The 130,983-nt window shown below is 32.2% G+C and overlaps 2 protein-coding genes and 1 long non-coding RNA gene across 5 annotated transcripts; 1 reads left to right on the top strand and 2 right to left on the bottom strand.

Annotated features, from left to right (window-relative positions):
* Positions 1–1,581: 1,581 nt before the first annotated feature.
* LOC127715293 (caspase-2-like) lies at positions 1,582–8,068 on the bottom strand. 2 transcript variants are annotated; one of them, XM_052221340.1, is made up of 7 exons: positions 7,975–8,068; positions 6,582–6,663; positions 5,917–5,994; positions 4,704–4,772; positions 3,553–3,819; positions 2,428–2,596; positions 1,597–1,797 (listed from the first exon to the last, which is right to left on the bottom strand). In XM_052221340.1, the coding sequence occupies exons 2-7, from the start codon at positions 6,637–6,639 to the stop codon at positions 1,683–1,685; spliced, it is 756 nt and encodes a 251-aa protein (XP_052077300.1). In that variant the 5' UTR covers positions 6,640–6,663; positions 7,975–8,068; the 3' UTR covers positions 1,597–1,682. The 2 variants fall into 2 exon arrangements, with proteins under 2 accessions (XP_052077301.1, XP_052077300.1); XM_052221341.1 differs by lacking the exon at positions 2,428–2,596 and having other exon boundaries at positions 1,582–1,797.
* Positions 8,069–18,424: 10,356 nt separating this feature from the next.
* Positions 18,425–21,234, top strand: LOC127715304 (uncharacterized). Its single transcript, XR_007988279.1, has 2 exons — positions 18,425–18,606; positions 20,611–21,234. It is a non-coding gene; the product is annotated as an uncharacterized LOC127715304 (long non-coding RNA).
* Positions 21,235–35,174: 13,940 nt separating this feature from the next.
* Positions 35,175–100,342, bottom strand: LOC127715268 (glutamate receptor ionotropic, kainate 3-like). 2 transcript variants are annotated; one of them, XM_052221304.1, is made up of 14 exons: positions 100,070–100,342; positions 68,893–69,018; positions 66,418–66,660; positions 64,872–65,050; positions 62,318–62,371; positions 60,783–61,013; positions 59,819–59,929; positions 57,057–57,089; positions 54,932–55,036; positions 52,209–52,340; positions 49,761–49,964; positions 47,611–48,443; positions 45,513–45,705; positions 35,175–41,160 (listed from the first exon to the last, which is right to left on the bottom strand). In XM_052221304.1, exons 1-14 carry the CDS (start codon positions 100,146–100,148, stop codon positions 41,104–41,106), a joined length of 2,580 nt encoding a protein of 859 aa, XP_052077264.1. In that variant the 5' UTR covers positions 100,149–100,342; the 3' UTR covers positions 35,175–41,103. The 2 variants fall into 2 exon arrangements, with proteins under 2 accessions (XP_052077264.1, XP_052077265.1); XM_052221305.1 differs by lacking the exon at positions 57,057–57,089.
* Positions 100,343–130,983: the final 30,641 nt, after the last annotated feature.

Genomic DNA, 130,983 nt, shown 5'->3' with positions numbered 1-130,983 from the left:
TCTAATGGTTCGTTATGCCCACTATCAGCTATCTATGGGTTTTTTATGTCCACTATCAGCTATCTAAGGGTTCTTTATGCCCATTTTCAGCTAGCTAAGGGTTCCTTATGCCCAATATTAGCTATCTAGGGGTTCGCTATGCCCACTATCAGCTATCTGAGGGTTCGTTATGCCCACTTTTAGCTATCTAGGGGTTCATTATTCCCACTATCAGCTATCTGAGGGTTCGTTATGCCCACTATCAGCTATCTGAGGGTGTTTTGTTCTTTGCTGCGTAATGCCCACTATCAACTATCTAAGGGTTCTTTATGCCCACTATCAGTTATCTAAGGGTTCTTTATGTCCACTATCAGCTATCTAAGGGTTCTTTATGCCCATTTTCAGCTAGCTTAGGGTTCCTTATGCCCACTATTATGTATCTAGGGGTTCTTTATGCCCACTATCAGCTATCTGAGGGTTCTTTATGCCCACTATCAGCTATCTGAGGGTTCGTTATGCCCACTTTTAGCTATCTAGGGGTTCATTATTCCCACTATCAGCTATCTGAGGGTTCGTTATGCCCACTATCAGCTATCTGAGGGTGTTTTGTTCTTTGCTGCGTAATGCCCACTATCAACTATCTAAGGGTTCTTTATGCCCACTATCAGTTATCTAAGGGTTCTTTATGTCCACTATCAGCTATCTAAGGGTTCTTTATGCCCATTTTCAGCTAGCTAAGGGTTCCTTATGCCCACTATTAGGTATCTAGGGGTTCTTTATGCCCACTATCAGCTATCTGAGGGTTCTTTATGCCCACTATCAGCTATCTGAGGGTTCTTTATGCTCACTTTCAGCTATCTGAGGGTTCTTTATGCCCCCACTATCAGCTATCTAATGGTTGTTTGCTGGTCATAGTGTGCTTCATTTCTTCTTTCTGTCTATAAGTTTTTTTATTATCGTTTTGGTATTTTCTTACTTATTTTAGTGAGTTTCTGACTCTTAGCTGAATTTTCTAATTTCTATTTGTTTGGAATTCGTATAATTCGATTGATTTTACATCTCCAGCGCTAGACTTTACATCTCCAGCGCTTGACTTTACATCTCCAGCGCTGGACTTTACATTTCCAGCGCTTGACTTTACATCTCCAGCGTTAGACTTTACATCTTCAGCGCTTGACTTTACATCTTCAGCGCTAGACTTTACATCTTTAGCGCTTGACTTTACATCTTCAGCGCTTGACTTTACATCTCCAGCGCTTGATTTTACATCTTCAGCGCTAGACTTTACATCTCCAGCGCTTGATTTTACATCTCCAGCGCTTGACTTTACATCTCCAGCGCTAGACTTTGCATATCTCCAGCGCTAGATTTTACACATCTCCAGCGCTAGACTTTACATCCCCAGCGCTAGACTTTACATCTTCAGCGCTTGACTTTACATCTCCAGCGCTAGACTTTAGATCTCCAGCGCTGGACTTTACATCTCCAGCGCTAGACTTTACATCTTCAGCGCTGGACTTTACATCTCCAGCGCTAGACTTTACATCTCTAGCGCTAGACTTTACATCTCCAGCGCTAGACTTTACACATCTTCAGCGCAGGACTTTAAAAGACACTTTATAATCTGTGTGAGACCAACAGGGCTCCGTAAAGAACAACATTGCCCGAGTGATTTGTAAGTTTAAATTTATTCTGTTTTATTACTATCTTATGTGTAAAAACAACTTCTTTGTCAAGCTAGATTTTGACATGCATTGTTGTTGTCCATCTCTGCATAACAGGGCACTGATTTTATCTTGCCAATGGAGAACGGTCCGCCTAGAAAATAAGGTAAAATTATTAAAAGAACAAAATAAATGCATGTGTACTTTTTTTTAATTCAAATTTCCAATTTCACTTTCTAATTGATGCTAATCTTTAAATTTTGTTGAGCGTTTACAACAAAACAATCCGGAAAAAAAAATAAATGATAAAATCCGCTTCATTTATTGACTTTTTGCCAAAATAATGTAGGCATAGAAACTTATCTCTTGGAATTATCTTATCTTTTCATATTCGACTTTCTCTCCAGGCACTCCAGCATCCTTCACAAAAACAAAAACTGACCGCCACGAATTGCACAATAGTACTGAAAGTGACGTTAAACACCAATCAATCAATCAATCCTATTTCAAAAAGGTTGTTAATTACATAAATGAAATTCAACAAATACATAATTTCATGAATGTAAGTAGATTGAATATTTAATTTAGACATATTTATAAACAGTTGGAACACGTCTCGGAGTCTTATCAAAGTGGTGACAAACTGAAGTGGCATGCTGCCTAACCACTCAGCTTTTTGTCCTTTCTTCATTCACCTATAGCTAATCATTGATAACAATTAAAAAATATCATTTTTAAATTAAAATTTGCAATCTAAACAAAATAATATACTAAATTAATTTACTCTTTGCCATGATCCCTTGCTGGATACTTCAGTCCGTCCTTATAAACTTCTATCAATTGTTTGAAATATATTCCTCCACCTTTGTCATAGCTTGTCTGCCTGCTGAGGCATGAATATCCAACAAAAAAGTCTGAATGTAAAAGTTCTGGAACCCGTGAATCCCTCCTACCTATTCAATGAAACAAACTGAATGAGAAATGTTGGGAAAACATATTCTCAGTCCAAAAACAAAATTCTATACTACAAGGATTTAGAATAAAGCATGTATGTATATTATGAAACAGGAATCACAAAAAAATGGAAAGCACAACATTTCACCCTTTCAACAAACAATCTACTCACTAGAAAAAGAACCACCACACAAACAAACAAAGACCACAAATAATACATGGTTCTGAAAGCCTCGCTTATATTGTATTCTATTCCTTGTATACTGAAACGACAAAAGAATAAGTCACTTAAATCCATCGAATTATATCCTATGAGCATAATTCCATGATTTCAAATGGTTATTATTCGAAAAGTAAACCTTGTTTGCTTAAAATCTGATAAAACCATTTGCACGCATGCCCATCAAATTCAAAATTTGACCCTTTTGTTAAAAGAAATGAAAAGACAAATTTCTGGAGGAACGATAGACGAAGGATTTCTTCTTATAATCCAACCTGTTAAAAGTTCATATTTAGCAAAGCATAGAGGACAAACCACATGACGTTCCCAATAACTTATACTAAGCATAATGTTCCAACCATCATTTTTTGTCAGATTTTATGTTTTCATTTTGAAAGCTTGTGATGAATTTGCTCTTCAAAACAAAGCTGAATCTTTGCTATATCTGTACGTCACAACATAAACTGTAGGATTTGGTTGCATTTTGTATTCTTTTAATGGCATCTTAAGCCTTTTAACATGGTATTGTCTTCAGATTTTTTCTAATTCCCACATTATTTTCATATTATTCGGTTGAAAAGTTGAAGCGAGTGAATACCATTGGTTTTGTTTTTTTTAGTGATTTGTCTTCTGCACATTCAAAAACACTTAACTCATTAAGGTATCGAAAAATTCAAATAATATACAATATTATATACCACAAAATATTAATAGATGTATCATTTTAATTGTTACCTGTTCGGCAAGCATCAATTAAGAATAACTTTGGTTTGCCTTTTAACTTCGAAGTGTCGGCAGCGCGAAAAAGATCTTCTAATTTAACTAACTTGTCATCACTCCCACAGACATTCCCATTACTTCCGTGACTCGAAACAAACGTAATAAAACAACTTCCGCTCCTATTAGCATACTCTGATATATGTTTCCCAATGTCTCTGGCTTTGGTGTTCCTATAAATTCTTACAGAAAAATTGACTCCTTCGAATAATTCACATAGTTTATCTGAAAATAAAAAGGGAAAGAATGATTTTATTGTTTCTTGCATGAATATGAGTAATGGAACCATGATAAATATCAAAGGCAACAAGATATTCATCCCGTCAAAACATAAAACTGTTTTTGAAACAACGTATGCTATTTTCTTGTATTTTCTAGATACATTATGTTATGGCGAAATAACGTGAGATGTGTTGAATTATATAGTTAACATCTTGAGATCACGAGAAAGTATTTTGAAATAAGAAAATCCCGGAAGCAGATAGTTTTAAGGATACAGTTGACATTATCACGTCTAAAATTTTACTGCCTGCAACACGAACGATAGTAACGGGTTATCAATGTTACAGGTAGCAAAGTTTTGGTTCTCAACTTTACCACGAGGAGCCATATACACTACACACCACTCAAGTAGTCACCTCATACTTAAATCGGAGTTCGTGTTTCCATTAAACACTATTTTTATTGTTTTTCTGTTTGTTATTGGTCTTTATCTATTAGCTCTGATTGTTTCCCTGTTTTCTTCAATTTATTTCTTTTCACATTGAATCCGTTACATTTCAACGGTTGCACCTAGTCAGAGATGGAATAACTTGTCTGTCTCAGTTCCTGTCGGTATAAGTCTCTGGTGATCAACTGATCTTAAGCTGTATATAGGGCGTTGATAAGTTGCGTTTGTGTCACGTGATTTCAACAGTTCCAACTTAGATGTTTGTCTGCTTGTATTGAATATTATACCAGTACAAACGTTTGTATACTTTCTTTATACGTGTGTAAGATATTTGTCGGTCAAAATTTTCGATACTATGCATTTGTTTAGTTCCTGTAATCTATTTATGAAATTATCTAATAAAAGAGATATGCCTAAAACCTTTGTAAGTCAATCTTACCGTGTTGTCCTCCAGAATTCAACGTTCCAAATGTCCGGAATTTTGTGTTCATGAATATTAGAACATATCCTACATTAATAATTAAAAACATCTTATTAAGATACATCATATAAGAGTATACGTATAACCAACTGCGTTTAACTTGAATTTATACGCTAAACACGTTTTGTAAAGCATAACAAATAAGATAATGACAGTGGACTTGTCTTTTGTTGAATACCGCATAATGACCTACAGGATTGTTTTGTTTTTTGTTGTGTTGTTCGAATGCTGTCTCATCGACGTAAGTCAAAAATCTGCTGTCATTCGTCAGCAAATTATAATACATGGGATAAACAGAATCAAGAAGGACATCGCTTGAACATTCACCGCCGCTTAAAATGAAAATAAACAGAATCGGCTCCCTAAAAAGAGTTTTTATCTAGAAACTTGCATCCCAAAGTGTCAAAATAATTATGTGACCATAAAAACTGACGAGAACTGTTTGAGAAAACGAAGCATTAGGGGCGTCTGCTTTTGATTGAGGGAGATTGATAATTGATCGGTACCTTCCGTACAATATAGGATTCGGGGCAAACAATTCCCAAAAAAGAAAATTCTACACTTTTATTTACCTTGAACGATTTGCCTTCGCTTTAAAGCCACCACCGTGTGTCATACATAGTCAAGAGCCCGCAGATGGTGATCTACAAGATGTTTTTATATCTCTATGTGACGTGAAATCATACTATTGCCTCTATATGACGTGAAATCGTAGTATTGCCTCTATATGAAAAAGGCTTTTAATTAAAAATATACAGATACGAACGGTGTAACAGGATGACATCATTCAAATAATTTTGTTGGATGCTACCTATATATTGCATTTGAAAATCGCAAGAATGAACCATTGTTCATGTTTTCTTTATCACGTAATATTCATTTCTATATGTTATGATTTTCCCATATTCGGATAAGATTATTTCAGGGTTTGAAGACGCAATGAAATTTTCCTTTCATTAAGCAATACGAAATATTGATGTATCAATTATATGGACTTAGCAGCGTGAGCGTGCTGATTTAGTAACTGACAATTACTTTCCAATTTTCAATCGATCATTTTGAAATAACACCACGTATATATTCACTTATTGGTTCTTAATTCTGTTTTCTTTTTATTTTCCTTATTTTATCATGTTTTGATTTTTGTCGAATTTCAATAATAAGAATTTACCTCTTGTTCGGTTTCTAGTACATTCTGTCAAGGAGTAACTTTCTACTTGAAATGCGCTTTGTTGGACATAGTTCTGACCTAGAATAGTAGAATATTTTGATTTACCTAAAACTTTCATTGCACTATGGGACTGCGCTATTTATTACATGTATATATCGATGAAGGTACTGCAAATGTCGTCTCCTGGGGCCTCGGTGGTCGAGAGGTCTAAGTAATTGAACTACTGTATAAATAGCCTGTCAACACTGAGGTTGTGAGTTCGATTCCCGCACGTGGCAGGTGCGCTCGACTCCAATATTAATTGACTAGGATTGTCAGTTTCCTACCGAAGGTCGGTGGGTCTCTCTGGGCACTCCGGCTTCCTCCTCCAATAAAAAGTGACCGCCACCAATTAGTACAATAGTGCTTAAAGTGATGTTAAACACCAATCAATCAATCAATCAACCAAATTTCGTCTCCAATTAAGACTTTCAATCAACCCAAATTTCTTAATTATCAACTTCCGAGACTGTAGTGGAACTATGATCATGTGGTGTGTTCCGTCCAGATGATGATATCCTTATCATCAAATATTGAAATGGTATTGCAAAATTACAATTTCTACCTATCTAAAACAGGTCATCTTTGTTGATAAATGAAAAGTGTGAAAATATATAACAGCCTACCGTGTGATCTTTTGTTGTCATAATTACAGCAGCTGTCATAACTCCATCCCACACCCATTCTATTTGAAAATGTATGATGTTACTTAAAAGAGAAAATGATACAAAATATTTATAATAAAAATAATAGAAAGCAAACTAGAGGCCCAATGAAGCATGAATCTCCCAACATGCACTTATGACATGTGTACAATTTTATTTGACTATGTAAGTCTTTTGATCTTAATAGGGGTTCATTATACATGAAAAGAAAATAAAAAGAAAAAAATGTTGGGGTTTGAAAAGCATTTTGTGTCATTTTGATTAATTTCCATGAAATTAATTGTGAAACTGCATCACCAAAGGCTTATTGTGACAAAGATTGGATTCCTTGACTCACTGGTTTCTGATAGGATGTGGTTTCTCTCTCTCAAATACTCAACAACCGCTAAAGATCGGCGAATGACGGACGAGAAGCAAGCTGTCGAGAAATTATAATGAATATATCATTACAGATGATCTGTTTAATTATTGTTTGAACTTTTGAATGAGAGATAATTTAACATTGCATTTGTTTAAAAAAAACAACGTCTAGATTTTTTATACGATAGTCATAAGGTCAGATATAAATCATATAAGTTTAACCAATATAGTTGGCATTCCAACTGAATTTCAAAATTTCAAAAAAGGATAATAAGTGATGTTGATAAATAACTATCTGAATAAAAATTCCAAATGTTAATTCAAACCGTATTATACTCTTCCAATTTTGAAAATAATGGACGTTCACTTTTTTTCTTTTATGGGTACATGCATGTACCTGTAACAAAGAGAACAACAACAATAGAAGTAAATTTAAACATAACCAGCAAGGTCTTTGAGGTTATGCCGCTTTGTCCTACATTTTTTTACAACTAAAACAAATAAAAATAGAAATCATAAAATTCTAAACGTCTCAACCGGCCTCAAAATATATTATCAAAACTTAAAACTTGACACATCATGTTGCTTCTTTTTGCGAGCAACATAGGAAACCCAAAAAATTTACACCAAACACACGCACTTCGGTAAACATAATTTTGAATACATTTTCTATTTCTCAGTTTTTCTACTCGCATTCTAATATGAATGAAGTTCTTGAAGCTGAAAGTTAAAATATAGTTTATTTTAACTGCATCTCAAACGTACCTTTTTTTCACAGTAAAATTTTTCGTGCATTTCAAGCAGAGAGTGAAAAGTGCTAGATACAATTACTTCTTGTATATATTTCTTCCACGTATTTCCCACATTCATCAGGTTTCATAATCTGCTATATTACAATACTTATCTTGTTTATAAATAAGATTTAGTATGATTGCCAATGAGACAACTCTCCACCACATCAAATATAAGTAATTCACTTAAAATATTTACTTACCAGGTTACGTTGAATTCGTATTAAAAAAGGTAAGAAATGGTAGATAACAAGTGCACGTGTATTACGATCAAGAACATGATTCACACTCTCCCTGGGGAAAATAATGTTACAACAGTTACTGTATTATTTTTAAACATGACTTTTTGTATCATAGTTGGTCATCTTGTATAAGTATTGCCCCCAATTTCACCACAACATTAATAAAAAAAATGTACATGTGAAGATGAGGAGTTTACTAAAAATACTTGTTAGCCCATTGTCAATTGAAAAATAGATCACTGCCTACCAGAAACATTATATAAACATGATCAACACATACAAAATTTTAAACATGTATTAGGACATAGTCATTTTACGACTCACACATATGGCCTGACAATAGATTTATGTTTTCCAAAATATTTATTTAAAAACTATTCGTGATAAAAAGGCTGTTTAAGATGTTTGTTGTGGTGATGTTTCTAATCACTTGGTGTCCGTCGTCTGTCGTTCATGGCAAACTATTTTAAAATCATATTATTAATGACCTAAAACAAGGACTCCTACGACATTAAAAATATCAAAATGGAAAAAATAATAACAGTTTTTGAAGGACTTTTTGTCATTAAATTTTGGTTAAATGATACATCATGAATTCTCTTTATAGAATTGGGATTTTATCAGATTGCATATTACATATTTCTGAATCCTTTGGAGGTGTACTGATTGATCCATTGTCTTAAAAATACATGTTTAACTTGTCATTTTAAATTTGGGCGTTGAACTAGGTTTTCTGTGATTGCGAGTACTCTTATGTCGATATTTTGCCTTTTGCCTTTTTGTAAGCTAATTTTGTATGTTTTTTTAAATGTTTAGTAGCTATCTAATGAGTCGACCCCTTGCAAAACTGATTCTACAATTTGAACTTATATTTTGCTGTTATACCAGGCGAGGGTTAAATCCAAATAAACATGCCACATCACATCATTTATGTGCCCGGTTTGATCCGCCTGTCATCCAGTATTTGTTTCTGTCTTTTGATCATTCTTTTTTCATGTATTGATGTTATTTAAATCAGATTGATGTTTTTTTTTTTTTTAATTGTTCCACATTTTCCCTTCCCAGTGCCTTTTATAGCATAATACAGTATGATATTTGCTCATTGTTGAAGGCCGTACGGCAAGATAACCTGTAGCTGTTCACATGACTGTCCTTTTGTGGAAAGTTATCTTTTTACCAATCAAACCACGTCTCCTTAATATTGTAAAGATACCTTTTAAGTGACCAAATATGTTATGTGAAACTAGTCAAAACCAGTTACTGAAGACGTTAATATGTATTGTTGTGGTAAGCAGGATTCAGGATATCATCCTTTATGTCAGGTTGTTTACATTACTAATATGTATTGTTGTGGTAAGCAGGATCCAGGATATCATCCTTAATGTCAGGTTGTTTACATTACTAATATGTATTGTTGTGGTAAGCAGGATCCAGGATATCATCCTTTATGTCAGGTTGTTTACATTACTAATATGTATTGTTGTGGTAAGCAGGATTCAGGATATCATCCTTTATGTCAGAGTGTTTACATTACTAATATGTATTGTTGTGGTAAGCAGGATCCAGGATATCATCCTTTATGTCAGGTTGTTTACATTACTAATATGTATTGGTGTGGTAAGCAGGATTCAGGATATCATCCTTTATGTCAGGTTGTTTGCATTATTTGATAAAAATAACGAGAATATATTTAAGACTACTTTAATATTTTTTTTTTCTAGAAATGTACATGAACATCTTGACTTATGTGTTGTTTTTTGTTTTTGTGTGTGAACGATCTCGAGTACACTGACTTGTGCAATTACCTGCATGGTATCCATGATCATTGTTGACTGTTTTACCCATACAATTGTGTAAATAAAGCGCACGAGACGTTTTTATGTTCTCGTTCTTCTCTATCCATTTTTTTTACTCAATATGAGACGTTCTTATGTTCATGTTCTTCTCTATCCATTTTTTTACTCAATATATAACAAATTGCGACACACAAAACACAAGTTTATGTCAAAAGTCAGGAACTTTGTCAGTTTTCGTCTTTGAATTTTTGACCTATGGTTTTGTTGTGTTGATAGTTTGCCGTCTCGTTGACTTATAACACACAAGTCTTCAATTCATGTGTCTTTTAAAGTTCATTGAACTAACCGAAGAAATAAAATTGAAAATTCATTGCTAAATAAGTCCCGATTTGTTTGAAGAAGCTAAGTGCGACTTGTCTTATAGTTAAATAAATCAATTATCATTATAAAAATAAGGAGATGTGGTATGATTACCAATGAAACAATTATCCACCAAATTAAAATGAAGTGGATTGTTCAATACCAACTAAAAAGTTTCGTGGTTACAATTCCAAATTTGAATCCATAAACACAAATTCGAAAGGATTAACAATAATGTTAATTACGCATATTTCAAGAACCCAAAACAAAAACAAATACTCGAACACAGAAAAATTTCCCCATAAGTCGTCATAAATTCCTTCTAGAGTAAAGTAAACAGCTTCTGATTAATACCAGAATAGAAAGACAAAAGTATATTCCATATTTCATGTAATTCATATTAATACGACAACTAATGTTCATAGTTATTCCTTATTTCATATGAGGCTTGCATTTCCAAACAAGTAAAATATAATGCATAACCTTTCTGAACTTTATAAGTTCAAAGCAAAAATCACTGATTGTGTAGAACAAACAAGCTCCCCATAATTACTGTCTGGACAACATTTTTTGTCGTGTACATTTTGGTCTATCATTTTATTACTCTCAAGTCATTGACCACAATGATCATATAGCTTGATGGACATAAAAGGGAATTATACAAGAAACACTGAAATCACATTCGACAATGTGTCCTACCGTGAAACGTTTAACAGTGATTATGTCCGAGTTGTTTAAAGTATATATCTACTTGGCCATACTGGACATAGGTGAGTTCGGCGTTGGAAGTAATATAGAAGACAATATAATACTTCCATAGGTTAGGTAATCATTGGATCATAGATTGTTCTTCTTCTTTGAAGTTGGAACACCTTTCCAACCAGTATAATTATATACTATTTTAATAAACAAGTCTAAATTGAAAACAACGTTCAAACCTATGATTTCGTTGGTTAAAAACCGCAATTTTTATACTGTGCATGCAAAACAAATGTCTTGTTAGAGGGGTCTAAATACAGCACAAACAACACTTTCCAAAAGACCAAAAAAGTGAAAAAGTATATTTTAACAAAACGCATTTGACTAACAGGTCGAACAACAAATGTTCTTAAACCCTGCTGACTGCCATTGGCGATTGCCAAATAAACGGATCACAAGGTGTAATAAATGGATCTTAATTATAAATTTAATACTAAACAGAAAACAATAAACTTGCGGAAAAGATGGTATACCGCAAACAAAAGGGGCAAAGGTTTTTGTACACCATATCCGGATTTCGACAATTAAAAATGTCTCTTCAGTGATGTTTGAAATCGAAACGGTATTTGGAAAGCCATACAATTTACCTCAATTTAGGATAGACTCTTGAATTTTCAAGAGTCAAAATAGGATGAACGGATCATATAAACCCGAAGGCAAAAATAATACAAGTCCAAACGAAAAAATATAAACAAGTCTAAACCTATGATTGCGTTGGATAAAAACCGCAATTTTTATACGTGTGCATGCAAAACAAATTTCTTGTTAACACATACAAATAGGCAGAATGTAAATCAAAATAACATCTTTTTTCGTCCAGAACGCTCGAACCATATCGATCCTTTGAAAGCCAGGGATGTATAAATACGTCGAAACTTTAAGAGCCATGCGACCAAAAGGACATAAAAAGTATAGCCAAATTCATTTGCGATCAACTTTGCCTGATGGAGTTGGGACCTTAGTTTCTTTAAAATAATTTCTCATTTTGTGAACGGGGAAATTGATACCCCTCAGGGACTAACAGTCCACCAGCAGTAAGTAACTTTTGAATAAAAGTTAGGGAAATGCATAAACACTGAGGTACGCCCCGTTTTATATATGTTATCGCTTCTTTCTTAAGGTTGTTGATTTTATATTTGATATTATGATAAAGCAAAATAAAAAAAAAACATGAGTGAGTCCGGTTAAATTGTTGAAAAAAATAGGGAAGGTAGGGTATAATTTTTTTAATTTTGATAATTTTTTTGTATATAGAATATGCAGATGACCCATTGTGACCTAATCAGTGCTGAATTAAAAATGGCACAAACAAAAAGGTTTATGTTTATGGATCAAAGTAAGTGTAGGTACGGAAACTGGAACCATAAATATTATTTTATTTGGCCAATATCTGTTCCTGCATAGTTTAAAGACAATATTTAAGATTCTAATAACTCAAACCTCCTTTGAAACATCCAGACATTTACGAATCACTGTGAAAAATACATTATTTGTAGGAAAACAAAGGATTTTAGCTTTTTAAATGAGAGGAACTCAAGTACAAAAAAATGCTGTAAAGTCACAAAACACCAAATTAATGTATACGTTATTGTGTTATTTATAAAGATGTAAACATTTTCAAAATTCTGATGGAAAATTTTAGCTTGCCATTAAAGCACTCGGCCAATAAGAACACTAGTAGAAATATCATAAATGTTCTTTATTTTTTACTTTCTTCAGTTTTTTAATATCAAACGCAAAAGTATGAAGGAAGAAGCAGCAAAATCAATAGATTTGATTCAGTTAGCTTTATCCTATATGTCCTTTCAACTGCCCACGAGGGAGTACTTTTATATTTGTAAATTAACCGTCATTTCCAGATTCTTGAGTTCCTCAGATTGGTTTTAATAACAATTGGATTTTATGGTAGAAGCGAAATTGTCCCACATTACACAAAGACAAGTAAAACAGCTGCAAAAGCGTAATTTGTTGTGTTGATTTGCATGCCAAAGCTGCTAAATAAACGAGATTAGCATATCAATGAAAACCGTAACAGCTGAAGGACGCGTAGGATTGACTGATAATTTGTAGAGCTTTGTCTTCTTGTTATGGAAAAAAGTCTTAAGATTCCATATGGATTTGCTTTGAGAGTCTGCTTATTCTAATCTTCGCGTTTATTGACTGAGTATAGATAGGTACAGAACACTAATGGAACACAATGAACAACAGTTCTTAAGGATGCTCGAGACTGAAAGTTAATGTAACACAATTTACATTCAACAAGTCTTTAGAAGAAGACAGAATGATCAAATCAAATTTAGGGAGAAATCACAATTGGTCCGTGTGGTTGTTTCATTTTTTAGAAACGAACTTTTGAAAAACAACAGTTTGGTCTTGAAAAGGATGTATCAAGATTTTTTATAAGAAATATACGGGAAGATTTCGAACTTATGAAATATGCACTAAAGCAAAAATAAAATTTTGAAATATAATGTCAGAAGTTCATTTGAAATCTTTTTACTCTTCTCCTTATCAAAATGTTGAGACAAACATGATTTGGTGGTTTTTATAATAAATATATACAGTTAAAATTACAACAATTCAATGCCAGATCAAGAAAATGCATAAGACTGTCAAATGACTGAACATGTTAACATGTTAATAGAACTTAAACTTAAACATCATTATTTATTATAACATATTTCTCAACTTGAATATAGTTTGAACTAAATGTTATATTGATTGATTCATCGTTGCTTGTTTAAAGTCCAGTGGTAAACATTTCACGCATTTTCAGTTCAGGGCGAGAACGGAAAAAAAAACATTAAAGGCAGGTTCTGCTAGGTAGGTCGGCCGGGATTCAGGCCAGAAAATCTGGACTTCCTATAATAAATGTGGATATAAAGGATAGGGACAGAAAGTTTGCCTTGCAACAGGCCACAAACTGAATGTGATAAGAAGTCATTTGAAATATCGACACGGTACCAAGTCAGGAATATGACAGTGGTTTTCTATTCGTTTGATGTGTTTGAGCTTTTGATTTTCTCATTTGATAAGGGACTTTCCGTTTTGAATTTTGCTTGGAATTCGGTATTTTTGTTATTTTACCTTTTACGGGTTTATAAAAATTACTCTCTCTATTTCTTTGATATAAGGGATCCTCGGTGGCCGAGTGGTATTAGTAGTTCTACTACTGTACTACTAGACTGTCAACACTGAGGTTGTGAGTTCGAGTTCCGCACGTGGAAAGTGCGCTCGACTTCAATCTTGATTGACTAGGATTGCTAGTTTTCCTGCCGTAGGTCGGTGGTTCTCTTCGGGCACCCCGGCTTCCTCCGCCAATAAAACTGGCCGCCATGAAATAGCCAATAGTGCTGAAAGTGGCGTTAAAACACTGATTTATGTTCAAAACAATAAACGAAAAACAAATGTGATATACAGCAACAAACGATACTCACTGAATCACAAGCTCCTGACTTGGGACAGGCGTATACCGAATGTGGTGGGTTTAAGCTCGCTTGCGGTTGGCCAACCCTCCCCTAACACGGGTTATTGGTGCAACAGCACTACATAAGAACAGATTATCAAAACAGTTGAAAAAAGATTGACTCACCAGATCAATACAAAACATACAAAAACCAACCAACAAGAAGACTTAAGACACAAAATACCGAACTGAGAGTACTCGCAGTTACTGAAAGTTAGTTCAAAGCCAAAAACAACTGAAAAAAAACAATCATGTATCAAGACTAAAATATCAATAAGTACACATCCAAAGAATTTAGTGTAAAGATGTCATAAAAAGTTAGAGAAAAACATTATCTTGTGCAATGCGGAATTTAAGTATCTATATAATATTCAGCTATGTTTTAATTCATTATTTATAGCACAATCATTATTTGTACCGATAAACTAGTATACAAAGATCTTATAATAGTATTAAATTGATAACCTTTTAGAATAAGTTTATTTCCTAAAAGGATCGCTAAGTTTACACGGATCGTATATATAAATAACACATCACCGTGAAAATTAGGCTTCCGCACCTGATACACTTCATACAAAATGCGCTTCGGTCAAGGCTTTTGCATCCCAATAAAATTACAACAGGAGCATTTAATTCTCAAATAAACACTTTCGGTTCTACATCCTGTCGATACTGATATTTTGTCTAAGAAACATGGTCTATTTATTAGCAAAATGAGGCTTTGAACTAGCTTTCAGTACCTGAGAGTATTCTTAGTCGTACTCACCGTCTTTTGTCATTTTATAAGTTGAAGTTTTTTTGTGCTTTGTACTGATGTGATGAGCAAATTTAACTGATCTTATAGTTCGTTCTAATGTTGTTATGTTACAAAGCTGTACCATGTAAGGGGACAGGGTTGAACGATAACAAACATGCATGTTTAACCATGCTTTATCGTTTAACCATGCTGCATTCTTAATGGACTCTGCCTAGCAAGGCACCCTGTAGTCAAGTAGTTGTCGTCGGTCGCTAGCTGTCATTTTCGTTCATTTTTATAAACTTCAATCGGGCCTTTAGTTTTCACTTTTTATTAATATAAAAATGAGGAGATGTGGTATGATTGCCATTGAGATAATTGTCTACTATGGCATGGTATTGGTTGCAAAAATTTAATATTTTTCATTTAAATGCAATATTTCTTATTTAATTGGTATATTTCTTCATTTAAATGCAATATTTTTTTATTTGAATGGTATATTTTTTCATTTAAATGCAATATATTTTTTTCAAATGGTATAATTTTTCATTCAAATGGTATAATTTTTCATTCAAATGGTATAATTTTCATTCAACTGCAATAGTTTTATTCAACTGGTATAAAATGTCATTTGAATGCAATATTTTTTATTCAATTGGTATAGTAGTTTTTTTATTTATATGCAATAATTGCATTATGGGAAATTCTTTGACGTCATAAGGTCAAATTTGCAACAACGTTTGTGATTGGTCGGAAATTGTTTTGATTTCTCCCCTTTCTTTCTAAACATGGGTGACCAAGAATTAAAAAACGCGTCAGAATATCGCCCCTCTAACTAAATTTGACGTTCGTGCGAGTCCTGCACTGGCTGTTAAAATCTTGTGGTCATAACTAGTATTTCTATTGCAAAATTTCGATGGTCAAAACGTTCGGTCCACTTTTAAAAAACCGTTTCATTGTATATTGATTTACAAATATATCGGTTTTTTTTAAATAGATTAGACACCGTTGATTTTCCCGTTTGAATGGTTTTACACTACTAATTTTTTGGGGGCCCTTTATAGCTTGCTGTTCGGTTTGAGCATAGGCTCCGTGTTGAAGACCGTACGTTGACCTTCAATGGTTTACTATGGAACGCCATAGCTGTCTTCCGTTGTTCATATTTAGTATATGCTGTGATCATTTAATTATTTTCAGCGGTTTTTCTCGATAATGAGTGCCCTTTTCATTATGTTCAGTAGTATAACAATTATGTTGAGCAGTAACATCATAATGATCAGTAGAATAATCATTATATTGTGCAGATCTGGTATTATATTCAGCACTTTAATCAATATACTTAGCAGTTTTGGCTTTATGTTCAGTAGGTAAATTATTCTATTGAGTAGATTTGTCTTTATATTCAGTACTTTTGAAAATATCTTCTGTCAACATATTTTTATATTATGTAGATTTCTCATTATGTTGACTACAGAAACCGAAATATTCAGTGGTCAAACACACTTTATAATCAGTACTGTTATCATTATGTTGAGTGAAATAAATATTATGTTCTGTACACTGATCATTATGTTCTGTAAAATAAATATTATGTTCAGTACAAACAACTTTATGATCAGTGGTCAAAATGTTTTATGTTTGGTTCAAAAAATATTATACTAGGTGGTTAATCAATTATATTCAGTGCTTTTTTCATTATGTGGTGGTGGTAGACTTCCGAAAATAACCGAAAACATACGAAGCCGGACAATTTTTTCGGGTTTATTTTCATACTGTCAACATGTCGTCTGCTATACAACGTGCTCTTGCAGAACTTAATCTGCAAATCTTTCAAAAGTTTAAAGATGAGAGGATAGAGGATGACACTTTTCAGCACCTTACTGATCAAGACTTGATCAGACTAGGTGTTGAAACTATTGGTGATAGAATAAGATTGAGGGAAGCGATGAGGAAGACTCTGTCTCTACGTACTAGTACTACTACTACTAATATTTCAAGTACAGGCGCCACCAATAGTTTAGAAGGTAATTGTTCTCTTGTGAGATCTATACAAGATATTTTATCAAATTACCCCCCTTGCATAAATCCTGTTGTCCTTTAAAATAAGGACAAGACTCACATCTTTTGCTTTTTATTGTTTCATTTTTAATGAAAATATTGCAGATGGAATAAAGAACTATGGGTTTTAAATCATTTGGTGCTTTCTTTGAATTAAATAATTATTTTGCTAATTTTCTAAACATATGTAACCTTAATGAATCATTATTTTACAAACAAATTGTGGAATAATTCCCTTGAGCCACCTTTAGTTCAAATGACTCTATGTAAAGTTTGTGAGTAAATACCCAAATTAACACATCCATAAGATTATACCCCTACTCGTCAGATTGGTGCAATCACCTCGTTAGTCCGTCATCCAATTAAAATGTTCGTCAAAGATTTCTCAGCTGTTAATAAAAGGAATTATTTGATATTTGGTCTGAAGCTTTTTATTGGTGAGTTGTACTGTGTAAGTGACTTTTAGATCTGTAACTCAGCCACTTCCTGTTTGCAGAGACTTTGAAATTTCAAAATGTCAAAACTTCTGAAAATTTTTCGACAAGGATTTCTCAGCTATTATTAATGAAACTTAAGGAATGATTTGATATTTGGTCTGAAGCTTGTTATTGGTGAGTTGTACCATGTAAGCGATTTTCATATCTGTTACTTAGCCACTTCCTGTTTGCAGAAACTTTGAAATTTTCAAAATGTCAAAACTTTTTGAAAAATTTTCGTCAAGGATTTCTCAGCTGTTAATTAAAGGAATGATTTATGATTTGGTCTATTATAGCTTGTTATTGGTGAGTTGAACCGTGTCAGCGATTTTCAGATCTGTCCCCCCAGCCACCTTCTGTTTGCAGAGACTTTGAAATTTTCTAAATGTCGAATTGGTATTTACTTTGATTTCCCATACCCAACTCTTACTTCATAAACTTATGTCTAAACAAGACAGGAATGAGTGGGGGTATACTTTGCACGGCATGATCTTTATTTCCTATAGCTCCATCAAACTTTCTGAACAGTTTTGTCGAACATCATTTTAAAAATAAAATATTGTTGGATTATTTCATATTGATCAGAGGATTTATTTTTAAAATGTCTTTAACCAATGAAATTTAAAATAACATGCAACATTGGAATTATTTACATGAAACTCTCTCAACATACAATGATGTAAATCCTAATTTAAGAACAAGTCACAAGTTAATGTGACAGCTTAATTAAAATACAGTACATATATAAATAGAGGCATTTATTTCAGTTGATGAAGGAGTTGCCATCCTTGGTCCATCTTTTTACGCCAGGGTCCAGACCATTCAACCTGAAAATGATTACAACTTTGTTTAAACCTGCCTTTGCACCAGAAGGTTCAAACAGACAAATCAGGCAATTGAGAATTTACAAGAAATTTGTAAAATACCTAAAAGAAGTAGCAGGTAAGCATTGCATATACATTTACTAGTGCCTGTTTTACATTTACACTATCATCTGGAAACTAAAGTATCTCACATCACACCTGTTGAAACCATCAGATATCAACAATCTGCCAAAGCAATGCAAACATATTATAATGTTCCATTTAATAGTATTAAACATAAACTAAATGTCTTCCCTTATTTAGAGGAACTTTAAGAAAAGTAAATATCAATATTCTTATCAAACTTCAACACATAACTATAGAGATTGTCAAAGTCACTTAATTGGAAATTCAAGGTCAAAAGAAGGAGAGGAAAATGTACTTCTAAAAGTAGTTGTGCACAAGTGTACCCAGTATTAAAAATCTAGGGTTTGTAATTGTAGTTTAGTTTAAACATTTATTTATAGTGGATTGGGAAACAAGTTATTACAAATTATATAAATCCCTCTCCACTTTGCGGGAGCAAGTGCTGTCCTTGTAGCAGCATTAGCCTACTCTTTTTCGAAATCTACAAGGGTGTCTTTTACGTGCAAGAGATATTGCTCTCTCTCACACGGGTCAGCCATAAATCTCAAGACAATACTCGCAAATGGTGTCGAGGGAGAGCCGAAAATTCAGTCCCTGAAATTTTCTCCCCGGAACGGGGATCGAACCAGGAACCTTTGTGTTAGTAGTCCGATGCGCTAACCACTACACCACGCCTCAATTGTAATTGTAATCTTTGAGATATTGAGGAGTCCATCAAACTTATTGAAAATTCCTAAAAAAAATGTCAACCAGAATTTCAAGGTTGAGGTCAAATAACAGAGATGCAAAGTTACAGTACAACTTTGAGCATAAACCGATGGATACTGAGAATAATCTCAATGCTTGAACCTGGTTCTTTTCTTCGTTGTTAGTTTTGGTAGTTGACTTATCAGATAGGTAGTTGACCTTTAGCCACTGTATTAGATATAGGAAGGAAAAATATCTTCACTTACATTCAAATACTTACTACGACAAGGTTTAATCAATTTAGGGAAAAGATTGTTACATGCTACCTGCATAAAGTAATTAGCCAGTATGCAATAAATAATCAATTCTGAAAAGAGTATCATGTTATTTTAATGTTTTATTGAAACAAAGAATATCTCAAAATCAACACATAGATATCATAAATAAAGAAAAATAAGAAAAAACTAATTATATGAAATATCACAAATATAAGGTATTGAATAAAAAAGAATATATTAGTGAAAATAAAGGCTTGATGAGAAAGACCAGAGGTTCCCAGGAGTCTGATATACACACTGACTTAATTGCAAATCATTGTGTTTGCTAGTTACCCCACCTTTTGACAAGCATCAGAAACAGTTACAATCACACCAAGTTTGGTTACAATTAACCTTAAAGTTTTAGAGGAGAAAATAAATTAATAGAATAACATTAAAGATAAAAAATCAGAAAAAAATGCAATTTTTGGGTTTTATCTTGGAAAAGGGTCATGCTTCAAATTTGACCCTGAATCTTTTTTTGTAGATTTTGATGTTTTTATCAATAAGCTATTTTAAGTAATTTTCCTTTATCATAAATAATTTATTGTTGCTTCTTAATTTCCCCTTTTAAAGTGTGCTCCTCATCGCTGAAATACAGTTACAAACAAAATTGAAACTGAAGTAAAACTAGTATATCTGAATATTATAATTTGTCATCATAAAAGCTGCTATGTTTGGTGTACATAAAAAATTCAAATTCTGTGCAGAATATCTTAATCAACATTTATACATGTACCAAGTTTGGGTTCACTCTGTCTGGTTTCAGAGGAGAAGATTTTTGAATGTTGGTGAACGATGTATACTACAACCAAGTGATGACAATAGCACTCCATTAAATTCTTTTACATTAAGTTCATGTACATGTAAATGTTTGTATGCGATCTTAATTTTTGGTGAGCCAACCCCAAAATCAATAACAGTATCTTTCATTTATCAGACATGCTTAATTTAATTGGAGTAACAGTCTGATACCCGTTTTTCTTTTTTAGCTGGGAGAAGAGGTAATCTTACTCTCCGCCATATCCTCATGTTTGCAACAAGTTCGGAAGAAGAACCAATCTTGGGTTTTACACTTCAACCTTCACTCAACTTTGTACAAAGAGAATAATTCATGCCAACAGTAAACACCTGCATTAACAGATTGTTTCTCACTGAACCCGAAGGAAATGGAGAATTACCATCAGACAAACTATTGAACAATTTGTTTGACTTTGCATTTAGTAATACATATTATGGTTTATCCTAAACTTTCATGACTTCAAATAGCCCAAGTCTTTTTGGTATTTACTAACTGATATTTCTTATTAAAGATGATTTTTTTGTGTCCTAGAGAAAAGATGTAAACAAACTTTAGTGCCTACTTTACTGATCTTTTGTAAAAAATGTTTTGTAGTGTGCAAGATCACAAAACTATACTTAGTTCAAAAGTTAAAATATGTATGTTGTACATTTATTTTTACACAAAGTCCAAAGGTATGTAATCTGGTTGAATTACATGAATTCATTTAATTAATGAATGCCACCATCAGTCTTTTAGTTATTGTCCATTTCATAATATGGTTAAGAATACCCTTAATAAAACTGATGAACAGAAACTTCGGGGCAAAATCTAATAGAGCTTTATTTTTCAATGCCTTATAAATTTACTGTTTGAAATCTATGAATTGTTTAAAATACTAAGGATTTTCTAACCTTAGCCGTATATGGCACAACGTTTTGGAACTTTTGGTCCTCAATGCTCTTCAACTTTGTTAATTATTTGGCCTTTCAATTATTTTGATTCGAGCGTCACTGATGAGTCTTTTATAGACGAATTGCGAGTCTGGCGTAATATAAATTATAAGCCTAGTACCTTTGATATGTATTTATTGATGTTGTAAAATTTCTACTGCTTGTCTGTAAATGTTGATACCATAGTCTTCTGATATCCAGTTCTTTGGACAGTTCTCATTTAGTTGAACCATAGACATTGGATTTAACTGAATATCTAACCCTAACAGGTGTACACCATCAATTGTTTCACCTGGTACATCGTTGTCATTGGTCGTGTCATTATGAATTTGCTCTACTTGTACAGTTTCATTCATCACACTTGCAGTGAACATTTGCATAGGTGATCTATGTACAGTGCGAATGCGGTGATTGTCCCACGCGTTTTTCCAGATCTCCAATTTCTCATTAATTTTGTGAATAAACACATGGTGTAGAGCAAATAAATGATGCTCGTCCAGTGGGTTTAGTAACCCAATATCTTCCATGTAATAAAAAAGGTTATAGTAATAAGACAACACACCAGCATCAACATCTCTCCAGAGGCGTTCAATACGCTGGTTATGCACACTCTTTCCTGTTATCATACTTCTCCTACCAATACCCCGCTGTTGGATCATATAATCTGCAATAGGGTATTTTCCATTCCCTTATCTGACCTCACTCTAGTTGGAAGTCCATACCGAACAACAGACTGTTTAAAGCATTCAAGAAACGTTGGTGCTTTGTTGTTGTCAAGGCACCTCAGGAATGTTATCAATCTACTGAAACCATCTACACCTCCTGCGATTACAAACTTCCACCGAATTAATTTGTGGTTTGTGTCTATATGCCACAATCTATTTGCTGACTCTACACTGTATACTCGTCTGCTCAACCTACCCTGCCTTCTTTCCTGAATACCATGTTCATTTATACGGTGCAGACTTTCCCGTAACCTGTATCTCTGAACCTAAAATTAGAGGAATAATATATCAAATATAAAGTAAAAAGAGGGGATTTTCAAGGGAGTTTGAAAGATTGAAAAAAATTATCCTGAGTTGCCAATGTAAGAGCGATTTCTTAAGTTCATAAGTCCATTAACAAAGACAACACACAAAAAAGCTAAAACAAAATGGTGATTGTTGTCATGGAAACTAGGTAAAAAAAGTGAGAAAATTAAAAGTGCTCAGAATTGGATGGAACTTTACAGAAAAGTTGTCTGACATGCGTCAAATTGGTTTCTGGTCTTGGAATTTTCAAAATGGTGACCATTGCCACGAAAACGATAAAAAGTTAGGAAAATCAAAAATGCTCCAAACTTGATGACATTTAACATAAATCTTGCAAATTCGATCACCAATGACTTTATAATGCCATGAATCTGATATTGGGATCATTTGGGTGACTTCTGTGTTCGCATCCAAACACAATCATTACTTGTTCGCAGCATCAAAATCTACATAGAAAATTACAGTAACACATTGCTTAGGCTAAGGATGACAATCATGACACCTTCAAAGCGACAAAAGATTGAGCAAGAACATATTGACTTCTATTTCACTATTCTACCAAACAGAAAGTAATACTCTATAGACTATTATACTCTCATGAAAAAAAGTTCCACAGCAATATTATTTATCTACGAAAACATGTTTAACCCCAAACACCCCAGCCTTTTTAAAATAACATAGATGAATAATGATCCCCAGTCAGTATAAGCTCTAGATATATGTAAAGTCTAAGGTTGACTCTGATTTTTGCCTTAAACAAAAATTCTGGGTGTATCCGGATTGAAAACAATAATCTTCTTGTCCATTGTTTTTGCTACTAGACACGAAAATTTCTGACAGTATTATTTAGCATTAAATAAACATGATGAATAAAAACGGGAATATTTTTTTGGGGCAGGGGTTTGCATGTCCGAACGGAATGTCTGTTTCGCCGAACTGACATATTAAATACTTTTTTCAAGACCAGACTGCAACCTGTCTGCTGGGTGTGGCCTTCATGTCTCTATTTGTCGACCGTCATTCATAAATTCGTTGTCATTTCAGACTCATTCGTAGACTTTGGTTGATTTGGAACCCCTCACTTCTCTTAATTCTGTTGGGTGAAACATATCAACCAAATATTTGACTTAAAATTGCATGTTTGTCTTTTGTTTACAACAAGAAATCTGTCAGGTTATGATAACTTAGCCTACAACAAAACGGCGAGAATTTTCCATGACTATTTTTTACTGACAAGTCCCACATCACATTTATCAGTTCACAGCTATGGATCCATACTATCATTTTATGATAGACATCAATAGAGAGAATACAGCATCGAAAATGTCCAAGCCTTACACTTTACAGCAACTACAAAATATAAATGCCCAATGCCAGAAACCGTTTTTAAAAAGTGCATATTACACTTATTTTATGTTTTTAAAATACTTTTTATCTCCAAAAAGGTCCAAAAATTTTTTCGCCTCGCACCGCTCGGCGATCTTTAAAAATTTCGCCCCCCTTTCCAAAATCCTGGATCCGCCCCTGTTAATTAACAATTTACATTCCGGTTAATTGTTAAACAAATAATACTCATATACCATCCTTTGCTTCATAATACACAACATATAGTCCCTGGTTCCGTGCGGACTCGTGTGTGGACTTCAAAGATTAGTATATGCAAATCACTTAAAGCCAAACAAAAAAGTATGTGTGTTTACTGTCACATGCTGAAAAAAATAGGGTAGGTAGGTATAGGTTTTTTTTTAAAATTTTATTTATTTTTTTACATTGAGTCTATGGGAGCACATTGTGACTTTAACGGTGCTTAATCAAAAATGGTAAAAAAAACTTTAGGGTAGGGGATAAAAATTAGAGTAGGTAGGGGTACAGTAAATGCACATACTTTTTTTTTGGCCTTAGCTATAATCATCACATCCACTTTAATACTTTAGACCTTTTTCAGTCTGTCAGCGAAAGGTCATGGTTTACACATAAAAAGTCTCCAAATCTGCTTTCATTATTATTTATTTATTGCTATTGATGAGCTTATTTTAGGTGGTCGCCATTTTGTCTCTGTACTGTGTTTTATTGGTTCTGCCAGGGACTTCTATATAGTCCCTGGTTCCGCAGAAGGGGTTTTCCATTCATTTTAGTTTTTTTTTTGCAATGTCTTGGGAGTGTAATGACTCGATCTACCTTAAACTATGTATTATTTTAATAATCACTTGGATAATTTTAATGTATAGTTTGCATAACAACATCAAAATAGCTATTCAATTACCTTTAAACTCCGTTGCGACAAAAGCTGCATCAAGAGAACCTCTCCACAATTGGGGAATTCTTTGTTTATACTCAGTACTGTCGTATCTAAGTCATGATCGGAAACTAAGGAAAAGTTCTGTTTGCTCAAATTGTAAGCTCTCATGTGTCGGTAGAGCGTGCTTTCCGATAAATTGAACATTCCACTTATGTCTTTGATCTTAAAGTTTATCTCTAACAAAGATTTCAGTGTCTCCTTCGGATTGAAAAATTTGTCATTATGTTCCAATACAATGTCACTGTAATGGCAGCACATGATTCTCAACTCCATCATCTTAGCACGGCTACTAAGACCTAGTTCAAGGAAATCTTTCTGAGACAGTTTAGAAATAATGTCCGGAGTTATATTTTCTCTTTCAAAATTCTGCTTCAAATTATTCAAACCAGCTCTTTGGAGAATTTCATCCATTTTAAAAACCAAAACATCAACAACCCTTTGGAAAAATATGCCAACAAAATTGCCCGACTTCGTTTCAACTAGGAATATTTCGGTTTTACTTACCCGAAGTCTTGGATAATTTTAATGTATAGTTCCACCACCACATGATGAAAAAAGCACTGAATATAATCGATTAACCACTTAGTATAATATTTATTGAACCTAACAAAAACATTTTGACCACTGATCATAAAGTTGTTTGTACTGAACATAAAATTTATTTTACAGAACATAATGATCAGTCTACAGAACATAATATTTATTTCACTCAACATAATGATAACAGTACTGATTATAAAGTGTGTTTGACCACTGAATATTTCGGTTTCTGTAGTCAACATAATGAGAAATCTACATAATATAAAAATATGTTGACAGAAGATATTTTCAAAAGTACTGAATATAAAGACAAATCTACTCAATATAATAATTTACCTACTGAACATAAAGCCAAAACTGCTAAGTATATTGATTAAAGTGCTGAATATAATACCAGATCTGCACAATATAATGATTATTCTACTGATCATTATGATGTTACTGCTCAACATAATTGTTATACTACTGAACATAATGACAAGGGCACTCATAATCGAGAAAAAACCGCTGAAAATAATTAAATGATCACAGCATATACTAAAATGGAACAACGGAAGACAGCTATGGCGTTCCATAGTTTACATTTACAAATTATGACTTGGATGGAGAGTTGTCTCATCGGCACTCATACCACATCTTCTTATATCTATATACAACGTAAACCAGACGTTTCTCAGACTGTTTTCTTTTTTTAATAAATCCTTTGCCGCGCGTTGTGTACTGATTGATAACTCAGTCTGGGATAACAAGATTTATTTCAGTACCAGTTGTAATTAGGTTTGAGCAAACTTCCAGTAATTGCAAATACTCATATGTCGGTGCTTTGTGTCTATTGTCTTAATGTTAGTTTTTTTGTGTGTCTCGTACCGATCTTTTGAGTTAATTTGCTGATTTGTGCAGGTTGTTATTTTATTGTACTGTTACACCACTGTCCCAGCTTCGGGATGGGTTGCTCACAAACATGTTGTTGTACTGTTACACCGCTGTCCCAGATTAGGGGGAGGATTGGGATCCCGCTAACCTGTTTAACCCCGCCACATTCTGTATGTATGTGCTTGTCCCAAGTCAGGAGCCTGTAATTCAGTGGTTGCCGTTTGTTGCTTTGTTATACATATTTGTGTTTCGTTCATTTTTTTGTACATTAATTCGGCCGTTAGTTTTCTCGATTGAATTGTTTTACATTTTTGATTTCGGGGCCTTTTATAGCTGACTATGCGGTGTAGGCTTTGCTTATTGTCGGAGGCCGTACGGTGACTTATAGCTGTTGATTTCTGTGTCATTTGATCTCTTGTGGAGAGTTGTCTCATCTGCAATCATACCACATCTTCGTTTTTATATCCACCCTGCCATATTCTTTATTTGCCTGTCCCAGGGATGGAGCCTGTAGTTTAGTGGTTGTCGTTGGTTCCTGTCTCGACTCATATTTGATATTTTGTAAATTGTTTTGTTATGTATAATTAGGCTGTTAGTTTTTTCGTTTGAATTATTCACACTTTTCATGTCGGGCCTTTTATAGACGACTTTACAGTATCAGGTTTTTGTCATTGTTGAAGGCCTTACGATTGTCTACAAAAAGCATTTGTCTACATGACGGCAAAAAGCTCTACAGAGCTTATGTTTGTAGTATTTCATGTAACCCGACTTAAAATGAATTTTTCTTATCTTATCTTATCTTATCTATAATTGCTTACATCCACTTCATATTTGAACTCCGGTGGATAGTTGCCTTAATTATTAGCAATCATATTCCATCTCTTCATTTTTATATTATATACGTGACTTCTAAACTCGTGTTTTCCTGAACAAGCATGAAATAATTTTCACTGGGCGTTAAAATTAGCAACAAACAATCAATCAATTTAAACTTGTGTTAAATAAGAGGAAAACCATTTGATATTTATTTATTTGTTGGGGTGGGGGACAGAAGGATTTCATATATGAATATGGTTGCCTGGTAAGAGCTGAAAAATAGGCATGATTAGCGACAGATTGAAATGAATAATAATGCCCTCTCTTCCCATCCCCATCCTTCATCTATAAAATTAAACTGACCACCACGGAATAGCCCAATAGTGTTGAAAGTAGCGTTAAACACCAATCAATCAAAATCCCTTCCCTAGAATATCAAATAATCATCCCTTAACTGTTATTGTTCGTGTAGTTCTTATATTTTTCCAGCTTATCGTCCTACAGGGATGTCCTACTAAGGCTGTCATACCATAAAAACGTTTATAAAACAGCTCACATTCTAATATATCTGCATTCATAAATTTATTAATTTCATTTAGACTAAACGACGCCATGTTTGTCATGTGCCTCTGCCGTCAACCTATCAAAAAAGAAGAGGTGGAAGAGAGCCAGAAGATCTTCCCAATGCAAAAAAAAACAGAAATGGACTTCTTCTGGCTCACTTCCGAAGAACAAAAAAAAAAAAAAAAACGCGCCCCATTGATATGTTTTAAAAACGCCTTGCCCCTACCCTTTTTTCCAAAAAAATGGCATTTTCAAATATATAAACATATATATAATCATCAAAATTAAAATGCTATTGTATTTTTAGAAGACCTTCTTTATTACATGACCTGGGACTAATGACATCTATCTATAAGTCTTAGCATACATTAATTATTATAATATGAATATGTTTCTTGTTTTAATAACCACATATGATGCTATGCATGAGTCACCATTTATCAGGACATGAATTGGGTTTACATAGAGAGGATAAGGGACGACATCAGAAAATCAATGAAGGATAAAAAACTTAATTCAAATAGTTTTTCGGGGGGGGGGGGGGGTCAAAATTGCTGCAAGTTTTGTTTAATTAACATCGATTTTATATATATCCTTATTGGTCAATCAATTATTCCCAAATTAAGTTAAAAGGGGGGGGGAGGGTAGGGGGTCAGTGAAAAAAACTATATGAAATAAGTTTTTTTATCCTACATTGAACTTTTGATGTCGTCCCTAATGTGCAAAAAAATAGATAAATGGCGGGACCAAACCTATAGATAACATAATAAAGAAATGATGAAATATACAGAATACGTTGATTGACTTTTGGTTGCCTTATGTCCAGTGGCAAATATGTCACGCATGTTTAGGACAAATATAATAGAGATCAAAGGATAGAGAATAGAGTGAAATGGTAAAAACTAAAAGATATAGAATTATAGAAACGATCTTTGATCTTAAACCCCTACCCTCACACACACACCATAACCATTACTGCCAATACTCGCATATATACATCTCTATACAAATATCTAAATTTGAACCTACTCCCCCTGGTTCCAATTTATCCTTAATTGTCTTTATTAAAGAATTAGTTCCGGAGTATAACAGCTTATGTCTCTACTTGTGGGCTTCTGGTTCTGCTGTCGTAATTAGGTGATTTTTTTTCTACATGTAGTAAAAAAGAGGGGGCTTAGTTCAAATAATTGTAACGTCCTGGATGCTTTTTATTCTTTTTTCATGTGTACTACCTGCAACGTCTCTGAGGATCAAGAAAAGTAAAAAATGATATAGCACTAAAGAACGTCATGATTACATGTATCTGGACTTAGAAGGGGGAGGGGGGCTAGCTATGTATTTTTTTTTATTTCAATGTGTAGACTGTAGGAGAGTTTCTTCAGAAAAGGTTTTCATTGGAGGTGTTTTTGCCATGCACGCAGGCATCTGTTTCTATCCATGAACAAGTTGTGTGTCAAATTAATTATTATTACTTGTCACTCGCATTTTTTGCTCGGCCTGGCCATTATTGGCATTAACAGCCAGTGCACGAACTCGCACGAACGTTAAATTTAGTTAGAGGGGCGATATTATGACGCGTTTTTTAATTCTTGGTCACTCAAGTTTAGAAAGAAAGGGGAGAAATCCGAACAATTACCGACCAATCACAAACGTTGTTGCAAATTTGACCTTATGACGTCAAAGAATTTCCCATAATGCAATTATTGCATATAAATAAAAACTACTATACCAATTGAATAAAAAATATTGCATTCAAATGACATTTTATACCAGTTGAATAAAAAATATTGCATTTGAACGAAAATTATACCATTTGAATGAAAAATTATACCATTTGAATGAAAAATGATACCATTTGAATGAAAAATTATACCATCTGAATAAAAAATATTGCATTTGAACGAAAATTATACCATTTGAATGAAAAATTATACCATTTGAATGAAAAATTATACCATCTGAATAAAAAATATTACATTTGAACGAAAATTATACCAATTGAATGCAAAATTATACCATTTGAATGAAAAATTATACCATTTGAATGAAAAATTATACCATCTGAATGAAAAATTATACCATTTGAATGAAAAATTATACCATCTGAATAAAAAATATTGCATTTGAACGAAAATTATACCATTTGAATGAAAAATTATACCATTTGATTGAAAAATTATACCATCTGAATAAAAAATATTGCATTTAAATGAAAAAATATACCATTCAAATAAAAAAATATTGCATTTAAATGAAGAAATATACCAATTAAATAAGAAATATTGCATTTAAATGAAAAATATCAAATTTTTGCAACCAATACCATGCCATAGTCTACCAGAGTTAAAATAAAGTGATAGTAGTTCATATTTTGTTATCCCAGGGCCTTTTATAGCTTAATAAACAGTATGGGTTAAGATCATTGTAGAAGACCGTATCGTGACCAGTAGAGGTTTACATCCTTGACCATTAATCTTTTATTAGTTGATAGTTGTAACATTGGCAATCATACCACATCTCGTTTTGTTCATTGTTTATTATTTACTTGAAAAAAATACTTCTTTTAACATTTCGTATCGTAAAATCCTAAACTAATACAGACCATGGCAGGCAACAGTACACAAATCATTCAATAGTTAATTTGGGAATTGAATATTTATTCTTAAACGTGATTATTTCTTAAGTTGACCATTTACAAGAACTACAGATTGCAATGGTTCCCCAATGTTTTCTGAACTGGTTACACATGGCCAGCTGAGGTCACAAACTAACATATAGATTGTATTGGGATGATAATTAGTTTTCGAAGAAATGTATATACAGGAAATGAGGACGCAATGATGTTATGTATTGGCTGTCTATTGTCTTAACAATGTTTCTATGAAATACAACCTTGTTGATGAAGACATCGGAGCTTAAATATTTGACTATGGCGGCAAAAAAATCATGCAATGTCGTTAATTAAGTTATTGAACTTTAATTGCATGAAACAAACTTTGTATCAAATTTTTTTAACTCATTTGATGTAATTGAAAATCCTTGTTTTGCAAAAGAGCGGCTTATATCTGCCAAAAAAGTTTCAGAACTTTTTTTTCTATTTTGGAGAGAAAAATAATTAAAGAGTTTTCAATCTTTTTATTTCAAGAGATAAGTATTATGATGAAAACTTTATTAAAGATTTATTGTTTATGTGAATACTTTTTTACAAATTTATTGTTTATGTGATTTCTATAAGAAAACATATGCTACATGTTACATTAGACTTGAGTGCCTCTTGAGCAGAATTGGAATATTTTATTTTAAAACAACATTTTACTTTATAGTATCGGATTAGAGAGGTTAATTAGGTGTCACATGACAACTGAACTGATATAGAGAAAACACATTGACAGAAGATACCAAAGGGACAATCAGAAATCAAAGTCGAAGAAAAACCGATAATACCATGGCAACAAACGAAAACTACGAAAAGACAAACAACACCCTACAAAAAACTAATAAGCATTGACTGAACAACTGCAATGATAGAGCGAATTAACATGTGACTGGACAACTGAAATGATAGAGCGAATTAACATGTGACTGAACAACTAATATGATGGAGAGAATTAACATATGACTGAACAACTGAAATCGAGGGAATTAACATGACTTGTGACTGAACTGAACTGAAGGAGAGTCTCAGAATTAACATGTGACTGAACTGAACTGAAAGACAGAATTAACATGTGACTGAACTGAACTGAAAGACAGAATTAACATGTGACTGGAAAACTGAAATTATATATGATTACATATCAAATTTAAACGACATAAAACGACAAAATAAAAATGAGGTCACCAATAACCGTACATAAAACAATGTTCCCGTTTGAATGGTTTTACACTAGTAATTTTTGGGGCCCTTTATAGCTAGCTGTTCGGTGTGAGCCAAGGCTCCGTGTTGAAGGCCGTACTTTGATCTATATTGGTTTACTTTTATAAATTTTGACTTGGATGAAGAGTTGTCTCGTTGGCACTCATACCACATCTTCTTATATCTAGTCTCATGTAAAAAGCTAATTCAAAGACACTATTGAAGATTTAGGATATAACAACCCTGGTTTATGATGAAGACGAAGAAACCATATTAGGTTACATTGCAATTCTTCTGGCTAAGACACGTTAGTATAAATCATGAAGTCCTACTGGGCATTCTAGAAAGGGATTGTTTTTAATTAGAATCAACACTGAGATCAAAATCACGTTTTCTTTAAATACAAATTTTTCCTTTTTTATTTTATCAGTCAGACATCGTGACAGAAAAGATCATCCATATAAATGACCTTTTGAAGTAGCAGAGTCTGCGTCTTTGTCTCAGATATATTTCGTTTTCATAGCAACGAACTATACCGATGAAGTACATTGTTACAACGTTTTTACTAAATTTTGAATTGTAGGCTATCCGAAACCAAAGTAAATTAATTTTTTGTTATAGACAAGACTATTTATTTGCGATAATATTTTTTTTAGATGTGTTTGTTTATTATCGCAAATGGAAAGTCAGACATCATTATCTATATATTGAATTTTGTGTTACATATTGGCAATAGGGCTTAAAACTGCAAAAACTTCCAAAATAACCGCATATTGAGATCTTGTCACTAATATTCAAATATGAGCCAAGGTTTAGCAAAACATGTTTTCGTGAAAATATGTTAATGAATGTTCAACATATCGTTTGGATAATCTATTTTTTTAATCGCATCAGTGGTGTTGTGGTAGTGTGATTGCCTCGAGTGCGGAATGTATTGGTTTCGATCTCTTGTCGGCTCTTATATTGTTCTTTCGTAAATATTTTATGTTGTGTTTATCAATTTCCCTGGCGTGGGAACAGAATTTTAAACTGGCGATTTATTTTTGTTGAAATCTTCTTTCCTTGAAAACGTCTTTATGAATCAAACATAATATACCAAATATATTGACAGATATAAAATAAGGATCTATGGTATGATTGCAAATGAGACAACTATCAAACAGGGTCAAAATGATGCGAATTCAAGCAACTATAGGTTACCGTACAGCTTTCAACGATAATCAAATTCCATACCATATCGACAGCTATAAATGCCCCGATAGGACAAAATGTGAAACGATTCAAACGAAAAAAACTTGAAATCATCGTCGTGATTAATTACAAAACATTAAACGATTTACTTTCAATAGAAACGCTCAAAGTAGAATATCTGAAAGCAAAGGAACAGACAAGTGAAGAACCATATGACGAAAAATGACCTAAAATAATAGCCAAATTCATCTAAGGTAAACTTTGCCTGAGAAATTTTCAAACCTTATTGAAAGTTACAAGTAATTTATGGTAATGAAATCCCTGACTTAATAATATACTAGTGATTCATAGATTACTTTCATTGAATTCTAAAGCATCACTACATACATACACGAGCAAAGCAAACAAGTTGTGAAATATTCACACCGTAAGTAAATGTTAAATAAACATCACTGCCCAAAAATGGAAAATTAACAATAGGGAACTAAAAATCGATTTACCAACACATAAAATGTGGTAACCAAATAACCAATAGACGTCCCCCTGCAATGAACATATCCAATTGTCACCATAAAAATGTTTTGATTCGCAAATTTTTAAATGAGTGTCCTGCTGATCCTTTTTCTGTTTGTTATTGTTATAGACCATTGTTTTGTTTCTCTTTCTGAGTTTTATTTTCGTTTGTCATCACGTTTAACAGCAAGTCTTTTTACTGTTGGTATTTCAACCGTTTTAACAACACATTTATATATGGTCTTAATTGAATCCGTTTTATCAATGAGTGTTATGACACATTTGGTTAATATGGTAAATCTAGATCTGTTGTAATTTCCGTCACATTTGTATGCAACTTGTCAAGAATTGGAGCAATTTAAGGCTTGTTATATTATGGTATAAATATACTGTTAATGAATCATTTACATAATTATATACCACCGTTTAAGCGATTACAATTACTGAGAGCCTGATATATTGAATAAACATTCAAACCTATCAAAAGTAGATTGATTTCATTGATAAATGAACACATTGCTTTGGTCTTGAAACTTTAGTGCAGGAATGTCACGTCTGATGTCCCCACGACATCAAAAACATGTCGAAATTTACGTATTTGACCTAAAATGACCATTGTAATCATACTTTTTGGTCAAAATATATACGAGCAACTGCTTTACCAAAAAGACATTTTTACACACATCACCATCTTTGTTAAATATATTTTGTACCAAAAGAATTTTTTAGTAAAGCTGTTACTCATATTTAAATATTAACGATAAGACATCAGGATGAGGCTACTTTGGCAGATCAATATGTAAGACAAATTTTATGAATATAGATACTGATGTCTAATAGACTAATGTCATATGAATATCATAAGAATGTTATTTGGTAGATTATAATGTTTTTTTTTAATTCGAAGGGCCAAAAAGTGGCCTAATCACACCTCCTCTATCAAATTGACGTTACTCTTATTCAATGCAACATTTGTTTTAAATTATTATCTAAATTTTCAAAGAAATTATACCATTTATGAAAAATAGATCGACTTGATGGTATTGTTCCATTAGATCCTTTCTACGAAGTGCACATTTATTGGTTTCTACCAAGTACACTTACAAATGCAGAGACGTCTCATATTTTGATGAGTTTACTGTAATAACTTGTTATTGTTTTTTGTCGAGAAGTCTTTCTTAATGTTATTGACTATATGATAATTAAGTAATCATGACAGATATGTGATGGGCACTCGTTACTTTATTTACAACTTCTCAAGACTAAGGGCCCTTTAAAGCTTGGCATTTTGTATAGATACAAGATTCTTATCAACTGTGTTAGACCATATGTTGACCTTTGGAGGTCATGTTGGGAATCGCTAGGATGCTGTCTTATTGATGTTTGTCTCCTTTAAGTCATATCACGGAATTATAGACGATACAATATTTACATGGTCATATTATTCTGCTCGTCATGTCTAGAAATATGCTAACCCGAATAATTCAGTCGCTTAGTTGTTACATTAGCCTCTTAAATAGAAGATATCGGTTATCTGAAATATCTGGGTTAGAAGTATGCATACATTGTAGCATAGATGTATAAACCCACATCTATGATTGTAGTAATCCATTATCTCTACGAAGATTTTATGTGTACAGGACCTGGCAACAATTTCAATGATATACACCCAATATAACACCTGGATACATGTAACACATAGACAAAAGTCGAATAAAAGAGAGGATATTCAAACTCATAAGTCGAAAACAAACTTGCAATGCCTTGACAAAAAACGAAAAACGACAAAACTAAAGACAAACAACAGTACGCAGAACACAAAATAGAATACTAAAGACTGAGTAACAGAAAATAGAAAACTAAAGACTGAGTAACACAAAATAGAATACAAAAGACTGAGTAACACAAAATAGAATACTAAAGACTGAGTAACACAAAATAGAAAACTAAAGACTGAGTAACACAAAATAGAAAACTAAAGACTGAGTAACACAAAATCAATCAAAAGCCGGGAGTGATCACATGTGCTTCTGAGCACTTAACTATTAATACGAGTAGTTGTCTAGGGTAATCTATAGAGGTTATTGTTTCAATAAACAGTTTTGAAAATCAAACTTTTTAAGAAATTACAATGTCCAATGGATGGAAATCACTTTATTTTAAATTATGTACAAAGGCAGCATTCACAGTACAGCAGTACATTGTATAAACATAAACTATAAAACGTACAGTAAAACGATAAAGAAGCTACTAACAACTCGTCACTCCAAAGTATCAAACATTCTCAGTCAGATGTCCCACACATATTGTGAAGAAAAATTCTTCACACAATTTATTATCAACAATAACATACAATTCTTAGTTTGTTAAGAATACAATGTTCATAGCATATATGGTAGATACAAAAGATGAAATCACAGAAAACACTATATATATAGAAACACGTTGAATTACAACCAATCAACACTTGAAATTATAATCACTCTTTCAACTGAAGTCGTCAAAAGACATGACAACTTTATATTTACGGTCATCTTATATCAATCTTTTTCATACGAATATGTAAATAAACATTCAAATGGCAAAATAAATCAAACAAACATTAAGTACACATACAGTTATATAATGTGGAATGTTAGATAGTTTGATTAAAATTCAGTCACTGTTGAATAATTCAATTGATTAATAGATTGAAAATCACCTAATGATGGAAATTGTAATTTCATCTCTTTAGAAAACCATGCTAAAGAGTTGAAAGAGGATTATATAAAAAAAATTATATAAGTAGATAAGTTTATTACGGAAGTCAATATCATCACTACACGCATGCGTCTAGGAATCACATTAACCAATCAACTACAAGAGGAGTGAGAACAAAGGACAGGGTAATTCCTTCTGTGCTTGGGGAGCTAGCTAAATTCATCGTTAAAATGACACAATGACATGCACGTAGACGTGCGTGATATGAAACAATCTTTGATTATAGCAAATTTGTTTTGGCTTTAAATAAAAACTTATTTTTTGCATTAACATGAAATTCTGAAAGCAGCTATTCCCTGATTCCTAATGATATTTTAGATATGTTCCCTGAAAATGTTTTAGTATATATACTTGTTCCAGTTATTGCTAACTGGTCCTTGTCTGATAATGGTCGGACATGGTTAGAGGAATATGATACAAGGGCTAATATGGATCATAGAAATATAAATAATCTGTTTTAAAATATACTTTCACTAATGTCCGACATTGGTACTGATACGGGTCTTAACCTAATTTATACTGTAAACCCTAATACATGGTAAAATATGATATATCGCACAACTGGACTGGATATTTGGTGAACGAAGCAGTCATATGATCGATGATAATATAAACATATCAACATATGTGGTTAAGTAATTATTTTCCGATTTGATCAATCTATTTTGTGCTGACAATCTTATATATATATATATATATATACGAGGGAAGAACAAAAATTTGCTTCCGCAAATATATATATATATATATACATAATCACTCTAAATTTCAGCACAACAATGTTAAATCTGCAAATTTGCGGAAGCAAATTTTTGTTCTTTCCTCGCCGGGATTCGAACTCATGCTATTGAGATATCGAGACAACACCGCCTGCACTGTGTCCAGCGGTCTAGACCACTCAGCTTTCGGTGGCCTAGTGTTACCTTTCCTCGTCAGTAGAATCTAGAGTTGTAACACAATACATGATATATTAGGCCACACCAATTTGATTAATAGTTCTTTGGATTTTCCCGCTCCTTTTTTTTGGAGAAATTGACTTTTCAATAAATAAAAAAAATTACCGCTTACGCAAATTTTTGGGCCGCATGCCGCTCCAAATTTTGTTTCTCCTTGAAATTTTTTTCACATAGACGTTTTTCTTGTGCATATATTGCTCCGTTCGATTCAAACGCACGTGTGATAAATCGAATTGAAAATAAAAGGTCAAAAATCGGGATGCCAACATGTAGTTGTGTCAGCTCATTGTCGTGGACAAGTAGTTACTTAACACACAGTTATCCGAAATGCATCTTGTTTTATCTATGAAGACCTGTTCTAGGAGACAAATATTAAAAATCTGTCTTTAGATGACAACGATCACATCAATGTTCGTTAGAACCATCGTCATCCCGGATTATTGTTTCAACAGACATAGACCTGAATCTGAATAAGTACGTTGCAGGGCCAGGATAAGCATCAATGGCAACGCCAACGGAAGAGAGGCGCTGGAAAATTAGTCCAACGATGTGAGAGCAACCGAAGTGTTAAAGCTCTCAATTGTAATGGTACTCACAGATTGTTTGGTAGTCTATTCCAATAAAAAAATGTTTTTACAAAGAATGACGGTTTATATTGTTCAGATTTGCTATGTGGAATTTTGAAACACCGGCTGCTGTTTTGTACAAATTTATCTACAATGTTTAATGTTTTATAGACCTATCTATCTTGGATGAAATTAATATTAAATTCCCTTGAATTTAAAAAAAAATCACTGATTTATCTTATTTTGATGAAAGTCCATATCACCTTGTTGTGACAAGTATTTTAAGGGACTATTTTAATACATTGAGATCTACATGCATAGCAATATAAATATCTTACTCATGATGTTGAAATATTCACCTCACTCATTATGTTGATCCTTTGTATGGATAAATAGTTCAAAGTGGACATCAAGCAGCCAATAAACAATCATTACCATATATAGATATAATGAAAACAACTATATCAATAAATATTTAATATTCTGCAGGGGCATTTTTTTTGGTACATACATGTACATGTACACATATTTAAATTTTATTTGTTATTTTGATAAAATAAAGAGTTATGGACTGCAAGTCATCTTTACAATATTGAAAGATGTCAAAGTCCGCTTCTGGCTCCTTTTTAGCTCACCTGGCCCAGAGGGCCAAGTGAGCTTTTCTCATCACTTGGCGTCCGTCGTCCGTCGTCGTCGTCGTTAACTTTTATAAAAAAGTTCTCCTCTAAAACTACTGGGCTAAATTAAACCAAACTCGGCCTAAATCATCCTTCGGGTATCTTGTTTTAAAATGTATCCGATGACCCCGCCCATCAACCAAGATGGCCGCCATGGCTAAAAATAGAACATGGGGGTAAAATGCAGTTTGGCTTATATCTCAGAAATTTTAGATGCATCAAACAACCCGTTGTTGGGTTGCTGCCCCTGAATTGGTAATTTTAAGGAAATTTTGCAGATTTTGGTTATTATCTTGAATATTATAATAGATAGAGATAAACTGTTAACAGCAAAAATGTTAAGCAAAGTAAGCTCTACAAATAAGTCAACATGATCAAAATTGTCAATTGACCCTTTCAGGAGTAATTGCCCTTTAAAGTCAATTTTTAACAATTTTTCGTAAATTTTTGTAATCTTCTCCTCTGAAACTACTGAGACAAATTTAACCAAACTTGGCCATAATCATCATTAGGGTATCTAGTTTAAAAAATGTGTCCAATGACTCCGCCTGCCAACCAACATGGCCGACATGATTAAAAATAGAACATAGGGGTAAAATGCAGTTTTTGGTTTAGATCTCTGAAACTAAAGGTGTAGAGCAAATCTGACATGGGGTAAAAAATGTTCATCAGGTTTCGATCTATCTGCCCTGAAATTGTCAGACTAATCAGACAACCCGTTGTTGGGTAACTGCCCCTTAATTGGTAATTTTAAGGAAATTTTACAGTTTTTGGTTATATATTATTATAGATAGAGATAAACTGTAAACAGCAATAATGTTCAGCAAAGTACCATCTACAAATAAGTGTAATGACCAAAATTGTCAATTGACCCCTTAATGAGTTATTGTCCTTTATAGTAAATTTTTCGTAAATTTTTGTAATCTTTTACAAAAATCTTCTCCACTTAATCTACTGGGCCAAACAGAATTAAACTTAGCCACAATTTTCAATAGGGTATCTTGATTGAAAAATGTATCTGATGACCCTGTCATCCAACCAACATGGCCGCCATGGCTAAAAATAGATCAAAGGGGTTTACTATAGAAGTCTAAGGGAAAATTGTAAAAAAAAAACAATTTCAATTGGTCACAACTTGAAAACTAATTTAGATAATGATAAGGGATCTTCAGTAACTATTGTAAGACTACAATGGGATGACCTGCTTTTAATTTAACTACTGGGCCAAATCAAACCAAACTTGGCCTCAATCATTATTAGGGTATCTAATACTATTTATTATGATTTTAACCTTATTCTATATGATTTCCAAAAACACAGTAGATACAGGTGAGCGACACAGGCTCTTGAGAATCTAGTTATACATTTCTATCTTACATTATGCTCAATCGCCACTTAATTGTGCCCCTCTTCTTGCCGACTTGTTTCTTTATTATTATGAGGCTGACTTCATACAGGAACTTCTTAGGAAGAAAGATAAGAAGTTAGCAATATCCTTTAACTCTACATTCCGCTATATAGATGATGTTCTCTCACTAAATAATACAAAATTTGGTGACTATGTTGAACGAATCTATCCCATCGAACTAGAGATAAAGGATACTACAGATACAGTTAAGTCTGCCTCATATCTTGACTTACATCTAGAAATTGTAAATGAGGGTCGGTTGAAAACAAAACTTTACGACAAAAGAGATGATTTCAGCTTCCCAATTGTGAACTTTCCATTTCTATGTAGCAACATTCCAGCAGCGCCTGCATACGGAGTATATATCTCCCAATTGATACGATATTCCCGGGCTTGTGTTTCCTATCATGATTTCCTTGATAGAGGATTGCTGCTCACAAGGAAGCTATTAAACCAAGAGTTCCAAATGGTGAAGTTGAAATCATCCCTTCGTAAGTTTTACGGACGCCATCACGAGTTGGTTGACCGTTATGGAATAACCGTTTCACAGATGATATCGGATATGTTCCTTATGTCGTAACTACAATACCTTCCCTTTTCTCGAATGTGACTTACCGAATTAGACTATTTACCGGATTTGTAATAACATAAGCAACACGACGGGTGCCACATGTGGAGCAGGATATGCTTACCCTTCCGGAGCACCTGAGATCACCCCCAGTTTTTGGTGGGGTTCGTGTTGCTTAGTCTTTAGTTTTCTATGTTGTGTCATCTGTACTATTATTTGTCTGTTTGTCTTTTTATTTTTGGCCATGGCGTTGTCAGTTTGTTTTCGATCTATGAGTTTGACTGTTCCTCTAGTATCTTTCGTCCCTCTTTTAATCATGCGTATTCGGACTTTTATCGTATTCTTTTGAATTAATAGGATTGCATGTATGGCCGGTACTTGCATAGACCCATTTTGTTATCGTTATAATGCCTTAAAGAGATTCCCAATTTTTAGACACTTAACTTGTGTTACTTAAAACTATCTTCTAAACATATTTTACATGACTTATTAGACTAAGCTCACGACAGTTATGCATAATTTACATGAAGGTAATCATTATTTCAAATGTACCATAACATTTGTCGCTGAAAATCATAAAAATCAATGGTACAATGTCTTAAAAATGTAGATTAAATTACATCATTTAGAGAAATGTCAAACGAACAAATTCGACTTTAACAATAAAAACCACCATACTGTAACGACGGATTTCCTCCTTCTTTAACTGTTCTTTTTTGCTTATTACTTCGAGTTTTAATCATTCATTTTGACTTCTATGGAATTGTTTTGCTGTCAATACTTCAGGCGGGAACTCGGCTTTATAAATACTGTGTTGGAAGCAGGCCTATATTATAAACACATATCTAGAGCAATCCAGTCGGTATAACATGTTTATCAATTAAACCAAAATGGAATATTTTTTAAAGAATTAAAGATCTCAGTTTCATCTTAATTTGAAATATGAAGATAATTTTTGTACACCTCCCAATTACTGCGCCATAAATACAATATGAGATCAACAAATGGTCTCAAGTCTGCAAGCTTTTATGATGTGCTGTAACGTAATATGTACTCTCGAGGATATTAAACATATTCTACTAGCTTCACCATTATCTGATGAACAAAAATAGCTAGCTACAACTTCCATTATGTCATAAAAAGCTTTCTCTTTCTTTATGATTTACATGGTTCGGAGTACTGTTATTTTCCTGAAAATATATATAATGTACATGATGTCTAATATAGCTACTACTAGCAGTAATTGTTCGTAAGAGACATGATAAAATGTGATTATGAAAACCATTATGATCATGGGAAAACTACATTATATTTATGACTTCGATGCGTATATCTATTATCTTTCTATTTTTTTTATGATGGAAAGGTTTCCTTTGCCTTTTTAAATTTATGTTTATACCTGTAACTTTCAAACTGGTAAGATATCTCAGCCATTTGAAAAAGGTTTTATTTCCTATAAATTTGGCTTTCACAAATAAGCATGCTACTATCAAACCATCGGAAGATTTATTCGAAAAAAAACCAAACCGCAACACCGAGTTAAACAACCTTGTTTATTGGAAAGAGACAAAATAGGCGTTGTTAAGGTACTAATAAACGAACTGTATAGAAATAACTTAGTATTTGGATATTCTGTTTAAGTCATATTACTACTCGCCTATTCAAGTACATAGGTACATCCTTGGCTTTCATTTGTTTAGTTTGAGCGTGACTGATATATTTATTAAAGTTATAGAATGTACTAGCATAGTACACTTAATAATATTTTTTTCTCTTTTAATATATTAACCAACGTATTCTGTCTATAAAATATATTAACCAACGTATTCTGTCTATAAAATATATTATTCCACTGTTTAAACATATTGATAGTTTAATCAATATTTGATTGGTTGAGACTATCCCACGTGTCATTGAACAAATCTTCATATTCCATTCTGAGGATCATATTCCCCTCTGAAATGTCGGGATTACTTCTTGCGACGTTACGCGCGGTTAATGTACATAACGTTTTGAACTTCTTATTCTTCTTAAAATAGCGATAGCAAAAATCATTATCATGTGCAAATTTATTTTAGACGATAAAACAAAAAGACTTATAATTAAATTATGATCCTTACTGTTTACCAATGGGTATGTCGTGTTTAGTTTGACTTGCAAAAACAAGCGGATAAGAAAAAAATGTATGCATAATAATATTTAATGTATTGATAGTAAACAAAGCATAGGCAGTGGAATAAAACATTCATTTCCCTTTGCCTCGGGAGATATGAAGATTTGCTCACCCTCGAAAAATCATATTTCCCTCGGGCAGAGCCCTCGTGAAATATGAATATTCTTGGATGAACAAATCTTCATATCTCCCTCCGGCACGGGAAATAAATGTATATTAGCCAACGTATTCTGTCTATAAAATATATTAACCAACATATTCTATCTATAACGTATTCTGTCTATAAAATATATTAGCCAACGTATTCTGTCTATAAGGACTGTTATGTGCAAAATTTATAAAGAAGTGATTGGTTTAGTATATCTAGCAGTTTATATGGCTTTCAATTGACATAGTTAAGATTATCATACCAGTAGATGTGTACACTAGTGAGCCATTGGTCGTATCTCATTATTTCAAATCAATTAAATGAACGGTTTCATTTATAAAAATGCATACTTGAATATTAGCTTTTATTTTCTATCAAAAAACCAATTCATTAGTACAATTATGTGTTAATGCGAACTTGTATTTTTCTGAAATATTCACGTTAAGCTAACTTGTATATTTATAAGTACGTGTATACGTTTAGATGATAATAAGACGAACCCACAATCTGTCCCAAAGCTGAAACTAATGAAGGCAAATTTGTATTTTATTGCGGTCAGTCACATCAGAAGGAACGACAAATGACACTTGAGTAATGAATTGTCTGATTGTCTTTGTATATTGATTGTATGAAATACGACACTTCATTTGTTTTTCATTGTTTTGTCTTATTTACTCTATTGTTTAGTCTTATATCAGGAATTTAAGGTCAATTTTTCCTGTCGCCGTATCATATTAGTTGTTTATTGTTCATTTGTAAAGTCAATTACTAATGGGATATTGGTTCTATCTAAATGGGACAATATTTCCAGTAGGAATTTTCCCCATGTGTGTTTGCAAAGGAGGATGTTGAACTTACTGAAGACATGAATTGTCAAAAGAGATGGTATGAAAATGCGAATAAAAAAAATTATGTTAGAAAAAAATTGTAATATATAAAAAGTATATTATTTAAGTTTGCATGCATGTATCTATTCCAGAAGATATGCACATTTTAAAATATTTATTGAAATATCAAAATAAGGAGATATGGTATGATTGCCAACGAGACAACTATCCACCAAAGTTCAAATGAAGTGGATGTAAGCAATTATAGGCAACCGTACGGCCTCCAACAATAAGAAAAACCCATACCGTATAAAAAAAAACCCGACATGGAAAATATGAAACAAGCCAATTGAGAAAACTAACGGCCTAATTTATAACAAAACAATTTACGAAAAACGAAATTTGACAGATATGAACCAACGACAACCACTGAACTACAGACTCCTGACTTCGGACAGGCACATACATAATGTGGCGGGGTTTGTGAGCTCTCAATCCTCCCCTAATCTGGGACAGTGGTGTTACAAAAAAAAAAAAATTATAAAAATCAGTTGAAAAGGGCTTAACTCATCAGATCAACATCTAACAAAAATACAGACCGGACGTGACAGGGTATTGATACATTCCACAGTGGCGGATCCAGGGGGGGGAGGGGTTCCGGGGGTTTGAACCCCCTTTTTTTACGACCAATGCATTTTAATGGGGATATATAGTTGGAACCCCCCCTTTATCCTGGGTTAGGAACCCCCCTTTTATAAATGGCTGGATCCGCCCCTGTTCCAAATAACAAAAATAAACAGCTGCGCCACGAGCACACCGTAGTCTTGTGTGTGAGGTTTTATGTAATAATCATAATTCGTTTCTGAGATACGGCGCGACATGTGAAAATCCCCCTTTTTTATAAAAAAATCAATAACTCTAAAATAAAATTTTGAATCATCACCAAAAAGTATACAGATCTTTAGATTAATATAATTAAGAAGCGTGTAAAGTTTTAAGAGACAATCATAAATCGTTTTTGAGATACGGCGCGACATGTGAACCCCCCCCCCCCCCCTTTTTTTACAAAAAGCTCAATAACTCTAAAATAAAATTTTGAATCATCACCAAAAAGTATACAAATCTTTAGATTAATATAACTAAGAAGTTATACGGCGCGACATTTTAGTTACAAAGTCCCGTAACTCAAAAAGTTTTAATCTTATTTTCACCAAAAAGTATACAGATCGTTTGACCATCATAAGAAACAACTATATTAAGTTTCATGAAATTTGGATAAGTCGTTCTCAAGTTACGTTGCGACATGTGGACGCCGGACAGACATACAGACGGACGGACAGACAGACGGACACCGGACATTTGTATACCACAATACGTTCTGTCAAAATTTTGACAGGCGTATAAAAAGACACAAAGTACAGATCTAAGAGTAAAATATCAAAATGTTCATATGTAATTGAATTTAAAATCGAAACAATCGTTTTGTTGTGAACGCATTTAACATATCCATTAAAACTGCATTATGTGCCGTATAGAAATTTCCCTCAATCAAGAATTGGTAAAGTCATTTTTTCATGGAAGTGATTAGTATGGTATATGTGCGCTACATAAACTCTGAACAGTAGACACATGATCTTACTCAAAGCGAAGTTTCCGACACAAGACTGAATTTACCACAAAGCAAGCAATATAGAATGTGACTGCATCAATCATTTATTTTTCATTCTCGTCAATTCAATACATTTGATAATGGCTATCTTTGACGAAGTCTCAGTGTCTAATAAATTCACTTCTCTAGTTATATACAATAACCAAATGTCTTAAAAGTTAACATAAAACTTATCAAACTTTTTTTTTAAATCAAATTGTTTTCCCAATAAACATATAAATTAGGTAAGAAACAGTAGAGAGAGACCAAATGCAGCTTGCCCCACAGAACGCAAGGAAACAAAATCATTAATCTGTATATATTCATTTGTAAAAGTGTGAAATTTGGGGAATTGAACTTCACTGCTGTCTTTGGTATTGATTTTGCATGTCTCTTGTGAATTCTTTTCATTTTCTACTTTTAAAATGAATATTGAAAATATTTCTTCAGTACTATGTTTCTTTATAACAATATTCTCGTGCTCTGACAGCACAACGTATTCAATCTATCTAGACTGTATCAGTTTAATTCAGAGAATACAGCTTGCACCACAGAACTTGCTTTGTGGTAAATTCAGTCTTGTTCGGACACTCCGCTTTGAGTTAGATCATTTGTCTTTTGTTCAGAGTTGACGTAGCGTACATATACCATACTGGTGGAATAAAATGGATATACATATATGGAATGTAATATTAATGCTTACCATTATTGCATATTAAGTAAAATAATCATAATGTCAATCTTACCTTTCGTTTTTGGACTTCTCTTTCTCGATTTTTACAACTTTTAGAGAAGTATTCAAAAACACAAGCTATTGCTGCACACACAATACCTCCCGATAAAATGAAGAAAACTCCCGCCACATTTTCAATCTGAAGTTCTGATGTCTCTTCTGCAGAAGGTTTAGTTACATCTGGGCACGTTCGTCGTGGCCACCACCTGCAAAAGTAGTTTCATTTGGTTCCTAGTCATACATTTCCTCCATTAAAAATCGTTATACTTAATGTAATGTATAGTATTGGGTCGACAATGATTAACATTTAGTTCGGCACAATAAATCAGTTAGTCAGAAAATTCAAATAAAAGAAGAATGTGTCTGAGGACACGAATGCCCCCGCTCAAGCTTTGCAACGAAAATGGAACGGACGGACAGAAAGACGGAAAGATGGAAGGATGGACGGTCAAGGGTAGCACTTAATGCCCCCGTCGCTTACATAAAAAAGTCAAATGTGTAAACATGTTTTACAAACCAATTTGCTATCAACCGGTATTTTATGCAGCTGAATGCATGTAACTCTATACATTAAGTAAGTTGACATCTGATAACAGCATATATGTCGTATAACTTTTGCCAACAATTGAATAACAAAATGACACAGAGAGTTTCCAAAGATAATTAATCTGCTTCTTAATATAAGCACTTTATAATTTCATATCGAAAATAAAAATTGTCCGAGCGGAAATGTTGTCTAAATATGAGAATAGGAAATGATACATAACATCTAATCTATCACCTAAAATTTTTACGGTTCCCTTTGATAAGCTATATACGAGTTTACAATATAGTGTAAAATATTTCATGTGAATTACATGTAAAATAAAAACTCAAATTTTGCCTATATGTTTACTGGCCTTCGTTTATAAATATGTCTAAAAAGTAGAACATTCGATGAGTTCAAAATGTTGCATCTTGATTGATATTGCATTACGTACTTTCTCATTAAAGTTTTGTATTTTCCAAATAGAGATATCGAGTAAAACGATATTTGCACGCAAACAGACAAGAAAATTAAGAAGGCGGAAATGAACATTAGATTAAATCTTAGATTATGGTAATATTCTATACAAAGCACAACAATGTCGTCATTCACCTCAAAACAGACTTATTCAGAAGGGATATAGTTACGATACTGTTGTCACGTCACTAAAGATGGCATTTTTTGGAATTAATATTGATTCACTAATAGGGTCTTTGCATCGGAAAAAACATATTTATTTTAAAACCAGTTTATGGCATGATACAGGTCATGTTCTTTTCGTATATTTTATGATACTAAACCCCTAACGGGAGGGATTCTGCTTGCCTTTCATATGATGAAGACATAATCCTTCAATCAGTTTAATTGAGGTCTGGAGCTGGAATGTCAGTATCTGCTAGTAGTCCTTTGTTAATTTATGATAATTATTGTCATTTTGCTTAGTTTCTTCTGTTACCTATTCTAACATCAGACTCGGACTTCTTTTAAACTGAATTTTACTGTGCATATTGATGTGTGTTTGTTTATTCCACATTGGCTAGATGTATAGGGGAGGGTTGTGATGTCCAAAGTCAGGAACCTCTGGCCTTTGTTAGTCTTGTATATATTTTTTAAATTTTGGTTTATTTATATGTTTCGGAGTTTAGTGTGACGTCCATCATCGCTGAACTAGTACACATTATTATTTAGGGGCCAGCTGAAGCCCGCCTCGGGGTGCGGGATTTTCTCGCTGTGTTGAAGACCATTGGTGTTCTTTGGCTGTTTTCTACTCTTTGGTCGGATTGTTGTCTTTTTGACGCATTCCCCGTTTCCATTGTCAATTTTATTACATCCTTACTGTATGCATAAGAGCTGCAAAAATTGGTCGAAGTATCATCAATGTAGGTGAAATATTTGGTGTTACATGTAGCAAGATTGTGAACTTTAATATACGCATGGATCAATACTCCTCAAAATAAGTGCAATTATCCTGTAATATTTCTTTATAGTTGTCACCAGCGTGTGGACTAGATAAACTTACGACCTTGTAAGTTACCTTCAATGGTTGTTCTAACATAAAATTCTGCGGCAGTAAAAAGTGACTTACTTATTTTCAAGTTGATGCAATATACTTGCATCTCCTAATTTCAATATTGCCATCGATAACTCTTCCCTGTATGTGGCTCCGGGTGGAACTCCAATTCCAAATCCTTTTGGATCAAAATGAGGACCAATCTCCATAAATTCACAGTCTTTAATTGTCATATACTTATTAACGGCTGTATCCCAAAAGAAAGCGTAATTCCCCTTTTTGACTTTTTGAAAGCCAACACTTGTATTCGCAACCATTGATTCTTGAGGGTCTATTTCACTCATCTGTGCCCACATTTTTGCAAAATGTTCTATATCCGTATTTTTGAAAAATTGCATAATGCCACTATCTATAACAGTTCCATATCTTATAGTAGTTTGTGATGCTAAATCTGTCACGGACTTAATGGGAGTATTTATTTTTTTCACAGTCAAAAAAGCTGCCAAATTGGCTGTATACGAAGAAATTAAAATCAAAGCAAAAAACCACCAAGCGCTTGTAAGTATTCGTCCTGGGAGTGTTGATGGTGAAGCTTCTGTGCTACCCTGAAGTAATGATCCAAACACAAACCAAAAACTTTCTTTAAAGGATATGCCTGGCAAGTCTTTACTATGTGATGCTCCAACCTTTTCAAACATATAGAGTACAAGACTTACAACTACGAACGCACCGAAAGTACAGAACCATACTAAGGGATGTAAAGGATTTAAAAATTCAAAATATGATCTTTCTGACATTGGCACTTTCATTAACACGCTGATGTATCTAGTCATGAATGGTTTTGTAAAATCTACAGCTTCTTCCCTTAGAGAGTTGATACTAAGAGGAGCCACAGACATTGTAGCATTCTGAAACAGAAAAACTAACTAGTTATGTCATTTTTATGTCAAATTCAATGTTATGTAAATAGTGGCCTAATCGTTTTATGTCATGTATAATGATCCCATCGTAAATATATTTTGGACGTTCGGTTCGCGGCTTTGATTAAATATGAATTATAACAAGCAAATTATATTATTGCTTACTGTACATATTTGATTTTATGATCATCGCAATTCTTCTTACTTTTACTCAATGATTATAATAAATGAGAAATATAGATTCCACCACTACATCAAGTGTGTTACGATGATATTTCTCCACTCGAGACAGTTAAATTTTAATATTAAAATTTTTAATATTAAAATTTAACTCGTAATACACGAGGCAAAGTGGTGGAATCTGTTCTCTAATGATTTTTAGACGATATCTTAACAAAGTTTATCCTTCCTTTTCAAAGATTTGCAGAAAGTTCTATTTATGTGACGTCATCAGACATAGTCGCCTTTTTTCATGACGTCACAATAGAAAATTTGACATCATAATTGAATTTCGACCAATCATGTGTCGAGAACAAAGGTTTCACTAGAGAAAAGAAATGTTTTTCTCACACCGATCGAGAAATGTGAAAAAAGCATGAAAATTAGAGAAATTTATAGTAAGTTACCCCGAATCTAACGATTCACTTTCTTCAGTGTGTTTATGGAAATAAAAACATTCTATCCGACTAGACATGCTATGTACGATTAGGTCACAACTGTGTACATAGTGTCAATTGATTCAGATAAAGCTAAATTGAACATTCTATAAATATATTTTAATTTCAATTCAATATTGGTAAATTAATATCTGGTGCTTCTAATGCAAATATACTCGCCGGAGAATAAATTGGCTTTCACTACAATATTTTCTTACAACTAAGGAAAAAATTCCCGAGTTAATACTCAATTTCAAATTAAATTAAAACAGGCCTCATTACTCATTATTAGAGATATCTGTTTTGACTTCCCGGACACCACAAGCTAATAGCTAGTAATTTAAAACCTTTCTGCACATGCATGTGTTTCAATTCCTTTCAAAAATAGTATAAGCATATATACACAGATGATTTGAAAGTTTAAAGGTTTTATGACCTTTCAAGCAACCCCGAAGTATTCAAGTATGCATAATTACATCTTAGCTTTACATTTTTTAGCGTTCTCATGAAGGTTATCAAGAAAAGCGCTTCAGATGCGACACATTATAATTTCATCTAAAAGAAATATTCGAACAAATACTATAAAATAGCCGCATACTATAGACAAACCTAACTGTCAAACTGAATATCAGTAAACTATAATACACACCCCCTTTAAAAGTTCTCCAAGCATCCCGTTCCATTCACCATTTTTTTCTTTTGTCCCGAACTTTCCATCATGAACAAGGTATATTTCAAATTCAAAGTCCAACATATTAGCTATTTCTGTAATAAGGTCAACCGAATAGCCCTCAAATCTTTCATTGCCGCTATATTTTTCATGGTCCTTTTTGTGCATGGTGAATGGTTTTTCCTGTAAAGATTATAAATACAAGCTAAATTATTCTTGTTACATGTCTAAGACTTGAAAATGTTTCTGCGAACACCCCTTTCTCTCTCGAACCTCTAAGCAAAATCAAAAGAAATAAAGGAGAATATTTGTCTTTCGATAAATGAATATTTATTACGAATTTGAAGACAGGTTTTTTCCTGGAATATATCTTTGAAGACCTTGTTTAGACACTGAATCTATTGAAAAAGGGATCAATGAAATTACCGAAGTACAGGGTAAATTAAAAATAAAGGACGTCCATAAAACCTAACAAATCAAACGCTCGACTATATCAACCAACGATAGCGAATGCTAAGCAACTGTCATATTCCTGTCGTTTGAAGAAAATAGAGGTTAAACCTGTTGTCATAACTGGCTTAACCTTCCACTTATGCCAGTTGTTTATAGTTCCGTTGTATTGACAAAATTGGGCAAGCAACCTAAACAAACATAATTGGTAAACATGACAATACTTAAATAAAGCAGCCAAAACTGTATAAAAAAGTATTAACAAAAATACAAAACTCCAATGTAACATACAGAACTCCAATGTAACATACACCAAAAACATACTAACATAACCGACTTAAAGATTCAAACAAACATAGAAATAAATCAAATATGCCTCCGCCCATAAATTGTTAATATTTTGATCTCAGCATCAAGTCTAGAGAATTAATTGCTTTTTAACCTTAAACAACTATTGGACATCTGCTGTTTTTAATTTTGTTCGGGTTCGTGCAATTTTATGAGTTTATGTTTGTTACATTGATTTGAATCTTCATAGTGGATTTATGAGATTTGAACATCGGTAAACTACTGTCACCTAATAAAATTGAGAATGGAAATGGGGAATATGTCAAAGAGACAACAACCCGACCATAGAGCAGACAACAGCCGAAGGCCACCAATGGGTCTTCAACGCAGCGAGAAAATCCCGCACCCGGAGGTGGTCCTCAGCTGGCCCCTAAATAAAATTGTGTGCTAGATCAGTGAAAATGGACGTCACACTAAACTCCAAAACATATAAATGAACTAAAATTAAAAAAACATACTAGACTAACAAAGGCCAGAGGCTCCTGACTTGGGCCAGGCTCAAAAATGCGGCGGGGTTAAACATGTTTTGTGAGATCTCAACCCTCCCTCTATACCTCTAGCCAATGTATGATAAAGAAACACATAGCAATACGCACAGTAAAACTCAGTTTAAAAGAAGTCCGAATCTACTTTTTGTTTTTCATAGATATTATTCTTGAAAACATTAGTGTTTGTAATGCTTACTTTAAATTGCCAATCACCATTTGTAGCTTATAAGATTATCTAAACCTTTTTGTACGAAGGCCAAGAAAAAATTTCTGATTGGAAACACACATATAAAGATCTAAACTGAGCAATTGGTTATATTCGAAATTCAATATCTGATTTCAAAATTCAAGATGCCAAATCTGACTGTGAAATTCGATATTTGAAATTTTATGTAACTAAATATGAATAAGATTGATTGATTGTTGGTTGTTTAACGTCCAGTGGCAAATATTTCATGCATGTTTAAGACGATATGAATAAGAAGACAGCTATTTGCCTGGTATCTTTCGTGATCCTTTTTAAATCCGGAATCTATCAAAGTTAACAAAATGAATTTTATTAATTAGGAAATGTCTAAATAACTCAACTTTTAACGCATGTCAAATGTACACTTGCTGTATCTAAAAGATGTTCTTTGATGCAAAATTGTACGAAAACATGAATTTTTTAAAATTGTCTTCAATAAAGTTTAGAGCTCAATACAATTTTAATCTATGGAAATTTGTTAAATTCAAATCAGCATATCACCAAAACTTTTTAATATTCAATGTAGTACTATGTTTTATCCACTTCCTGATTTTGACAATACGAGTGAAAAAAATACAGTGAAAATTGGCACTATCATTTGAAATCACTGTTACTATATCAATAAACATATCTTTGATCTTACTTAAACATCAATACTTATTAATAAAAAAGGCATTTGTTTTGTACGAAAGAAGTCTAAAACGACAGCATGCGTATTGAATAACTAAAGAATAATGAATACATACTGATAAAAATCTGAATATAACTTTTACATGTGTTGCATTTATGCCAATACTAATTTAATACTTTTATTCATAAGTTACATTCTCTTGTCAGTAGTTCATATAATCACTATAAAGATAGCATTGATTACTCAAGACAATTCCCACTCACCTCAATCATGACTATTCTTGCTTTTCTTCCCCTCAAAGGAAACGGTGTAGTTTTATTTCCTCTTTCAATGTTCTCAGTCATTTGAAGTCTCGGAAGAAACAATCCATCCTTGTAAGAAACCCATCGACCAATCTGATAAATAGGTTTTTTGATATATTATTTAAAATATGGTAACTATTAATAGCCGAATAAATTGCACCTTTGATTTGTGATTTATAATGTTTATACAATTTATTCTAAATCATTAGTTTATAATCTATAAAAATATCAACAATTATAAATCTAAGAAGATGTCGGTAATACAGCAATGATACTTCATCCCAACGTTACAAACATACTGTTAGAATGAAATTTTGTTAACTTTTGAATATTTTGTGCCCTATTATCGGGACAATGTTTGTCGAGGATAGAACATGATTGTCTTTACTTCTTCGTTCCTTTCATATAATGTAGTACTATAATTCTTTCAATACGCGATTACTTTTCTATTGGTAAAATATTTGAATTTAATTTGTTGTTGTTTTTATATCTGTTTTGACTGTTAAATGAATGTTGAACGCAACAACTTACATTTTTTTTTGTGATAACACCTATTATCTTCTCTGAATTTTAAGCAACAGAACGATATTCAAGTACAGAATTTTTTTAATATCTGAATACTGGCCCTCTGAAATTGAACAAAAATGACGACGCATTTCTATGCTGCTTCTTAAAATAAGAAAACTACAGCTTTTTATGTTTCTAATAAGTGGACTTGAATAAGTGACTAGCTGTCAGTAACTGCGAGTACTCTCAAATCGTACTTTCTTGTTTATTTGACCTGTTGATACTAATTGTATTGCTTTTTTGTTATTTAATGTTTAAGGGTTATATCTGGTCTATATACCAGCTTTTATAAGTGTTTGGTATAACTATAAATTTTTACTTCGTACTGTGAACATCAAAATTATTTATTTTGTAATAATATTTTCTTTCTCTATTGGTACTGTACACGTATACATGAAAACAAAATTATTTTCATTTACCTGTGTTTAAAGTTATTGCAAATGGATGGTATTTTTGTTCGAGCATATTGTTTTTCTTTAATTGTTTAACATTTCTTACCGATATAACATGTTACTTTTATTATTCTTCCCTTAGTTTATTTATTTTGTATTCAAAATTATTTACTTTGTAAAAATATTTCCTTTCTCTATTGGTACTGTACAGGTATACCTATCAACAAAATTATTTTCATTTACCTGTGTTTAAAGTTTTTGCAAATGGATGGTATTTTTTGTTCGAGCATATTGTTTTTCTTTAATTGTTGAACATTTCTTACCGATATAACATGTTACTTTTATTATTCTTCTCTTAGTTTATTTATTTTGTATTTACATTGTGTCATAGGTCAAATTTATTTGTTCAGTGTATGTTCAATGGTGTTAATATGTCCTTTGATTGAGTTAAGCTATTTCAGTTGATATTTTATAGTGTGTCTTTCTATGTTGTGATGTTACACTATTGTTTCAGAAAAAGGGTGAAGGTTTGGTATCATTAAAACGTTTAAACCCGCTGCATTTGTTTGCACCTGTCCTAAGTCAGGAATCTGATGTTCAGTAGTTGTCGTTTGTTGATGTGGTTCATAAGTGTTTCTCGTTTCTCGTTTTTATATAGATTAGACCGTTGGTTTTCCCGTTTGAATGGTTTTACACTAGTAATTTTTTGGGGCCCTTTATAGCTTACTGTTCGGTGTGAGCCAAGGCTCCGTGTTGAAGACCGTACTGTGACCTATAATGGTTTACTTTTATAAATTTTTACTTGGATGGAGAGTTGTCTCATTGTCACTCATACCACATCTTCTTATATCTATTGTATAGTCTTATATAATTACATCTATGCGTAGGAACTGTTTTGTTTTAAATATGTACTACTTTCCAATATGTTCTATTTTTTTGACCGGTCCCGATTTGGTGGTTATACATCTTACAATGTCTATCCGAATCATTTTGCAAATAATTCCGCTTAAACCGGTGCTAGGAGCCTTCTTAAACTTGCCGTAAGGTGAGAGTTTTTTCACTCTGTGTTGAAGGCCTCACTGTGACTTTGAGATGAAGAACAGCAATAAAAGTGCTGTTCCTTTGCTTTTTTGTGTGTTTTTTACTGTGCATGTACTGATTTTGTGTCATGGATGGATACCCCATATCCTTTCTTTTTCTATTTTATTGCTAATTCCTCAAGAAAATCATTCATTGCCATAGGTACAGATTTTGTAAATGAGAAAAATAAGCAATGTTTACTTGGTATGCGCAGCTAGTATCAAATCACACTTACTTATAGAGCAAAAACTACGTACTGTTTCAGAGCTCCAAGAGTTACCCCCAGTTCGCTTCTACTTCCCACATTTTTGAGGAGGGGATGGTTCATGCCATAGTTTGTTATGTTAAAATTTGAGGAATTTGATTATTATGACCAGAATAATGTTCCTGATTTAGTAGAAATATAGTGATATAAAAAGGAATTTACCTTCCTTAAGAACATGCAAAACCAAAACAATCGAGGATCAAGGGTTTATAAATATCAGAAGAGCATTATGACTAAAATGAACAATGAAAGAATAGCCAATACCATAACTTTGTTTTTTTGGAGTTGGAACCTTAGTTAAAAAAACATCAACATCTAACAACGAAATATTTGAAAATGAAAAGGTTATACATCATGTTAGAAGCGAAAAGAATAGTTACCTTAAGAGTCTCAAACATCAAATCTTTCTTCCTATAATCTGTATCTGGCTTAGTAGTATCGTCATTGGTATATACATTGACTTCTTCGGTATCTCCAAATATAGACTTTAAATAAATGAGCATTGATATTAATAAATGATTATGTCTATTTTCATTTGCTCGTCGTTTTATCAAATCATTGGTCATGTGAACCAATCACCAGATGTAAAAGAATAAAACAGCATATTATCATTGCTTAATAGTAATACGATATCAATCCTCGGACTTCACGGACTTAACAGTTACAGATGCATATAAGTATATCGTACTTGTCGTAGCCATAATGTCATCATTCTTTCTTTGTTGATGATATGTCAACAAAAGCAATGTTTACTTGGTATGCGCAGCTAGTATCAAATCACACTTACTTATAGAGCAAAAACTACGTACTGTTTCAGAGCACCAAGAGTTACCCCCAGTTCGCTTCTACTTCCCACATTTTTAAGGAGGGGATGGTTCATGCAATAGTTTGTTATGTTTAAATTTGAGGAATTTACTTTTCTTTGATTTTCCTTTGTTTCCTTTCGGTAAGTGACTTTTTATGCATTATTCTTTGTAGTACAAAACGCTATGTACTCATAATAAAATTGTTTAATTCGAGGTATTAGAGGTAAACAATTAACGTGTACCGATGGCTTATGAATTTCTTATCTATTACATATAACAAATTGAAACATTACGATTGAATATGACCTAAGTTCCTAATGAAAGACTATTGATTATTACCATCCCCTGATTGTTGATGGGGTTCATGTTACTCAATGATCAGTTTAAGATGCGGTGTTTTGTTGACAAATGGTTGTCCCTTCCCCATGATCTTTGATAAAACTTGGTCTTTCTTACAGTGTTTTATGTACTTGTGTTTTCTAGACTCTTTGTCCTTCTGTCGTTTTTCATTTGTTGCCATGGTTTTGTCGGTCTCTCATCAATTTATGAGATTTGATTGTCCCTATGTTATCTTTCGCCTTTTAAAAATATTTTTCTAGCGTACATTATGATCAGTCTTTTTCTCGTCGTATGAAATAGATATTTGCACATGTTGTTGAAGATCCTTAACTCGATAAATAGAATAACAGTATTCCTCATTTGACACACAAAAGCACATATTCATGGTTATTCAACAGCACGTAAACCGTCAAGTTTGACGTCTAAAACTTTTGACTCTAAAACAAGCAACTACTTGTAGATGAAATGATAGATTTTTCTGATACAAAAAATAATTATGTATTCTGTAATCGGAGAGTTAAGATATTCTTATGTCTTCAAACGCTCTAAGTCTACGGTTGTTGAACGATGTATTACATGGGTGTGCCACAGCAAAGCAAAACCAACTGATACAATAGAATTGAACAAAATGTTAACAACATTACACACCACAGCAATTCAAATATGTTCAGTCACAAATATAATAACAAAAAAAAATAAATGAAAAGGAATACACCAAATAAAAGCTAAAAAAAGAACTGAAAACTGAACACAAAACCGATAAATTAAATAAAAATAACTTTAAATATAGGTACGTGTGTGAAAAAAGTATATCAAAATATCGCTTACAATATCGGCACATGTGTAATTCGAACATGTGTTTGATTATACATGAGGTTTTTAATTAGTCAGCTTAATAATATCTTTTTTTCGTTTTTATCCCTTTGTGGCTATAAAATTTACAAATTTGTTATTTGTCTGCGTTTTCAATTATAATTTGTGAAATAATATTCACGTACAACACAATTTCCTTTCAATAAAACTAGAAATATGTCCAATTTTCAGTTTTCGTTGTTCGCGTTTTTATAAATGACAAAGCTTTAACTTTGGTGATGTCGTTGTTTTTAAGTGAATTCTGTTTTGAAAACTTTTCGATGGGTCATTGATAATTTCATTTACCGTTCACGCTTTCTGTTGCTTCATACGACACGAAAACATGTAACTTAATCGTTAATACTATTTGGTGCTACTATAATTATCTAAATTGGTTGTATCTACTCTATTCAGTAAAAACTTATACAGACGACCAAAGCAATAATGAACAAATAAGAGAAACAAATATAAACTGCATATGAAATAAAGTGCAACTAATCATAGTTACCCGATGTTGGATGGACCCGTATCTGTTAAAAACCTTTGTTTATTTTGAAAATATACGTGAATTAACCTATGAAAGACCACAGGGATTATTTGAGATCCTTTATTCAATATAAAAAAAAATCCGAGTCTTAAGTTTGAAATTATAGATTTTGAATTCCATCTTTAAGTTTGAAATTAGAAATAATATTCGAGAAAGAGAATCAGAAGAGATATTTGTTGCAAAGATATATTATAGTCAATAAAACTGTTTAAGTAAAGAAAGCTCCTAGACAGCCGTTGTTTATATGAAGCATTTTCGGGGTTACAAAAAGATGTATATTATTTTTCATCAAAACCACATCTTTAACATTACAAAAGGTAGAACATCATTACAGCGAAGAGTTTACTCAAATTGCACATATATATTTTTGAAAATGTTGTAAATTATGAAAAAAATAATGTATGTATTTTTTGTCATTCCTTGTCATATTGATGATATTGTGCTGTCAGCTCTCGACATCTTACAGCTTATTATATCCGAAACAGACTAACATCTTATCGAAGGCATTTGAGGTAAACGATTCATTGACTGTGATAAATATAGTTTGTTAAAGTTTACTTCTGTAGTTGGCAAAACTTTTCGGGTTATTTGTTCCGCAATGCCCTTCAACTTCGTTCTTTATTTGGCCTTTAACTTTTTTGATTTTGCGATTCAGGTAACGAATTTTGAATAAAGGTGGGAATTTCACATTTGAATCGAGAATATCAGATCTCAAATGAATCTTCTTGACCTTTCTTATTATTCTGCAAAGTATCATTTAAAAACTCTACGTAATTCAATTACCATTTGTTGATTTGTATGTTGTGTTTCTTGACTTTATCTAATTTATGTACAATTAAGGCTTTTTCCTTTTACGTGAAATGTTCAGATTTTAGTACTTCTTGAAAAATGCTGTCAAATCTGAAACATTTTGTTTAAGAAAATGAGACGTCAAATCGAAACGTTTGTAAAATATATTTATATGGTAAATACATTTTCTAGAAGTTGTTTCTTTAAGTAAAGTTCAAAATGGTTAATTCTTCCCTTTTTAAAGTAAGAGGACTTGAATACCGGAAAAAACTAAACATTAATTCGTGCACACCATGATAACGAAAACAATATTTGGCGTAAGCAATCATTCTAAATGAAGTAACATTTACAACTTGCTCCATGTGGCTTTGCTATATCTTTATGAGAAATTATTTGAGTACACTGAGATGCAACAATTTTGATAAAAGACGAAATAAACAAACTGAACTACAGTATTTAAATGGAACATGCCTTATTTAGTATTATTATATCGTCAATATATAAATAACACATAGCTGAGAGGCTGATAGAGCAAATTCTTACCCCGAGAAAACATTGTCAACCGCGGCGAAGCCAAGGGTGACAATGTCTTTTCGAGGGGTAATAATCTGCTCTATCACCCTCTCATCTATGTGTTATTCAATTTACTGTACTGAATGTTCTGTTTTTACTGTCTATTAATTTCTTTAATTCAAAGTAATAAACTATGACGTCTCGTACATAACAAACATTCGTATTTAATAAAGCGCACAATTGATCAAGCGTCTCTGTGAAGGGTAATAGTGTATTTACCATAGGATAGAATAAATTATCTACCTCATATTAACCAATCAAAATCTGACATTTTGACATGAAGTATAATAAATAACATTAACACACACAACACATCGATAACCACATCATATACAAGTATAACCATGGGTTCTTCCAAGTTTACTAACAATACAATGAATAACGACATCTGGATAATAGCAATGCAAATTATGGCATTTAATACTATCGTAATATAACGTTTTGCAATACAAATATTGTAATAATTATGCATAAAAGGAATTTTTATTAAACGAACATCGACAAACTACTATTGTCTTTTACTATATAGTATATATGGAATTGAAGACCAGTTTAAAAAATATAATTTGTCTAAAAAAAAAAAGCTCTGTAGTTTTTACAAAACTAAAGTTAAAAGGAATTACAAATATAGATTACTATTCAGGACTTTGTTGTAGTGCTATGCTACATAATACTAATAATACATCTTTATCACAATAAGAAAAGCATTTGATATGACGAATCTATCATATACCTTCTTACATAATGCTCAAGGACGTTTTTTTCTGGTAGTGATATTACAACTGAATTTTTCCTGAAGTAATTGGTAAAGACCGTCCAAATCATTGCATTTCAGAACTCAATACCAGATTTGCTTTATTTTGAGATTTTCGAATCTATATTCAGATGTAAAAAACAATTTTACTCCCCTAATTGTACTTTTAGAACAATATATATGTTTACTTTTCAAACGGATGAATACAATAGTTGTTAATTATCGAAAGACATTCGAAAAGAAGTAATATTGAAGTCAGTGAAAATATATGTAGGTGCGCTTGTTTTTAAGATATAAGCATACCAAAAGTTGTTCGGACAAATGAGTTGATTTATAAAATAAATTGTATAGAGATGCTTTCATGTTCAGAAATTATAAGGCGTAACTTACTTGATTTTTCAGGGACGTAGTGTAAGACGTATTACACAAAATTATAAAAACAAAAGCTGTAGAACACTTCAATTTTGTTTTAATGTTTTTAAATCAAAACAATATGGTCGACATGAAATAAAAATAACACCTTATTAATTCCGTTCGTAAACAAGAGTGTATCCTTCATAGTGTTCATTCGAAAGTCAATTTATCCTGTACAAATCAAATTACATACCTCTTTTAAGCGATTTTTATAAACGGAAACCTCTGTTAGTAATATAGTAAAATTGAAACGTTTTCCATCATTATTAAATGCAATGTGGCCTGTTACTCCTTCAAAGGTTTCCTAAAAAAATAATGCATTTATATTACAGTGATTGAATGACAATGTCTGTATTACATGGCGTTACTTGTGTAAATTACAGCTATTTCCCTATTATAGATATGATGTCGCATTGAAGTACATTCTGATTAGCAGAATTTTTATTTTTTCTCAAGGTGCACATAGCTTTCTATCGAGTGTAATTTTGTTTTGTAATTATCGTCATCAGCGACAGCAGAAGCTTTAATGCAGAACGCACTTCTAATGATATGTGTAATTAGATTATTACTGAAACTGATATCTTTATTAGATTTGTTTGGTTTATCCCTTTAAATTGTCTGCTGTTATTGCATCACTATGGTGTGTCCTTTAGTAGAAGTTAATTTCAAAAGCTTCCTAACAAGTCTTAATAGTTATTAGGACGTTACGTAATTTAAATCACGTGGTTTATTGCATATTAAGAAAACTGGTTTCTTTGAAATAAATGTCCTCTCAGTTCCAAGTATCAAGACTTCTACGACGTAGTTGCGGGTAACATGGTCTCAACATATAAAACTGGATGAAGTTTAAGATTGTTCTATATTCATGAAAAATTGATATAGTGATGTGATACCTTATATAGAGATTTTGCGATTTGTTTTTTTTTTCTAAATCATTATCCATCAGATATTTATTTTAAGAGAAAAGGCGACATTTGTACCTCAAAACATAGACCTAAGCTATCAATATTACATTGAACATACGTATATATTTACTTAAATATTTATTTCAGTTATTACTCTTTATGAGAATAAGAATTGAATGGTAGGATAGTCAAAGAGATATTTTTTTACTTTCTTGTAGCTCTCTTAGTTTTTTGGAATTGTCATTCATTTACCTGTTTAAGGATATTAATCATATCCTTTCTGATTCCTTGCACAGTGTTATTATCTAACCTTGGCACAGTTTGGTTAATGATATACAAAGCGTCAGTGGTTAAGGCAACGTCTAATTTTTCCTCAGGATGCTTTACACCATACACGTGACTGTTAAACTCCATCAAGCTAAAGACGGTGTAATTAAACGTTATATCCTCAAATCCTTTGAAAATATCTACTAGCTGGTCGCCCTGAAGAAATAGGTTTCATGTTATTTAGTACAAGTTTGTAAATGAAATAATCAGGTCTTAAAATACAGAAGTTATATACATGTAGTAGCCGTGTCACACAACCCTACTGTATATAATTAGATACACATATGATTGTGTTGCCTGCATGATTTAGATAAAAAGTGGCATTTCATTAGTTGAGTGAATTTCGTTTACTACCTTATGTCATTATTCAAATAAAGGGCTTTGAGCGTTCCTGATGAAGGTAAATCCAGAAAAGCGATTCGGACGCATGAAATTTATAACGTGTTTTTTTCTTCTTCACTTTTTATACTGTTGTCTGTTTTTTTTCCTTAAATTATCAATATAATTCAACCTTGGTAACGAATCACTTCCTGTATTTGAATGATACGATCTCGTGCAATGCCAACAGCTAACTGAACAAAATGTCAATGCAGTGAAACAAATGAAAAGTTTAAGAAGTAATTCAAACTATAAATTAGTGAATTTATGTTTTTAAACGAAAACAAAAAAAATACCAAAGGTAGTGATCGAACATCAATAGTATAATAACAATCGTTTTGGTGTCTTTTCTCTCCAAAAAAAAAAAGATTTCAAGAACAATTCTTAAACATGTTAGCTTTATTAATATTATAACCGTACAATGCTGTTTACGAAAAACTACATTGTATTAAATTCCGGCAAATGGATTCATGCTTCCATAATTAAATTCTACATTTGTGATAAAATGTATTGACATGTTTTAAACAATTTAGTATATCTATATTCATATTGTAAAATTATTAAGTTACAAAACTATTACGCTTATTGAAATCGTAGCCATCATTAAAAATACGCACACATTGAACCAACTGGCGAACCAGCATCAAAGAAAATAAACAATAAGAACGGGAACGTCCCGTATATTGACTTTTAGGTCTAGTGGTTTTTGTCTGATTTCGTTGTATGTTGTTTCAATAATCTTCCCATTCATCTCATTTCATTGATATGTCTATATATGGATATTTATATATATATACAACTTCAAAACTTCAGACGTTCGATATTACCAATTGTTCAGCTTTGATGACATTTATTTTACGCGTCTAACGGTTATTCGTAACAAAATAAACAACATTTCGTAAAGAAAAGTCCCATAAGCACTACAAAGAAAACACAAGCAACTTCGAGCAACACGAAGCAAACACGAACAGTAAATATCAGTTCATGTCCAACTGTTGGCATCCGTCATATTACATGTATCTTCACTGTTCAAAAGGATCGTTTAAAAATAAAAATATGAACAAGTATCAAATAAGACTTACAGGATCGTAAAAGAACCACTCATAAGGTATTGACATCATAGCAAGACTTCTCGCCTTGAGAATAAAAAAAAACATTGTAATCATATGTATACAATCTAATGAAAAAAGCTGAATGTGCAAAATTTATGAATGTATGTCACGAAAGAGAACAATATTAAGCAATTTGTAATTTGACCTTTAAACGCTTTCAAAGATAAATGAAACAAAGTGCAATTCATTTCTTCACAAGATTATACATAATACATCGTAATCCAATTCTCACATTTTAAGTGACACATTCCAGGAAATACCTTAAGTAGTACAAATAATCAGCTGATGTAATTTCTTTAAGGATGTTTTAGTAAGACGCTAAAATGAAACTAAATTGGCTGCTGTTGCTGGAAACAATTCTCATATGGACGTATTGTGCCATATTAGTGAGACAAATTACACAGTGATGTATGGTTACACTCTACAAAAGTCTCAAAAGGAAGAAAGACTATGTTGTTTTTATCTAATTGTTAGGATTGGAGACATAAATAACGAGGTTAAAACTTCACCAACATATATCTTTTTATTGTTATCACATTGAAAAGCCCGTGCCTATAATTAAATTATATTTACGTTGTCTGTAGATATCTTAAATTTACTTAGGATAAAATGGTTATTTGCTTGATCTAAACCTGGGTTTTATTGATAAAATATATTCATATATGCAGCCTCATTTGAAAACAAAACTGAATGAAGGTTTCTGTTTAAATCAGATAAAGGATTTTCTAGTATGTCATATAAACAATAAGCTAGTTATAGCATATACCAGGTGTTTTTCTGGGTAAAATTGTTTTATTTATTTGAAACTGCTGCTACTTTTACACCTTGAAATAAAAACTAACGTAAATAATTTGATATGATTTCCTTTCGTTTCATTTTCTTTAAAAAAAAATTATAATTAAAGATAAAAGATGCGAAAATACATTGCAATAAGAAACAATCTGAATGATACTAGAAGATATCTCCAGTTAATGACCAGGAGGCTATTGATTGTCCTTGTTATTGTACTTCAGAAGGCTTGGTCTTCTTACATACTGTGCAAATGTAGGGAAAGTACCATGTGGCCAATAAAATATAGCAATCCATTTACCCAAATTACAGAAATTTTCTGCGTTAATATGGGGCTTCAAACTTAATTTAAGAAATAAATGAGACAGGCAGGATTTGTTCAAGACACATAAACACACTTAAATGCTAACGCTTGTGTTGTTAGTATGGTAATCTACCAATCTACGCTCGTCAATAAAATTAATAAGACATAAAAGCAATTTGTTCTTACATCTGAAAGAAAGGATTTGACGTCTTCTACAATTTTATCTATTGCATTTTACCAACAATTCTAAGAAATCTGATTAAAGTTTCAAAGTTTGAAATTAAAATGAACATTAATGAGTTTATCGGACTTCAGTAAGGTAAGGTTGTGTGGAATTAAGAGTAATGTTAGATAATCAGTTGTGGTGTGCCTGATAACAGTTTCCACTATAATTGTTTCAAGGACACTTCAAGAACGTTTGAAGAAAAAATATTGGATATAGAAATAAACATGAAAATGTGGATCATTTCTTTAAATAAGTCTAAGACAGTACTACTAGCATTACAAAATGAACAAACCAAGTTGAAGTCATGATCTAAACTATGATAAATTTCTTCTCTTTCATTAGACAAACGTACAAATGTTATGTCTATGATAGGAATTCGATACTTGTATTGATAGATTGATTGATATATTAGGAATCTGTTCAGAAGTAGTAAATATCCAGACGTTTACTTTAGTAACTTTTCATTCGATATTAGTTTCTGGCTCAGTTTATCTCTCCATGAAACCTTTTAATGTCGTACAATACGAAAAACAGATTTTCTATGAATGTATTTTTTTAGTGTTCCGTTTGTAATAACAAGGTAAAATGGTACATCATTTATCTCGATTCACCTTTAAAAGTTGTGGTGTCTTAATTTTCAATCCTTTGCGTATTCAAAAGTACTACAGTTTTGTTGGTCAAATTTCAGACAGTTACACTTTTCGCAAACTTTGATGGAAGGGGTCAAAATTGAAAGTCACTTTTTTAACAATTTTTGCACATGGTCTAGTTAAAACAAATGCATGCAATGCACTAAATCGACGAAGTGGTGAATCTGATGGCATGATTAATTACATATGAACAGAAACTAACATAACCTTGCAAACAATTTTAAAATAAATAATGGGCGGGATTCTTTTTTACCCTTCAAATTTTCACCATAATTCTTAAGTTTTCTTCTTTAATCAAATCAACATCCTTTAAAACAGGATTTCTGTTAATTTCAAATCTGTTTGAGCATTTTCTACAAAGATATGACCCCTCAAAGTGTGTCCCCCCATAAATCTCAGTGGAAGGGTTGCATATCTTTCTTTGAGTAGTATATAAACCTTAAAGGTAGTCAGTTAAAAACTCTGATCAAATTTCAAAATGGTGTTGCCACTGTCTACAATATTCTAAGCAAATCATTATGGATAAAAATACTGACACTGGTAGTTTATGTTTACCTGATCCAAAATCTGATATGTGTTATTTCTGTTACAAAAAATAATACTGGTTTGAATAAATGCAATCCTCATATGAACAAGATGGTCTCGGATCTGTTCGTCTGATCCTACAGAATCAACACGCCATGATTTTACCATCAAATCATGATTTGAAAGTAGTTTTTCAAGCATGTCTACTCCTGAAAATATACAAAAATATTGTCATTACAGAAATCTCATGGACTATAGGTAATGGAATAATGAGGGATATCGGAAACACGTACACAGGGGCTAATTTTTCTAATGATGTACTAGTATCTGATAAACATTGAAATGCCACATTCAAAGGCACGACTGACAACGAACATTTGAATAGTTCAACTCGCATAAAAAAGTAGCGGTTACAATAACATTTAGCTATAAAACTTTAAAAACAATAATTATGCCATTGTAAGAAAGATGATAAATGCTAGTTTCGAATATATGTGAATGCGACATCAACACACAGCACAAGTGAATTTGAAAAAAAAAATGACTGGTATCATAGACCTTATCGCTATTTGGAAATCTGCGCCGCTTGACCCGAGAAACTGCGCCTCTTGGACTATTGATGTTATACAACAATCACTTTTCCATTGTGGCGTCACATGTTTTCTATTATGACTTCAAAATTTTACGGGAACATTTGTGATGTCCAGTAATGGCGGACAAATAGCGATAAGGTGTATTTTTTTAAGTTACTTCATACATATAGCATTCTTTGTGACATCATCAGTGTACATGACGTCATGCATTTTGTATTATTTTTCCGATAGCGTAATAATGACCCATGAGATATTTACTTTCTGACATCATACAGTAACCATAAATATTTATTTGTTTGCACTACATGCTCTAAGAATAATACATTTGTTAATAGGTCGTAGAACTTAAGTTATAATTAAATTATCAAAGCACCCTAACGACTTGCTGTAAAGTCGTAATGACTTGGATGACCCTTACAACTGCTCAGTATAATTCATCATGATGAATTACACCTATATCTTTAATAGCCCAGACGGCAATCCTAAGAAATTAAGTGAATACATTATTATTATCGTTTCTAGATGTTAATATACATGACCTCCGCATCTCTTTCGCAAACAATATATGATTTAAAATTTTCCCGTGATTAATTTTAAAAGAAGCATTGATACCGACATCCGAGCTCACGACACATGTTAAAAGACTAAAAGAGTGAAAAACATCATTTCTGTATTTCTTTAGCTTGTTTTATCATAGCTTTGTTTAAAATTGACCGTGGATGATATACTCATCTTTTCTACACATTTTTCAACCAATAAACCAATAATAGGATTCTTTTAAAAATATTTATCAAATTTCGATGTTCAAACATCCTTCAATATTGTACTGTGAAAATCAATCACCTCATGCAAGTATTTGATGGGAACAATGAATGTAACCATAAAAGATAAAGCGAATTTTGGCTAATTTATGTTAATTCCCAAGCATTTCGTAGACAATGTGTTTTCTGTGTATAAAACAATATGGTCTGTAAACAGCTTACCTCGGTCATCATCATAGAACAGGCTAACTTTATCCCACTCGTAATGGCGTATTAAATCTAACATGGCTGAACTAAAGTCTGATAATCTAGGTAGTAGTTGGAATGTTGATCGAAGTCGTCGTCCATTTTGGTCAGAAGTCAAAGCTAAATAAGGAATTTCTAATTTTTCTGTAACAACAGCGATTGAGTCTTCAAAGGGTCCTATAACTACGTGGATATCGTTCTTAATTAATAGTTCCATTACTGAAATAAGGCAAATAGAAGTAAAGTTTCAAGATATACAAAAAATGAATAAGGACGTACACATATCTAATTGTAAATGATAAAATAAACTATATTTCATGCCTACTAGATTTTTGTCTCGAACAATATCCATTAGGTAACGATTGAGACAAAAGTTTCAGAAAGCAAGACATACTTAAGTTTGGGGAGCATGAAAAACAATCTAATTATCAAACGATCTTAGGTCAACTTTTTTGTCCTCAATGCAATTCATCCTCGTACTTTATTTGCCCATTTTTGATTAGAGTGTCACTGATGAGCCTTTTGTAGACGAAACGCGCGTCTGGCGTACAAAGTTTTAATCTTGGTATCTATGATAAGATTATTTCTTGATGTAGTTGCAACCACCGCCTTAGCACACTTATATATATTTGTGAAATGGAAGTTGCCACAGAAAACGCTTATCATTTAAACATGCCAATACAAAAGCGCTGGCTACGGGCTGATGATACGCTTGGCGATTGATAGTATGCAATCAGCGGTACCGACCCATTTGTAGGAAATACATCATCAACGTTACATTGCTTATAATTTGTTCCGCCAGTTCGTCGACATAAGACTCATCAGTGGCACTCAAATCAAAACAATTGAAAGGTCAAATCAAATACAAAGTTGGAGAGCATTGCAAACCAAACATTTCCAAAAATTGTGCAAAACACGACAAAGGCCATCTATAGGTATAGATATTCCTTAGTGTTTTGATTAAATAAAATTTTATAAACAGAAAAACATTACAGAAAATGGCTTTATCAAGTATAAAAAGTCCAAATTATAATTTGTTGTTGGATAGTACAAAAAACAAAAGGGTCGAAACACAAATCGCTTTGAAGGTTAAGGTTTGCTGTGGGACTTGCAACCTTGGCTTTTACATAGTCATATAATTCTATAATTTGGAAATATACAGACGAAAGTAGAAGATATGATAAGGTGACCTTTTGTTTTGATCCTTCATTCGAAAAATCCAATTATTATAAATCTATCAAAAACCATCCATATAGATTTTCACATGACATGTGTATGTAAGATACAATGCAGTATAATAATGTTCATACTTTGGAATATTGTCTTGCATATTTGCTTTCAGGCTTTTTTTTCTAATGCAAAACTGCAAGAAATACCAAAACTTGTAAAACGTGAACAGAATGTTTCTTTATACCCAGTCATAATTAAAGAACCTTTGAATTATCTGTTACAACAGAATAGGATTTGTTTTGTAAATTTAACGGGAAGCTGCAGATCGCTAATAAATTATTCTGCATCTACAACACACATTAAACCCCGTTCAGCTAAGAAGCTAATCTGCATGTAACATAACATACGTTTTTATTTTCAGTTAATGTTTGAAGTAACAAAAAATCGTTCATAAAAAGTTAATGATAAACATGCATATTAGCTATTTTATATAACCCTACTTTTGTATAAACGACTTTTGAGGATTCATGAATGAACTTGAAAACTCAAATTAAGAATTCTTGGGATTATTAACACTTATCATCTTGATCCTCACCCATAAAGTTAAGACTGAAGTATTTTGTATCGCATTTATGAATAAATAGGGCTGTTGGGTAAATCACAAAATTTGAGAAAACATGAAGATAAGTTTAGGAAAACAGACATTTACGTGTCATTTTGAAGACTCCAAATATTGACAAGCAACCACATCGCTCAGAAATCCATATATTGCTTAAAAGTCTAGACAAAATTGTCATTAAATCCAAAGGAGCGTACCAAATACTAGTTCTTGACAGCAACATCAAATGTTTTAAAGATCTTTTTAGTTTTCAGTTCATTAAAGGCGCGGACATTCTCAACATGCAAGGTGCCACCGTGTGTAGGTTTCTCTTGCTTTGGGTCAAGCGTCTACAAATCTCGTATAGCAATCAGATACATAATTAGATAACAAAAGCCACAGCGTCAACTACTAACGTGATGCATAAGCATAGGTAGAAGATACATTCAAAACTAGTAATGGGAAGAAGAGCTGTCAACGCCATGGCGAATAAAAAACACAGTTTGTGAAGATTTCATTACTTCTTTAAGTATTTAATCCTTTTATTGCCTGAATTTTAATTGCATTTTGAATTATATATGAAAAATCATATCGATGAAACATGTCTAAATAAAATCTAGGTTTCATGAGTGATAACGATAATCTGCAGAAAGAAAATCTAGGAAATTCATTGGATGACTTACATTTGGTCATTTTATCGTACTGTGATCTGTATGTCTTCACTTTCAGGGTTAATACGGTATAAGGGACTGTGAGTGGATAGTATGATGTCACGTTGTCTATGGTGTTTTCCTTCGATGGTACGATACCTGTAAATATATAAATAAATTAAAAAAAAGATTCATGTGAAAGTTCGTCGACTATATATATATACTATATTGATGTATAAAAGGGGAGATAATATATCAACGGGGAGTCATATGCATTGGATCGACATAAGTTGGATAAATCGTTATATAAAACAAATGGAATTTAAGTAAATAGACTTAAATTCAGTTATCGCTGGGGCCACTGACGGATTGTGTTTCATGTTTTAGATTTACCTAACATGAGTAACGTTATATTCTGTGACGTAATTTAGTCCTTTACAGAATTTCATCGCAGCAAGCAAGCTGTTTAAATTTCGTAAGCGGTAAAATTTTTATGTTATTGTTTCTTTATACAGTCATTTGATTTTGTTATGTCAATGCTGTAGCATGGTGGAACTAATATTTACTTTTTGTTGAGTTGTAGCACAATGTTGGGAAGATCAGTTAGAAAGGAAAAAGTGCGACCTTGCTCTGCCACAGAACACCACCAGGGTTGTAACAGTTGGACCAGAGACATAGACAACAATGACACACCAGTTTTTACAAATGGGTCACCAGACTGAACTGGATTAACGACTCATCACGCCACTAACTCAACTCCTTTAGGTCACATACATTTGTACATTGGATCATCATCAGACGTCATTTATGCAAACCCCCAGAGCTCTGCATTAGTATGTTCCAGCTCACAGTTGATAATTAACCAGGTAATCATCAGATTTACAAAAGCAGTATATTACTTTTAAGTTAAACCCCTACATCTACATGTGATTCTAACATATAACAAACACATGTATAAAGATTAAGGCAACTTTTAATTTTTTTTTCCAATCTCATGGTTTAGATTTAAAAGATTTGTGTAATGATTATATCTCAGTTTCTAAACTTAAATCCACAAAATATTGCTGAATGTGTTATTTTTACAATTTATAGGGGATGCCACATCATGCGTTAGAAATAAAAAACAATTCTTAAATATAAGGTTACAATTATATATTATTATAAATATATTACATGTGAAACTTTTAAATGTTGTTTTGTATATTATCATATGATTTGTGACATATGATTTGTAATGGAGAACACTATTGACTATTATAATATTATTTATCTTGATACATAATCTGAATATTACAAATCGATATGCATGTACTGCATGAATACAGATGTTGCAATAAAGTACCACAATTATAAAGGACAAAATTTATAGAAGTGTATATTTATTTATCACTATTTTAGGACAGACTGCAAATATTTCTGTTTGCCCAAACCCTACCAACCAGTCTCAGGTGTGTGGGAAATTTTCATTATTTTTAATTTTATTTTTTTATATATTTAAGGGAAAATAGGGGCCATAATGGTTTTATCTTGTAAACATTTTTAAAATGAGACTATTACAGAGTTTTGTGTAAATTGTCAGACGCAGATAAGCGAGGATATATACATGTATGTACATGTAATATTAGCACAAACTAGTACAATTTAAGTAATTATTTACAGCTTGTCTTGCAGTCTGCTCCAAATCAGTTAAAAATCTTTAGTATTTAGATGTCGACAACAGCTTTAATTTATATGTATATACTAGAATTTATTGTAATCTTCATCCTGGAAGATTCTAGGAGTTGCTCAAATAGTTGAGTATCTTACGCTGTACATTTAGGTGCCAAGCTTTGTTAATTTTAGGCTGGAAGCATTATGACAACAATTTCATTTGCATAAAACCATTGGCCCTACTGGTTGCTGGGCTACTGTTGATTCCAAATTATGGTTGATATTTATTAATGAAAATTATAGTACAGGTTGAATTTCAGTTAGCATGAACACTGGGACTAATTTGAAATGTTATGCTTTTAATTATGAGGGTACCTAGATGTTGTTAAGCAGCTTGTTTGTGTTTTTTTTGGGTTTTTTTTTTGTTTGTGTAACACAGGTCATCCTTTATAACTTGTTGGTTGTCCTAACAGGAGACATTTACCATGTTTACTTTGCATAATCAAGGCCTTCTTATGATAATCCAAGTTTCAGGTCACCTAGACCTCAAATGGAAATAAGTTTTCATTTGGGCAACCTGGTTCAAACCCAAGACGAGACAGAGAGTGGTTGCTGCTGTTATACTAAATGTTTGTTTCTTCTTACATGGATTTAGACTCTAGTATACAGGTCCTCATAGTCATTCTTTGAAATTTGCATTTGCCTGAGTTGATCCAGTTCTTCTGGCCTTGTATTTATGGGCAGTTTTATTACATTATAAGAAATTCACTTCTACATAGACATCTTACACATTCAGGTATTTCCCATCCAATCTTTTATGGTAATATACTTTACAAAGTACAAAATGTCAGTTTACCTCAAAAGCTAACAAAACATTAAAGCAAACTTATAAAGAAGGAACACTGTTGCCTGCATAAAAAATGGCATATTTTGGCTTCAATATTGATTCACTTGCACAGACTTTGCATCGGACAAAAACTCATTTATTCTTAAACCAGTTGCTGGTTGATACGGGTTATGTTCCTCTAATATATGTTATGATGATATGATACTAAACCCCCATCGGAGGGATGGTGCTAGATATTTCATATAATGAAGACATAATCTTTCGAACAGGTAAATTGAGGTCTGGAGCTGGCATGTCAGTAGCTGTTAGTAGTCCATTGTTGATTAATGTAATGTCGTCATTTTTCAATTTTTGTTTTGTTTGTTTTGTTACCTATTCTGATATTGGACTCGGACTTCTTTAAACTGTGTGATTTTTACTGTGCGTATTGCTGTGTGTTTGTTTTTTCTGCATTTGGTTGAAATTCTAAATAACTTGTTTAACCCCTCCGCAATTTAGTACCTGTTCCAAGTCTGGAGCCTCTGGCCTATGTTAGCCTTGTATGAATTTTTATTTTAGTTCATATATTTGGGAGTTTAGTATGACATTCATTATCACTGTTCTGGTACAAATTTTTCATTATGGCTGAAGCCATTTCTGGTTTTTAGGTGGATCGCTTCAGATGCTTGGTCCCAACTGCAGATGTTTATCCTGCTATAACCCCACGGGTTTTATTACTGTTATTTCAGACCTTTAGTAACCGTTTAATTGTAAGTTCCACAGCACCCAGTACATACAGATGTATCAGAGAGGACAGTCTTTCTTTTTTCATGAGTTCAGATCTCTAATTGTTTTAATGAATACATTTACTATCTCTCTCTATGAATTGTTAAGGTATTGCTTACTTGTACATTTTGTATCTCTCTCAACAAAAATTGTGACATTACTTTTACTAGGTTTGGATATTTTCTAGGAAAATTTAACAGATGTTTGTCAGTTTTTAAGAAGGTATGAAACACTCCAGGCCTTTACATTTACCTTAACCAGAGTCATGCTGAAGTCTAGCAAATATTTCCTTATCTTGTTGTTGGCTAAACTTGGTATGAATTCAGTGTGTTTGAAGCTGTCTTTTCAATTGTTTTTGAGGATTATTAAAGGGTCGGAGTTCCAATGCTGACAACTTAAGACAGGGGTTACAGAAGAATTATTATTTTTCTCGATTAATTATGCTTTAAATTGTATTCAATGGTATTAATATGTAACATATACTTCCATGTAGCTATTTGCTGTACAAGAATTGTAGGAGATCCTATTAGCTTTAATGTTTGGATAGTAGAATCCTCAATAGTAAGTATGTTTTTGTAGCAGACCGACATCCTCCAGATGGGGTTGACTTAGGTCTAGGCACGGAAATGAATCTTTGTGGTGGCATGATTGTCAAGCATGTTAAAAGTTAACTCAGAACATGAAACTATGAGGATCCACCATATTTCTTAATAAAACATGTAGCAGGTAATGACACAGGTAGTTCTAGAGTTGGATTTTTGCACAATGAGATGAAGAACATGATCAGATGGATTATGCGATTCATCAATTCTTAAGTAAGTATGGTCTCAAATTTGACCAGGTTATTGCAAAGCATGGACTTGTGTTGCTATAGAATATACAACTATATTATTGCCTTTATAATTAGCTGTCAGGGTTGCTACATAAAATATTATGATTTTCGATCAGACCAAAAATTTTCCAACTGGATGTTTTTCACTTGTCACCCTTAACATGCTTATGAAATGAATTGTTAAACATCTTGAATATATATTTGATGATATACTATAATATACTATATTTTATGGTATACAAGTACAATCAACTATCTTATGGTTTGGTGTAGTTTTGGTTAGTATTTTTATCTGTGTAGGTAAATATGTTTTTGAACAGTTGTTCACAAAACATCATATAAATTATTTAACATTTATATGTACCAAGTTGTACTTTGAATAAAAATATCTATCTATCTATCTGTAGTTATCTCATATCTGGTTCACAGCTTTGCAGCGAACCACCCTTTTTATGGCGGTTGACAGAGTCTCTGTTTTCCTCCGTCAATGTGGCAGAATTCGCTGCATAGAATCTTAATGTTAACTATGAAATTTTAGGTTTTTGGATAATACAGACTACACTTGTGTATCCCATGGTGTTTTCTAAATTTAAAGCACCAGTGTATCCCACGGTGCACCTTTACATTTTCATATATATCTATCTATCTATCTGCATTTTGCAGCAAGGTTGCCATATTATCTTCGGGTAACCAACCATATATCTATCTACATATACATATACATCTATCTCTCTATCTATATATATATATATCATATGAATCTAGATTATGAATAAAAGCTGTGGCCAGATATCGCCAAACCATATATGTATTTTGTTTTAATGGCACCATCTGAGATAATGGAATTTAAGTAAATAGACTTAAATTCAGTTATCGCTGGGGCCACTGACGGATTGTGTTTCATGTTTTAGATTTACCTAACATGAGTGACGTTATATTCTGTGACGTAATTTAGTCCTTTACAGAATTTCATCGCAGCAAGCAAGCTGTTTAAATTTCGTAAGCGGTAAAATTGAAAACCCACCCTCCCACTCCTTTTTTTTTTGTACGAGATACTGCTCTTTTGTTTTTATTTTTCAGGTTTTTGTCGGTGACAGTGGTAATACAGATTTGACTGATGATGTTAACTTGTTTGCGGTTGAGAAAAGTGACTTTTATTTGAACTTTGAGCATCATAAATAGATTCCCAGTAATGGCAGAATTCGCTGCATAGAATCTTAATGTTAACTATGAAATTTTAGGTTTTTGGATAATACAGACTACACTTGTGTATCCCACGGTGTTTTCTAAATTTAAAGCACCAGTGTATCCCACGGTGCATCTTTACATTTTCATATATATCTATCTATCTATCTGCATTTTGCAGCAAGGTTGCCATATTATCTTCGGGTAACCAACCATATATCTATCTACATATACATATACATCTATCTATATATATATATATATATATATATATATCATATGAATCTATATTATGAATAAAACCTGTAGCCAGGTATCGCCAAACCATATATGTATTTTGTTTTAATGGCACCATCTGAGATAATCAATATTATGTAAATATCTGCCTGCTTGAAAATTTGTCGACAATATATATATATATATATCTTCTCTCCCCTCTTATACATAAACATAGTATATATATATATATATATATACTATGTTTTTTATGTATAAGAGGGGAGAGAAGATATCAACGGGGTAGCTTATGCATTGTATCGACAAAAGTTTGATGAGACGTTCTATAAAAACAACTCATTAATATGTTAACATCTGCACACTTGTAATTAATACGAACAGTTGGTATGGATGCACTAATCAATTCGTTTACGATAATAACATAAAATTTCGATTTTACTTATTTCCGGACATTAAGAAAAAATTATTCTGCTATCCGTTCACGACGGATTATTAATATAATAGAACAAATCAGTACAGCGTCAAGAAAAAAAAGAGGGGTTCCTCATAATATACCATTGCAAGACCCATATGTTAGATTACTTTAAACACCTGATTTTTCGTTACAATAAGATAGTTTTTTTCAATAATTTGGGAAGTGTATAAAAAGTAAAATAACATATATACCCAACTCCAAGGAAAAATTCCAAACGGAAATTCCCTAATCAAATGGCAAAATCAAAAGCTCAAACACATCAAAAGAATGGAAAACAACTGTCACATTCATGACTTGGTACAGGCATTTCCTTATGTAGAAAATGATGGATTAAACCTGGTTTCATAGCTAGCTAAACCTCTCACTTGTATGAAAGTCGCATAAAATTCCGTGGTATTGACAACAATGTGTGAGAAAAACAAACAGACATAATAGGTAAAAGTAAGTAAGATTTTGACAGAATATCTTGAAAACAAATTCTTAACTTTTGACACAACAAAGTTTTTTTCATATTCCAATAATAACTTATTGGAAAAGGAGAACTACTGAGTTTTGTGTATATAAGACTAGCAGGATCGCATGGAATACTGGGGATTCTATCCTTGAAAGGTTTATCATATCAATCTTTCAGATTCACTACATCCGGACACATTTCTTCGATGTATCACTGTGCGAAACATTGAACAGTCATTAATTTGCCTCAGGGGTTTCTTTTGTAAATTACAAAAGGAACGAATCATTAGAAATTCATTGAAATGAAACTCGTTTAGAAATTATGATATGGAAGATTTAGGTAAATCTATCGAATTTCAAAACGATACAACATGTAAAAACTTGCACCTCTAAAACTATCGAATTATAATATCAATTTCATTTGATCTGTTAACTCAAGTTCTATAAAATAGAGGCAACACTAGTTTACTGATGTTCAGATCTCATAAGTCCATAATGACGGTACAATCCAGGTAAAACAAGCTTTGAGTAAACAAATTCAATTTTGTTTCAAGGCATCCACTTTAAAACTCATTTGCCCCAAAACTTCGCCATCAAAGAGAGCTAAAGAAATGGATTGTCAGTATTTCTATGCACTTAAACACATAAAATATGAAATGCCAATTGGGTTCGAGCACTGCCTAAAAAATTTATTCAGGAAATATATGTTACATCAAACTAATACCATTTAATTTGGCATTATAAGCAATTATACTTTTCCTCAAGCTGTCTAAATAAGACAAGTAAGTTTAGAAGAATTAGGATAACAAATACATTAGATCGTTTTAAAACATTTTTAAGAAAAAAAAAAGAATTGTATATTGTTCCTGTTGGTATATAATTAAGAAACAATTCGTGATTTTTGGTTGCCTTGTTTCACCAGACAATGACTCTTTAACTGTACTATTTTCAACACTGTTTTATATAAAAAAAAATGTTTAGCTATCTATGTTTTTCAATGTTCTATATAATAAATATATTATTAATATCAAATATGCTTTTAACATCAGGTTCGAACTGATTAGAAGTAGTCATACCAACTGTTGATATAAAACTCGAGCATGCAGATGTATATGTAAGATAAATTTACAAAATAATAACTTGGTTTTGTATGATCAAACCTACTGTCAATAACATATGTTCCGCTAATATTACAAATTAAACACATAATCAGTAATTTGTATAGTAAAACATTACAAGATAGAAATGCAAGTAGGCGAGTTGCATGTCAAACCATCCTTATTAAATATTTACATGTAAAACCATGTATTGTTATCAGTTTAATTAAATGAAACCAGCAGCCTTGTATAGATGATGCTTTTAAAATAAGAAGTGGTATTATTGCCAACTATTCACCAGGGACCAAATGACGTAGATGTAAGAAATTATAGGTCACCGTACTGCCTTCAACAATGAGTCAAACCCATTATGCATGTTTATTTTTCGCAATAACTGAAGTCAAGAGTAAAGTAATGGCATCATACAGGCATAACTTGCACTGAAAAAGATCTAATTAACATGAGCAAATGACTTATAAATGTAACCAAACAATGATATAGAAATAAAGATATATGGTATGATTGCCGAAGAGACAACAATTTATTAGAGTCCAAATGAAGTGGATGTAAGCAGTGGAATTTTCGTTCAACCTACGGCCTTCAACAATTTCCTAAATCCATACCGTATAGTCGGTCATAAAAGTCTGCGGCATAAAAAAAATGTGAAACAATTCAAACGAGAAAATCCACGGCCTGATTTACGAAAAAAAACAACAGAAAAACAAATATGACAGACAGCAAGCAACGACAAACACTGAATCACAGGCTCAATAAAAGTCTTCAATTTGGTGGTGACTGTTCTCCAGTTGATCTTTAAAAAGAAAAAAAGATATATATTTTCTGTACATTTATCTATTTTACCAGTACGTTCTGAATGTTCAATCAAATGTGATTCTCATTGTCCCTGCTTAAAAAGTATAAGGTGAGGTTTATTATTTCAAAACTTCAACAAGCATCAAACCCCATTCGTCCGAAAAAAAAACCACCCAACATTTATATAACCTTTCTTCACGTTTAATCAAATTGTGAATGTTTACAGAAAACTGCAATACGAATTGCTTCGAGAAAGCGTATTTCATTCAAGAAGTGAACAGGAACACCATTATTAACCTTATCTAAGTTAGTAGCGGAAGTGTGTCTGTCAAATACAAATTGATATTTTTGGTCTCCGGTGCCCTTCATTACAAGTGTTAGCAATTTCTATAAGAACTGCATTGGGTTGTAATGTATAAAAACACTTTGACTGTTACTGAACATTATTAGACATTTTTTAAATTTTGAAATGTAATTGTGTTCAACTTCCTCCCCAAATTGAATATATGAGTAAAACATTTACAATAAGGGGCAATAAGCCTACAATTATATGCTACGAACTTGTAAAGACTTTTTTCACAGTCTTTACTAGTAAACACTTAAATTAAGCCACTTTATAACTACAGGTTCACAATAAATGACTTACCATTGTGGGTCTAATTGACAAATGCGACACATCCAAAGTTGTATCCCATATTATGATTGTTTACATTTCATACAAAAACAATTACACCCGTCCATTTTATTTCGTATTTGATTGATTGTTTTGTGTAGTTGCATGAACATACTAAGTTAAATGATCTTTTAGGATAATGACTATCAAAAGATGGAATATATTTTTTTGCGTTTCTTACCGTGTTTGTGTCTAGCATTATGTATCAATGGAAACAAACCACACTGTCATTGCCGATGATGTTGTTCGTCTGCATAATTTCATGTATTTAATTATTAGTAGACTAAATGTTGAATATGTGTATATCAGAGATGTGTATAGTTGGAAGGAGAAACGAATTGCAAGGCTTAATTACCTTGATGTTAACGAGTAGTGTTTGCAGAAATACCCGATAGTAATTACAAATCCAGCAGTAAATGAAACAAAGGGATGCCACTCGAGATACATGTACATAGTTACCCTTCGTGATATATCGTGATACTGATATATCAACATATTGCTGGTTGAATGCTGATAAAGCAATGCAAGTACTTATTTTTGTATAGCTATATATTTACTTCAAATAACGAAAATATAATATGAGAACAGCCCAGAATATGTACAGACTATTTGATATAGGTCAAGTTGAAAAGCTTGTCAGCATCAACGATTTTAAACAGTACAAAACATTCAATTCATTTCAATAGATATAAGAAGATCATATGCTTTATCAGCATTCAACCAGCAATATGTTGATATACCAGTATCACGATATATCACGAAGGGTAACTATGTACATGTATCTCGAGTGGCATCCCTTTGTTTCATTTATTGCTGGATTTGTAATTACTATCGGGTATTTCTGCAAACACTACTCGTTAACATCAAGGTTCATTTCAATGTCCACATCCTTTCGTGCTATATACAATTTTGAAAGAATTAGTAATGTCGATAATGCTCATTTGTTCATCTTTAATTTCAGTTCCTATTCTTTCACTGAATCTTCGAAAATAGGGGAAAAAAAACAACGCAATTATTTGACTTCAAAGCTTAAACTCATTGACAAAAAGGAAAACACTTAATCTAACCGCGGATAGACCAAATGGATAAAAAAAAAATAATGATCACCAGACGACTTAAATTAGTACAGACACTTCAAATACATCGCGAAGATCAGGCCAGAGTCCAAAAATTTTATAAAATGAAAAACGACAAAAATGACATCTTATGGTTTACCAAAAAAACACAGACTGCGCATAACGAACCATACATAAAAATCATTGGGTGACATTAGGTTCTCTGGAAGGGTTAGCAGATTCTACTCCACCACTTGTGACACATTGTCGCATTGATAGTTTATGTAATATTTGGTCAACGACAAACTATACGTAAAGAATTAAACACAAAATGTGCTAATAATGGTGTCTTGGTGTTCTTTGTGTTGTAGACTATAAGTTCATTAAATGTGAATGTAAAGATAAGAAGATGAGGTATGGTTGCAAATGAGACAACTCTCCGCAAGAGACCATATGACACAGAAATTGTGTGTCTGCTATTATTGTATATTAAAAAGTTTAATATCTGTAGATTTTGCTGAAAAGCAATACATAGTAAGCTTTGTTGAAGCAGTACACTGAAAATGTGAGAGAGCTATCTTCCTTTACATTTCACCACCGTTTATTGGTCTCTAGTGGATCATAGTTAATTCATTGGCAATCAGACTCTACGTCTTCATATTCTTATATGTGCCCCAAATTATGAATATATTATGTGCATTATATATATGTTTCATACAAGTATACATGTATTCTATTTCTAAGTTTTATTTTAAAGGATGGTGGAATCTTTATTGTTCAGTATTTCTGCACTACAATTTAAACAATTAATTAGCATATGGCATTAAATTGTATCCTCGCAATTGATATTTTTTAAAACATCTTTTATGTTTTCTAATATAAATGTTATTACGTAATTGTAAACCTTACTGAATACAAATAAACCTGATGCCAAATGAAAGTTTATTTAAACTAGTTCAAACTGTTGATTTTACAACATTAAGAAAGATTCACATTGAAGCTTTGATTTCTGTAATAGTTCTAGTTCATTAGACGAATAATTATGATTTTTATTAGGTGAATGAAACAAATATTAATCAAAAGATGAAAACAATTTAATACGAAATTGTGAAACAAAAACAATGTCCTTATATGCCAACATTACATTAAAGGAAAATTTATGACATGCTCAATCATTTATCGTTCAAGGAGGCAAGGCCGATTTTCTCTGAATTTATTTCACCCCAGACTAAGTGTCATTTTCAGAACATTTTCAGATGTTATCTTACATTAACTTTATTGCAATTTAATGTGTGTACTTTCAGATTTAAAGAACACAATGGATTATTTCTGAATATGCATAAAGATAAATCAAACACTCGTATATATACCAGACTTATAATTTAATACGCCAGACGCGTGTTTCGTCTCCATAAGACTCACCGATGCCGTCCGAATAAAAACTGTTAGAGGACAAATAAATAAATAAATAAAAGAGCATTGAAAACAAAACATTTAGAAAGTTGTACCAAATCTTGCTTAGGCCATATATTCCTTGGGGTAGAAAAATATCTGTGTTTCGAACTGCAATTTTAATAAATGTAAGCAAATTTTCGGTATATATCACAAAATGAATAAGAAGGGCATTCTGAAACAACAATCACATTACATTTAAGGTATAGCATTGTTTAATCGTTCGTTAAGAATGTCCCTCGAAGGGAAATTTGACAAAACCCTAAAACAAAATCTATATATTATCAAACCTGTCAGCACGGTAAAACAAAGCGCTTAACTACATTTGAAATAATGTATACATGTATGTGTTTAATTGCTGTTGAATCGTAAATGTGTATTACGTAGAATCTAAAACATTAAAGTCTCCTTTGGTATTTAACAATTTTATTTTTGGAACTTTTGAATAGAATAAATTCGAGGGAAACTTGGCCCTGCCTCTTATTGCAAAATTTGGCATACAGCCAAAGTCTAATTATAAGTCTGATATCTTAAAGCTGGATTAGATTTGCTCGACTGCATAGACAATTTCTTGTCATAAAACCCTTTCCATTAAAATCATTTCATCAATAAAAAATTATGGTTTTATACGGTAATGAAAAATTGGTCATACTGTAAAGAAGTACTGTGTCCCTGCAACTATGGGCAACAGTGTTACACAACGTTAACATTTGATTTACACAAGCGAATTAGGGTCTCTTCATTTCCAAAATTTCTCTATCCAAACTTGTTTATATATATATATATATCATTGACAATTTCGTTTCAAAACAGTCTCGAGAATACAGTGTTGCTACTCAAAGGAAAGAGATAACTCGAACCAAGTTAAAAAAATTCAAAATTATTTTCTTTGACTGGATATTGTACCACTTCATACAACCGTGCAGTTTTATATAAAACAGGATTTCTTTTGACGAAAACAAAATAAATTTCACGCATTGCATGACTTAGGAAAAAACTTGTTTTACTGGTTATGAGACCATGGTAATTTTATGTAATTTTTGTGAGCTCATGATTCATTCCTTTTATTTTAATTTGAACACAAACATCAAACTTTTCAAAATGTGGTTTGGTCATCATTGTTTATATTGATATTTTAAGAGTGTTGATGTAAAGAAAACTGACATGATCCTAAAATACAAAAGTCAGCTAATTGTCAAAATTATGTTTTCATGCTAACTCGGGTAAAATATTTCCACTATTTAGATGTTTATTGATTCAGTACAAAAAACATCTAAAAAGCGTAAAAGATCACTGCACGTTTTCAAAAACAGAGATTAATTGCCTAGATTACGTAATAGTCTATTGTTTATATTTCCTGTATAGATCTTATCGAAACTGTTGTTCATTAAAGCTGCTGAAAATGAAAATAAATTATCAAATCCTACCATACTTGTATAATTACACAAGAAGATTTAAGTGAAATCGTTTTATTAGTACAAATGTTCTTTCTGTGTTTTACTGTTTGCAAAACTATAAATTATTCTAAATAATAAGGATGTTATTGTCCCAGGCAGAAAACCCTGGCCGTGTTAGGCGCAACTTTTTGGAAGTTTTGGTCCTCGGTGCTCTTCGGCTTTGTACTTGTTTTGGCTTTCAAGCTTTTTTCATCTGAGCGTCACTGGATAGTCTTGTGTGGACAAGACGCACGTCTGGCGTATTGAATTTTAAGCCTAGTACATTTTGTTAGCTATTATTCGTGTGTTTATTTGTCCTATATGTTCTCCCATTTATTTGTATTGTGGTCCTGTCATGTGATGTTGTCGTTTTGGTGTTGTGTTTGACGTTGCCATTGAAGCGGGAGGTTTGGCATGCCACAAAACCAGGTTCAACCCACCATTTTTTTCTTAAAATGTCCTGTACCAAGTCAGGAAAATGGCCATTGTTATATCATAGTTCGTTTCTGTGTGTGTTACATTTTTAATGTTGTGTTTTGTGTCGTTGTTCTCCTCTTATATTTGATGCGTTTCCCTAAGTTTTAGTTTGTAACCCGGATTTGTTTTTATCTCTATCGATTTATGAGTTTCGAACAGCTATACCACTGTTGCCTTTTTTTTTTTCAAGAAACCACTTTTAATCTCTGCATCTTTTTACAAAACTGGATCGAATAGAGTTTCGTTGTAAATCTTACATTGCATATGCAAATACAGCTGTGTGGGACTTGTCAAATTTGAATGATTTTTGTACTACGAGGCGATGGCTGATTCAAATCCTATTTTCTTTCCATCGTGTTGATCAATGTAAATTTTAGAAGTCTTCCATTAGTACAATGCTGGCAGGTAAATTAGTTCGTTCCATAAGCCTTTTTATTTTCACATTTTGTCAATGAAATTAATAGACTTATCGAACAAAGGTAATATCCTTGATTGTTTTTATACCAACATGCTTTAATGTTGAAGCAGATTTCTTTGACTTTTGCAGATTGAATGATTATATTATCTGTTGATATTGTTTAAGTAATGCGCAAACTGATTAACAGATACATGTAAACAGTGATTTTCTTAATAATATCTCGTTTTTTGGGATATATAGATCATCATATGACTTTAATGGTGAATATATTCGTGTTTCTTTTCGTGTGGTTAATTCTCATACAGCTTTTCTATGATAATGTAATCTATGGAGCACTTTTCCTGTCTTTTTAATGTATTTCAGTTCTGTATACACATTTACTGTTAGAATTGCAAAAAATCTTGGAATCCCAAACAGTTGATGACGTTGTATGACAACTCAAGCGAACACCGACCGAACAAGATAGAGTTGTGGAAGTAATGCATTTGTTTTTCATGTATCATCATAACTAGGACTCCCTTTACCTTACATTGCCTTCAGTAAATACGAGCATACTTTGAGACAGTTCCATGTAGTGCTTTTTACATCTTTTCCTATATGATATATTGATAGATGGATGGCGTCAATACTACAGCAGTTTACTTAATTGAGAAATACTTGTTGACCAAATTCATTACAGTACTACAGAACTACCCTACGGTGAAAAATATACTACATATATTACGAAAATTTATTCGTACATATTTTATGAACTCAATGCATGTATATGTATATGTGGAAATTTGTAAAATTCACACGATTCGCCTTGTTTTAAGAATAAAATCTTTAATAATAAAAAAAGTTATTAGTGTTTTTAATGTCGAATATCAAAGGACTAGGAATATAAGGCTGACAAAACAAGTTAGTCAACATACACTCCCTAAGTATATGATACTGCAGACAAGACTTTAGTTTATAAGGGTTGTTAGGTTGCTGTCTCATTGATTTTAATCGTACAGCTATTTTGATTCATAGTTGATTAAATTTTTTTTGCTGAAGTAGTTACATTCCAAAAATTGCTTTGATACCTAAAGATTGATATTACCGAGTATGGTCCATTGTCTTGAAATATGCGACTTATGTGACCCATTCAATTGGGTGAAAATCTGAATCAATTCAATCTGAAGTTTGCTAATTTTATGAAGATGAACCTTATTAAATCTAGCAAAGCAAACGTGAAAAAGATCATGCTTCTTTAACCAATATTTTGAGGGAAAGGAGGTTTTAAGGATACTTATTATTCTTAATCCTATATTGAAAATAATCCAACAAAAAATCACAAATAGCTATCATAATGATTTTTTGTGATAAATATATATTTGTGTTAAAAATCAATCAAACCTAATATGTTATAACAGGCTTTGCGTTTTTACTGCTCGTTTAGCTAAATTGGTTAACGTTTCCATACAGACACAATTTGAGCGTATATATTGAAGAACAATTTTCATGTCTATTTTTTTAAGGAAAATCTCTTATTTCTACGACTTCAAAGATTTCTATGGTTGTTCGAATATTCAATCGATTCGACGTCAAAAATAAAATATAGTTATTATGTCATCAGATTTTATTTTTGTCGTCAACAATTTTATGCGAGGAGATCGCTTTAGTTTTCTTCTCGACTCTTCATCAAAATATTGAGTTCATCACAATGAAATCTTAGAAATTCTTGCACCATACTACGATTCGTATGGAGACACGATGCTTTTATACCTTAATACACAATATGATACTATAGAGAATGAACCTAATATTGATAAATCGCTGTTCAGAATTAGTTCAATTGATTGATTGATAGGTTTTGCATCTATATAAGTCATTAACTAGCAAGGAAGAGCAACGTTTAAAAAGTCGAACATGAGACTCACGGGCAGCCGAATAGTCCATCATTATTATAAACAGCTTGTTCATAAAATCGAATGTTAAAAGATGATTGGTCAGATAACACTACTTATTTGGGTTCTGGGGAAAAGTCCTCAATATTGCCATTAATTTGCCAATTTCAAAAATTCTTTTTTAAACTTCGACAAGTAGAATATCAAAATTTGTATAGACGAAATTTATATAAAAAAATTACCAATTTAAATCTATTATATCGGTTCTACAGACAACACAAAAGATAATCACCAGTAAAACAATACTCAATAATTATACCGTATTAAACTGAGAGAAATCCAAAGAACTTCATCATTTGACATAAAAATCATGACTTTTTACAATCTAATATTTGCCTTTTCAATTACGAGTACATTTCATTCGTCATAAACAGTGCAGGAAGACGCAATATTGAGTAATACATTGAATAAAAGTTAATTGTGCATAATTATTATGATCATTGTTGAAGGTCAAACAGAGAATATATGATTGCTTACAGCCATGTCATTTGAACACCACTGGATAGTTGTCTCATTGTCAATCATACCACATCTTCTTATTTGTATATAGAATATCACAGAAGTTCAATAAAGAAAAGGGTATAAAAGAAACATAAGAGTCGTGTATAAACTAGAAATAATATAACTTATATCAATCTGAATATAAAAATAAGAAAATGTGGTATGATTACCAATGAGACAACTATCCACTAGAGTTCAAACAACGTGGATGTAAACAATTATATTTTTACCGTACGGCCTTCAATAATACGCAATGGATTTACCATACGGCCTTCAATAATACGCAATGGATTTACCATACGGCCTTCAATAATACGCAATGGATTTACCATACGGCCTTCAATAATACGCAATGGATTTACCATACGGCCTTCAATAATACGCAATGGATTTACCATACGGCCTTCAATAATACGCAATGGATTTACCATACGGCCTTCAACAATACGCAATGGATTTACCATACGGCCTTCAATAATACGCAATGGATTTACCATACGGCCTTCAACAATACGTAATGGATTTACCATACGGCCTTCAATAATACGCAATGGATTTACCATAAGGCCTTCAATAATACGCAATGGATTTACCATACGGCCTTCAATAATACGCAATGGATTTACCATACGGCCTTCAATAATACGCAATGGATTTATCATACGGCCTTCAATAATACGCAATGGATTTACCATACGGCCTTCAATAATACGCAATGGATTTACCATACGGCCTTCAATAATACGCAATGGATTTATAACTGTTTATTCATTACCATTTCTAAAAATGTATTTAACCATAAGAAGAATTTGATGGCATTTTCTTTTTATCACATTTCGATTTATAAATCATATAACCATATAATAAAGCTGGTGTGAAAGGCCACTTTTTGTTAAATTCTGCAAGTGGCTTCATACGTCCACAATAAATCAATATATCTATAATAGCATGCAGTAAACATATTGACTGCCAATGTATCACAATTGTATTCTTGATGTAACTATTTAGAAATGAAAATAATGTAAATAATTCATTCACTGACACCTGAGATGTGAAAATACATTATGAATAAAAGGGAATGTGGGTATATATGGATCAGAGAGCAACCCAACGATAAAAACAAAAATAACCAAAAGACATCTAAAGGCAACATACAGTCTTCAACAATATCAGGTGTTTATATAATATATCAAGCTGTAAATCGTCCAGAATCGATATTGAAACAACGAAAACTGTTTGATTTATAGAGATTATTAACTAACGGAACGTTACAATTAAGCAAGGAAGGAATTGTCGTACTAATGGTCATAATTTTATGTGCAGATTACCGTGATACTTCATATCCACAATGTGAACCTAAATGAAAGGAAGCTTTCCTTTTTTTCGTTAATTTTAATATGATAAGTGCATGCTAATAAATTTCATTTTTGTATTTAAAATAATCTAGATTACTTCGAAAATATTTCTAGATATCTGAAAGTTAGGTTAAAGTTATGAAGCTATGCTTCCTTTGGCTTTTTAAAGTTTAACAATAACATGCGATTCCCAATTCTTCGACAAGAGCGGAATACTTAGTCTCTATTGGAATATAAATCGCTTAACTGCATTCTTATTTACCCAAAAAAAGAACAAGAACTTGATCAAATAAAACATTAATGGCTTTAATCATCTAGCATGCGACATTTTGTTTTTACCAATATTGAATCAAATCTATAGACGTTTCTAATCTTGAGGAACTGTTATATTTCATGCATTTTTCCAAATTTTCACTTTCTATATTCAATTATAAAAGATATTTTCGGCAGAATAGTTAAATTTCCTCTGTGTATTAATTTCTTGTCTAGTAATCTATTTGTCAATACTCATCTGTAAAGTCTGCAGAAACAGTAAAAAAAAAACAGTTAAAAAGATATTGAGTTTAAGTAAAGTGTATATTATGTTCGTTTATTTTGCACTTAAATAATTGACACTTTTTTTTAACCTTCGAGTCAAATTTCTATTCATGCAGTTTGGATGGATTGTAAATATCACTCTGGTATCTTTCAAATCACTCCTACGCCTAATTTTGAGCCTGGATTTTTAGTATTCGTACTGTCCTTTGATAAAGCCATGCTGATTATAAGGTGCACAGTTTTCTCTGCTTTCAAAATCTTTCGGTTTGAATCCGTCCTGGTTTTCTTACTACAACCGGAAACTACTTGTGAATATATTTTTTTGGTCAATGATTGAATTTAGTAGTGTCAATCCCTGTATAATGACGAAGTTCAGGTGTGATTATGACCCGTGTAGATAGCAAATCCTAAATACACCGTTTGGTGGTGCGCTTGGCAGAGGTGTACGTACAGATTAGGTAACAGGTACTATAGGTATCGGTATCGGATTCGATCTGGAACTTGTTAATTATTGGTAATATTAATTATGTGGCAAACAAAAAGGCCTGGAATGGTGTAATTTCTAATCAACACCATTGTCCTATATTAGTTATATATAAAGTTGAATTCTTTGGTTCGTCGTTTTTACGTCATGCCGGCTAACAAATTGGACCTCGTTATTTTAGTAGTATAGATGTCTCTATACCATTGTACTTTGGTTAACGAGATTAAAGATATACAAACCTGTATATCTAACTTAATAATTCTAATTATTAATTTCATGTTCTGTATATTATGAAATAAGACCTGTAAAAAGTTGACAAGATATCTTTAATGAAAACTAATACATAATTAAGAATAGCCAAATATGAAAACACCAATGCCAACTTTTACAGCATGTTTTTTTTTTAATGAAAGCAATTTTCTATATTATAAAATTTAGACTTCTAGCTGCTTGACCTTTACTTATTATGTGTTTACGCCTTTGTTAAACAGTTAAATTAAACTAAAAAATGGCAATTTTACTTTTTATACTATGTAAAAAAAGTTTTCATGCGTTGTATTTTGATTTTTTGATTATCGTAAGTCAAATATTTACGAGTTATAGCTAACGTGCTAATTCAAACTCTAATTTTCTTGGACAAAGACAAATGAAATAATAATTGTTGTAAAATGAGAGAAAACTGCTTACCATGGAAAAAAATTATACAATTTCCACATTGTTGTTCATAATTGTGAGATCTGAAAATCGAAAAGCCGACATTAAGAAAAAAAATTAAAAAGTTATAACAATTGCAAAATTCTTTGTTATTAAGGAATTTTGTTGACTTTCGAATTGCAATAAGACAAATGATAGAACTGATTTGATTTCTCAAGAATTATTGATAATCTGTCAGAGTTTGTCTTGATTGCAAATTGCCTTTCGTTACACCATTATTATTTCAAGCATTCTAAAATATAATTGGGTATCAATACCGTTAAGGAAGTTGAACCTAAAAGTTACATCACATCTCGGTATTCTTTATATCGCAATTCCGTTAACTGTAATGTTATTAATTACAAGGAGTTTTTCTATTTTTCTATCAAAATCATTTGAATTCTCATTTTGCTTATTCTTAAACAGTACAATCTTGCAGTGTTAAGCCCAGTTGTCACTATCAAAGTTTCCCAAAGAAAACTTTAACACAAGTGAATGGAAATTAAAACAAGAAAACTTTGAACAGGAAAACATTGAACAAGAAAACTTTGTCGAAGTCATTTGTTATTACTCTCAAGTTTTCTACATTATTGGCAAACAAAATTGGAATTTCATTAAAAGGCCTATTGTGAAACTTCTTATAGCAGAATTGAATCATTGCTCTTAAAATATTGTCTCTGTAAAACCATTTTGAGGAGGCAAAACAGAAACAGTATATGTTATTTTCTTTGCGGCAGATGAATCTCACACTTCTTTGTCATCAAATAATTCAACAAATTCCCTTTTCATGTTTTTTTGACAAGAAACAATTTTCTTTAAGTTTTTACTGGAAGTCACACAGTTTATCCATCTTTTCGCATTATTTTTACTCCTTACTTTTTTTCAAACAAAACTCCATAATTCATAAACTCAGCTCTGATTATTAGTTCATCCAAGTTAAAACAAAATAAAATAAAAATAAGATGAGATTATATATCAACAAAGTCGTTAAACATTTTGAACAAATTTTTGATTAACAATGTCGAAATGTGAAAAATCGAGTGCCTTATAAGAAAATTTTCAAACATTAGTAACCATATCTAGTAACAAATTCGATTGCAAAATTTAATACTAAAGTATTTAATAAACAAAGTATTCAGCAATACATAGGAGAACCGCTACTCTAATTTCTTATTCCCGCATAGTTCATGATTTAGATTTAAAAAAAAAAACAACAAAAATTGTAATAGCTCGACATTTTAACCGATGAGTCCAGAAACAAAGCAACAATAAAAGAAGCTGACCTTCTTATTCCTAGACTTATAGATAATGTAAATGTCGAAATTACATTTGTTATGAACTTCTAATTACATTTAGTTGCAGGAATATGTATAAATTATTGTAAATATATCCTTCGAGACTTGTTTATTCGAAACAAGTGTTGCGTCATAGTCCTTTGGCTAGTTAACAAATCATTCCATAGGATTTACATTATTTGTAATGAGCAAAGTTCCCAATTTCGAATTTCGCTGAGCTTGCTCTTTTCATTGCCTTATGAAGGTTCAGCCCGTGTATTTTTTGCATTGAACGTCCATTTTGTATGTTCTCTTCATCGTGTTATGTTCATAATTTAGTCTTCTTTTCTATTTGTAATGACTCACGGACATATTCAGTTTGGTTTTAACTTCTTTCGTGGGCTCGCCCATCGCATTTCTAATTTGACAAATGTCGGGCTATGGCCATCAGCAGGTATAAATATCTCGACTTTGTTTGAATTGGAAACGAACAATACTACAAAATCTACTTTAATTTAATCAAATATGGTTAATTTCATTTTATACAAATCTTGCATTCATTTGATGGTTATTCCTGATGGTACAATTATCAATCAAATTTTATCTTCTCTCTCAATCTTTCACGATTTACTGATAATGAATCCATCAAAATGACTTTATGATGCGTTAATAATGTAATATGATAATCCATTTCTATTCAATATTTGTTCACGGATTCCGAATGATGTATTTATTAAAAAAAAAAAAACATACCACTCCTTTCTGACAAAATGAAAGGAGGAGAAGATTTATACAGATATCTTAGATATCTCTCTGTTTGTGTGAACGGAAATGATAGAAGGTTTGAACCGATATCTCTCTGTATGTGTAAATGAAAGTGATAGAAGGTTTGAACAGATATCTCTTTGTATGTGTGAACGGAAATGATAGGAGAAGGTTTGAACCGACATCTCTTTGTCTGGGTAAATGGAAATAAAAGGAGGAGAAGATTTGACCAGAAATCTCTCTGTATGTGTGCATGGAAAAGATAGAAGATTTGAACAGATATCTCTTTGTATATGTGAATGGAAAAGACAGGAGGAGAATATTTGACCAGCTATCTCACTGTATGTGTGCATGTAAATGATAGGAGGCGATTTGAGCAGATATCTCTCTGTATGACTGTGTGAATGGAAATAATAGGAGGAGATAATTTAAACAGATATCACTGTGTATATGTGCATGAAAATGATAGAAGAAATCTATCTGTATGTGTGAATGAAATGATAGAAGATCTGAACAGACATCTCTCTGTATGTGTGAATGGATATAATGGGAGGAGATGATTTGAATAGATATCTCTTCGTATGTACATGTGTGAATGGAAAAGATATTACGTTAATGTTGCAAACTTGTAAGATACACTGGACCCTTAGGTTTTGTTATTTCACCAATAGGATACTACCAAAACAAGTTTAAATCTGTCACATAAAAATGAGTCTTTAACATTTCCTTATCCTTATCAGTGGTTGTTTTATATGGTTATGTTCATTGAGGACGTTTGTATTTACTCACAGTTTCTAGTTGTATCTACTTAATTAATTTACATATTGTATATCTACGCTTTGTGTAATTTAAAACAGATAGAGACATATAATATAAAATGCAGAATCTTGTCTATCGTTTAGAATCGTATGGTGTTTTCGATTTCTCTGATTTTATTGGCACCGTTGTTTCTCTATCTCATTGAGAATGGGTCCGCATTTTTTGTCCAAGAATTTCAGTTAAAGGTACAACTTTGCCTAGTCAAACCAAACCGCAGATGATACAATGTATCATAGGATATAATGACAGTGAAATATCATTTTCAGCATACGTTAATTGGCCAATTGTAATTGTCTCCATGTTTAAATTTTATAGTTTTCTCGAATAATATCTATTGAGAATGTATTGTTAAAGCATTTATGCATCATGCATAGAGCCTCTTAAACAATATGAAATTAACTGTTCAAATAGTTAATAATTGATTAAAAATGAAAAATATTAAATTCAAACATTCTATGTTGATAAAGAAAGATAGCATACAATACCAGTTAATGGTTTTGACTCAATATTTAATGTGTTTGTCTTATGAAATATTTACTCAGCTAATGATGTAATTAAAATAGCAAAATGTAATAAAGTTAAAATAAACCATTAACCGTTTTTCAAAAAGTAAGAAAGGCCAATAAAAGGATATTTCAGTATTACAAGTACATGTCAGATATTCAATTTTGTCTTTAATAAGGGAATACCATGCTTTAGATTCAGTATGCATGGTCAGCTGTTAATGATTTAGACAAATTAAAAATAATTATGCATGAAACCTTAAGTTTCATCATATCAGTAACTTTTCTAAGATGTAGTATTTTTGGGAATTTTATTATAAAGTTTTAAATTTATCTAAACAAACCAGAATAAGGTCTACTCTTTGAACACAAATGTATACAACATGTTTAACAAAGAGTTATATGTTAAAGAGTTATTTATACATGTAGGCCATACGATGACTTGTATATACAGTTGCTTAAATCAACGTCATTTGTATGGCAAGCCGTTTTACTATTTATTCCAAATTCAAGATATTTCATAGAATATATAAGATAACTCATATAATATATAAGATATCTCATATAATCTAGTTTTTATAATATATCTTATAAACTTTAGAAGATATCTTATATACTTTAGAAGATATCTTTTTACACTATATAAGATATAATATAAACTATATAAGATATCTTATAAACTATATGAGATATCTTATAAACTTTATTTAATATCTTGAAGTTGGAATAAATAGTAAAACTGCTTGCCATACATTTGGACTATGGTGGATGGTCGTCTTATTAGCGGCAACGCCACATCTCCTTATTTCTTAAATAAACAAAGTTTTTCACGTTTAGTTAATGATAAAAAAATGTTTAGCTGCGAATTTAACTAATCCTTTCACTTGAATTCTACTGTGGATTAGAATTATAGATAAGAATATATATTTAAGCGCTTAACAGGTTATGTCCATAGATTTTACAGTTGAAGCTAGACAAGGCGTCTATGGATTTTAACCTTTCTAAATCGACGTTTGAATGAACATGCATAGCATTTAACTACTAGTTAAAAAGTAATTTAAAACGTTCACAGCTGGAAATATAATTGTACAATTTTTCTTATTTATTTGTATATCAATTTACTGCATGTTCTATTATACTCTGGATCTCAACTTTAATTCCTACTGTCTCCGTTACTTTTTTTAGTACACAATCGTTAAAATATAATCATAATATCACTTTTAGTGACATTGCTGTATCTGTTTGAATAATTTTAAATTATCAATTCAAATATTACTTAAAAGACTAATTATTGAGTTAAAAGTTAAAAATCATTACTATTTCAATTCGTTAAGTGTGCGTGGTGGTATCCAGTAAACATTAACTAGATTCAGTATATTACCAATAGTCTGTCCAAATACGGGAAGGTTTTACGTATGCCTACAGTTTTTTTCCCGTTATAATCATATTAAAATTCAAGAAGCTGAATACTAAATCAATCATCATTTGAAGAAAAAGTAAACTTAATGATTATTTACAAAAATCAAAAATGAGAAAAACGAATACTTAACATAACCACCCCTTCCATATACAGTACGTAGGGATATATATATTAAGCTTAAAACCCGTTTCACCGACTTTCAGGTGCGACTTCCACCCTAACTCTATTTCTCGTATATGGTGTCTGCGGTTGTGCTCAGAAGTTATCAAAACTATGATGGCTCGTGCTTTGAGAGTGTCACGTACCTCGCACAAAAACAAACAATTCCTTCAGAGTAGGTTTAAACTTGGACGCAACAAAAACTTCCGATCCTACTCGAAACTCCTTATATTTTTTTGTGACATTCAAAATTGTTCCCCTAAATGTCCCATTACCCCATACTCTAATTCATTTTTAATTCCTATTCATTTCATATGATCTATTTCAAGTTTGCAGCCTCGATATAGTCTTTTTGTTGCTGGGGCGAAACTAACAACAATCAATCAAACGTTAACGGTATATCTGCAGTTTGGTCAGAATTTTAATATGGACTGTAAATAATAAGATCGAAAAACATACAATTCAGTCACACTAACACGATTGCATATTTCAAAATTTGCAAATAATTATATATATATTCTTTTGTTACCTATTCTGACATCGGACTCGCATATATAGGGGAGGGTTGAGATCTCACGAAACATGTTTAACCCCGCCGCATTTTTGCGCCTGTCCCAAGTCAGGAGCCTCTGGCCTTTGTTAGTCTTGTTTGTTTTTTAATTGTAGTTCATTTATGTGTTTTGGGGTTTAGTATGACGTCCATTTTCCCTGAACTAGTACACATTTTTAAGTAAGGGCCAACTGAGGCCCACCTCCGTGTGCGGGATTTTCTCGCTCAATTGAAGACCCATGCATTGGTGGCCTTCGGCTGTTATCTGCTCTTTGGTCGGGTTGTTGTCTCTTTGACATATCTCAATTTTATATACAAGTCTAAATTGAAAACAACGTTCAAACCTATAATTGCGTTGGATAAAAACCGCAATTTTTATACGTGTGCATGCAAAACAAATTTCTTGGTAGAGGGGTCTAAATACTACGCAAACAACATTTCCAAAAAGACCAAAAAAAGTGAAAAAGTATATTTTAACAAAACGCATTTGACTAGCAGGTCGAACAACGGATGTTCTTAAACCCTGCTGACTGCCATTGGCGATTGCCAAATAAACGTTTGGAAATGTATATATATGTATATTTAGACCCCTCTATCAAGAAATTTGTTTTGCATGCACATGTATAAAAATTGCGGTTTTTATCCAACGCAATCATAGGTTTGAACGTTGTTTTCGATTTAGACTTGTGTATATATATAAATTGAGGTAAATTATATGGCCTTCCAAATACCGTTTCGATTCCTAACATCACTGAAGAGACATTAATTGTCGAAATCCGGATATGGTGTACAAATTTTTGCACCTCATGTTTACATTATACCATCTTTTCCGCAAGTTTATTGTTTTCTGTTTGGTATTTAATTAATAAATTAAGATCCATTTTTACATCTGGTGATCCGTTAATTTGGCAATCGCCAATGGCAGTCAGAAGGGTTTAAAAACATCCGTTGTTCGACCTGCTAGTCAAATGCGTTTTGTTAAAATATACTTTTTCACTTTTTTGGTCTTTTGGAAAATGTTGTTTGTGCTGTATTTAGACCCCTCTACCAAGAAATTTGTTTTACATGCACATGTATAAAAATTGCGGTTATTATCCAACGCAGTCATAGGTTTGAACGTTGTTTTCAATTTAGACTTGTTTATATTTTTTCGTTTGGGCTTGTATTATATTTGCCTTCGGGTTTATATGATCCGTTCATCCTATTTTGACTCTTCAAAATTCAAGAGTCAATCCCAAATTGAGGTAAATTATATGGCCTTCCAAGTACCGTTTCGATTCCTAACATCACTGAAGAGACATTAATTGTCGAAATCCGGATATGGTGTACAAATTTTTGCACCTCATGTTTACGGTATACCATCTTTTCCGCAAGCTTATTGTTTTCTGTTTTGGTATTTAATTAATAAATTAAGATCCATTTTTACATCTGGTGATCCGATTATTTGGCAATCGCCAATGTCAGTCAGCAGGGTTTAAGAACATCCGTTAATTGTTCGACCTGCTAGTCAAATGCGTTTTGTTAGAATATACTTTTTCACTTTTTTGATCTTTTGGAAAATGTTGTTTGTATATATATATATGTATATATATATAGATATAAGAAGATGTGGGCCCCAAAAAATTACTAGTGTAAAACCATATATATATATATATACATGTTCTATGGTCGGGTTGTTGTCTCTTTGACACATTCCCCATTTCCATTCTCAATTTGATATATCGGACCAGTAAATCAGAAGATATCAGGCAGATCGTACTTCTATCTTAATTGTAAAAAAAAACGAATAGAATGAGATACACAGAGTTATAAAATATGTGATTTGAATTTAAAAAAAAAGAATTGAAAAAACTGCAGTGGCGAATATGTAAAATGAAGCAACAATTGTAGAAAAATATTTAAAAATTGATTACAATCAAATGAGAAGAAATTATAAGGCCCCTGTGTTGTGCCCCTTGAATTCTAAATCATACTATACATCTTACTTATTTTAAAGTGTGCACCACATTTTTTATGTTATTTCGAATACACCTTATCGCTTTTTGTCCGCCATTACTGGCCATCACACAGGTTCCCGTAAAATTTTGACGTCACAATACAAAATATCTGACGCCACAATGGAAAAGTGATTGTTGTATGACGTCAAAAGTTCAAGCGGGACAGATTCTCGGGTCAGCCGGGAATAGCGATAAGGTGTATAGACAGAAAAAAATATTACAGTCATTTCTTATAATTTAATTCTAAATTCCATTTTAAACCGGAGTAAACCATGAAAAAACGTTGATGACGTCACGGTCACATGCCAAAATTATGTCTATGAGCTGATAAACAAAACAACGTCAGCCAATCAGAAGACGCGTTACATCCAAAATTAAATTATATATCTGTAATATTGATTCAAATTTTTTAAATTTACAGTGCAAAAACTTCTTAAATGGCATCATTTTGAGATCTTTTTCGTTAATATAGACCTTATCACTATTTGGGAATCTGCACCACCTGACCCGAGAATCTGCGCCACTTGAACTATTTACGTCATACAACAATCACTTTCCTTTGTGGCATCAGACATTTCCCATTATGACGTCAACATTTTATTTGAACCTTTGTGATATCCAGTAATGGCAGACAATTAGCGACAAGGTGTATTAAGATTTGAACCACGGCTTCACCCAAAAAATATGTTGCCACAAATGTGATTTATAAAATATTAAAAGTATTGCGTAATTCATTTTTTTTCTCCATTTTTACAATTTCGGGAGATAAATAATAGCTCTTATTGTACCCCTCATTTAAAAAAAAAATATACATCTAAAACATTGAAAAAGTTTTACTATGAATAAATGGGGATGTAGGGTCACGATATGTCATCAAGACAGTAACTTAAACGACAAAGAAAAAACCCTCAGATACATCTAGCGTTTAACAGTAGGCAATGGTGTATACAATATGACAACCTCAAAATCTCCAACTGTTATTGAAACATAATAAAACCATGACCATGAAAATCTGCTATTAACACCAGATTCCACAAAAGAAGGTTCAAGACTTGGAGAAGGCACATGAATATATAATTGGCGGAATTAAAAAAAAATAAATCTCAACTCTTCCCCCCTCCCCCCCACCTAAACCGCCCCTCCCCCACCCCTCTTTTTTATATCTTCATCACCAATGGTACACAAAAGAAAGTACAAGAAATATCAGTACAAGAAAAGCACTTAACTCTATAAAAGCGGAATAGTAGATAAAAAAAAGTGCAAGCAAAACAATTATAAACAATACCGTATCAAAAAAGATGGAGGCTGATGATACCTAAAGGACATTCAAAACTCAGTAACAGAGAAACTGACAACGTCATGGCAAATAAACCCACTAAGAACAAACAACTGTCTACAAAACACTACATAGATAACTAAAGACTGAGCAACACGAAGCCTACCAAAAACACGGGAAAGAAAACTAAGGTGCTTAACCTGTCGATTTGAAGGAAGTCGTGTCGTTAATCCTACTCTATATTACTATGCACATGACATGCAATACAAACTCGGGTCGATGTTTAAGGAAAACAATACAGGTATAAGTATCAGTGACGGGCTTTATTTCTTAATATATTATGAGTATACACGCAATCGTACATTTGAGATTAAAGAAATGCAAGCAAGCTATGGTAAATATGTAACATACGTTAAAATAGTGAAATTTGATATTATAAAAAATAGACACGATGATTACTGAATCCCCAATTATCGCTTCTTTCTATTTGTTTTGGGATTAATTTACAGACTAAATACAACCACTTAGCATTTTCTATCACAGCTTCCGAAAGAAATAATCTCTTTATAATCAGTTGAACAACAATGTATTGTGTTAAATGTCAAATACGTTTTGTTAAACGGTTATTGATAGAATTTACTAAACACATATATTGTCATGCAATACGTGTCTAAAACATAGAGCATCAAACATGAAAATACACTCCAACAAAATTATGAGGAAGAACTACTGAAATCCACACTACACAAGTTTGACGGTCCCTACACGAATTGGTTGACCGATACGATGTGTCGGTGTTTCAACTCACTAGCGACGTGTTTATGCGGTCTTAGATCTTTCTTGATATATTAGTATAATCGCCTGATCTGTAATTTTACGAATTTTGTCCTATTTCCGATTGCGACATTTTGACTGAGTGTGAATTCGCATGGCGGGTGATGTATGCATAGTAGGAGACGCTTACTTTGTTCAAGCAACTTGTCTCGCTACATTTAGAGTTTATGCGACTCCTCCTGTTGTGTTACCATGATTTGTCGCTATGACTTAAAAAAAGAATCGAGTTTGATGCATGTTATCATACTAAATGCGTGAGAGAGGGGAGAGAGAGAGGAAGAGAGAGAAAACTGCGTTTATCTGGTCCCTCTTTTTGAAACTGAATTTTCAGCATTGTCCCTCTGGTCTAAACTAAATGTATGCTATGACAGCGTCCACATGGTATAATGACTTGTAACAAACCCAGAAAGGTCAATTCATAAAAGTATCAAGGTTAAATGAATAAATTACTTTAAAACCCACACAGTGTATGAATATCATGTGGAAGTTTGATAGATTGAAATATATCCATATTATCAATAATTTGAACAAATATAATGTGCGTGTATGAACAACATAGATGTGAACTAAACATTATCTAAAAAGCAACCGAGTAATACATGTTTACCACAAACAAGAACGTCTGGAAAGAATACGACATTGTTCTAACATAAAATTAATTAAATAAATGTACTGGGACTATAGAGTCACAAACAGCTACTGATGGAACAACTGATAAGACATCTGACGTAATACAGCTATATATGTATACAAATATATGTGTACATGGATAAACAATCTATTTCTAAACTGACAAACTAGCTAAATCTACAGATTCATGAAGTTTTATCAGGATTTAATTATCAACAAAGTTTTATTTTGCCTTTTTTATCCATTTAATTTGAAGGGATAAAGAAAGTAGGAGGATAGTGGAGTATTCATAATTGTGTTGGCATGCTTTTAAAAGTACAATGTACATGTATGAATGAAAGGAGAGATGTGACACCAACCTATAAACGCGTTTAATACAAAGTAGTTATTTATAGATTAACATAGGTCTTTGATAATAGATACTTGTTTATAATATAATGCAAGCTCGAAATCATCCCGAACCTGGTATGATTCACTCATGAGGATTAAATCAAATTCAACAGAATACCAAAAATCGGTCAGTTTTATTTCTTTAAAGACAATCAGAAATAAGAAAATAAATGACAATTTTCAAGACTGGAGACATAACCATGTACACTAACATGATGCAGGGCAAAACCAGGTTTGTTAATAAGAAATGTATGTAAAAAAGTCAACGAGACAGTAACCCAACACCAAATTTATGAATACTCCACTATCACGTCCTCTGAAATAAACAATTATCTAGTAGGATATGAAAGGAAAAACGTTATAATGACACCAGATGATTGGACCAAGTTTTCTTGTAAAAAAAAATGTCCTTGACGAAATTTTTGATGCACAACTTAGATAGTGACAACATGATTTATGTTCATGAAAATTTCCCATCTGCTTCTATGTCATTAAATGAAAAATAATCTCGCTTCAGAAAGAAAAATGTATGTGTAAATACATAAAATATTGAAAGCAGCCCTTTGTACATAATTGTCCAGATTTAATGTTACAAGATCATAATGCAAAATCTAAATATTATGGTTTTATACTTTTAGACTAACTATTTATTATCTTAGGGTTATGTTCTATTTAGATCAGCAATGTTCACTCCAGACACAATTTATTTATATAGTTCACAAGTTAACGTGCTTATCATGTACTAGTATACATAAAACAAACAAAGAATGCACATAACTTGGAATTAACACTCCAGGGATTTTTTCTTTGATTATTTTTGTATAATCTCAAACCATGATAATCAATTAAGCTATGAAATCTAACTTGTAAAATATTCATGAACACAAAAATAAAATATAAAGTACTTTCTATAAAGCAAAAGTCAACACGCATATAATTCTATTTCCGTTGATTATATTCTTTATAACTTCTGCATTAAATCAATTATACTTTGAAATTGAAATGACAATTCAAATTGAAGTTTGCAACTTATTCAAAATGTATGTAGATAAAACATATCGATAATGGCAACTTGTAAATATTGTGACAAAAACAAGTGGAAAATCATTTCTAACTAATTTTCTATGTTCGAATTTAACAGCTATTAAAAAAGCAACAAGTCACGTGTTGATAAATCAGAAACATCAAGTAGCATGAGCCAATTAATTAAAAAAATCCTCAACTTACCTATGTTTAAGGTAAAGTGTTGATCTGATGCAGTCATAAAATGACAGAAAGTCAACAACAAGATCGCCGTGCTCTTCATCTTCAGTTAATTATAATTCTTCAGTAATCATCTTGTCAAAAACGAAAGTAACATAGTCCTCTCCATTTAAATGTTAATTTGTTAATTGTCAACTTTTTATCATGGTAGTATCTGTAATAACTGTAGTATAATGATGATTTAGACTGGATTGCTGTACGGTCGATGTAATGGTCGATACCAACACACAGTCGGACATGTAGTCAGCTTGTTAAATGTTAGGATTATAATAATGAAGTTTTATTTGTTAAAATAAGATGAAAGACCAATCAGAAAATTATATTTCCAAATGCAGTCACTATCCAGGGATTAAGTAATTAGAGTTGTGGCGACTTGATCAATAATTTGAAAAATATTCTATAGCTTTCATTTTCTGTGTTTTATATAATGTATCTCTCCGTGTGAAATAAATATGCACTGGGGATATTAATTGTATCTTGAATGCTCATTACATTGGATTTACGTTAATGAAGTATTGTTTCTTGGTCATTTGGCATATGCAATTAATAAATGTACTTTTTTTTTAATTTTGCAATTCGTGTTTTCTATTTCTATTTGCATTTAACAATATTTGTTTTTGTTACACATTTATTTGTTTAGTATAGATTTTTTCCATACTTGCAAGTGCATACTTGATTGCGAAAATGATATAGGATAATTTTTTCATTATCAATATAGTTTTTTTACTTATGAATTTCTTACTATCCTGTACGAATGAAAAATTGTAAAATTAAAGACTGATCTCCGTCAGTAAAAGAGAGAGTTATCATGACAAAAAATAAATTCTTGTCTAATTAACACCATTAACGACCAGTTTTCCTAGATATTGTCGTCTCTTTAGAGCAAAGTAACCTTTGTTGATATCGCTATACATATTTATATACTTTACATTTCAGATTATATCTAAAGAAAAATTAAACATAACATCGGACAACTTCAAGTAAAAATGTAGCATTCCAACAAAACTGAATAACCACAAAGTGTATTCTCCTACATTTGATACAAAGATGTTGTCCTTACCAAGAAACATTTCTTTACAGTACAGTGTAGAATACATTTCGGTTAGTATGTTATAGTTGGACTGTCATTGTATTGAGCTTGCTAGTACTTTCTGATCGAATATAAGACATACTGTATCACGTTTCTTCAGAAGTACCAAATGAGATGTCGAATATAAGACATACTGTATCACGTTTCTTCAGATGTACCAAATGAGATGTCGAATATAAGACATACTGTATCACGTTTCTTCAGAAGTACCAAATGAGATGTCGAATATAAGACATACTATATCACATTTCTTCAGAAGTACCAAATGAGATGTCGAATATAAGACATACTGTATCACGTTTCTTCAGAAGTACCAAATGAGATGTCGAATATAAGACATACTGTTTCACGTTTCTTCAGAAGTTCCAAATGAGATGTCGAATATAAGACATACTGTATCACGTTTCTTCAGAAGTACCAAATGAGATGTCGAATATAAGACATACTGTATCACGTTTCTTCAGAAGTACCAAATGAGATGTCGAATATAAGACATACTGTTTCACGTTTCTTCAGAAGTACCAAATGAGATGTCGAATATAAGACATACTGTATCACGTTTCTTCAGAAATACCAAATGAGATGTCGAATATAAGACATACTCCTTCACATTTCTTCAAACGTACCAAATGAGATGATGACAAGAATTATAAATTCGTATTAACTAATCAGTGTTCTATCCCGTAATAGGGCACAGGACGTTTGCGCAAATGTCTATTAAAAAAAGCGCAAATGTCCTACAATAAAGCGCAAAATTCCAGCGCCGCCGTAATAGGAGTCAATATATTCTTAACCAGATTCTATGTTATTGTAAAGCGCCCTTTTCAAACGCTTTCAAATAAATTTGTCTATCAAAATTAATTGACATATTTGTTTTTAAATATCATAAATTCGGTGGTATGAAACGAGGTGTCGATAACTCCTTGAGGATACCACCCATAGTCACCAGCAGATCGGAACTTGCATGATTTAGCTGGTACTTTTATTTCAGTTGTAAACTATGATGGGCAGTTTGTCGATTCTTTAGGCAAAATTAACGTTTCACTTAATGTAATTCTACATCTTTTCGAGACTTATTTGTTGACATTGCAAAAGGGGTTTTCTTGCATGTATGATGACTTAAAAAAAATCCTTTGAGGTGTACTGATTGATATTTCAGTCTTTGAAAACATGCATGGTTTATTCTATAAAATTATTTTTGGATTTAAACTATCTTTCAGTAACTGTGAGTATACTTAAATCACTACTTTGCCATTTCATGTTTTTTTTTGTGCTCAGTACCGATCTGACGAATTAAGTCCTTTTCAACTGAGTTCAACAGTTTGTTATAATGTTGCACTATTACGCAACTTTCCCAGGTTATTGTGAGTGTTCCCCACATTATGTATGTGTCTGTTCCAAGTTAGTTGCCAGTATTTCCAATGGTTGCCGTTGATGGCGTTATCTCATACTATTTTTGAGTTTAATGATTTTTGCTTAAAAAAATGTGTGTCCTTTCATAGTAGACTTGTTCCTTTACTGTTCCGAATCACTTTTTATGGCCAAACTCAGTAAAGGACCGTCTAAGCTCTATTAAATTGATAAATTCAACAACACTTACCGTTATCTAGATTAGATTTTTGCTTGAAACAAGGAATGAGCTGTCACATTGATAGCAAACTGGGTTTTCTGTATTCTGAATGGCGCTTTCGGGCTTTTTTTACCAGCCACATTCTATGCATATTTTCCAATCTACCAAGGACCATAACTCGTGAACGGCAAAAATGAAAATCGTCAATATCAAACTTGACCACCATTTTGTCATCAGTAACAGCATATTAAAATTTCAAGAGCATTGGTTGGACGTTTCATAAGAATTTGCACAGAAACGACATAAAGTGCAATTTTTCAGTCTATCAAGAACTGCGAGTCACAATATGAAGCTTTTTGTTGAATGAGCACAGCGAACGAGTTCAAAAAGCCTTCTTATTGTGTCGAGCAGAAGATATTTTACAATATAAATATATTGAAAACCTGATAATCGATTTATCGGATTGTATTTGTGCAGTTTGCATGATAGAAACAAGTGTTGTATTTGTTTCATCAGCAAACCGGAAGATGACTTAATAATTATGGTTCATTAATCATGATGTCGGTGATATGTCCGGGTCAAAGTTATTTTTGCCGGGTTAACGTATTTGACGTCACAAAGCCGTGATACGCAATTTTATGAAGAGCTGAGCAGAGTGATACTGACAGTGGGAACACCGATAACAGTTTATAACTGAAATAAAACATGTGTATTGAGGCAAAATGTACAGTGTATATACATGAACAATTTGATATTAATGATGTGTAGATGTGTAAAAACCTTAAGTGACATAAAATACCAAGACAAATTAAACCCAAAAGCGCGGTACTTTTTGTATGGCTTTAGCGCATTAAATGGTTTGGTGTAGATGGCATCTCTTTGATATGGTCTACATGAATCGATTGCTCTTCGATGAGGTGAAAACCTTAATATACCTTTACTTCTTTTTTTGCACTGTCATTGCTTTAGATTCCTTTTATTCGAATATTTCAAAGATAGTCATATCAATTTACATAATATTAAATCCTGCAATTTGTTTAATTTTCGCGGGATATAAATTTTGCGATAGACGATTTTCGCTTTAATAGCGAAACTACCAAAAATACATCCCACGAGCACATTTTCAGTTGACAGTAACTAGCTTTTAGTATACATTATGACTAAAAATATTCTAAAGTGTGGCTAACTGCTACAATGATAAACTAATTTTTGCATATTTCCTTTAAACAATGGTAACAATATTCCATGATTTAGAGGAAGTTCGTAAACTGTTCCATCATATGTGAACCTGCGAAAATAAGACGAAGCACATGCCGTTTTTACTCTTCCTCAGAAGGGAGGGGTTATATGTATAAGGAAAGTTATAACTATTTTATCCCTAAGATGCAATAATTGTACTAATTCTATTGTCCTTTTATAGTTTTATTGATTTCATGGATAAATGACTTAAAATTTGATGTTTGCTGTCAAAAATGGTTAATGTTTATAAATATTTTTTTTGGGGGTGGGGGTAAATCAAGTTAATCAACTGCATTACTTAAAAGAGCGAAAAAAAAAAAAAAAAAAGAACGATTTAGCATCTACATTGTGATATATCGTGACTTTTGTTCATATCTTAATTTCAACAAGAAGATATAAAAATCTGTCATTATTCGTAGATTTTCTTTTGGCCATGGTGTTTGTTTTTCTTCGACTTGTGATTTTATTACCCCTTGGTTACTCCTCTATTTTGAAAAAAACTGCGTTTTGTATAAACAATGTATTAAAGAGTCAATACAAAAATCTAAATCAAAACAAAAAAAAATCAAAACCATAAAGAGATAGCGCCAATTTTCTGAGTTTATTTCCATTTTCGAAGGGTCACATATATACTTAAGTGTTTTCACGACATGTTGCGTAAAAACAGCAATTTTGATAGAATTTGGGAAAATGTACGAGAAGGACACACTTAACCAAATATAGATTACCATGGAAGTATTTCTTTAATTAATTCTATATTTTCACATTCAGATTCAAATTAATTCATTTTTGTTTGCGATGTCATTCACTGCAAATGTTTACATAAACACGAATCTTCGAAAATTCTATCTGCAACAGCAATATGCAGCACCGAATAGCGATTTGATAGTTTGAATTATATATTTTTTTTAAATTCTTTATAATTTCATTTGAAATGTACATTTGTTAGAGATACATCAAGTACCGGTACCTTATTCCGGCCTCGTTAAACGTTAGTATATAGCATTTAGCATTTCAGTGATAAGGTTAGTACTTGTTAGTACACAATATACAGTTTTGCTAATAAATAATGTGTAGCAGAATAAAAAGAAATTAATATGATATGTTATAAATCTTAGTTAAGAAGATAAATTAATCTTTTTAAGACTCTTTCATATCTGAATTCCAGTAGGTTTTTAACAACTGTCTTTATTCTAACGTGTGAGCCAAAACAAATACAAAGGGCAACTGGGCCTTCCTTTTTTGTTTGTCAGTATCAAGTGCATAAAATAATGTATTGGGCTAAATCAAAGGTTGTGATTCCCCCAGAAAAGTTTTTTTATAACAAGACTTTTTTTAATTTAAGATAAACTGAAATGAACCACTGGAGTTGTTTCAAAATGTCACAATCAATATATTCACTTGCTATGATTGACTTTCCCCTTTCTTTAATATTTACTTTGCTTTTATCTTCTCTAATATCTTCATGAAGATGTGAAAGTTTAATTTAATAAAGCGTTAAAATGCTATAGATTTATCCTTTCAATTCGTTTCCTGTCGGTTGTTTAAGAAATTGTCGTTTTACGTACGATGCAATTTAGCTTGTTTTGTTCGCCATTGAAAACATTTTTATGTCGGGATAAACTTAAAATCGGTTTTCAGCATTCATCAGGTCTATTTGATAGTTCTTTTAAATTCCTATGTCATCCGAAAATCGATATTTGAAATCAGATACATTTAACTAAATATGTTGACCAGGTCAAATCGTCATGTGTTGTAACCAATATTCTAATACAAAGGATAGTTTTTTTTAAATTCCGTTTATTCCATTTGGACCATTAAGCTCTTTAAACACAATCAATTCGATACTCTCTTCTGTTTGTCTTCGGAATCCAACCATTTGATTAGAAATCAAAATGGATGCCCCAGTGGTTTAAAATTTACTTTATTCGATACTACTTTAATGTCAGTAATTTTGAATGTTTAAAATTGTACGTATCAAGAAATGTCTATTTTTCATTTAAGCAATGATCCATCGCTTTGGCAAATATCAACTTTCTAAATAGACTGAAGTTTTGGAAAATTAAATTCTGAAAAGTTTTCAGTGAAGCAAGCCCCTGATACAGTGTTTTTTTTTTAATAAACTGCTACTTGTCGAAGTATTTAGTGCTTCAGACTTTTTTTGGTTGGTTATTCCGAATGATACTGTTTCCAAAAAACGAACGCCAAAGTGTTTGCATTTGGACTAACACACGAAAACGAAGCATTGCTTTGATATTTTGAAAAAAAAACGTTTTCTATTTAATATTCCTTATGGTTAATCAAAATTATTCTTTCAACAGAGCAAATACCACCTTATTCCAAATCAAAATTTAAATAGACAGTATTTTCATGCATAAACAAATACTATTAACTTAATTTTCACAAAATACAGGTTGTTACGCACAAGGAAATATATAAAATAAAAGGAGATAAAGTGAATACACAATAGAGACAGAAACCCGACGACACAAAATACGAAAAAAAACATGGTTCCTTTTCATTTTGATATACTTGAATTTTTTATGTATTTGACTTATTACATTATGGCTCTAAATGTGCTTGATGTAAGCATATTGCAAAAAAGAATTCTCAGACGCACTTAACTATATAGGTATGCTAGTTAGTACGTTGATCATATAAATATAATAAATTTTATGCGTCCGAAGCGCTTGTCTGGATTTACCTTCTTCAGGAACGCACAAAGTCGAATATTTGGCAGCCAAGGATGTATAAGTACCTAGACACGTGACGAACTATATGATCAAAAGGGATATAAACTAATAGAGAATTTAATCTGAGGTTTAATTTGCCTGAGGTAGTATGAACCTTAGTTTCATAATAATTTCTAAATTTATTATTAGAAAATATAAGCAAAGTTTGTTATAAGTCACGTCAGTACCGAAGCATTGACTACTGAGCTGATGATATCCTCGGGGACTAATAGTCCACAAGTAGTCGTATCGACCCAATGCTAAAAAAAGAAAATAACACTCTATAGGGTTAATGCGTCTGCAGCCTCCAGTGTCGGATCCAAAGGGGGGGAGTGTTCCGGGGGTTGGAACCCCCCTTTTTTTGGCGATCAATGCTTTTGAATGGGGACATATGGTTGGAACAACACCCCACTTTTTATCCTGGGTTGGAACCCCCTTTTAAAAATGACTGGATCCGCCCCTGGCCTCTCTGGATTTACCTTCACCAGGATTTGAAAGCCAAGGATGTATTAATAACAGACGCGTTTGGTTAATTTGAAAACTACATGTATAATAACTATTTTCTGAATAGTCAATGCATTTATGCCAACCTCCATTACGAGAGAGAAATACACAAGTTTCAAACCACATTTAGAGAAAGAAACACCAATGCTTAACTTGCAGCATATTCTAGTGTGTGACCTAAGAAAGAAATAGATAGTCTAGTAGTTGTTATTGCACTCTATCAAACGGCTCCCGTTTACTTTTAAAAGCCAAAATGTTTTATTGGACTCAATTAGAACTGTTCTCTTTTAAAATGCGTTTATATTGCTATTATATGTATACTAGTATTATTTTAATTTCGGCTTGCCAGTGAATATTTTGTTAAACACTACTTAAAAGAAGAAGAAACCAATAAAATATTTAAGCAATGGAAAACAATCAAATTCAAAGCGATGTTTGTGTTAAAACTTACCGCTTTACAAGATGCTGTACTGTAATGGGGTACCAGACGTCAATCTGCTATACTTACTGTCTAGTAATAAATATGTCTTTCTATGTTGTGATGTTACACTATTGTTTCAGATAAGGGTGAAGGTTTGGTACCATTAAAACGTTTAAACCCGCTGCAATTGTTTGCACCTGTCCTAAGTCAGGAATCTGATGTTCAGTAGTTGTCGTTTGTTGATGTGGTTCATAAGTGTTTCTCGTTTCTCGTTTTTTTTATAGATTATACCGTTGGTTTTCCCGTTTGAATGGTTTTACACTAGTAATTTTTGGGGCCCTTTATAGCTTTCTGTTCAGTGTGAGCCAAGGCTCCGTGTTGAAGACCGTACTTTGACCTGTAATGGTTTACTTTTATAAATTTTGACTTGGATGGAGAGTTGTCTCATTGGCACTCATACCACATCTTCTTATATCTATCAGTCGTGCATTACACTGTTTTTTTCTGTGAAAAATTATCACATTAGATTGAAGTTTAAAATAACAGCAGTGATTGGGTCAGGCTCAGCAAAGGGACATTAGTACAAAGTATTTTTTAAGACAAGTATGACCCGACAATTGTTCGTTCAAAGTTCACATTTAGGATTTTGTATATTTTTATAAATGTTAGCTTTTTATTGTTATTCCGAGTCCTCATTGCGTTTTAATAATTTATTAGTTTATTGTATTTTACGCTATTCAAAAGTTACTTGTATTTTACACTTAACTATAATCCTTTCATTCAGATTAATTATCAAAGATTTATATCCGTCTTTAAGATAAAAGGTTCTGTAACAAAGAACATAGATAATTTGACACTAAGTGATAACTGCCGAAAGCCATTCTTGACAAACTTATACGAAGCATGTTTTTAATCCGTAATCCCCGCTTTCGGCAAAACGCGAATTAATATTATTTAATGAAAAGATAAAAGACTGATATTGTTATTGTTTGTATGTTACTTTACATTTGGTTTGGAGTTTGTTGTTCGGTCTTGCCGGACTGCTAAAATAAAAGTTTAAGGAGCGGATAGAATAGTCAAACGGTTAGCAGTACCCTTAACACTACGAGATGATATCCTGAAGTCATACCATGACAGTTTACTTGGTGGACACGGTGGCATTGAAAGAACTTATCATACCATAAGATATAAGTACTATTGGCCGGGTATGTACAGTGACATTCAACAATACGTACAGACGTGTATACAGTGTCAAAGAGCTAAGCCGGATGCGCACAAACGCCCGACACCTTTACAGCCACTTCCAATACTAGACGTTTTCAGACGGGTTCATATGGACATTTTAGGACCATTTAGAAAGAGTCCAGATGGATATTCACATGTCTTACTTGTCGTAGACTCGTTCTCTAAATATGTAGAAATCTTTCCAATGAAGAATACAGGTGCAAAAGATGTAGCCAACATATTTTACAACCAATGGATATGCCGTTATTCCGCGCCAGATGCAATTCTTACAGATAAAGGACAAAATTTCATGTCTAATATATTAAAAGAGGTTTGCAATATATTCGAGATCAAAAAGATGAGAACCAGTAGCTACAGACCTCAAACAAACAGTACTTGCGAGAGGAATAATAAAACAATAGCCGAGAAACTTCGTACATACATCGCCGCAAACCAATTAGATTGGCCGGATAAATTGTCCAGTATTGCTCATGCAATGAACACAAGCGTATGTACAGAATCTACACAGTATACCCCGTATTACATGGTGTTTAGTAGAGAATGCAGAACGCCGATTGATACAGTTTTGACAGCACCCACAAATGTTGGACCAGACGCAAGACTGTTCATCGATGGACTACATAGGAATGTCTTATTAGCCAGAGAGATAGCTAAAGAAAATTCACTGGAAGCACAGCAGAAATACAAGGCACAGCATGATAAAAATGCGAGAGAGGCAATTTTTAAAATTGGAGATAAAGTTTGGATGGATACAAAGACTACGCCAGTTGGCTATTCAAGAAAACTTTGTAATAAATGGCAAGGTCCATATTACATAACCGAGGTAACCGGAAAGAACACATACAAACTACGGCGCTGCTCAGACGATGTACCAATTAAAGGACCCGTCAACGCAAACAGATTGAAACAGTATCACGATCCACAAGACAGGCCTACAAACAATGTAGATGTTCCAACTGATGACGAAATGTCAGACGATGAAGATAATGAAGAGGAAAATGCTGAAGATGCCGATGAAATTGTTCAAACTGATACACAGCCAGACTCCAATGACCCTATACGAAACGATACTCAGGTACAAAGGCACACAAATGATGACCGAAATAACGATGATTCAGATCTGTATCTAGTAGAACGGATAGTGAAAGCAAAACGTATAAACAATAAAATGCATTATTACATAAAATGGTTAGGTTTTGGTAACAGAAGCAATTCATGGGAACCGGAAGAAAATATTCCTCCAGAATTAAGACACGAATTTAAAGTTCGCATGGATCAAACTAAACGTATAAAAGCACGTAAAACAAAGAGATAGAAATAGCCCCCCCCCCCTTCCTTATTCTTCTGTAGATTTACACATTATAATTACACATCACTTTTCAAGTCAAATAGCAAAACTTACATACAAGCCGTTTTTCTCTCTCATTGTTTGATAGATATTAACATAATCAAGAAATTTATATACAAAACAAGTCATTTTTTTTCTCAAACGGTAATGTAATTATAAAAACATTCAAATTCATATTGGGTTGTCACAGTAAATTTGTCGTAAGTTTGGACCTAGTGTTTTTACACAAGTTAATGGTCGTATTATCAGACAAACATCAGTGACAATTCATACATCAAGTAACAGCAATAACAAAATTGGTGTTATTTTCACGTTCTAACAATGGTATAAGGGGTACAGTCGTACCAAACGTTTGGCATTTCTTTCGACCCCTTTCGATCATGACTTGGACTCGTCACCCAATTCGTGTTCAAAGGAGTTTCAATATAGGAGTGACGATCCTATGCTGAAACGATAAAACCTTGAAAAATCATTTTAACTGCTTTTGCATTTAAAGAAACCATTGTTAAACATGTATTTTACTTCAAAACATGCATTTTTTTTAAACAACACCACAACACAATGTCATTTGCATTTATCATAATATAAGTAGGAATTGCTTTATTTAGACAAAATAGTATCTTAAAAATTCCATTAGAACCTGTTTTGTTTTAAAAAAAAAAATACACAGCTCGTTTACAACCAGAAATATTTTTACACTTGAATTTTATACGTATTTCGTTCTTATGTCTTATTTTCTCAATTTGAAGTTCAACAGTTTGCCCCCCCCCCCCTTATTTTTTCCCAACATTTTATATCCGTAGCCAAGTTACCATAATATTTTTAGATGAGTATGTTGAGATTTTATTTAATTGCAAATATATATTTTTAGCTTTACAATCAGTATTGCGATGTTCCATACAATGCCTTTTCAAGTATCGAAATGATCTACACTTTTCGTTTTTTGTTAAAAATAGATATCAGGTATAAGCGACATTTTGATAAATGGTTACATTCACATAGATGTGTTCGATGTATTAGTACAAAGATGTGTACATAAATATGCATATAGTGCTACAGAACTAGTTCGGACAAATGTTCCTGAAACTTAAAATATGTAGTAACAAAGTTCAGATTGAAGAGAATCTCCGTGATATTCTTGATATTCATTCCAGGTGGAAATAGAGCTGGTGATGAAAACAGATTTATTTGACAGAACAATGATTTTATGCTATGACAACGTTTTTTAATGATTTTTTTTATATTCCTATATAGATTCGAATATCACATTTCTGTGAGAGACACAGTGTTCATTTGTTATTTGCATGGTGGCAAATATTACAGACTGTTCGTTTTATACATATTGATTCGTGATGTATTCGTGTTGGTATTTAGACACACTTAGATTTAATTACATGTACTTTAAAGAAATTTTGAGAGAGAAAATTTTAGACGACAATTGTTCGTAATAGCGCGCTTGTAAATAATGTAAATAAATTTTGCTCTTTTTAATTTCTCCTCTATGCATTTTGAAATATTATTCGTTCATAATTTACACATGCTGATACGGGAGTATCAGATAAGGAGCGACGGGGTAATATGACCCGACAATTGTTCGTTCAAAGTTCACATTTAGGATTTTGTATATTTTTATAAATGTTAGCTTTTTATTGTTATTCCGAGTCCTCATTGCGTTTTAATAATTTATTAGTTTATTGTATTTTACGCTATTCAAAAGTTACTTGTATTTTACACTTAACTATAATCCTTTCATTCAGATTAATTATCAAAGATTTATATCCGTCTTTAAGATAAAAGGTTCTGTAACAAAGAACATAGATAATTTGACACTAAGTGATAACTGCCGAAAGCCATTCTTGACAAACTTATACGAAGCATGTTTTTAATCCGTAATCCCCGCTTTCGGCAAAACGCGAATTAATATTATTTAATGAAAAGATATTTGATTGGTTGATATTCCGCATGTCAATCAGTCTTTTGAATTTGTATTTTTAGATTTGTTTTTATGTTGTGATGCAGTTATGTTTTAATGATTGAAATATATGGATGCGAAATAAATATGTAAACTTTCCAGCGACTTGGACTTTATCTAAACTACCGCTAGTTTCCCCCGAAACTAATTAATATGACAGAGGTGACCAACAACCTGGTCATACAAGTGACATCAGGGCATGCACATATTCCAGACAGATTAAATAAGTAAGCATAAGAAAAGATATAAAATGCATTTGAAATATTTGAAATCGAATTTCATGAAATCAATTGTAAAAAACAAAACTATCTTTAATATCATTTGTGTCTAAAATAACATATTTTTTTCAATCATAACATTTATTTCATTATCTTCTTCCATGTAGAGTTTTAAAAGTACATTATTACATTGTAACAAACGAAGACATTGTAAACAAGTTGATGTGTTTTTCATCCAAGTCGCGCGAGAGGTTGCAGTTTTCCCAAAAGTAATTATACTAGAAGATTTTGTTACATTGTTATCGTTTAATAGTTCGCTAAGTCTTCTAATAAGGAAATGAATCCCAATGAATGCATTATTTGTATCTGAAAAATATTTCCAGTCATTATGCCCTTTGCTAATTTCTCATGTCTCTCTACATACGACTAACATTTACTTTATAAAAATAAGGAGATATGGTATGATTGCCAAAGTTAAAATGAAGTAGATTTAAGCAATTATAGGCAACCGTACGGCCTTCAATAATGAGAATAACCCATACCGTATAGTCGGCTATAAAAGGCCCTTTGTGTAGTCTGAATCTTGTTTTTGTTGATCAATGATCGTAATCTTATTGATTGCTTGATTGATGGATGAATGGCTTCTTAACGCACAACAGTAATATACCATGCATATTTATGTCGAAAAAAAAAATAGTAATGAGATTTGGGAAAACCGTGCCATGAGCATCACGACGGATGTTACATGTGGAGCAGGATATGATTACCCATCCAAAACACCTGACATCTCCACCTGTTTTTTTGTTTGGTTTCGAGTTTTGTGACTGATTGTCTTTTCGTCGTTTTTCTATTTGCCATGATTTTGTTAGTAACTGTTGTTCTTCAATTTCTGATTTCAGTTTGTTTTCCCATTGGTATCAATCGTCTTTTTTTTTTTTTTTGCAATAGAGCGTCATTCTTAGTCATGCTAAACCACGCGGTAATTATCGGCAGTAAGAAATACATGTAACACACTACTTAGACACATTATTCTGAATCCGAGCTAACTTAATTTTGTTTCTAAGTTGCAAATGCCACGTGATTAGCGGAGAAACCGTAAATACAGTGTTGAAGTCTTCGGTTGATCCAGTGGGCAGGTGATGGAAACAAAATTTGCCCAAAATTATCAAAGTTTTAAGCCATCGATAGGCATTAATAAAAATAATGATTTTCAGATGTCTTAGTCTCAAATTGGACATATGAAGCTGTCGACGATTTTCTTTCCTATCTAAATAAAAAGAGCTCCGTTTTCTGTCTCGGTTTAAGTTTGTAACCCGGATTTGTTTTCTCTCAATCGATTTATGACTTTTGAACAGCGGTATACTACTATTGCCTTTATTTGGCAGCTCTCAGCATAGATATATAAAGTATTTCTTAAACAGAAAACTGAACATCATTAAAACTAAACTAAGCAATCATACCACATCTTCTTTTTTAGGATTTGTTATGGTAAATACGGAATTGAAGTGCTTTCGTAATTTGATCAAAACGTCGCGTCTTTAATGGCATATAGATATTTTTATCCAGCTTGTGTGTGAAGTTCTACTTAAAAATCAAATATTTATTTATGTTGGGACCAAGAAGACAACTTTCATTGGCAGAATTTTGTGTTTTTCAAAGTCTTTAAATTTTTAATAATTGAAATATTAGAAAATCATATATCTAATGACGGAATGAACTTGAAAACCATGTGCAAAAATGATTCTCAGATATTTAACGATATTTAATTGTTTGTTGAAAAAACTATTCCTTTCTAAGTGTTGAATTTACGGCTTCAATTTTCTGCTTTAATTTTCAATCCAATTTCGGCAAGAATTCAATTTTAATTCCATGTAGTAAGATGAGCGTACTGCTGAAGGCTTAATCTTGTACTTTACTTGGAGGAGGGAATATTTCCATTACTGGTGATAAATGATCAGATACGAAACTGAGGATCAATATCAAGTTTTCTTACTTCTCAATTTACTTGTTACTTTATCTTTTCCCCAAGGTATCGAACTCCTTACCCTTCAAATTAAGATGTGGTAAGGAAATGAAAATCTTTTGCGTAATTAATCAGAAAGGAAAGATATCCCTTGGGGTCTGTTATTATCCAATGATACAAATGTATTTTGTTATTGAAGTTGTTGATACATTGCAATTTACAAACTGGAAGACAGAATTGATGGAATCATCCAGTAATTGTCAAAAATATTTTATCGTTGCCATACAAACTGACAATAGGTGTCTCGATTAAAAGATCGAAAATTTTATTTAAAACCCTGTCAGTTTTTAACCGGAGTTAGTTGATTAGTTCTACACTGGTTACATATTTTTATTTTTAAATATTTGACTTTAAAGGTGTCTTTTTAGTTTTGTGTTCTTCTTGTTTGTTTCATATGCTTGATATTAGATTTTTTTTCTCTCCAAACTTCCAAATTATCAATATTCACTACCATAATACTAATGCATCATTATAGGTAGATAAAATACACAAGAAATCAATTTCCGAGCAGTTAAATAGTTCTTGTTCCCAGTTGTAATAGATTTCTACTACTGTGGACAGCAAAATTAAAAGACGGTCAGCTTAGCAGAAAATAGATTGGAAAACAAAACAAAGTAGACAATTGATACATCATATCCTATCATCTAAAGTGTTTTCTTAAAATAACATTTATCAATCGCTTACCGGCATATATAGAGTCAATATTATCCCTTATCTACAGCGTAAGGCTATTGACGCTTGACAAAGAATCGTAAATTACTTCATTGTTTAAAGATGAAATTTGAAATATTACGTTTCAAAAGACTAGTACAAATGTATAATTGTTATGATCAGTTTGAAGTAATGTTATTTCATTGAACAAATTTTGCTTTGACACATTGCTTTTTTATCCGAACTAAACCCGATAATATAACGTAAATATTTCGTCAAAATCTCAAAACTCAGATTGAAATTAACGATCATATTTTCTTTCGAGTACGAGATCGATTTTCCATGATTTTCGATGAATGATTTAGGAAAGATTCATTTACGTTTGTATTTAATCACCAAGAAAGAAAATAGCATTCTCTAACTTAGACCAAAGTATATCAGATATATTAATATTCAAATTTCATTAAAATATCAAGCTGACTTCCAACAGGTCAAAGTTTTAACTTTTGATAAGATACATTCCATGTTCTGTTTTGCAGTAAATATTTTCTTCAGGAAGTTGTTACTGTTTTTGAAGATAGTTTTCCTACAGTCATATAACTAGTCATAAACGTTGATACGACATAGGGTTTCTTCAAAGACTTTCACTTTTCTGCTGGGTATTTTGAACATCTATCCTCAAACGGGTCATTTTACTCAACTCGTTTCATATTACTATATATAAACCATATCGCCTTTCATAAATGTCAATCTTGAATGTTTGATCGGATCTTTTTCTTCGATTTGTCATGCCGATGTTCTATAATATATATATCTGCTAGCCAAATGTGTTTTGTTAAAATATACTTTTTCACTTTTTTGGTCTTTTGGAAAATGTTGTTTGTGCTGTATGTAAACCCCTTACCAAGAAATTTGTTTTGCATGCACACGTATAAAAATTGCAGTTTTTATCCAACGCAATCATAGGTTTGGACGTTGTTTTCAATTTAGACTTGTTTATATTTTTTCGTTTGGGCTTGTATTATATTTGCCTTCGGGTTTATATGATTCGTTCATCCTATTTCGACTCTTCAAAATTCAAGAGTCTATCCTAAATTGAGGTAAATTATATGGCCCTCCAAATACCGTTTCGATTCCTAACATCACTGAAGAGACATTAATTGTCGAAAATGCGGATATGGTGTACTAATTTTTGCACCTTTTGTTTGCAGTATACCATCTATTCCGCAAGTTTATTGTTTTCTGTTTGGTATTAAATTAATAGTTAAGATCCATTTAGTTACATCTTGTGATCCGTTTATTTGGCAATCGCCAATGGTAGTCAGCAGGGTTTAAGAACATCCGTTGTTCGACCTGTTAGTCAAATGCGTTTTGTTAAAATATACTTTTTCACTTTTTTGGTCTTTTGGAAAATGTTGTTTGTGCTGTATTTAGACCCCTTTACCAAGAAATTTGTTTTGCATGCACACGTATAGAAATTGCGGTTTTTATCCAACGCAATCATAGGTTTGAACGTTGTTTTCAATTTAGACTTGTTTATATTTTTTCGTTTGGGCTTGTATTATATTTGCCTTCGGGTTTATATGATCCGTTCATCCTATTTCGACTCTTCAAAATTCAAGAGTCTATCCTAAATTGAGGTAAATTATATGGCCTTCCAAATACCGTTTCGATTCCTAACATCACTGAAGAGACATTAATTGTCAAAATCCGGATATGGTGTACAAATTTTTGCACCTCATGTTTGCGGTATACCATCTTTTCCGCAAGTTTATTGTTTTCTATTTGATATTAACTGAATATTTAAGATCCATTTAGTTACATCTGATGATCATTTTATTTGGCAATCGCCAATGGCAGTCAGCAGGGTTTAAGAACATCCGTTGTTCGACCTGCTAGTCAAATGCGTTTTGTTAAAATATACTTCCCCATTTCCATTCTCAATTTTATTTGTCACTTATTTGGTCTTTTGGAAAATGTTGTTTGTGCTGTATTTAGACCCCTTTACCAAGAAATTTGTTTTGCATGCACACGTATAATAATTGCGATTTTATTCAACGTAATCATTATATATATATACAAGTCTAAATTGAAAACAATGTTCAAACCTATGATTGCGTTGGATAAAACCGCAATTTTTATACGTGTGCATGCAAAACAAATTTCTTGGAAGAGGGGTCTAAATACAAAGTATATTATATATATATATATAGGTACATATAAAGTATAAGTATAGTAAATAAATACGAATATCAATAAATATTTCAGATAACTAAACGGTGATCAATTCAGGATTAGAAATCCTTACTGAAATCTTACAAACTGAACACGGTTTTAAGATGAAAAGATAGACGTGCTTATTCTGTAATCTTCTTAGTCATGCAATTTAGTAAAAACACAAGGTTGAAGGGAAAATCAATTTTCTCGTTTAGCCCCAGTTCGTTAGGTAGACTTGTAATAAATTTGTCGCAGTGTCATTTTTGGGGCAAATCCGCTCCAATCTGAAAGCATGGGTGTATTAAATGCGTTTAGTACAGATTGATTGCTTAGGATAAAAGTTCCCGATATTGGTATAAAGGGAAAACAAACACGCCATGTGTGAAAAAGTCGGGATCTTCATGGATCTGTAGAAGCAGAAACAATTTTTTGTATCGAGTACAATGAAGATTGTAAATCTGCTGAAAATTTATGTCAAATGATGGGAATGAAAAATGTGTCCAAATTTAAGCCTATCAATTGCTGCTGTAACTTTTACCTTTGACCTAGAAGTTAAAAGGGAACTTTTTGACCCAAGGTGCATTATCCATCAAAGAAAGGAAATGGTCTGATTTATGGCCCAAAGGATATTGGTCCGAAACAAAACCTTTTCGCAAACTTTTTTTACCTTCTAACAAGCAAACATATTTAGGGTCTTCTTCTTTGCAAGTATCATTCTCCTGCTAATTTTATTAAAAGTTGAACAAGTGGTTCAAAATATAACATTTTAGGCTATCGATTGCTGAAATAACTTGACCTTTTACCAAATAACCTAAAAATCAAAAAGGGTGTTTATCATCTCATAAGGTATAACCCAAATAAACTTAGTCAAAATTGGACAGATGGTTTAAAATACAATACGTGAAAACCTAAATTTTGCCCAAATTTCATTTTATCAATAGCTGCTGAGACCTCGACATTTTATCTATTGACCTCAAAATTCTTGAGTCTTTCTCATTCAATGGGGCATATTGTAACCAAATTTAGTAAAAGTTGGACATATTTCTCAAAAGATAACATCCGGAAACCAAAATGATTATGTATATTTATTACTGATATGACCTTGACCTTTGAATTATTGACCTTAAACTCAATAGGGGTCTTCCTTTTTCCATGGGAAAATATCAAGCCAATGAGGTAGAGGTATTCAAATTTGTCCAGAAAAGCCGAGATATTGACGCCCGGACGTCCAGAAAAACGGACGTACGGACATCTCGACGACATTCATCATATTATAAGCCAAATTCGACATCGAAAACATAAGGTAAATCATCGTTTAAACTACATAAATGGTGTTTTGCAGGCCTAACTAATGACAAAATAGATTTTCCTATTGACTTTTATAGTTTTACTGCTGAGAACACACACAATCTATCTTCAATTAGGGTAACCTTATACACTGTAAATATACCTGACGCCTGACGCGTCCGGACGCGTTCAAAATTTGTACACCGAATGTTCAATATTTTAACGTCATATGTTCATGCTTAGAGACGTGTTCAAAGTTTTAACGTTTGTGTTAAAAATATTAACATGTGTGTTCAGACGCAGTGAACACCGGTGTTCAAATTCTGATCTAAAAAAGAAGATAGTCGTTTGTCCGATTTTCTATCCTTCCAATTGGCAAATTCAAAAAGAAGTTCTTTAAAAAATATGAATGTATACGCAGGATGATGATCTTGTGAATTTTTGGCTAATATTTTAGTAATTGTGAAATATTAAACTTCCAAGCTGGCATATATGTATAGTTTATGAATTTATTTTATTATTTATTTATATATACTAGTTTTACTTATAAGTGACATAATTATGCATATCAATGAGGCCTGTTATGATAATATCGTAATAAAAATATGTCGATGTTTATCTTATTTCATGATCCGTTCATTTTATTAACATTACATGTTCAATCAGTGTTCAAATCGCTCGAAATTTTGAACACCTCGTGTTAAAAAAAATATACCAGGATACCAAATACCGGAAACAGATATCGGCTGGCGATTTAGGCGGTTAAACGAAGAATGGATACACATAAGAAAGAGAACTGGAGAAGGGACTTCTATCCCATATGAACACGAAAGAAGTAAGTAACAAGTTAGAATAATCTCCATAGGTAGTTCGATGGCTTCCTTGTTATTTTCTCATGCCAGATATATATTTGTCAAATATTCATAACTGTTATATCCAAATTTTCAATATTCAACATAAAAGACGAATTAAAAAACGGGCTTTAGATATAAACGTAAATAACTGTCAGCTTTGTTCTGATGATTTCCTAAACTGATGAATAAACAGTCTGTCTGTTATACAGAATAAATGATGATTTTCGACATCCACATACATTAGCTGAACACTAAGTGTTAAGAACTCTAACATCAAGTGTTAAAAAATGAAACACAAAGGCATTAAAAACTGAACACCACACATTCAATTGATGAACACTAAGTGTTAAGAACTCTAACATCAAGTGTTCAAAAATGAAACACAAAGGCATTAAAAACTGAACACCACACATTCAATTGATGAACACTAAGTGTTAAGAACTCTAACATCAAGTGTTCAAAAATGAAACACAAAGGCATTAAAAACTGAACACCACACATTTAATTGATGAACACTAAGTGTTAAGAACTCTAACATCAAGTGTTCAAAAATGAAACACAAAGGCATTAAAAACTGAACACCACACATTCAATAGATGAACACTAGTGCAAACATTTGGAACACCATTTTTGACTTAGAAAATGCATTTGTTTTTTTATTTGCAGGAATCGTTAGATTAAAATGTTTGAATTAGGAACCGGTAGCCAATAATCACAAAAAGGTCATTTCTGCATGCTATAAAGTGGTGGAAAAAAGAAAGATGTGGAAAAAAGGTATGACAATATATGTATATTAATAGCTTATGTGGGTGTATCATTTCTATCTGTTCACCTTAGGTCAAGTAATCGACTTTTGTAATTTATAATGTCAAAACTTGCATTTCATTGCTATAGAATATCAATTTGTACACTAGTATATATCGACATTAATGCATAACAAGCATTGCATAATTTGATGCTTTATGAAAAACTCTTTTCTATTAATTTTTAATTTTATTTTGCAGGATATATAGGCTCATAGACATTCCTTTTTGTGGAGGATTTTGACATTGGAAGTTGATAACAACACATAAAATGCCACCCAGTTGATAGCTTTAAGTGAAGATGCACTGAAAAGTGGAGCGTACATTGTATTTGATCGTACAAGAACTGTTGGAATTTGCAAACTTTTAAACTTTCATTGTGACAAATACCTATATCATAAACTATCTAATTATCACATTGACATGCTTTTTTGGTTAGGATACAAATGATGTTGCAACTATCTAGTCATGTAGGGGAAAATCATTATTTGTGATATATATTAAGTCAGCTTAAAAACATTATGTATGTGATTTCACTGACTGTTACTTGTGATATCATAAGGTATCTGGTGTACTTTTCTTACATATAATATGCTCATTTGATTACATAAAGAATTACTTGTTAAAATATGTTTTATTGTTATATTTTGCCTGATTGAATATAGTTCTTATAACAGTTTATTTAAGTTGAGTACTTATGGAAAATTATGTACGCTTGAAAATAGAACATGTTCCACATTTGAACACCATCACTTTGAACACTTATGTCAACTGTTCTGAAAGTTAACGTCTGGTGTTCTGAATCTTAACACTTTGGCTTTAAACATGTTCTATGTGTTCAAAAAGTGTTACATGGCTGTTGAACGCGTCGACGTATTAAGATTTTGAACATTCGGACACGTTAAATCGTTGAACACTAAAAATAGTGTTAAGAACTCTAACATCAAGTGTTCAAAAATGAAACACAAAGGCATTAAAAACTGAACACCACACATTCAATTGATGAACACTAGTGTAAACATTTGGAACACCATTACACGTTCAAAAAGTGTTACAAAAAAGCGTTCAAGCAGTGTTCTATTTATTAACACTTAGATTTACAGTGTAGGTTGCATGCATAAATGCACTCAGTATGATAAATATAATTTTACTTTGAAAAATTAATGACAAAGAAATTATGACACATAATTTTGTATATTAATCCCGATATAATTTCTAGATCTAGTATCAGACTCTCGATCAACGCCTTTGAATGTTATGGGGTTTCTGCAATGATATGGAACTGATAAAGAAAACACATTGTTTTGTAGACTGCTGTTTGTCTTTTCGTTGATTTTACTTTTGTGCATTGTGGTGTCTGCTTTTCTTCGACTTATATTTTTTATTGTCCCCATGGTATCATCTTTTCTTTTTTCTGACTAATGCATGCAAGCCAACTGTCTGCTATTGAAGACTGCACGTTGACATCTAGATATTTTCCTTTCTCGTTGGGTTCCTATGGTATTGTCGTATACCTCCCATCTGTTGTTATTCATATAAATGCAGTGCACACATTTACAATATTTGTCATAATTCAAAGTAGAAACAGATTAAACATTGCTGAAAAAACATATCCTGTTCAACTAAGTTCTGAAAGATATATCCCATGTCATGGTCACAGGATATTATTGTACCACAAAAGTCTTCAACAAAACATCCGAAACTTCAAATGTCAACTTTGCTTGAGGGAATAAGACACTTATTTCTAGCAATATAAAATGGTTGGAAGAAAACGAGATCAATTAAGGTTCTGTGGCGCAGCGATAGCCCAAAACAATTATCGAATGTTTACATGTTATCGCCAGCTCGGACAAAACAAAATAGAAAACCACTGATAAATCATCTATAAACAATTTATATCCATAATTTATCAACTTAGGTGGACAGGTCAAAAGAAGGTCAGTTTCAATCTACTCCTTCGTAATTATATTTGCATTTAATCATTTGCGACAGCAATATTCGTAGCTTATGAATGATTAATTTATACACATATATGTACGGGCTACAATAATTAAAAATACTCCCGAAGATACCACATGGTTGATCAAAGTGCAAACAAACTGAATACAAACAAAGATCAACCAAAAAATAAAACAAACCCAACCAAAACAGTGAAAAAAGCAAAGAAATCGATCAGATACCTTCAGTTTATTGGAATGTCAAACCATTGGTGTTTTGTTAAGACTAAATGAGTAATTCATCCTCATTATCATGTTTTTCTTGTTTGAAGTTTTTTTTTTATGTCTATCTTTAATAAATAAATAGGAGAACACATATCTTTTTTTAATTGCATTTGGAAAACAAAGCACCTGCTGTCCATTTCTCAATAAAGTAAAGACTGAAGCATTAAAAACAACTCATCACAAAATGATTCCAAAATGTTACTACATTTAATCACAAATATCATCTGTCATATCTTATACTATATGTCAATAGCTAGATCAATGCTACAGTATAAATAAAGCGGCCAGTCACCATGATTATCTGTTTATAACGCTAAATTGTATTTATACATGAATACAAATGTAGTAGATATTATATTATACAGTGAGCGGAGCTAATGTAGCGATCCGTCGATGCTCCTTGCATGACACTTGATGGTCGACCGATGACACTTGTTATCTGAGAAATGGATAGAAACTGAATTCATCAAAATTCGATTTCTGGCTGAGTTGTTTAATTGGTTATCCTTATATATGATCAACATTGACCGATCATCGACTCAAGATGAAATATTTGTTGAGAAAATGAAAAGTAAACAACATTACTTTATGTGTACTATATTGGCATGTGTTAATATATCAGAGACGTATTTCGATTCATTCATCTTTTGATGTCAAAGCTTAAGTATTATGAACAGCAATAAACGAACAGTAACTCCTTACCACAACAACGTGAAAATCTCATGATACACAATGAGGGTTTTTGATGACCGTACGTTGACCTTTTGGTTTTTGTATTATTGAAAACCTCAATGTAAAGGGCAGTTTATCTAAAGTTCTTTGACAATTACCGATGAATACATTTGTTATGTGTGTACTCAAAAAGAAGCTATAACCATCTTTTTAAAGAAAAAAAATAAACAAAAGAGTGGTCGCAAGTTGAGTCAGTTAAAAATAATCAAAATAGTTGTTTTCTTAAATCCTTTGAAAATTTGTTTTATGACTTCTTTATTGATAAATAAATAAGATGGTCATACTTTGATTTTGTACTTGTTATTTGTTCTTTTCACGTAAGTGTCATAAATATGTCAACATTGACATTCTTATAAAAATAAGAAAATGTGGTATGATTGCCAATGAGACAACTCACCACCAGAGACAAAGTGACATATTAGTTAACAACTATAGGTCAACGTACAGCTTTCAACAATGGGCAAAACCCACATAGTCAGCTATAAAAGGCCCCGAAATGACAAATGTAAAACAATTCAAACGAGAAAACTAAACCCGAAAAGGAAATTGTCAAATATTATTTAGTCAAAATTATCTATTTGTAAGAGCAACAGCTTAACCAAAACTACAAGTTTAACCATATCTTTTTTATGTTCGATTTAAAGCTACAAAATGTTTGTTCTATGTATTTAGGTTCAACAATTTTTTTTTTTTGGCGTTTATGTAGATGGTTATTGTAGGAACCCGTCACGGGACGGTGTACATGAAGATTGTAATTACAGCAAGACGTATCTTGGACATTCCTATAGTTGGTTATTGACGAAAAACACGTCTTGATACCTCTGAAATCTATCGTATACATTTACTCTCTTTCTGGTCTGAAATTGAGACTAGTCTTTTTCATCTTTGTAACTTGTACTTTAAAATAAGGCAAACAATATTTGGAGCATAGTTTTCCTTCTTGACAATTGTCAATTGCAAAAAAATTCCATATCCATTTAGTTGTAGTACATAGCACTTGAATGGTGATTTTTCTTTATTAGTATTGCAAATCTATAACCAATTTTCATTACACTGTCACTATTTCTATTAACTTTTCTTGTCAAACTTACAAACAATAATTACTGTCACTTTGCAGATTTCCTATATCTTTACCATTACATTGAATGACTGTCTGTGTATACAAAAGTGAACATGACTTTTATATTTAAGTAGCGTACAATTTCCTTGCAATAAAGTAACGGAGATTAATTATCACGGAAATGTCTGGTCCGATAACAAATAATGAATGCATGACTCCGATTCTCATAAACTGCTATACAGTACTTTTAGCAGGTATAAAAAAGCAATGTCTAAAACATAAACAGATATTGCAATAATAAAACAAAACACAAATCAAAACAAACAACGAACGGCTGACTCTGATTCTCGTAAGCTGCAGTAAAGTACGTTTGGCAGCTACAAAAGAAAAGCAATGTCTAACACATAAACATATATTACAATAATAAACAAAACACAAAACAAAACAAAACAAATAATGAATGGTTGACTGTGATATCTCGTAAACTGCAAAACAGTATGTATATCAGGTGTAAAGAAAAGCAATGTCTTGGGTGTACCCCTAAAAAAAGCAATGTCTTGGGTGTACCCCTAAAAAAAGCAATGTCTTGGGTGTACCCCTAAAAAAAGCAATGTCTTGGGTGTACCCCTAAAAAAAACAAATTGATGAATATTGTTCAAACAATATTCAAAAAGACGCCTATCACAGCGTTAAAACGCAGTAAAAAAAATGAAAGAACACCTTGCAAAAACAAGACTTTTAGATAGGGAGACTTTTGAGAAGGGACCCTTGCTAAGTATGTCATAGATCTTAGCTAAAAAAAATAGCGAAACACCTTAATTAAAAAATATACCCTTCTTGTTAGTTTAAACAGTATTTATTAATGAAAAATTACAACAATAAAGTATTACACTGTTACATGAAATTCAAATATGGAATTCAAAAACAAGTTTGGAAAAACTTTTATAAATCCGTCTCCCAATCTAGTTATTAGGCAATTAGTCTTAACGACTCGATAAAAGCGGTGTCTTATGGTTTTAGAATGTATGATGATGATGGGAATCTATGCATTTGTGGAAAGTTTTACCAAATGTTTTTTAAATCAAATTAAGATGACAAGATACAAAACATAAACCAAGTTGAAATTTTACCCATGTAGACTCTGCAAGGTAGGTCGACCAGATTTGAAGGGTTGAGAATTTGGACTGTCAATGGGACCAGGTGTATCTTCTGTCGACAGATATTTGCATTTACAAAATGTATGCTACAACGAGAACACCGAGACGAGACGGTGACAAACTAGGTGAGAAATCATTTGTAACGAATGCCATTATGTTTTATTTTTGTATCAGTAACAGTAGCCAATACCAAATGGGAAAATCTGTCAGAAGTCTAACTAGTTGACATTGATCTGACTAAGTATAAAACCTAGCGTCGATATGTTATTATTTCATATTAATGGAAATCATATTATTTAATAAAGCGCCCTGGTTTCTGATGTCGATCATAGTTTACTTTTATAAGCTGGAGACCATATTAACCCAGTTCTACATATCCGATATGTTTACAAAGCTATCTTATTTCGTCAATGATCTATAAGATAAAGAGTGATCATAATTTTACTGCATATGATTGATTTGATAAGTCATTAAAAGGCAAACGGCCACTCAGGAAAGATTTTAAAATCATAAATAGGCATAAGACAACTCAGGAATCATTTTAACGTCATAAAAAGACATACGTCCACTCAGGAAAGATTTTAGAGTCATTAAAAGACATAAGTCTACGCAGGAAAGATTTTAAAGTCACCAAAAGGCAAAAGGCCTATCAGAAAAGATTTTTAAAGTCATAGAAAGGCATACGTCTTTGGTATCCTTCGCCCCTCTTCTACTGAGGAAAGCTTTTAAAATTCATTTAAAGGCATATAATACGTCAACTCAGAAAAGATTCCAAAGTCATTTTAGGTATGCATACGTCTACTTACGAAGGATTAATAAAATCATTTAAAGGCATACGTCCACTAGAGAAAGATGTTAAAATCATTAAAAACAGTACTGTGTTCACTGTCAAATTCATTGATTTTAACCCAGACCAGCTTAACAACGGCCTTCGAAAATATTACTATTTGAACCTTACTAGCGGTTCAATACGATTTAGACTATGAAAAAAAGAGAATGTATTTCATGTCTTTAATCATATTCACTAAAATTGTACAACAATATCAAAGTTTTTTCAACAGTCTACACCTATATTCCCAATCTTAATTGAAAGATCGTCTTTATCTCCAAAAAAATCTTCTAGGGTTCTTAAGCGTGGATATCAGTTTCTTGTTCGACGACAGGAAATCAGAACCACACTGATTCCAATAAAAGAAAATTATTAAAATATTATTCGACTTTTTTTTTATCGGCTGACAGTTGTCGAGTGTATTGGATTAATATTCCAGAAGACATTCTGCATTCTACAGGGTAGTATATTTGTGCACCCGTGCTTGTTGATTGAATCAACGCATAATCTTCTGAATCATACAAACAAAATAAAAAACTTGTTAAATTCTTTAATTGCAAAAGCATATTTGTTGAAAATAGATGTTACCTTAGTACTTATATATATAAGTGAATCCTATTTATGGATATTGTAGAATAAAAAAAAAGCTGTCTGTCTTTTGTCACTGGTATTGTTGGTTCATTTTCGACAAATGATTTCTGGTAGTCTTCTTTGTAATTTATTTTCATAGCATATACTTTAGTGGGAACACACGATTCACCAGAAAAATATAACGTGGCTCACTTTTTTACGCTGCACAGATAAAGTTTAGCCACAGTACCAATCCAACGTGTGCAAATTATGTACCATTACTAATCTTGAGATGATGGCTTTGTTAGGAAAATTTCCCCTTTTCAATGTTAAAGCGAACACATTTTTCCCATGTTTTTATATAAGTTATGGGAGAAACACAGATTATATATATATGTATAAACCGGTCCAGTCAAATTTAAGTTCCTTGCAGTTATGTTTATATGATGTAGCCGACATACATTGAGGTCATACTTTTAATTAGATTATACATTTCTACTCAGGAACATTCCTTTGAGCAATTTGATTTTATTTCATCAAACTTACTTATTTTTTTGAAGAGTTGAGAAGAAATACAGGCACCTCTTAAAATAAAACCTAGTTTAATTTCTGAGGTTTCTGAATCTCTGGATTTTTCTGGATGTTCTTAGTTCTGAATTATCCAACTACAGATCTTCTACCTTGTAGACAATGATGACTTATGATGACGACTTTGTCCATTTCCAGAATGTTTTCCCAGTAAACAATGACGGCAAATTGGTTTTATTTGCTCCCATTCAACTCTGCAAGCATTGCCTCAGAAACACTAATCAAACTTAATTATTGCTGTATACAGTTTAAGAAATATACTTCACAGAGTAAATGATGAAAGCCTTACAATATCGATAACATCTCTAATCGAATTAATGGAATGTACAAAATTTGTGTATAAAATATCATAAATTTACGAACTTGTCAGTTTTTGTTACGGTACATTAAAGAGTAATGTGTTTAAATATTTTTGTTTATTTCAATCTGCATAGTTATTACGCAATTTGGTTTTATTTTCTTTGAAATATTTGATATTGTTTGTAACGCTGTAAAAATGCAAAATGTTTCTTGTGGTGTTTTTCCCCATCTCAAAGCAAGTTGGTTTCAAAATATTTTATAATTTTTTGTAGAGTAGTTCTTTATCTGAAACATTGTTTCTTATAAAATTAGTGAATCTTTGGCAGTTTTTTTTTTTTTTTCATAATAGGAAAGTCAAAGGAAAACCATCGTGATATGGCAAGATATTAGTCTGGCAAAGTATAATAACGTATACAAACTCTTTAGGATAATATCAAATACAAATATAAGCTAATTAACTTCACTGATATTTGCTGTAGATACCGGTTTACTTTTGAAACTGAATGTTTGAATTGGCCTCAAATAAAGAGATATTCAAATAATTTCCTTCAAGTGATATGTCTGCCCACAATTACCTAGATAAAATGACAAATCTTCCAGATAAGTCATTTGATAAAGACCGGTGTGGGTTGTTGATAATTAAAAAAATGTCCCCATAAGCGATATTGATTTGACCTTAAAGTTTGTTCAACATTGATCTTGTCAGATCCTGCAATTTGTATTGATTAGTTTTTGTTTGTTCGTTTTCATTTTTCATTTTTTCGTTTTCTTTAAAGACCATTTAAGCTAAATCAATTTTGATAGACTAGATAGCTACTTTTTTCTCTCCTCTTCGCTAGACTTTCGTGACTTTTGAGTTGATCACTGTATTTCATACCGTGGATGTTCTTGTAATAAGCTTTGAAAGGTTTCAATTTCAAGAAGTCTACAGAAACATAATCAATTAACTTATAAAAGCACACTAAAACGTATATCATACCATATCATACCATTTCCAATCGTTCAAAATAATAAAAGTCCATTTGTGCAATCTATATTGTAAAAAGTAGATGCATTATTGGTTTCATCATTTTTATGCACTTTAAAGTAAACAATGTGCAGAATACAAGTTTTTAGTGAAATTTTCGTATGTTGAAGATATTTTCATAAGTGTTATGAATGCGTCTTAATATAGTATTCATTTTCATATGATGAAGACATAATCTTTCAATCAGTTTAATTGAGGTCTGGAGCTGGCATATCAGTAACTGCTAGTATTCCTTTGTTCATTTGTGTATCATTGTCATTTTGCTTAGTTTCTTTTGTTACCTATTCTGACATCGGACTCGGACTTCTTTTAAACTGAGTTTTACTGTGCGTATTGCTATGTGTTTCTTTATTCTACATTGGCTAGAGGTATAGGGGAGGGTTGAGATCGCACAAAACATGTTTAACCCGCCGCACTTTTGCGCCTGTCCCAAGTCAGGAGCCTCTGGCCTTTGTTAGTCTAGTATGTTTTTTAATTTTAGTTCATTTACATGTTTTGGAGTTTAGTGTGACGTCCGTTTTCACTGAACTAGCACACAATTTTATTTAGGGGCCAGCTGAAGACCATCTCCGGGTGCGGGATTTTCTTGCTGCATTGAAGACCCATTGGTGGCCTTCGGCTGTTGTCTGCTCTTTGGTCGGGTTGTTGTCTCTTTGACATATTCCCTATTTCCATTCTCAATTTTATTATTCAGAAAGTTCGTTCAGCAGAAATGACCCATCGTTAATAACACATGTGTCTAGTATTATAATTAATGTACATGTATTAACTGTTTCGACAATATGACTTATTGATATTTTATGAAAGGAATCCTTTCATTGAAGTTGATTTAATTCTACTGTTCAATTAAACTAGAGACTATAAAGTCTGTATTGCTAACCTGGACTTAAGACCATTGTTGGAGATGGTGGCAAGTTAGATTATTGCAATTTTTAACAAGATGCGATTTATGGTTATTTTCTTTTTAAGATAAACATATAACATATTAATAGTTGATGGGTTTACGGGGAAAATATAACATACCGTTAACACATTTTGCGTATGAAAACAATAAGTAGTGCCTATTGGATAACACATAGAAAGACGTTACCAAACTTTGTTGGATTGGAAGTTAACAATTGAAGCTCATGAACCTGCACAAAGACATTGCTGCTAAGGAACCAACAGCACACACAAGATTGGACACTAACCACTTTTGGGAAACTTGAAAAACCATTTTAAATAACTATTTTTTGCAATGCAAATTGCAACCACTTAAAAATTTGAGTTGTTCTGTTGCAATTAAAGGTTATAAAAAGTTGTAATACAAATTTTATTGTATCCTGTTACTTCAACACTTATTATGATATCAAACATTGTTGTGCAATATTTATGATATTTTCACAGTAATGAACACTTTGTGCCTTGTTTTCTGCTTTTAAAAACTTGTATAGAAAAACAAAATCAGTTTTCCTTTGATACGCCCAAAATGGCTTCAGAGGGAAACAGATGGAAGTCGAGGGCAAAACAAGCTTTGTTTTGTAAATGTTCAAGACACCTGTTATCATATTAAATTTTCATTGGCGTGCATATTGACCCACCATTAGTTTTTGTTCCTGTCTATGTGTCAAATCATGTACTCAATTGTTTTGTCGCAGACGTGTATATTCTCATGGATGTTTCTATTATCAGTTTTAAACTCGGTGCTTCTATTCTCTTTTAGCACATGATGTTTCTGAGATTATCTTTTTAGATAGTCATATCGAAATAAAAAGAGACAATATAAACTAATAGCTTTTATATCAAAGAACTGTATATGTTATAGATATGTCCCATTTGGCATTGATAAACAATCGAGTTTGCAAAAATAATTAAACATTAACTGGAATGTTTATTAGTACATATACCAGCTGGAAAGCAACCAATATTACACGTATCTTGTAATTCATCTCTATGTTAGCAGACTGTAAAAAAGGGTTTATGTAACACTGCAAAAGTTCTTGGCAATAAGGAAAACCCATATGACCTGATGCAAGATAAAAACGATTCCAGCTAAAAAAAAAAGGAGGGAGGGGTATTTTAGACTGTTAAAATGAACAGACACAAACAGATAGTGACTTGTAATGTCAATCATTTCGATAAATATATTTTGAATCATCTTTCACATTCGACGATACCAACAAACAGAAAACTTTGAATTTCGATCCGTAGTTTTCGTGTGAAAGTTGACCTTGCAGTTA

This window comes from Mytilus californianus, unplaced genomic scaffold (assembly GCF_021869535.1).
Source record: "Mytilus californianus isolate M0D057914Y unplaced genomic scaffold, xbMytCali1.0.p SCAF_9, whole genome shotgun sequence".
Taxonomy (NCBI): domain Eukaryota; kingdom Metazoa; phylum Mollusca; class Bivalvia; order Mytilida; family Mytilidae; genus Mytilus; species Mytilus californianus.
The sequence above is the reverse complement of the archived record's forward strand: the minus strand, read 5'-3'. Positions and strand labels throughout refer to the sequence as shown.

What these genes read in the sequence shown, in the direction of transcription:
- LOC127715293 (XM_052221340.1), bottom strand. Translation starts at nt 6,639, where the DNA reads ATGGGTGTGGGATGGAGTTATGACAGCTGCTGTAATTATGACAACAAA. An exon ending in TGACAACAAAAGATCACACG is followed by an intron (nt 5,995 to 6,581) that starts GTAGGCTGTTAT and finishes CTACTATTCTAG; the next exon opens with GTCAGAACTATGTCCAACAA. An exon ending in GAATTCTGGAGGACAACACG is followed by an intron (nt 3,820 to 4,703) that starts GTAAGATTGACT and finishes TTTTATTTTCAG; the next exon opens with ATAAACTATGTGAATTATTC.
- LOC127715268 (XM_052221304.1), bottom strand. Translation starts at nt 100,148, where the DNA reads ATGAAGAGCACGGCGATCTTGTTGTTGACTTTCTGTCATTTTATGACT. An exon ending in TTGCATCAACTTGAAAATAA is followed by an intron (nt 45,706 to 47,610) that starts GTAAGTCACTTT and finishes CTACTTTTGCAG; the next exon opens with GTGGTGGCCACGACGAACGT. An exon ending in GAGAAGTCCAAAAACGAAAG is followed by an intron (nt 41,161 to 45,512) that starts GTAAGATTGACA and finishes ATATATTTTCAG; the next exon opens with GAAAATAACAGTACTCCGAA.